Consider the following 144,179-nt stretch of genomic DNA (forward strand, 5'->3'; position numbering starts at 1 on the left):
TTTTATAGGTGTGAAGCAATCAAGCAAATTTATACAGAGGCACCTGGCACACCTTCCCTCTGACACTGCTCACCAACCCACCTTCTTACAGCGCTCCACGTGCCTCCTCCTTCCCTCTTTAGTGCACGTGTTGTCCCCTGGCCTCTGAAAAATTGTGCAAACAAGTCACCCAGATGCTGATGATCAAGAGATTAACCATTCCAGAGGTCTGCTTTCCAGTTAGAAACACCACCTGGAGACCAGCTACAGCCTGCCATTCAAAAAACAGTCTAAACATTAAGACCCACCCATACAAGCCTTAACACCTTACAGAAGATAAATTGAAGTGAAAGAACAGCAGAACAGGAATATATAATTAATACTAGAGAGATTCAGGTATTAGATAGTCAAAACACTCTCACCTTTATAATGATTAAATATAGTACTTCTGCCACTTACACTTCCCAGCTTGGAACAATAAAACGAGAATCGTCCTTCTCATGAAACCTTTGGCTATATGATGAACTCTTTCACAGAGGAGCGCATTAGTCTAAGAATAGCTTCAATATAGTTTCTTATGAACAAACTACCATGGCTCTTGCTTTTCCCCATCGGAGACAGAAAACCCTGATGAAATTTGAGCTTATCCCATTAGAATCATAATGTACTATTTCCAGGGGCCTAATTTTTGCTTAGGACTGTTTTTTCAAAGATATAACAAATTTTTTTAAAATATGAAATTTGATTGCAATAGAGGGAGAATGCCCCTGAACACAGTGCTACAGGTTCTTTGGAAGAAATATGTAATACGTAAAAAATAATAATCTGCTTTTGCTACATTTGACAGTAAATTACTTGAATGATAATTAAAATTAGAGTATAGAATACAAGAGACTATTTCAGAACAGACTATAATTAGTCTAATAGACTTCTCTTTCTGTTTATTTCTCACTCTCCATCAACAACCAGCACAACCAGTTAACCGTCATGGGTTGCATCTGCTATTATACATAAAGGGACAGCAGTGTAGTTATCTGAGGAGGCGAATTTTTTTCTTCGCACAGGTATTCAGCTTTTCTTCTATTGCTGCTGTTGCCAAAGTAGTAAATATTTAATGTATTCAGTTATAAATGTAAACAGCAAACTGGCAACAGCTGTAAGGGTAGTACAAGAACACGTGGGAAAGAGCTGCGAGTTGTATATCTGTAAAGCTAAGATATATAATCAAAATCTTGCGTATTTTGTACTTGGAACGCAAGATTAACTTGAAACGGACATTGGGAAAACATAGAGAACTCAGAGTGGCACCGGTATGTCTCTGATCATGCCTTTACTATGGTTTTATAGGGTAAATGAAAACTGCTGTTGTTTCTCAGATACAACTAGTGTTGTCTGACAAACAAATAGCTCCTATGGCAAAGACAAAAACCAAAACAACCTGAAGCCACACGTATGTTTGTATACATTCCCCTGAAATACAACCAGGTGCTTAAGTCAGAGTTGTGGAAAATAAATTTAAAAATAAACTTAGTTGTGTTCAGCTAGGAATACATATAAATATTGTTTTCTTAATCTCCCCACACCTATGCAATTTCCTAAATCATGTTTAAGAAAGAACTATAGATAGTGCGGTTTAACACATTGGTACGTTGTATTAGAAATCCAAGTTTCATGCCTTTTGTTTTGCTAGAATATTTTTAAAGTCCTAGAGAAGTGGGACTGCTCAAATACTGTAGATGTTAAACCTGAGACTGAAAAGGAAAACAACTTTTTTTTCAAACCTTTACTTTTTTCCAGATAATAATTCCAATTTAAATCAGAATCGGAAACACAAAAATAATACTTGTCACCAAAAATTTGTTTTCCTCCTGCACTTCAATTAAGGGCTGAAAATATTAAAATAAAAAATTAAAACTAAGAGTTCTCCTTCTGCCTGGAAACACCAGGGAAAATAAAGGATTCCTGAATCAGAAAAGTAAATGACAGCATTCAGGATCAAGAAAAAGGTACATACTTAAATCAGAACTTTATTGTAGGTATTGACTCTCTTTCAAACGAATCACAGGGTTGTAGTTTCTATCTCAGTTACACGTGCTTCACTTCTCTTATGTAACAATACTGGTTTTGTTCGCTGAAAAAAAAAAAAAAAAAAAGAGATTTTGTAGGAGAAGAAGGAAGGAGGACAAGGATGACCCTTATTATTTAGGCACTACCTTGAGACTTAAAAGCTCTTGCCTTTGACACAGACTTCTTGTAGTTTTGGACAGGTTGCATAGGATGCAAATGCCGAGTGACTAATTGTAGACTAACCACGTTCCAAGCACTGATTGTTCTTGACGTGGCCTGACAACATCTTCTCAAGGTATGATGTCCCTTTCTTTTAACTCCTTCTCTGAAAAATCAGAATGATATGTAGCTGCTTCATGGAGGTGTCATCCCTCCTCAAGAATGTCTGTACCTTGTAAAAAAGTGCCTCTCAACATGAAAAGTAGTATTGCTGTGATGGAGAACCCTCAAACACCTTTGGGAGAACTCTAGGAGAAAAGAAAGGACTGGAAATTGGTTGTTTAGTATAAAAGGAAGGATAAATGGCCACTGGAAGTACAATGAGATAAAAACAGCTACAAGCCTGTCAGAAAGTTACATCTCTGTTTTGTCCCTTTTAAAAGGGAGTTCTGACATGAAGGAAACCTGCATCATAGAATTCCATGTGATTTGTGATTTTTTACTACCAAGGATTGTCTTCTCTTGTTTCAACATCATAAACACATCTCTGGCTTGAAATAAAACAAAACTAAGAGAGCTTTTGCAACCCCAGCATAATTAGGGAACAAAGCCCATAAAGGGGCTGTCCCCAAGATGAGCTGGAGCCAGTCAACCAGGGAAAAAAATCTGTCTTCTCAGCAGGATCACATCCATTGCCTCCGCCACCTGTGGCTGGCAACACGGGAACGTGTGTTCCTGTATTCTTTTACCTCAGCTTTCCTTTACAGACCAAGCAAAACATCAGCCCCCTGAAGGAATCCAGCTACAGCAAAACCAAATAAGTGTGTTAAGAACCTGCTCTAATCTCATTCTGAGAGTACCATCTAGTCTCTCCCCTTGACTGCTCTGTTCCAGCTAGACCTTTTAATGCATAAGTTAAATGCATAAGTTTAATGCATAAGCTAACGACAATTAGAAAAATAATTTCAAAGCTATTGACTTTTTTCTTTATCGATTTCTGACTTTTACTGCATCTTACAGGTAAACCAATAGTCCAACCTTTGGCCGAATTCCTATGAAATAGTAGTTCTGTTAACAGCTTATTGACATTGCTTTCTTATTATTGAGCATCTGGTTTTGATATTAATTATTTAGCTTGTATAGCAATGGCTGTCACAGAGTAAACAACAAAATAGTAGCTTCAATTACAGAAAGCAAAAATCAGCCCACCACAAAGAATACAGTAAAATTGTTGACAACACAAACTATGGAATTCTTTTCTCTCAGTTGCAGAAATGGACTGCCATTTTTCTGTCTGGGGAGTTTTGGCCTTTCTGAGCTGCTGGAGAGCTGTGGGATGAGGGAGTGCCTTTTTGGTTTGTCTTTTAGTGCTGCTAGGCAGAGATTTCTACGATGAAAAATCACAGTCATTTACAAAACTAATGCTGAGCAAGGTTTTGGTAAGGTTGGCTGATGTTGCATTGCTCATGTAATCGGAGCTTACTGTGCTAAATTTGGGAGTTCTGGAGCAGAAGATAGAAAGTCAAGCGTTCCTGAGTTATTAATCAAGGTCTAGCAACAAATCTCTATGGAGCCAATGCCTCTCTGCCTCATTTTCTTTTTCTGCGTGGTCACAGGATATATATCCCTCTTTCAGAGATATAAGCAGCAGAATTAGTAACGAAAACATTTTATTTGAATCAAGACTGGAGTTTTTAAGAACATTGCCCCAAGAGACCCATTTAGTGCTTTAGTTTGTATTGCAAAGCGGGCTCAGAGGACATGAAGTGGGTTCGTTTCAGTGATCAATAATACCTCTAGAACTACATCAAACGGTAGCTTAGTGGTCTTGAGATTAGCTTTATATTTAAGTAAGTTCCAGGAAAGAAGAGTTCTATTCTTGGCTAGATAACAAATCTCTCTTCAGAACATGCACATAGCCATTTCTGTGCTGTGTCCCCACACTTGTTTCCCCCCCCCAATATTTTTGGTCTTGTCTTTCGGATCACATACAATCTGCTTGCTACTGCCACATGCGTGTAAAATGTTTAAAGTCTAATAGTGAAGTCCTAAATCAAGCATATTCTGTGAATTAAAAGTATTTTTCCGTTGCCCTTCTAGCTATGATGGCTACTACACAGAAGATGACCCAGTTTATGGCAATCTCAATCAAGATATTTTAGGTAAGCTTCACTTTGAGAACACGTGTCTGTTCAGAGGCTGTGATAAATGTGTAGTTAAAAACTGACTGACCGACGCTTTCTGTGTTTCTCAACACAGAATTAATACCAGCTTGGGATAGAACTGCAAACCATCATACTGCACTACTCTTTTCAAGACCAGGTCTCATACTGAATTGGATTTTTTGCAGTCCAAATGATCCTGTTCAGCCAGATATCTCAAAACTAAGAGCTGTTCTTCATGTAAAGCTGCACCAGTTGAAATAACAGCTTTATCCATGCAGTTACAGCAATCTAAGACACATATTACTCCCTGCCCAAAGTCAATGCTCCCACACAAGCTGGTAGAAACAGACACAGACCAGTTCTCTGTTGTGGCTGTCCACAGATCATCAGCAATGTTGACAAATATGCTGGAACAAGTCTGAAAACTGTGAGGAAATAATCTGTTTTACTGATGGCTAAAATGAGATACGTGATGAAAAAATGACTTACACCAGATTTTTCAGAAAACTGGAAGTAGAGTCAGGAATACAATTTAATCACCAGCTGCTGCAACTCACAGCCTCTTTCGTGGCCCAGTATAAGTTTGCCCGTGCTGAAAAATACATTAATATGTGGTTACGCTCTAATTGCAAGATGTACCCCTAGCAGTCTAAAATGACGCCCACTTAGTGAATAATGAGAAACTTTCCATCCATATGAACAGAAAATGCTTTTCATTTTCACAGTATAGTATGCATGTCTGAATTTCTTAGCTATTCGCCCTTCTGTTAATAGAGAAAGAGATCTGTGTGTGAATTCAAACCAAAACAAACTTCTACCAAAGTAAACTGGGCAAAGTTGGTTCTGTAACAGGGAGGATCTGTTAATTTGATCTTTTAAGACTCAGTAGTGTGCCTTAATAACTAAAACATTTTTCTACTTTGATAAACTGTAGAGGAATGTTGTTACGAGCATGCAACCTTCAGCTGAAATTTGTCTTGAATTGAAGCATTCCTAGCATTGATTTCCTGAGTTGATTTCCAGCTTCTCTCTCAGGATACTTCCAAGTGGTGGAAAATTTATTTTTTTTTTCTTTTTAAATCTAGACTTTTGCTTTATTAACTTCACAGAAACAGACTAACCTATGAAAATTCCAATATGAAACATGTTTGATAATTTGGCTTGAAAAACACAGAGAAAAACAGGGGAAAGACACACAAAGCATACATTTTGCACTGCAAATGAGATCATATGTACAGACAAGAATCACCCATCTTTAGTCTTCTGCACAATCCAAGCCTATGAAAAATGTTGCTAGGAACTGGGTTATAATTTAAAAAACAAACAAACAAAAACAGTAAGAAGAAAAAGAGATCAAATAATGTCTTACATCCCAAAGAACTTGGTCCAATTATATAAAGTACCCTCAGTCCCACAGTGAATCTTTCCAATAATATCTGCCACTACCCTGTGGAGGGGTTTTGATGGATAAAGATTTGTTGCTGAATTAGTCTGGCTCAAAGGAATCTCAAGGCCACTTCAAGAAGCTGAGAACAGAATCTGCTGTGAGAAAGAGGTGTGTTCCTCAATCAGCGGGGTCCCCACATAGCGTGAATCATCTCCCCCCCACTGCAGCGATGTAATACTGAATGGAGCAGTCTGAGGGTGAAGTTTAAAGGCATCCCTAGCAGACCTGTAGTTCTAATGAAAATGGAAAATTAAACCAAAAATTTGTTAATAGACTTATTCTGTGGTAATTAGTTGTAAGAGACTTCTTAGTAAATTCACCATGCTAGTTTTTGAGGTCATGGGAGAGAACGGTTTTTTGAGACCAATAGAATGCCAAATTTGGAACAAAGTTTTAATACATGAATTCTTATAGTTGCCAGAAAGTCCTATACCTCTCTTAGGTTAAGATTTTTTAAGTAAATTGTAAGCTCAAATAACGTTTTTTGAGAACTCTGTTTAGTTGCATGGCCTACAAGAAGCTGCTTGGATGGCGCAGATGTGCTTGCTGCAAGTGTATTTCCACTAGTACTAACAGCCAATGTTTCGATAAAGCCAATACTGCACTGATAGATCTGAAACAGGACTTCGATCCGGTAAGGGAAAACAATACCCAATAAATATGACAGCCAAAATGGAGTTAGAAATGTTGAGGAATAAATTTATGACAACCTTACAGGCTGACTGCATTCGATTGGACTTGCAGATTTGTCTATGAAACAGCCTGTGGCTATTGTGGGACAGTATGATGAGACTGCTGGCAGACTGATATACCGACTGTTCAATTGTCACTCTGATCAAGAAAATGCAGGGAATGAATTTAAGTCTTAATAGGCCATGATCCTTTTGTCATATATGTACCATTTGTGAAATTTAATTCTGATTTTTTTTTTTTTTATTTGTAATCTATGTCTTTGTGAATTGGACTATCTGTTTTTTTTTCTTAACAGCACAGCTTTTGGCATGCCTGAATGTAAATTGCTGCAGAAACTGCAAGCCTTTAACATCAGCTCATAGGCCATACTTGTATTTGGTCTGATCCTACATACTTGCAAAGTTTTTGTTGATGGTTCTGGGAAGTCTCATAAAGCTGTAGTGGTTTGGTGTGAAGATAACGATTGGCATCATTCTGTAAAAATTATTGAAGGTTCAACCCAATTAGCAGAACTTGGCACAGCTTTAAATTACTTAGAGCTTTTTAAGGAGGAACCTCTAAATTTGATTTGTGATTCTGAGTACGTAGTCAAGATCCAACGCATATTGCTAGTTTAAACTGGGTTTTTAAACTAACGAAGTCATGGGCATTGAAAAAATGAAAACTATCTATCTACACAGACTCTTTTTTATAAAGGCATTTTAAAGAGAATATTTCAATTTAAACTTGTCTAATTTGTCTGTCTAACTGTAATTATATGAAGTGAATTACCTATTCAGGAGGAGTGTTGTGTTGTATTTAAAAAAATTATGTATGTAAGGAATTTCTTAGCCATTTATTGTTAAGCTAAATTTTAAAGTAGCTGACATGGTAATTTTCCACACTTTGATCTAAAATCATTTAGCAGAAACCTGTGTAATTAAGAAGCAAATATCTTTACTGCTTAATGTAAACACTCTGGCACATCATATCAAAAAACATTTACCTACAGTAACTCCACATGTGTTTGGGACTAGTCATAAGATTCTATCTCGTTTTTTGTAAGTTGATTAACATAAATTTCCTTTAACTACTTAAGCATCATTTGATACACAGCTGTTTGAGATAAATGCATTATGGTCACCATTTTCAGTTGGTGTAATTCTTCTGAATTCATAAGCTGTTCATAAAGCATCTCAGTGAAAACAAGTGGCACATGGAAAAAAAAATTTCAAGTGTGACTACCCAAAGTCTTGTTCTAAACCAACATGAAGCTGCAACTTGTTGTTGGGGAGGTGCTTTGAAGTCATGAAGGTATATTGTAAGTTGACCTGATTATCGGAATGCTTCTTGCTAGTTTAATAGGCAGCAGAAAAGGAAAAAGAAAGCCTAATGTTAGCTCATGTTACATTATAACCCTTAGCAAATACGAGCGGTGAAGGGGCAGAGCTGAGCCGCTGATCCTGAGGGCTGCCAGAGCCCACAGGAATGCTTTTGCTTCAAAGCCCCGACTAGGAGAGAAAAAAACAGTCTAGCCCTTGCTCTCAAGAAGTGTCTTTGTCAACAAGATTGATGCAGATGCCAGCTGTGAGTGTCTGGAGAAGCTGGGCTGCCTATATCATCATCACAGGGGGGGTAGGTTTTATTTAAGGTAGATGTGTACTGAGAATGGCTAATGATTTTGTCACCATATTCACCTTGAGAAGAATCACAGGTTTCAAACTCACTCTGTGCAGCTGGGTGAGCTTTGCCAGTCAATGGGGTAACTGGTAGTTTCCAAAAAGAAGTACAGAGGAGCACTCAGAAAAGACAGGCCATTCTCAGGTCACACAAGACAAATGACAGCTGCTGTTTCCTTAACATCAACATTTTAACATTATAGTTTTTCCTTGTTTCATTTCTTTTGCTTCTTTACAGTTTGATGCACTATCTTGCTTTGCAGTCTGCATAAATGCATACTCTGGGAAAAAGCATTAGCTAGCGTTCATTGACTTTGGATTCCTAAGGTCATGGAGTTTGAAATTTTTGGTTATACCCTATCAAATATACCAGTTACTACTGCTATAGGATAGTTGTCATGTGCAACTGCTGAATGCCACTCTCATTTTCTCACAGGGGTGGTGTAAGAAATTATTTACAACTGAGGGCTCCTGTCAGTCTAGTGAAGTGTTGCAGGAATTCCAAACAGCCAAAAGGAAGTACTGGGTAGACTGGCTGAAAGACTGATCTTCTCCCAATGAAACTGAAATAACAGGAACACACCCTTATTTTCCCAGGTTAGTGATTACCTCAAATACAAAATGTCTGAGGCTACTTCTATTTCTTGTATAAAATTACATATTAAGAAATTAGAAGATGGTTGTAAACTGAGTGACTCCTAAGCTAGGGAATGTCAAAATAAAGTAATTAATCTCATCCTGTGTGTGCACTGTATTGGTGGCTTTACAGGGAAATGAAATATTCTGCCATCACTGAAGTGATTATTATGTTTCGTAAGTTACTTTATCAATTCTTGTAAAGTAGAACTTACCACACATACACGTGATGTACTACCACAGTACCAAGCCTTATCTAATCATTGCACCAAATATGATTTACCTTTTAAAGGCTTTTATAGACGGGGAAACTTGCATTTCATAGCATTTTGTATACGTTGTCCATCAAGAGAAGGAGAGGGTGGCATACAGCACTGTAATTCACAACTGTTGATTTGTAAAGGCTGGCTTATACTTTTGGTTTACTAACCTCTATTCAGTATGGAATTAATATGGATCTCAATCCTGTCAAGCCTTAACTGTGTCTTTAAGTAACCTCAGATACCATGTAGTCAGCATGCATTCAATAAAATTTTAAGAGTAAAATAATTTGCCTTTTTCTCTCTCTTCGTGGCATGTGCGGCTGTAATGCTCCTTGGATTTTAGCTTAGTGTTGTTAGACTTAGCATGTGATTTTTTTGTTGTTGTTTTGTTTTTGTTTTGTTTTGCCTGATTTCTCAATTAACTTAGAAGTACAATTTTGTCTTGGCTTGTTTACCTATGAGTTTTTGCTTCTACAATTGTATTGGAGGCTGTTCAGATTTGATAATGTGTTGTTACTATGTAATATGTTCTTCCTAAATGTTTATGTTTGTTAGAATGATACTGGGTATATATAGTGCTATAAGAAAAGCTGTTTTTATACTGATCTCTCTTGTTATTTCTAGGACCAAAATCATGGGAGGATGTGTCAACCGAGGACCTTAGAAAATGGCAGGAGGAAGTACTTGAGGTAGCTCTTAATGTAGTCCTACTATGCAGTTTGTAGTAATGTTTCTTTTTCTTTCATATAAAATATCTATAGGAATAAATTCAAATCTCGCTGTGCCATATCATATTTGCAAGAGGTATTAATCAATTAATTCAACATCTGCCTTAAAATAGGGGTTTAGGATAAATTGGTTAAGACTGTCAGATGAGACAGACTAAAAGAGATGACCATTTACCAGTGGTAAGCGCCACTAGTAAACCTGGGAAAAAATAAATATTTTTTTTTTTTACATCCTGGCTGATGGGGATGTGTACTTTTGGATCTCATCAGAATATTGTCATTGAAGTTAACAAGCATTGAATCAATTTATCTTGGTTCAGGGGTAATCAGCTCTTCAATTCCAGAGGGCTTACTGGTTTCATCATTAGATTTTTTTTTCTTTTTTTTTTTTTTCCCTGCAAAATAATGCTAAAGTAATTAAAGTATCTTTGCAGTCTCAGCACTTGCTGTCTTTGCCAGACTAAAGCCATTACTGTTGTGTGATCTGTATTTTTTTATTCTGAGTACTTACATTAAACAAGCAGTTACTTCTTTTACTATTTCCTGAACTCCCTCATAAGAACTCAACAGTGAATTTATTCTAAATCTCAGTGTTTCTGCCATAACTGCCAAAAGTCACCTTGTTGCTACATTCCTAATATCTGCCTAAAAAGCTAAGTTATGTGGTGTGCCTTGGTAGTTAACACAGAAGCTGTTTGGAACCCCACAGAGTGAGGGGACAAGGGGTAAAATTCAGTCTTGGGAAACAAGAGAGTATCTAATGGAGAGAGCAAAGGGGCTGTATTTCCTTTTCCACTCCTGGGTAATACCTTGTGCATCCTCTACTAATCCTTGCTGCACAACTTTACAGACTAAATGCATTAAGGACTGTAAGAGGAATTATCTGTCTTAGCCGGGGCCAAGATAGCTAAAGCTTACATTCTTGCAGCGATTTTAACAGCAATAGTATGACAAGAAGTAAGTGATCAGGCAACCTTTAACATCTATTGTATTTGTGGCTTTTCTGATCAACCCATGGGAAACCTGATGGAAATGGAATTATTATTTAGGAAGTGCCTAGTTGTGAGATGTACCAAAGAAAACAAAGGCATCCATTAATTACTATTCTAATATTCTTCTGTCGTTTCTTCTTTTCCTGTTTCTAATTGCAGTGTAACAGAGGAAGTGAAAGGAATGCAGGTAAAGTGTTTAAGAAAATAAGTGCCATAGATTATCTTATCCAAAGAGTCTTGACTTAATAGAAGACATCCTGGTTTTATGCCAAACTCTCTAGGACACTCACTGTTTTTTGTGGGGGGAACCACACAAAACCAATAATGTTCATAATTAAAAGCTTGAGTAAATACATTATAATTGATATTGCTGTCATCACAAGTTGTTTAAAATAATCTCACCTGATCAATTAAACAGATAGCTTTTTGTTGTATATGTCAGTTTCGGCAGATATTCATTGAATCTAAAAATTCCAGCCCTAACTTACATGGATGTTCAAGTGGAGAGATATGGAAGTTGCTAACTTTTTGAAATAATTAGATAAGCAGGCATTTTAAAAAATGAGTGTTTAAATACTCTGGTATATATTAGGTGCTTCACACGCATAGCTGTCACCAAGGCAGATGATTGCTTCCTTCTTGAGGGAAAACAGAAAATCATCTGAATCATCTGAAATTTGTCCTACTGTCATTTGAGAGTGTAATTTCAAATATGTATTTGAATGATAAAGTAATTCCTGCAAAGTTAGAAAATGTAACCTTGTGTTTTCTCAACCTGTGTAGTGAAATACAGGAAACGAATTTCAGAGGTGTCTGTAGCTTAGCTTCTTTAAGTGTCCTTTGTGTCTTTTGCACTCATTGGATAAATGAGTGATGCAGTTCAGACTCTGGTAGCTTCATAGCAGTGTGCGATAATATGATTATCCACTCCTCCTCCTCCTCCTCCTCCTCTTGTAAATGTTCTACAAAGAGACTGGAGAGGATTTATAGCAGCCTTGGTGAGTCCCAGCTATCTCCAAATGTAGTAGCTTCTTAGAGATGTTGGATTGGATTCCTCACTTAAAAATGGAATTCACTTAGGTGTTCTGGTTTGGGGGTTTGTGGAGTTTGGTGTGGTTTGTTTTTTTGTGTGTGTGTGTGTGTTTGGGTTTTTTTAATATACAAAAGGTTAGCAACAGGACATGCCAACTCTTAAGAAAAAAAGAGTATTTCTAGCTGCTTTAGCTAAAATTTTAGTTTTAGCAGGTTTTTTCTATCTTTAGTATTCATTCAGAGACACTTCTTAGCGAAGGCAGTGTTTCTTCCAGGTTTTATACAGTACTTTTGTTCTGAAAGTATGCGAAGCCTATCAACAGCAGGTACAAATAAACCAAACAGCTCTCACCTGTACATGAAAGTATTGGTCTTCCCTTAATCGGGAAAATTATTAGGTCTACCTCCTTTGGTTTCACAGGAAGTAGCATGGCAAAGTACAGTGATATGTGAACAATTCCCTGTATCTATTAGGGTAGTATCACAGAATAATTAATTTGGAGAGAAAGGGGAAAGTTCAATCTGCATTGTACATTTATCTAAGTGTATTTAAGTTTAGAAGATTGTATCAAAGTCAAAACTTTACAGTTTACAGTTACCTCCCTACTAATATGTTCAACTCTTCTGTAAGATATCTCTTTTAGGTAATGATATCTCCTTTAGATAACATTGTATTGAGTGCATTTCCAGTGAAATAACTTCCTGTATTATTGGTCAAATTTTTCAGAGGGAAAGGTGGAAGTTTTCATTTTTCTTCTCTCTCCTGCACTTGAGCAACAAAGGTGTTCCCGAATTTCCCTTTTGGCCCTTAAAAACACTTCAGGGATCCCTGGAGAAAATACTTGATTTTTTTTTTCTGTTTTGTGCCGTGCCGTGATCCTCTGCTAATAATGTTCTAGTGATTTGAAGTATGATTGACAATACATTGAAAACATATTTAAAATTACACTTTTGTGATGTTTCACACCTAGAAGGATATTCAATTTATATGCAGATCAACTTGTTGTATGATACAACCTCCTTCTAATAACTTGTAATTGACATGATGGAGTCAACCATTCTTGGACACTTAAGTTACCTTTATACAAGAACCTCTCATTTCTATAGCAGTCTAGTAATTTCTGACCGTTTAGGGAGCAGTGTGCCAGATTTGTGCCCAGTTCTACTGGATAAAGAATACTGAATGGCAGAAAGCGAGTATCAGCTGTTAGAGCAGCCATTGGAGGCTGAAACTTTTCCAGATGATAACATTAACATTTTCACTGCTTCCTCCACTATTGATGCTTGGTAACTGGTTTCCTGTGGATAAAGTGATAACTTTTTTTTCTTTTAGTCATGTGGGAAGAAACTTTGATAATCTGACAAGTATGGGTTTCAGCTCTAATAAAACAATTCTGCTGGGGTCAGGTAAACTGTCAAAGACGACCCTCCGTTTGCTCAACATTTTCACCAGATGATGTGAAATTGTGTTGTTTCCCACAAAGATACAGTTTCTTTCATATGTGTCTTTATTTTAGCTCTATGGCAAAAGGTGTCCACAAAGCTTTAGGTGATGACTGCAGTGACAGCGGACAAAAACGGAAGATGGGATAAGTTGGAATGTGTTTTCATTCGCTTTTTAATAATTTAAGGATAGTGTCAAGAGGCAGCGATGTCGTAGGTATCATAACCAGATCTTTCACTCTTTTTTTCCATTTTCAGGGGTATTCTCCTTTCCCCTTTCCCTCCCTGTGATGAACACGATCATGGGACAACGATATAACAGCCAGGGAATTTCAGAAATGAGAACTTAGAATGCAGCTACATGTTTTCTGATCATGAAAGACTAAGGCTTTAGCTAGTGATGAATTGGAAGGTCTGATACACCTAGCAAAGAAATGCTTTATTGTGTTTCATTCACAAACATACCACATAGAATACCTAAAAATTAAGTTGGAAGATTTGGACTTGCTTTTTAATATTATTAAGTCTGTCTTATTTCTTGCCTTGGCAGTTCTAAGGCAGTCTTGATGAGAAGCAACTAGGAAAAGGAAGCATAGTAGAAGGTCCTCACTGTCTTTGTTGGGAAATTTAGGAATGTAGTAGGAAATAAGTGGGAATGATACCTTAATTAATAGTGAATCTTGCCGTTCAGTACTTAGAAAACATTTCCCATCTGAAATTGTTAGCGTAAATCTTGAGAACTGGTTGCAAACAAGTTATCTCCACTCTTTGTTCCACTCATGCCACTTAGGACTCTATAAGCCATGCTTTTAAATTTGACTTAAATGGAAAGGTAATACAGATAAACAGTTTTAGTGTAGAAAAGAGTTTTCTAAAATGAAACCTGTTTGCAAATGAGTCATACAGGGTGTGTTTAAAAACATTTCTGGTTTGGTTTTGAGTTCAGCTAGGTTTTATTTAGTATTTTTAGTATTTTTAGTATTTTCAAATTGTAGGTGAAGAAAGTGATACCGATACAGTTTCAGTAAGAAGAAAATTTCAAGACATTCACTTACAGGTAAAAATTTCTGATGTCTAACGCAATGGAATAATTTTATGTTCAATAGACATGACTGAATTATTTGAATAGTTTACATATGTGTCGCGGTTGAGACGGACAAATGACATGGACCAAATTCTTTCAAGATGACAGTAATAGGTGCCATTTCTTGCTCAAGGACATGGGTGTGAAGATTTTGATGGGATTGGTTAAATAAATTGTTTAGTAGCTGGGGGCTTTCAGGATGGTTGTTATCAGTAGTGAAAACAGGACTGATCATTTTGATGATTGTTGTGGTTGTGTTACTCATGTTCTCTGCTGCAAAGGGCCCTGCAGCGGACAATGAGGGCAGCATTTTTAGCACAAATAAAAAAAGGGGGAATTGTGGGAAACTGCAGCGGGTCTGTGGAATCCTTGACAGAAAATATGAGAGTAGAGATCAGCCTTGAGATATTAAGATTTAGCCTTGAGAAGGATGGGAGTAAAGGAGTATCCGGAGAGAGGAGAGATGTACCCGTGGGAGAGAAGGGGATAGAAGAATAACATGGATGATAGAAAAATTAACCAATGAGATGTTAGTGCTCTAACTTGTAACCAATAGTGAAAAGACACATGAACTGGTAGAACTGTATAAAAATGCACTTGTAGCAATAAATGGCATCTATTACTTTCATCTTGAAAGAACTTGGTTCATGTCGTTTGTCCATCTCAACCACGACAGATGTGTCAACCGAGGACCTTAGAAAATGGCAGGAGGAACTACTTGACGTAGCTATTAATGTAGTCCTACTATGCAGTTTGTAGTAATGTTTCTTTTTCTTTCATGTAAAATATCTATAGGAATAAATTCAAATCTCGCTGTGTCATATCATATTTGCAAGAGGTATTAATCACTTAATTCAACATCTGCCTTAAAATAGGAGTTTAGGATAAATTGGTTAAGACTGTCAAATGAGACAGACTAAAATAGATGACACCACTAGTAAACCTGGAAAAAAGAAATATTTTTTTTTTACATCCAGGCTGATTGCCTGACTTCTCAATTAACTTAGAATTACAATTTTCTCTTGGCTTGTTTACCTATGAGTTTTTGCTTCTACAATTGTTTTGGAAGCTGTTTGGATTTGATACATTAAACAAGCAGTTATTACTTTTACTATTTCCTGAACTCCCTCGTAAGTACTCAAGAGTGAATTTATTGTAAATCTCAGTGTTTCTGCCGTAACTGCAAAAAGTCACCTTGTTGCTACATTCCTAATATCTGCCTAAAAAGCTAAGTTAGGTGGTGTGCCTTGGTAGTTAACACAGAAGCTGTTTGGAACCCCACAGAGTGAGGGGACAAAGGGTAAAATTCAGTCTTGGGAAACAAGAGATTATCTAATGGAGAGAGCAAAGGGGCTGTATTTCCCTTTCCTTTTCCACTCCTGGGTAATACCTTGTGCATCATCTACTAATCCTTGCTGCACAACTTTACAGACTAAATACATTAAGGACTGTAAGAAGAATTATCTGTCTTAGCCGGGGCCAAGGTAGCTAAAGCTTACATTCTTGTAGCGATTTTAACAGCAATAGTATGACAAGAAGTAAGTGATCAGGTAACTTTTAACATGTATTGTATTTGTGGCTTTTCTGATCAAGCCATGGGAAACCTGATGGAAATGGAATTATTATTTAGGAAGTGCCTAGTTGTGAGATGTACCAAAGAAAACAAAGGCATCCATTAATTACTATTCTAATATTCTTCTGATGTTTCTTCTTTTCCTGTTTCTAATTGCAGTGTAACAGAGGAAGTGAAAGAAATGCAGGTAAAGTGTTTAAGAAAATAAGTGCCATAGATTATTTTATCCAAAGAGTCTTGACTTAATAGAAGACATCCTGCTTTTATGCCAAACTCTCTAGGATACTCACTGTTTTTTGTGGGGGGAACCACACAAAACCAATAATGTTCATAATTAAAAGCTTGAGTAAATACATTATAATTGATATTGCTGTCATCACAAGTTGTTTAAAATAATCTCACCTGTTCAATTAAACAGCTTTTTGTTGTATATGTCAGTTTCGGCAGATGTTAATTGAATTTGAAAATTCCAGCCCTAAGTTACATGGATGTTCAAGTGGAGAGATTTGGAAGTTGCTAACTTTTTGAAGTAGTTAGATAAGCAGGCATATTAAAAAATGAGTGTTCAAAGAATCTCATTAAGTTGCATGATGAACTATCAAAAATTTAGCAGATTATTCTGTATACTGAATGAATCAGTCTGCCTGCAGGAAAAGGTTCATTAGAGACCAAGTATCATGATGAAAGTCAAATCAAGACTGCACACCTAAGTGTAATTCTGATACTACTTAGGGAGATGTATGCCATATGAAGATTTTCTCATTGTTCTGAAAAGGTCCTGTATGTTCCAATAAAATACAAGTTTTTACTGGAATAAATGATTGGGGGGAAAAGCTGATGTGTAGTACCGCACAGATATGTTGGTGTCCTGGTTTTGCTAAAAACAAGTTTCTCTTTTAGTGAATTTGCCTGTCAGCTAAAGCCTTCATATTAGCTGCATTTTCCTGGAGAACCAGACACATGTTTTGGTAAACCTAGCAATGGAATGCAAACTTATTGAGAAGCACGGATGGACATCTCGGAAGAGGGGCAACGAGAAACAAGTGAGCAAGAAACTGACCAACTGTGTATAACATTCCATTCACGTGAATACTTCATATAAAAGTGGGAGATCACGAGGATCTCGTACCTTTGCCCTTTTTCCCTTCTGCTTATGGCCGACATTAGGAGAGGACCTTGCTAGTCGTCCCTGCGAACTGAGGCCTAGTGAGAGACTGAATCCAGCTCCGATTGGCTGCAGAGTCTAATCCAGGACTTTGGGTGCCGGCTCTGCAGTTGCTGAGACTTTCAAGCTTACATATGTGTTGCGGTTGAGATGGACAAATGACATGGACCAAATTCTTTCAAGATGAAAGTAATAGGTGCCATTTCTTGCTACAAGTAATTTTTATACAATTCTACCAGTTCATGTGTCTTTTACTATTGGTTACAAGTTACAGCACTAACATCTCATTGGTTAATTGGTTACTTTTTCTGTCATCCATGTTATTCTTCTATCCCCTTCTCTCTCACGGGTACAACTCCATATCTCCGGATACTCCTTTACTCTCATCCTTCTCAAGGGTAAATCTTAATACCTTCAAGGCTGATCTCTACTCCCATATTTTCTGTCAAGGATTCCACAGACCCGCTGCAGTTTCCCACAATTCCCCCTTTTTTTATTTGTGCTAAAAATGCTGCCCTCATTGTCCGCTGCAGGGCCCTTTGCAGCAGAGAAATCATGCATGGCAACATTAGTAACACAACCACAAGAATCATCAAAACGATCAGTCCTGTTTTCACTACTGATAACAACCACCCTGAAAGCCCCCAGCTACTAAACAATTTATTTAACCAATCCCATCCATCATCAACTTGTAACTTTTGTACCCCTTCTTTCAACAATTGTATGCTTTTATGAATTGACTCAGAATGATCTGACAAGTTCATACAGCACATACCATCAAAATCTTCACACCCGTGCCCTTGAGCTAATAACAAAATTCTATTGTAGCTCTCTTCTGCAGTGTAGCATGTCTTACAGAATCTACATCTAACAAAAGTCCACTTAAAGCCTTAGAAGTTCTGTTAGTTTGCTTAGCTAGCCAACAATCTAATTTTTCTAAAGTATTTAGAGCTTTAGTTGTGCCAACACCAGGTACAAGAGATCCTAAAACCCTTAATCCTGATCCCCAAGAATCTACTCTGTCGTCACATTTTGACTTATATGCATGCAAAAAACATTTTTCCCGTGTCGCTTTTCTGTGATCTGCTATCATGGATACATTGGGCATTAAGAGAGTTAATCGTCCCAAACTACATGGTCCTCCAACAGCATTAGAAGGAATTCCTGGCCAGGCTCTATCTCCGCAGATCAAGAATACACCGTACGGGAGTTTTCGGGGTCGCTGTCCCACATTGTTAACAACACCCCTTGGATTCTTCGGCGAGGCATTGCACCAATGAGTTTCATTTCTGTAGTCATGAAGGGTAGCATTAACATTTTGCAATCTTATCCATTCATGCTTTAGCATATTGTCCTGGCACTTTTCACAAACCAGCTGGATACAAGCATCCATGGGCACAGATCCCAGCAATTCCATTTCCTGTGGTTCAATGTCTATTTCCTGGAGACAGTTAATCCAAAGTGCCATGTTAGTATTATTACAGTTTGTTGCAATGCCTCTGCACCGACCACTATTTTGAAACAGTTGTGTGATGCTGCTGTAGTCATCAAGGGGGATGCCAACCAAGCATGTGTGGAACGGGTTTTCCGGAGATGCCATAGCTAGGCATATGGAGTCCTGGCCAGTCATGTTGGCTAAAGTAATCCACATGTTAGTTTTTGTCTGTGCAGGCATCCAAGATGAAGCAGCTGCAGTAATCGTCATTAGGAAGGCAACACAGGTTTCACATTTCACGCAGGCAACCATTGTGGTCCTTAATCTGTAGAGACACAAGCATAGCCTCTCCCCCAGGTTAATAATTCATGTGGACCCGTCCATTGTCCTGTGCGCAAATCCCGCACCAACACTTTTGCACCTGGACCCACCCTTTCTTGGGCCACTAAAGAGGAAAAGTGACGTAGAATGGGCGGCATCTGGGCATCATCAGAAACCTGCAAAAAGTTTAAAACATATGTGACTTTAGCCAAGCGTGCATCAGGTGGTTCACCCAACATTCCCCCTTTTTGTTTTAAAAGAAAACGCTTGAGTGTTCCATGAGCACGTTCCACAATACCTTGCCCTGTGGGAGAATGAGGAATACCTGTAACATGAGATACTCCCCAGAGCTGTAGAAATGAAGCAACTTTTCGGGATACATATGCTGAGCCATTGTCTGTTTTTACCTGTTGCGGAACGCCCAAGAAGGAAAATGCATGCTGCCAATGGCGTATTACATCTCGTGCAGATTCTGCAGTATGAGCAGTGGCAACGATAGCAGAAGAAAAGGTGCCTATAGAGACATGAACATACTTCAAGCGCCCAAATTCAGGTACATGTGTAACATCAGTTTGCCAAATTTGCAAGGCTCGAAGGCCACGGGGATTGGTACCATAATAAGTAGGAATATGCTGACCTTGACAATCAGGGCACGCAGCAACAATAGCACGTGCCTCAGAATTTGAAATGCCAAAGTGTCACCTCAAGGCACGATAGCCTTGATGATAGAAATGATGTGATGCTATTGCCTGTTGTTTAACATCAGGAACAGGTCCTAAAGTCACTGCTGAAACTAGAGAATCTGCTTTTGCATTTCCTTCTATTATGAAACCTGGTAACGTAGTATGACTTTTAACATGCATGACATAATATTCATGATGACGCTTCTGAATTTCAAGCCATAACAGTTTTAAAATACTAAATAACTTTTCATTAGACACATGTCCCAATACAGCTTTATCCAACCATTGTACAAGCCCAGCCACATAAGCAGAGTCTGTCACAATATTCACAGGGCCAGGAAAGGCCTGAAACGCCATGGTTATTGCTCTAAGTTCGACCACTTGTGGTGATCCTTCCTGATATTCTACTTGATGTCACCACTGTGGCCCATCCTTCCAAACAATGGCTGCCTTGCCCGTCCTTCCTGATCCATCTGTAAATACTGTAGGTCCATTTACTGGGCTCGATTGATTCAATTGCTTCTGACCAAATCTTACCTGACTGCCTAATTTAATCACTGGATGTGAGGGCAAATGATAACTGATTTGACCCGTATAATTCATCATAGGTGCTTGTAGTGCAGAACTATTAGCCATACACCACTCAAAATAATCACTTTGCACAGGAAGCATGATTGTTTCTGGATCTCTTGCCATTAATTCTATGCAACGTAATCTGATTTTAATAATTGCCTGAGCCACGAGTTCAAAAAGACCTGGGGCTGTCTTTTTTGATTTGGCTGGCAAAAAGACCCACTCTAAAATATGTAGAGGATCTCCCCACTTCTCATGCTATTGTGCGATCACAGCAAAAGAAATGCACTGATCAATCAAAACAATTGCTTGTACAGACACTGTCAAATCAATTCTCCATACGTGCTTACTACTGATTGCTTGTTCAATTTTCGCAATGCTGCTGTGCTTCTGTTGTCAAAGTGCGAGGGGCAGAAATATTAGTGTCTCCTCGCAAGAGATCAATCAATGGCTGCAATTGAGAAGAGGGGATTCCTGCATAAGGCCTTACCCAATTGATCATTCCTGCCAATTTTTGCACATCATTCAGTGTTTTGATTTTTACTTGCAGTTTTATAGGTTGTAGTATCACTGTCTGATCCAAAATTTTCATGCCCAAATAAAGCCATGACTGTTGTCGTTGCACCTTCTCAGGTGCAACAACCAGCCCATACTGATTTAATGACTCACGTGCTGTATTTTCCATTTCACTCAATTCTTGTGGCGTTGCTGCGGCCAACAAAATGTCATCCATATAATGATAGCAATACCCTGATGGAAACAAAGCACGTACTGGACTCAGAGCTTTTGCCACATACCATTGGCATATGGTAGGTGAATTTTTCATCCCTTGTGGCAGCACTTTCCAATGATACCTTTTCGTTGGCTCTCCATTATTTACAGATGGAACAGTAAAGGCAAACTTTTCTATGTCTTGTTCTGCTAAAGGAATAGTAAAGAAACAGTCCTTCAAATCTATTACAACAATTTCCCATTGCATTGGAATCATTGTAGGAGAAGGTAAGCCTGGTTGCAAAGCTCCCATAGTTGCCATAACCTCATTAAGCTTTCGTAGGTCATGTAATAATCTCCATTTTCCAGACTTCTTTTTGATAACAAACACAGGAGTATTCCAAGGGCTATGTGAGACCTCTATGTGTCCCGCAGCTAGCTGTTCCATCACAAGAGATTGCAGGGCTGTAAGTTTTTCCTGAGCAAGGGGCCACTGATTGACCCATACTGGTCTTTCAGTTAACCATCTTAGTGCTAAAGTGGGCCAAGAAACACCCTGCATCACAGTGACCCCTGCTAAAAATCCGTAGTTATCCGTACTCCCCACTGCCCTAGGCAATCCCTCCCCCATAAATTCAGCGGGGCTGGGGCCACATAAGGTCTCACTGTAGCCCTTTGGTTTTCAGGATTAGCAATCACTATTGGTTTAGCTGACATCAAACTGTTTGTGACTCCACCCAGTCCCATCACACCTACAGTATTTGAAACCAAGGGCCAAGAAGGAGGCCAGTCCTGTTGTGAAATTATAGTGACATCTGGTCCTGTATCAAGCAGTCCAGTAAGGGTCACCTGGCTGGGAACAAAAGCATTCATTATGAGTGTACAAACCATTTGTGGCCTTTTCTCTGACACTGTTTGAGACCAAAAAATAAGTGGCTTTCCAGTTGAACCAGGTCCATTGTCCCCACGAAGAACGTCCTCAGTCCTAGGAACAGAACTCAAAAAGGGCACAAATTGAGCTAAAAGCGTTCCTTTCTGTATTGTCACAGGTGGTGTCGCTGTGGAAACCAAGGCACAAATTTGTCCTGTGTAGTCCGCATCAATAACCCCCACGTGTACCATTAATCCTCGCAGGGTACTACTTGATAGTCCTATTAACAAAGCACTCAGTTCCCTGCCAATTGGCCCCCAAGCATCCAGGGGCACTTTATGCACCTCTTGAGTTGTTATAGTTACTGTGTGGGCAGTGGATACATCCATCCCGGCTGCTCCGCTGGTTTTTCCTGATAGTGTGTCGCAGAAGACTGCATGTGCACTGACCCCAGAAACGGATTGCCAGGGTTGCAAAGCATTGTTGAAGGAGGTATTTATGTCTGCACATGCCCCTTCGCGCTCTTCTTGTCGTTTCCCTGTGGCAGTAGCTGTCCGTTAGAATGATGCCTAGAATGGCACTGCTTAGAAAAATGTCCCTTTTTTCCACATTTGAAACAAGTTACTGAGGCTGTATCATAGACAGGTGTGTGTACAGCTTTTGAAGCCTGTTTGTTTGTACGTGGACTGATGACCACGTACATGACCATTCCGACCGCGTTCATAGCACTTTTGATATTGTATTTTAGCTGCTGCCATAGCAGCAGCAAGTGCAGTCATTTTATGTTCCACTAAACCGACCTTGGCACAAGCAGTAATCATTGCTTCTAAAGTTGGATCCCCTGGCAAAGTTTCAATCACTTTTTGGCAATCTGTATTAGCATTTTCATGAGCTAGCTGTTTTACTAGCAGTCCCCGGACATTCGCATCGAACACCTGACGTTCGACAGCCACTTGTAATTTTTCAACGAAGGAAAGAAATGGCTCTTTAGGACCCTGCTTGATAGCGGTATATGTCTGTTTTGGTTCTGCCAGCTCTGCTGTTCTAATTATAGCCTGGATCCCTATGGCTTTCACTTGCTCAAGCACTAGAGGAGGCCATTGCGCTTGAAGTCGCAGATCAATATACGGCCCCGAGCCCATCAATACATCCACACCAGTAGCAGAACGGGGATCAGTGTCTGGGAAGTGTATGATTATCACTGCTTGTGCCTCAGCCCTTTGCTGCCAAATACTTTGAAACACTGAGAGCTGTACAGGTTGAAAAATAACCTGAGCTAACTGAGAAACATCGTAGGGAGTCATAGCTTCCATAGATAACAAACGTAACAGCTGCATAACCGCAGGGGAGTTAGGCCCGTACTGAGCAGTGGCTTTTTGCAAATCTTGAATTCCTTTCCAGGAATATGAAACGTGCTCATGGGGCTCCCCCCCTGCAGGGTTACGGTATATGGCGGGAAATGCCATAGATTCAACAGGTTCAATGGGTGGCGGCTCAGTAACAGGGGTAGGAACCGATATAGTTTCTGATAAATCCCAGTCCCCAATTTCCAGAGCTTTAGCCTTCACCCTCTTCCAGAAACGCACAGGGTCCCGTGGTTTAACCGTAATCGAAGCTGGGGGTAAATCCCAGCTTTTTGGTAAATTCGGTTTACGCTCTGAAACTCTACCCCCACCCTCAGGAATTTGCTCTGCAACAGCGTGGGAGGGGGGCGGGGGCAGGCTGGGGGGACCCAAATTTATAGGAATTACGTTATTTGGCTCGGTCTGGCTCACCACAGGGGGATCCTCCCCACCTAAATCTCCAGACAAGGGGGGATAGGAAAGAAAATGTCCATTTTTTTCTTCCCTGACTGATAGCGGCGGGGCAGAGGGTTGAACTGTGATTAATGGCGGTGACGCAGATGGCGGAACCGCGGTTGACAATGGTAGAGCAGAGGTTTGAGCCGTGATTGATGACGGCGGAGCAGTGGGTTGAATGCACTGCTCTGACCGGTGCTCCAGGGGCTCCTCCCGAGATCGTATATAACCCAACGCTGTTTTTTCATGTGAGTCTTTCATAGCTTTTATCTGATCTCGGGGCCACACATATGTATACGACTCTTTCATAATTTTTTTCTGATCTCGGGGCCACACATACGTACGCTCCTCCTCTATTCCTTTTAACTTCCCAAGAAAGTGTCGCGGATCCTTATCCGTGTCAGATAATATGGACTTGGCAAATCTTTAGTAACAGGAGGGGTCGGAGTAGTACTTAATCTTGCCTTTTCCTCCGAATCTGGCCCAGGAGAGTCAGGAAGACCATCCCCCTCCACCACCTCTGCCTTATTCTGTTGCTGTTTTAACTCTTTCAGAGTATCTAATAACAAGCGCCACGTTGTTAACAGTTCATTTGCTTCCTTGGACCCTTGGGTAGCACTATCAAACAGTTTATCTCCCAAGTCCATCCATTGTGACACACTAAATGCTGTCACAGGATTAACATCTAAACCTTGTGCTTTGCCCCATAGTAACATTTTTCTTAAAGTCAGTTCTGGAAGGCTAACACCCCGCTTCTTCAGAAGCAGCTTCCATGTGGATAATATAGTACCCTCTTCTTTACATTAGATAAGTTTCCCCCCATGTTCCCAGTAGCTCACCTACTCCTTAGCGAGGTATCTTTTCAACGATCCGGATCTTCGGCAGCTCTCCTGGGCTGCTCTTATCAGCTGTACCGGGCTCCGTCTCCACAGCCCTTCATCGGCTGTTCACAGTTTCACGCTGTCTCCTTGTCATGCCAGATCCTCTTCAGGCAGGATCACGTCGGGGTCACCAGATGTCGCGGCTGTGACGGACAAACGACATGGACCAAATTCTTTCAAGATGAAAGTAATAGGTGCCATTTATTGCTACAAGTGCATTTTTATACAATTCTACCAGTTCATGTGTCTTTTCACTATTGGTTACAAGCTACAGCACTAACATCTCATTGGTTAATTTTTCTGTCATCCATGTTATTCTTCTATCCCCTTCTCTCTCACGGGTACAACTCCATATCTCCGGATACTCCTTTACTCCCATCCTTCTCAAGGGTAAATCTTAATATCTTCAAGGCTGATCTCTACTCCCATATATTCCGACAAGGATTCCACAGACCCGCTGCAGTTTCCCACACGCATGCCTGAGGTGTTGATGCAGTCAGCAGAAGATTCCATGTAGCCTGCATATTAATGCGTATTTTCAGCAAGTATGACAAGAGAGAGGTTCAATAAATAATGTCATGAAGGCCAATATGAAGTAATATTTTGTCTTGGTATTATTAGTATACCAGAGAAAGCCATACAAGATATTCCAAGCATGAACAGGCAACTCTGAGAAAGGCTACGATAGGTATGGAAAAAGGATAACCAGATGAATCACAAAATGAAAAAACTTATCAAAATATGATCATCCACCTGAGAGTTTAACATAAACAGGTAACATGGTGCTTTGTTTTTTAAAAAAATAAAAAAATCTGAGATAATGGCTACCATAACAAAAGCAGACTGGAATATCCTGCTGTTGTTTCTCAGACCAGACTATGGGCTACCCAGAGTAGTTACACTGAATGCAGAAAAGTACAACACACATTGTGTGTGTGCAGCCATACTAATCCTGTGTTCTGCTTGCTCAAATACCAATTACGAAAATTGAATTTACTGTCCTTGCTTGTTCAGCATAGTGCTAGGCATTGTCATGTCTCTGACAACAACTAATACAAACCACTTCAGAAAGCAAGAGTTTCACTAATGGAAAACATTTGCTGTTTATCACCAAATGCTTTTAGATTTTACATAGAGGTGAATTACAGAGTAGGCCTTAATTTGTATATGAACTCAGGGAATATTAATAATATATATATAAAGATTTGCAGCTGTAATTACCAGTGATTTGTAACCTAACACTAGGACTCTTTTTTTTTCTTTGTTGTTTGGGGTTTTTGGGGTTTGTATTTATCAGTAGGTCTTCTGAGGCAGTGTGTCCTTTTTTCTGCATCAAGAAACTAGCTATTTATCTCTTTTTTTTTTTTTTTTTAATATGTCTTCACATACGGTTCCCTCTTGGGATATTTTTAGCATAAAATGTCTTCATTAAAAATAAGTTTATGCAGGTTGGGTATCCTCATCTGAATAATAGTAGTTTGAAACAAATCTAAGTAATGTTGTTTGGGTTTGTCAGTGTCAGTATCTTCTGTGTTTTGAATTTAACTTTTTTTTTTTCTCCTCCCCCACTAAGAATCTGTATGTACGTGATGGGAAAATACAAGAGAAAGTAAAAGTGGATGTGATAGTTCAAGACAATGTTAGAAAAATTCCCGGATGGATTATGGTAACATATTTCACCTGTTCTAAGTTATTAGCTAAGTAGAATAAAGTAAGAGCTCTCTAACTGTGCAGCACCATGAATTCTAATACAACTTCTCTGCTGTTCTATCATTGTTCCTCTCTTGCTTGCTACTTACATAAATATCACAGCATCTCAGGTCTCTGACAGCAATGATTGGTAAGAAACAGTGCAGACTATATCCAAATTTTTTTTCTTTTTTTTTCTACTTTGTTCTTTGAACCCTGAGGTGTGAGTTGATCCTCACTTCAGTAAGTTTTCTGAAAAGCCTAAATTTGAAGGTTGTAGAGAAAAAGGGAGTTTTAGCTTTATTTTGGGTTTGGGGATAAGGGAGATTAGGGGCACGAAGGATTCTGTTACATGGTATGGCTTCTGTTTCCTACTCAAGTTGCCAGGGATGTATAGATTATCCAGGTGTATAGATATCTCCATGATTCTCATATTTGGGAAAGGGATTAAACTATGACACATAATATAGAAGTTGCAAAAATAAATAGCCTTTCCAAGATTAAACTGCTAATTCTTAAAAATTATTACTGAAGTCTGAATAGACATTTTCTTCCTTGTCTGAAACTTACGAAGGCCCTTAGGACCATAACTATACAGGACCTATTGTAGTAAGGAGAGGGTAGGAGAAGTCACAAATAAGGTTTGGTTGTTACTTCTAATATGCAAAAAATTGTCTTCTGTTTGTTTTTCAGAGAGAATGTCAAGGTTCGTCAAAAGGTCTGGATTTAGCTTCACCAGTGCTAAATCTTTTGGAGGTTGGTCAAATATTTTAGTTACAAAACATGTTTTTATTAAAGTTCATTAGAAATATTTAATTTATTGAAAACACAGAGGCACTGTTTATCTGGCAAACAATGCAGCAATGAAAACCTGTGGGACCCAGCCACATCACTCTGATGTATTTGCTGTAGAGATACAAACTCCTCATGAGCATTCACATACCTGAAATAAAATGTTGAAAGCAGATATTTGTTGAGAACGGATTTTTTATTTAGAACATATATTTTGTCAGAACACAGAATGTAACTGTCAAATTCACTGAAACAAATAAAGTTTTATTGAAAAATCCACTCTGTGAGCTATGTAGAAAATTTAACATAGCAGGCATATAACAAGTCATAGCGCCTAATACTGCACTTCAATCATCCATCCCAGTTTAGAATTTTTCATGTAGTGGCAATACCCTTATAAAGCACAAACAGGCAGAAATCCAGCAAAAAGAGCTTGATTCTCATCTTACGACTAATATGTTAAGAATCAAAGCTTATTAGCAGATAACAAGAAAATACTGATCACACTGTTAGAACAAACACTACTAACTACAAAATTTAAACTTTGCCATAGAACGGAACCCTGATTCCCTGCAATACCTGATGAAGCCAAAGGACTAAGCGCCCTGTCAGAAGGGATGAACCAGTCCTGAAGATTTACATTACAGGTAAGCATAAAACAGGACTAACTGCATGACACATACATAAAATACATCCCTGATTCTTGGAAGAAGAAAGAAAAAGAAAACAAACCCAAACTTTATAAAGCAAAGTTTTTTCTGTAGCAGTCCATGAATGCTCCTTGGTGGGTTTCAACCAGGAAGTCACCCAAGCGATTGCTGGGATTTGTCATCTTTACCCACAGCGTAGCTTAGTTTTCTGGATACCCTATAGAAAAGAAGGGTTAAGATTATAAAGTAAATTACACAAAAATACTATGCCTGCCAAAACTCTGATGAACAGAATGAAATTGAAACAAATCATCAAAGCAAGATATCTGAACATCTTGACTGTAAACAGCAGCAGGACTCCTTGTCCACATTCCTATGTGCTCTCAGCTAGAGAGAAAACTTTTCATCCTATGTCATTTTAATGTCTCTGTAATGCTACTCTCTTAACCTAAATTATATAAGTATCTCTTAAACTTCCCGATGTAAGCTCGGAATGTATTCACCAATAGCTAAAAAGGAAAGATACAAGTGAGAATGTAATTATTTCCTTGCATATTACTTAAGAAATGGCATATTTTGAACCATTTTGGTTTACATCTGACAATTCAGTATAGCACTATAGCTGTACAACAGCAGTCACACAGAGCTCAAGAAAAGTTTTAGTTATGAACATTGCTTTTTCTGAAATACGTCTTTCATAATCACCTTCTCCAGAAAGGCTATCAAGTTTGAGACAGGAAGACAATACTGGTTTCTTTCCACCACCATTCATTACAAATGCAGCATTTTGCCACGTGGCTTAAGCATAAAACTTCTGAGGGCTCTGTAGCCATTAAACAAGAGCTTCACTCCTTGGAACCATATACAAGAACGACACACTACAGGCCCAAGGAAGCTTGTCAGCTGTCAGTCCATCTGAGTTATATCTAAAATAATAAATGCGTCTACAAGGAACAGAAAGAAGGACTAGAGTAGCTATTCAGTCAAGCCATCTTACTACCTTACGTTCACTGGCCAGCCATGCTGAAGTCTGGCTAGTTTTGTCCAGACACTTGCCTCCCAGTGTTTGAGTGTATTTTCCCATCACGTACATACAGATTCTTAGTTTTCTTCTTGCTACATGTAATAGAAAAGGGGATTGACCATTTCAAAGTAATGGCTGCCCTAGTAGTTGCTTGTCCTTCTATTCACAGACATGGTGGTTGAACTTGGGATCTGCCTTTATAAATGAGCTTACAGTTGGACGTATTTCAGTCATCAGAAGGCTTCAGAAGTAACCAGGTACTGTGGGTTGAGCCCTGCCACCAGACAAGCACCCATACACACCCCCGTGGGACAGGGGACAGAACAGGAAGAACAAATGCAAGAAAACTTTTGAGTCAAGATAAAGACAGCTGAGAAAGTGAAGGAAAGAGGGGAACAAGAACAACAAACTCTACAAGAACACTGCAAAGGCAATGACTCCCTACCTCCTATAAGCAGAGCTTGCTGAGCAATGGTCAACATGGAAGGAAAAAAAAAAAACCTCTTCTTCTTCTTCTGACTAAGTTTTTTCTGCTGAGCATGACATTATATGGCATGGAATATCCTTTTGGTCAATTTGGATCAGCTGTCCTGCTGTGTCCCCTCCCAACTTCTTGAACAGCCCCAGCCTACTCATACTCACTGCGGGCAGGGGAGTAGAGGGGGAGAGAGCAGAGTGGGGAAAAAGAGAAAGCCTCATGTTTGCAAGCACTGTTCAGCAATAGTCACATAATTAATATCTTGCCAAGACTGTTTTAACCTCAAACCCAAAACACAGCACCACACGGCTGCTATGAAGAAAGTTAGCTCCATCCCAGCCACACCCAGTACACCAGGAAACTAAACAGCAAAGTCCCTTTCTGGCAGAGGACTGATTAGACTGGAACTGATTAAATTACTTCTTCACAAAATTAAACATGCTCTTGAACAACTGAGTTCAGTAAACAACCTTCAAAGAATGAGCAGCCCAGGAAGGGCATCCTTAGAGCCTGCTCCGATTCCCTTCCAGCAGGCCCTCTCTGCCCGCCTCGCCTGGAGAAGTGGCCGGGCTCTCCACTCTGATCCTCCCTGGCCACCTCTTAAGTCCTGCTCTGTTAGCGCCGACACGTTCATTTTTCTTTCTGTGTGCTGATTTGCAGTAACTGGCACTGAATTCTCTTTGTCAATTAGTTACTTCTGGTGTCACAAGCTCCCGTTTTTCCTGGCTGATGAAAGCAGCAGTCACCCGGGGCCTCACGCAGCTTCTCAGTTTGTGCTGAGCTTTGGCATGAGTAACACTTACATCAGGGATTGCCAGTTTTTTTTATTGAACTTAGAAGTCCAAGTTGTCTTTGTAGTGCCCTTAATCCATTTCAGCTAGCATTAGATGAGGTATTTTCAAAAAAATTACAGACAGAAGTGAAACTCCCTCCACAAATCCTCCTTACTTTAGAGGTATTTTCTGCTAAAGATGTGAGAACCATACACCTCCATCCAGAGATGCACGTATTTATTCAGGGATGTCAGCTTTGCAGTTCAGATAAATGGTTTGTGTTAATGTCTAGGTGCTGGCATAAGGCTATATTTACATATATATATATATATATATATATATATATATATATATATTTATATATAAGGCCATATTTACATACAAAGCACCTATTACCATATCAATAAACATTCTTTCGAACCACTCTGACAGCAGAGGTAAGAACAGGATTTAGCCTGTTAGTACCTCAGCAATGGTTTCCAACAACTTAAAAAAAAGCCACAAGACTCTGTTTCTAGAATGTTTTCCTCATCTCTCATTAGACTGGATGACATTTTCATATGTCATCACCTGTAGGTCTCTGGTAAGTGGCTGCTTCCAGTTACGACAGAGGGAGTTTAGAAGCTCTGTAATTAAGTAACTTAACCGTTTTTGAAAACTCGCTGAAGCCTCATTTTGTCAGCAACTGGCTTATGCCTTGAGATTGAACAACTCATACATATGCTTAAAATATGTGTGTTTTTTCTAGGAATTAAAGTTTTGAGATTGCTAATTTCAGCCAATAGAGCAGCATGTGGATAATTTCATGTTTTGGTCAAAACAAAATTGTGCAAAAACAATACTTAAAACGCATGTTAAAAACATCACTGTAAGCATTTATTCTAATCTTTAATGGTCCTTTTTATTTAGTATAATCATCCTCTTGAAGATGATTTACTTATCTCCATGGAAACTCTCACTTACAGTATTCCTGATGGTAAGAACTTCGTAAAGCTTCAATATTTACATGCTGTGTATTTATACTTAGTCAAGCATGCAATTGGTGGAAGTTATATAACATTTGATGGCAGAAGATCACAGTATCACAGTATGTTTGGAATTGGAAGGGACCTCAAAAGATCATCTAGTCCAATCCCCCTGCTGGAGCAGGAACACCTAGGTGAGGTCGCACAGGAACATGTCCAGGCGCATTTTGAATGTCTCCAGAGAAGGAGACTCCACAACCTCCCTGGGCAGCCTCTTCCAGTGCTCTGACACGCTCACTGAGAAGAAGTTTTTTCTCAAATTTAGGCGGAACCTCTTGTGCTCCAGCTTGATCCCATTACCCCTTGTCCTATCATTGTTGGCCACCGAGAAGAGCCTGGCTCCATCCTCATGGCACTCACCCTTTATATATTTATATACATTAATGAGGTCCCCCCTTAGTCTCCTCTTCTCCAAACTAAACAGCCTCAGCTCCCTCAGCCTTTCTTCATAAGGGAGGTGCTCCACTCCCTTAATCATCTTCGTTGCCCTACGCTGGACCCTCTCCAGCAGTTCCCTGTCCTTCTTGAACTGAGGGGCCCAGAACTGGACACAATATTCCAGATGTGGTCTCACCAGGGCAGAGTAGAGGGGAAGGAGGACCTCTCTCGATCTACTAGCCACCCCCCTTCTAATACACCCCAGGATGCCATTGGCCTTCCTGGCCACAAGGGCACAGTGCTGGCTCATGGTCATCCTGTTGTCCACCAGGACCCCCAGGTCCCTTTCCCCTACACTGTTCTCTCATATGTAATTTCCCAACCTATACTGGAACCTGGGGTTGTTCCTGCCCAGATGCAGGACTCTACACTTTCCCTTGTTAAATTTCATCAGGTTATTCCCACCCAACTCTCCAGCCTGTCCAGGTCCCGCTGGATGGCAGCACAGCCTTCTGGCGTGTCAGCCACCCCTCCCAGCTTAGTGTCATCAGCAAACTTGCTGATAGTACACTCTATTCCCTCGTCTAAATCGTTAATGAATATATTGAATAATATTGGCCCCAGCACTGACCCTTGAGGCACTCCACTAGATACTGGCCTCCAACTAGACTCCGCACCATTGACTACCACTCTCTGGCTTCTCTCCTTAAGCCAGTTTGCAACCCACCTCACTAGTCTATTGTCTAGACCACACCTCCTCAACTTAGCTGTGAGGATGCTGTGGGAGACTGTGTCAAAGGCTTTACTGAAGTCAAGGTGCTGAATTTTGTACACTTTGGTGTGGCCTTTCATATGTAAACTTTGAGGCATGCATGTAATACCTGGAGTTTTTCTTTATATGCACCATTTTGGTCTATTGCGTGCTCTGTTTTAGACAACAGAAAAGAGTTATTAGGATAACAATGGTTAATATTTAGATGACTTGTAAGAAGAAGAATCAAAGTGAAGAAGACTGAGAGGAAACAAAGGAATGACACCTTCCTGTGTAACCTCATCTAGGTGTTCCTGCTCCGGCAGGGGGATTGGACTAGATGATCTTTTGAGGTTCTTTCCAATCCCTAACATTCTGTGATTCTGTGAATGGAGGTATTGGCAGGAAGTTGATACACATGAATGGACTGTGTAATTTCCTTTCCGCTTAGTATTCTGAAAGCTGCTCTGATAAGTTTCTCTTATGTCAAATGTCAGGGGGAACTGGGTGGATAGTCTCTTTAACTTTTCATTGAATGTTTCAGTGGTTAGCATAAATCTGTACCACATTGTGCTATGTCATATTTTTCCAGTGTTTCATTATAAATGTTGATCCATTATAGAGTTGACAATGCTTATGCAGAGTTTATTGGGGAAAAAAAAAACCTGTTGTTCTAAAATACTTTGCTTGGGGCTTTAGTAGGACTTACGACTTAGCGTCTTGGTGGCTTTACAGGGAAATGAAATGTTCTTCCAGTTTTTATTATCACTGAAGTGATTATTATGTTTTGTAAGTTACTTTATCAACTCTTATAAAGTAGAACTTACCACACGTACACGTGATGTACTACCACAGTACCAAGCCTTATCTAATCATTGCACCAAATATGATTTACCTTTTAAAGGCTTTTGCAGACTGGGAAACTTGCATTTCATAGCATTTTGTATACGTTGTCCATCAAGAGAAGGAGAGGGTGGCATACAGCACTGTAATTCACAACCGTTGATTTGTAAAGGCTGGCTTATACTTTTGGTTTACTAACCTCTATTCAGTGTGGAATTAATATGTATCTCAGTCCTGTCAAGCCTTAACTGTGGCTTTAACTAACGTCAGATACCATGTAGTCAGCATGCATTCAATAAAATTTTAAGAGTAAAATAATTTGCTTTTTTTCCCCTCTTCGTGGCATGTGCGGCTGTAATGCTCCTTGGATTTTAGCTTAGTGTTGCTAGACTTAGCATGTGATTTTTGTTGTTGTTGTTGTTTTGTTTTTGTTTTGTTTTGCCTGACTTCTCAGTTAACTTAGAATTACAATTTTCTCTTGGCTTGTTTACCTATGAGTTTTTGCTTCTACAATTGTATTGGAGGCTGTTCAGTTTTGAAAATGTGTTGTTACTATGTAATATGTTCTTCCTAAATATTTATGCTTGTTAGAGTGATACTGGGTATATATAGTGCTATAAGAAAAGCTGTGTTTATACTGATGTCTCTTGTTATTTCTAGGACCAAAATCATGGGAGGATGTGTCAACCGAGGACCTTAGAAAATGGCAGGAGGAAGTACTTGAGGTAGCTCTTAATGTAGTCCTACTATGCAGTTTGTAGTAATGTTTCTTTTTCCTTAATATATAATATCTATAGGAATAAATTCAAATCTCGCTGTGCCATATCATATTTGCAAGAGGTATTATGGATCTCATCAGAATATTGTCATTGAAGTTAACAAGCATTGAATCAGTTTATCTTGGTTCAGGGGTAATCAGCTCTTCAATTCCAGAGGGCTAACTGGTTTCATCATTAGATATTTTTCTTTTTTTTTTTTTTCCCTGCAAACTAATGCTAAAGTAATTAAAGTATCTTTGCAGTCTCAGCACTTGCTGTCTTTGTCAGGCTAAAGCCATTACTGTTGTGTGATCTGTATTTTTTTATTCTGAGTACTTACATTAAGCAAGCAGTTACTGCTTTTTCCTGAACTCCGTCATAAGAACTCAGCAGTGAATATATTGTAAATCTCAGTGTTTCTGCCGTAACTGCCAAAAGTCACCTTGTTGCTACGTTCCTAATATCTAAGTTATGTGGTGTGCCTTGGGAGTTAACACAGAAGCTGTTTGGAACCCCACAGAGTGAGGGGACAAGGGGTAAAATTCAGTCTTGGGAAACAAGAGATTATCTAATGGAGAGAGCAAAAGGGCTGTATTTCCCTTTCCTTTTCCACTCCTGGGTAATACCTTGTGCATCATCTACTAATCCTTGCTGCACAACTTTACAGACTAAATACATTAAGGACTGTAAGAAGAATTATCTGTCTTAGCCTGGGCCAAGGTAGCTAAAGCTTACATTCTTGTAGCGATTTTAACAGCAATAGTATGACAAGAAGTAAGTGATCAGGTAACATTTAACATGTATTGTATTTGTGGCTTTTCTGATCAGGCCATGGGAAACCTGAAGGAAACGGAATTATTATTTAGGAAGTGCCTGGTTGTGAGATGTACCAAAGTAAACAAAGGCATCCATTAATTACTATTCTAATATTCTTCTGATGTTTCTTCTTTTCCTGTTTCTAATTGCAGTGTAACAGAGGAAGTGAAAGGAATGCAGGTAAAGTGTTTAAGAAAATAAGTGCCATAGATTATCTTATCCAAAGAGTCTTGACTTAATAGAAGACATCCTGCTTTTATGCCAAACTCTCTAGGATACTCACTGTTTTTTGTGGGGGGAACCACACAAAACCAATAATGTTCATAATTAAAAGCTTGAGTAAATACATTATAATTGATATTGCTGTCATCACAAGTTGTTTAAAATAATCTCACCTGTTCAATTAAACAGCTTTTTGTTGTATATGTCAGTTTCGGCAGATGTTAATTGAATTTGAAAATTCCAGCCCTAAGTTACATGGATGTTCAAGTGGAGAGATTTGGAAGTTGCTAACTTTTTGAAGTAGTTAGATAAGCAGGCATATTAAAAAATGAGTGTTCAAAGAATCTCATTAAGTTGCATGATGAACTATCAAAAATTTAGCAGATTATTCTGTATACTGAATGAATCAGTCTGCCTGCAGGAAAAGGTTCATTAGAGACCAAGTATCATGATGAAAGTCAAATCAAGACTGCACACCTAAGTGTAATTCTGATCCTACTTAGGGAGATGTATGCCATATGAAGATTTTATCATTGTTCTGAAAAGTTCCTGTATGTTCCAATAAAATACAAGTTTTTACTGGAATAAATGATTGGGGGAAAAAGCTGATGTGTTGTATAGCACAGTTATGCTGGGCTTTATTTTCTTAAGGCTTTGCAGTCTTTTTTTCTTTTTTTTTTTTTTGGTGTTGCTTATTTTATGACATTCATCTAAGAAACCCTTAGCTGAACATCTGAGGACAAAACACAATCTAGTGTCTCTGTCTCTCTATAATCCTACCAAAAAGGTTTTCCATACAGGCTTCAGGTATATTTGAATCAGCGTATAATTAAAACGTTGAGCTGGGAAGGGTCTGATATAAAAAGATTCAGATGGTCCAGGCCTTTGCCTCCAGCTTTTAGAAAATATATGCTGAAGGGTCTGAAAACTACAAAAAAATGACTGGTTACAATCTGTGGTAAAACTTGGAAAGTAAGCATCCAGCAGTTAGTTTTTTTAAAAGGTACAGTGTTGGAAGTCTTTCAGAAATAAGTTTTTGTTAATCTTTGTGTGTTGACCTAAGGTCTGAATACCTTAGAAGTGCTTATTGAAGGAACTGACTTGGAGTTTATTTAATGCTATGAAGACTTGATCTAATTAATTTTAAATGTACTGCATCACAGATAAGGTAGAAAAGCAAAAAAACCCGATGTCTGTCTTATTTTTTCCAACTTTGAATATAACTTGAGCAAAGTCTTTATTATTTAGTTATGTTTTAAGTTATGCTAGGGAAGTTATATTTAACTGAATATTGAAGGCTTTAACAGCTTTTGTTATGAGGAAAAACCTACTTTTACAGATTAGTATTTATATCTGTATATTTATATATGCTATAAAAGATGGAATCTCATAGATTTTGTTCAATTTAAGAAAATCATATATCGTATTGACTTTTTTTACTTGAAATGGAGAAGTAAATGGAGTGAGCACTTGAAGGGGCTGATTATGGTTGGTGTAACCCTTTAAAAAAAAAAAAGGCTCTGGCTATGGATTATTAAAGCTACTGTGCACATTTTACCTGTTCTTCTATATTCTGATATGTCTTTTCAGTTAGGATACATAAAGATCTATGCTATTAAGTGTGAACATTTAAAATATCTTTATGAGATCCAAATACTTACTAGTGAACCCTTTGTTTAGTGACAGTCTTGAGTCGGGTAAACATAGCTGCTTAAGCACATGTACTATTTTTATTATTTAAGTCACATGCATTCAGTCATGAGAAGTCCTGCTACAGCTTTAGTACCAGCAGAGTCATATGTTTGGGGTACAGATCTTCTCTTTTGGGAAAGATTAAGTTTCTGTAATTTATGCAGCATTAGCAATAGATTTAAGCAATATTTATTTTTTTTATACACACCTTATCATATGCACTCTATACAGACTTGAGAGGTTGTGGCTTGCTATAGATACGTTCTTATATCTAACAAGGCAGTGGTTGGAAATGTAACTTTTTTTCTGCAATATCAAAACAGTTTTCAGTTGGATTAATTTTAATAGCAAGAGTATTTGTCTTAGAGGTTCATTATGAAATAAACTTGTGTGGAAGTCACATTTCTTTGAAGATGGCTGCTTCTCTGTGGATGTCTTGTCGGTTTTATTTAAATCCATTTGAGTTGAGGTAGCAAATGTAAAAAATGGAGATCTCTGCTGAAATAGGCAGCTCTTAAAGTCTTCATATTTCTTCTGCTCCTTCTGAGATAAATGGAGGGGGAACAACCCAAAAAGATTGTGAGTGGGTCTATCTGTGCAGGAAGACAGGCACAGCACTTTTGGAATGTCCCCTTGCCAAAAATCATTAAAAAGATGCAATAGAGGTTTGGGGCTCCATCCTCAGGCTTCAGGAATAGTTCATCTTTTTCTTATCCTTTTCAACACACGTCAAGAAAAATGCAGAAAAAGTCTGCAGTTGTCTTCCTTTTCTACAAGTGATACCAACCGATAAAAGGGTAAATTTTATTTTCTGTAGTGCTTCATGGGTTAAGAAGAAAACAATATGGTAGATGCGCATCTGTGATCAGAATTAGTCTGCTGTATTTGACTAGAACGTTGTTCTGTCACTTATCTGCTCTTTGTATCAGTCCTATGTAAGTTCTCCATTTGCAAAATGTCAATGTTAAATATTTTTCCAAGTAAGAGTATATACAAATGATGAATTAACGAGTTTGGGTATAATATTGGTCTGTGACTTATCAAATTGAAATAGAATTATTTTTTTCCTCATGTGCATGCTAGGAAATGTCAAAGCAACATAACAGTGATTTTGAGGATAGACATTCAACGGGACATCAGGTATGGGCACCACATTGCGTCTACTGTTACAAAGACTCTTTAGGAAAAAGTATTTATGTACTCAAAAGTTGAGAAAATAATCATGAACAGGTGATCCTGTACCATACCTATAAAGTAGATTTTTAAAGGCCTACTCATTGCTAAATTGAATCACTTTGTTCTCCTTAAGTAAGAACTTCTGAAAAAAAAAAAAAATAAAATAAAAAATGAGGTCTTAAAGTATTTTGCTGCAGTTCTACTGCAGCTCTTCAAATTTTTAGATACCTTATTAAACAATTGTTTTGTAGTTCCCCGCATGAAAAATGTGTCCTTACTTGCTAGGTGCACAGAATCATAGAATCATTTTGGTTGGAAAAGACCCTCAAGATCATTGTGTCCAACCATTAACCTAACTCTGTCACTAAACCATGTCCTTAAGAAGTTCATCTACACATCTTTTGAATGCTTCCAGGAATGGTGACTCCACCACTTCCCTGGGCAGCCTGACAACCCTTTCTGTGAAGAATTTTTTCCTAATATCCAACCTAAACCTCCCCTGGGACAACTTGAGGCCATTTCCTCTTGTCCTATCACTTGTTACCTGGGAGAAGAGACCAACACATTCCATGCAACAGCCTCCTTTCAGGGTTGTAGAGAGCGATAAGGTCTCCCCTCAGCCTCCTTTTCTCCAGGCTAAACAGCCCCAGTTCCCTCAGCCGCTCCTCACCAGACCCCTCGCCAGCTTCGTCACCCTCCTCTGCACTCTCTCCAGCACCTCAATGTTTTTCTTGTAGTGAGGGGCCCAAAACTGAGCACAGTATTCAAGGTGGGGCCTCACCAGCGCTGAATACAACAGACTGGTTAATATAGCTTATGCTACCAGGTCTTAAAATCCCTTTAATGTTCTTTTAAGGAATCTCCTGAGACCTCTGGTGTGAATACATCTGATACAGGTGGGTGTTTTAATTTACTTTTTAGATATTTTTTTTTTGCTTTTTGAAACTTGTATTACTCATGATCTTTTTATTCTTGTGCATATGAAAACTTGCTATTTTGCATAAATTAATCTATGGCTAGGCCGTTACCAGTATGTAATGATGAACAAAGCAGCTGCAGCAAAATATGGTTAGCTGGTGTTTAAATACTCTGGTATATATTAGGTGCTTCACACGCATAGCTGTCACCGAGGCAGATGATTGCTTCCTTCTTGAGGGAAAACAGAAAATCATCTGAATCATCTGAAATTTGTCCTACTGTCATTTGAGAGTGTAATTTCAAATATGTATTTGAATGATAAAATAATTTCTGCAAAGTTAGAAAATGTAACCTTGTGTTTTCTCAACCCGTGTAGTGAAATACAGGAAATGAATTTCAGAGGCGTCTGTAGCTTAGCTTCTTTAAGTGTCCTTTGTGTCTTTTGCACTCATGGGATAAATGAGTGATGCAGTTCAGACTCTGGTAGCTTCATAGCAGTGTGCGATAATATGATTATCCACTCCTCCTCCTCCTCTTGTAAATGTTCTACAAAGAGACTGGAGAGGATTTATAGCAGCCTTGGTGAGTCCCAGCTATCTCCAAATGTAGTAGCTTCTTAGAGATGTTGGATTGGATTCCTCACTTAAAAATGGAATTCACCTAGGTGTTCTGGTTTGGGGGTTTGTGGAGTTTGGTTTGGTTTGTTTTCTTGTGTGTGTGTGTTTGGGTTTTTTTAATATACAAAAGGTTAGCAACAGGACATGCCAACTCTTAAGAAAAAAGAGTATTTCTAGCTGCTTTAGCTAAAATTTTAGTTTTAGCAGGTTTTTTCCATCTTTAGTATTCATTCAGAGACACTTCTTAGTGAAGGCAGTGTTTCTTCCAGGTTTTATACAGTACTTTTGTTCTGAAAGTATGCGAAGCCTATCAACAGCAGGTACAAATAAACCAAACAGCTCTCACCTGTACATGAAAGTATTGGTCTTCCCTTAATGGGGAAAATTATTAGGTCTACCTCCTTTGGTTTCGCAGGAAGTAGCATGGCAAAGTATAGTGATATGTGAACAATTCCCTGTATCTATTAGGGTAGTATCACAGAATAATTAATTTGGAGAGAAAGGGGAACGTTCAATCTGCATTGTACATTTATCTAAGTGTATTTAAGTTTAGAAGATTGTATCAAAGTCAAAACATAATGTTTACAGTTACCTCCCTACCAATATGTGAAATTGTGTTATTTCCCATGTATCTTTATTTTATCTCTATGGCAGCAGGTGTCCACGAAGATTTAGGTGATGACTGCAGTGACAGCGGACAAAAACGGAAGATGGGATAAGTTGGAATATATTTTCATTCGCTTTTTAATAATTTAAGGATAGTGTCAAGAGGCAGCGATGTCGTAGGTATCATAACCAGATCTTTCACTCTTTTTTTCCATTTTCAGGGGTATTCTCCTTTCCTCTTTCCCTCCCTGTGATGAACACGATCATGGGACAACGATATAACAGCCAGGGAATTTCAGAAATGAGAACTTAGAATGCAGCTACATGTTTTCTGATCATGAAAGACTAAGGCTTTAGCTAGTGATGAATTGGAAGGTCTGATACACCTAGCAAAGAAATGCTTTATTGTGTTTCATTCACAAACATACCACATAGAATACCTAAAAATTAAGTTGGAAGATTTGGACTTGCTTTTTAATATTATTAAGTCTGTCTTATTTCTTGCCTTGGCAGTTCTAAGGCAGTCTTGACAAGAAGCAACTAGGAAAAGGAAGCATAGTAGAAGGTCCTCACTGTCTTTGTTGGGAAATTTAGGAATGTAGTAGGAAATAAGTGGGAATGATACCTTAATTAATAGTGAATCTTGCCGTTCAGTACTTAGCAAACATTTCCCATCTGAAATTGTTAGCGTAAATCTTGAAGAACTGGTTGCAAACAAGTTATCTCCACTCTTTGTTCCACTCATGCCACTTAGGACTCTATAAGCCATGCTTTTAAATTTGACTTGAAATGGAAAGGTAGTACAGATAAACAGTTTTATTGTAGAAAAGTGTTTTCTAAAATGAAACCTGTTAGCAAATGAGTCATACAGGGTGTGTTTAAAAACATTTCTGGTTTGGTTTTGAGTTCAACTAGGTTTTATTTAGTATTTATTTTCAAATTGTAGGTGAAGAAAGTGATACCGATACAGTTTCAGTAAGAAGAAAATTTCAAGACATTCACTTACAGGTAAAAATTTCTGATGTCTAACGCAACGGAATAATTTTATGTTCAATAGACGTGATGGAATTATTTGAATAGCTTACATATGCCTGTGGTGTTGATGCAGTCAGCAGAAGACTCCATGTAGCCTGCATTTTAATGCGTATTTTCAGCAAGTATAACAAGAGAGAGGTTCAATAAATAATGTCATGAAGGCCAATATGAAGTAATATTTTGTCTTGGTATTATCTGTATTACCAGAGAAAGCCATACAAGCCATTCCAAGCATGAAACAGGCAACTCTGAGAAAGGCTACGATAGGTATGGAAAAAGAATAACCAGATGAATCACAAAATGAAAAAACTTATAAAAATATGATCATCCACCTGAGAGTTTAACATAAACAGGTAACATGGTGCTTTGTTTTTTAAAAAAATAAAAAAATCTGAGATAATGGCTACCATAACAAAAGCAGACTGGAATATCCTGCTGTTGTTTCTCAGACCAGACTATGGGCTACCCAGAGTAGTTACACTGAATGCAGAAAAGTACAACACACATTGTGTGTGTGCAGCCATACTAATCCTGTGTTCTGCTTGCTCAAATACCAATTACGAAAATTGAATTTACTGTCCTTGCTTGTTCAGCATAGTGCTAGGCATTGTCATGTCTCTGACAACAACTAATACAAACCACTTCAGAAAGCAAGAGTTTCACTAATGGAAAACATTTGCTGTTTATCACCAAATGCTTTTAGATTTTACATAGAGGTGAATTACAGAGTAGGCCTTAATTTGTATATGAACTCAGGGAATATTAATAATATATATATAAAGATTTGCAGCTGTAATTACCAGTGATTTGTAACCTAACACTAGGACTCTTTTTTTTTCTTTGTTGTTTGGGGTTTTTGGGGTTTGTATTTATCAGTAGGTCTTCTGAGGCAGTGTGTGCTTTTTGCTGCATCAAGAAACTAGCTATTTATCTCTTTTTTTTCATATGTCTTCACATACGGTTCCCTCTTGGGATATTTTTAGCAGCATCACACAACTGTTTCAAAATAGTGGTCGGTGCAGAGGCATTGCAACAAACTGTAATAATACTAATATCCATGATAGTAGATCACAGAAAAGTGACACAGGAAAAACGTTTTTTTCATGCATATAAGTCAAAATGTGACGACAGAGTAGATTCTTGGAGATCAGGATTAAGGGTTTTAGGATCTCTTGTACCTGGTGTTGGCACAGCTAAAGCTCTAAATACTTTAGAAAAATTAGGATGTTGGCTAGCTAAGCAAACTAACAGAACTTCTAAGGCTTTAAGTGGACTTTTGTTAGATGTAGATTCTGTAAGACATGCTACACTGCAGAATAGAGCTGCAATAGATTTTTTGTTATTAGCTCAAGGGCACGGGTGTGAAGATTTTGATGGTATGTGCTGTATGAACTTGTCAGATCATTCTGAGTCAATTCATAAAAGCATACAATTGTTGAAAGAAGGAGTACAAAAGTTACAAGTTGATGATGGATGGGATTGGTTAAATAAATTGTTTAGTAGCTGGGGGCTTTCAGGGTGGTTGTTATCAGTAGTGAAAACAGGACTGATCGTTTTGATGATTCTTGTGGTTGTGTTACTAATGTTGCCATGCATGATTTCTCTGCTGCAAAGGGCCCTGCAGCGGACAATGAGGGCAGCATTTTTAGCACAAATAAAAAAAGGGGGAATTGTGGGAAACTGCAGCGGGTCTGTGGAATCCATGACAGAAAATATGGGAGTAGAGATCAGCCTTGAAGGTATTAAGATTTACCCTTGAGAAGGATGGGAGTAAAGGAGTATCCGGAGGTATGGAGTTGTACCCGTGAGAGAGGAGAGATGTACCCGTGAGAGAGAAGGGGATAGAAGAATAACATGGATGACAGCAAAATTAACCAATGAGGTGTTAGTGCTGTAACTTGTAACCAATAGTGAAAAGACACATGAACTGGTAGAATTGTATAAAAATGCACTTGTAGCAATAAATGGCACCTATTACCCTATTACTTCAATCTTGAAGGAACTTGGTCCATGTCGTTTGTCCGTCTCAACCGTGACACATGCTCTGGTTGTTGTGGGTGATTTTAACTTCCCTGATGTTTGCTGGAAGGACCATTCAGCCAGCCAGCCACAGTCCAGGAGGTTCCTCCAGTGCATTGATGATAACTTCCTCATGCAGATGGTGGAGGAGCCGACTAGGAGAGGTGCACTGCTGGATCTCATCCTCACTAACAAGGAGGGTCTGGCTGAAGCAGTAAAGGTTGAGGGCTGCCTGGGTTGCAGTGACCACGAGATGGTGGAGTTCAGCATCTTGTGTGGCAGGAACAGAATAGCAAGTAGAATTGCAACCCTGGACTTTAGCAGGGCTAACTTTGGCCTTTTCAAGCAATTGCTGGGGGAAATCCCATGGGCAAGACTGCTTGAAGGAAAAGGGGCCCAAGATAGCTGGACTGCATTCAGAGATTGCTTCTTCCACGCTCAGGATCAGAGCATCCCCACATGTAGGAAGTCAAGGAAGGGAGCCAGGAGGCCTGCGTGGTTGAATAGGGATCTGTTAAGTATGCTCAAGCAGAAGAGGAGAGTTTACATGTCATGGAAGCAGGGGCTGGCCACTTGGGAGGAATATAAGGCTGCTGTTAGAAGATGTAGGAAGGCAGCTAGGATAGCCAAGGCCTCCTTAGAATTACAGCTGGCGACAGGGGTCAAGGACAGCAAAAAGAACTTTTTCAAATACATAGCAGATACAACTAATACCAGAGGCAATGTAGGCCCACTGATGAATGGGGTGGGTGCCCTGGTGGCAGAAGATACAGAGAAGGCAGTATTACTGAATGCCTTCTTTGTCTCTGTCTACTCTGCTGGAGGCTGTCCTGGGGAGCCCTGTACCCCTGAGACCCCGGATGAAGCCAGGTCAATGGAGGAGTTTGCTTTACTCGATGAGGACTGGGTTAGGAAGCAATTAAATAGTCTGGACATCCATAAATCCATGGGTCCAGATGGGATGCATCCGCGGGTGCTGAGGGAGCTGGCTGAAGTCATTGCTGGACCGCTCTCCATCATCTTTGCCAAGTCTTGGGAAACGGGGGAGGTGCCCGAGGATTGGAGGAAAGCAAATGTCACTCCAGTCTTCAAAAAGGGCAAGAAGGAGGACCCGGGTAATTATAGACCGATCAGCCTCACCTCTATCCCTGGGAAAGTAATGGAACAGCTTATCCTTGGTGCCATCTCAAGGCATATTAAGGATAAGAGGGTTATTAGGGGCAGTCAGCATGGCTTTACCAAGGGTAAGTCATGCTTGACCAACCTCATAGCCTTTTATGAGAATGTAACAAGGTGGATGGATGATGGCAGAGCGGTGGATGTGGTCTACCTTGACTTCAGTAAAGCCTTTGACACAGTCTCCCACAGCATCCTCACAGCTAAGTTGAGGAGGTGTGGTCTAGACAATAGAGTAGTGAGGTGGGTTGCAAACTGGCTTAAGGAGAGAAGCCAGAAAGTGATAGTCAATGGTGTGGAGTCTAGTTGGAGGCCAGTATCTAGTGGAGTGCCTCAGGGGTCAGTACTGGGGCCAATATTATTCAATATATTCATTAACTATTTAGACGAGGGAATAGAGTGTACTATCAGCAAGTTTGCTGATAACACTAAGCTGGGAGGAGTGGCTGACATGCCAGAAGGCTGTGCTGCCATCCAGCGGGACCTGGACAGGCTGGAGAGTTGGGTGGGGAATAACCTAATGAAATTTAACAAGGGAAAGTGTAGAGTCCTGCATCTGGGCAGGAACAACCCCAGGTTCCAGTATAGGTTGGGAAATTACATATTAGAGAGCAGTGTAGGGGAAAGGGACCTGGGGGTCCTGGTGGACAACAGGATGACCATGAGCCAGCACTGTGCCCTTGTGGCCAGGAAAGCCAATGGCATCCTGGGGTCTATTACAAGGGGGGTGGTTAGTAGATTGAGAGAGGTCCTCCTTCCCCTGGTGAGACCCCATCTGGAATATTGTGTCCAGTTCTGGGCCCCTCAGTTCAAGAAGGACAGGGAACTGCTGGAGAGGGTCCAGCGTAGGGCAACGAAGATGATTAAGGGAGTGGAGCACCTCCCTTATGAAGAAAGGCTGAGGGAGCTGGGTCTCTTTAGTTTGGAGAAGAGGAGTCTGAGGGGTGACCTTATTAATGTTTATAAATACATAAAGGGTGAGTGCCATGAGGATGGAGCCAGGCTCTTCTCAGTGGCAAACAATGATAGGACAAGGGGTAATGGGATCAAGCTGGAACACAAGAGGTTCCACTTAAATTTGAGAAGAAACTTTTTCTCAGTGAGGGTGTCAGAGCACTGGAACAGGCTGCCCAGGGAGGTTGTGGAGTCTCCTTCTCTGGAGACATTCAAAACCCACCTGGACATGTTCGTGTGAAACCTCACCTCCAGCAGGGGGTTTTCACTAGATGATCTTTTGAGGTCCCTTCCAATCCCAAACATACTGTGATAGTGTGATAACTCTTGAGCTGGTTGGAATTGTGTATGAAGTGTGTTATGGTTGGAGTGAAATGGGAGAACAAAAAAGCAACATATCCCAGGCCTGTGCCTGAACATGGATTTCGGGCCTGTGTGAAGCTGCAAGATAAAATCAGCTCATTGCAATCGACGAGTTTGCCAGAGCCTCCCACTTTGTACCAGTGATTACGCCAGCTGCGTGGCCTTGGCTACATCCGAACTGCAGCAAGAAGACAAAGAAGAAAAATAAAATGGAAAAACCTGTTTGCCCGCTGCTAAGTGGAGAAAGGGGGGCTTTACTCCCCCCGCTCTGTCTCTTTAATTTTTTTTTTTTCCTGGAGTATTGTCATCCATCCTTGTGGCATCGAGTTGCTTCTCGGCTTTGAATCAGGGGTTGTTGGTGTTGTTTCTTTTTGCTTCTGTCTTTTTTCCTAGGTTTTGACACATCTGGGGAGAGAGCTCATCATTTTACCTCCTTGCTGAGGTCGGTCTTTTCACACTGGTCAGCTTTTGGGGGTCAGAGTGCTCAGTGCTTCTCTGGGTCAGACTGGTACTGATTTGGGTGTGGAGTGGAGCCAGGTTGGTTTGATGTGGAGTTCGAACTGATCTGTTTTCATGCTGGGCTGGAGATCCTGCCATCTCAGATGGGGGCAAGAGGGAGGTTTTATTCCCCCCTCCCCAGCGATGTTACTGCTAGGGAACTGTCATACTGCATGAAGGAGTCTGAGGGTTGAATTTTAAAGACATTGCCAGTGGATCCATAGTTCTAATGAAGCTGGGAAATTAAACCAAAATTTTTTTTTTTAATAGACTTATTCTGTGGTAACTAGTTGTAAGAGACTTCTCAGTAAATTCACCGTACTAGTTTTTGAGGCCATGGGAGAGAATGAAAGAAAGGCTGTTTTTTGAGACCAATAGAATGCCAAATTTGGAACAAAGTTTTGATACATGAATTCTTGTAGTTTCCAGAAAATCCTATACCTCTCTTGGGTCAAGATTTGTTAAGTAAATTGTAAGCTCAAATAATGTTTTCTGAGAATTGTGTTTAGTTGCATGGCCTACAAGAAGCTGCTTGGATGGTGCAGATCTGCTTGCTGCAAGTGAGAAATCCCCAAGGAAATTTCGAATGCTGTATTTCCACTAGTATTAACAGTAAATGTTTCGATAAAGCAAATACTACACTGACAGAAGTGAAATGGAACTTCGATCCGGTAAGGGAAAACAATATCCAATAAATATGACAGCCAAAATGGTGTTAGAAACTTTGAGGAAGAAATTTATGACCACCTTCAAAGTTAACTGTATTCGATTGGACTTGCAGAATTGTCTGTTTATAGCTACAACATAGAAACAAGCTGTGGCTGTTGTGGGACAGTATGATGAGATTGCTAACAGACTGCTATAACGATTGTTACTCTGATCAAGAAATGCAGGGAATTAATTTAAGTCTTAATAGGCTATGATCCTTTTGTCATACATGTACCATTTGTGAAATTTAATTTTGATTTTTTATTTGCAATCTACATCCTTGTAAATTACACTAGCTGATTTTTTTTAACAGTACAGCTTTTGGCATGCATAAATGTAAATTGCTGCAGAACCTGCAAGTCTTTAACATCAGGTCACAGACCATACTTGTAGTGGGTCTGATCCTACATACTTGCACAGTTTTTGTTGATGTTTCTGGGAAGTCTCATAAAGCTGTAGTGGTCTGGCATGAAGATAACAATTGGCATCATTCTGTAGAAATTATTGAAGGTTCAACCCAATTAGCAGAACTTGGCGCAGCTTTACATTACTTAGAGCTTTATAAGGAGGAACCTCTAAATTTGATTTGTGATTCTGAGTACATAGTCAAGGTCCAACACACACATCTGATTCTGAATTGTTTTGTTTTGTTTTTTTTAAACAAAAAGGGGGGACAAGTAGGGAAAACACCACAAACCCAATTGTCAAAAGCATTGTATGTGATGAATCACTTATATCTAAGTGGTGTAGCCTAAATTTGCCCTGTGATGAAACACTTTGCAAGTATGACCCAAAACCATGCTAAATCAGAAAGAACCTGCATTAGTTACGGTGAAATCACTAGTTAATGGTAAATGGAAAAGGCCACATCAATTGATAACCTGGGGAAAAGGTTATGTTTGTGTCATTACAGGCCAAGGATCAAAGTGGATTCCTGCGAAATGGCTTAAGCCATGGCTGAATAAAGACAACACAGACTTGACGGATGCAGACGGACAGGAGGGAGATAAGTTGTGAGGACTGTTTCAGATGTAAACCATGGATCCTAATTCAGTGTTATAGATGCTCACAGACCTGGTGGTCTAGAAGCCTATTAGGAAGCAGGTGGTGTACCTTCTGTGGAGAATGGCAATTTGAACAAACAGCAGGAGAGCCAAAAGGGTGATATTACACTTAGATAGTCAATGCAAAAATGAGGTAAAATTATGAGACATTCCTACCATAGTATCTACTGCACTCCTCCTCCCTAGTCTAGCAGCTGGTAAAGCTTTAGGAGACATATCAAAGTTAAGCTATTGGTCTTTTAAACAGGCTAATCTATCTTCTGAGATACTAACTCAATTAATAGTAGATGTTGATGGTATTAGGCATGTTACCCTTCAAAATTGTGTTGCTGGAGATTTTTGTTGTTATCATAAGGACATGGCTGTGATGAATTTAAGAGCAAGATGTTGTATTAACTTGTTTAATCATTCTGGATGTATTCATAGTACTTTAGACAAACTAAACCAGCACGTTAATAAGATTGTCATAGTCGAATTAGGGTTTGACAAATGGTGGGTAGTTGTTTGATCTTATTATGTAAGGCTTATCTACATTATATGTAACTGTAATCATTGTTGTTAATCATATGTTGTATGCTGCAGTGTGTTTCAAAGATGATTCCGCGCATTGTAAACAAGGCCTGGCTGGTTCAGAAACAAAAAGGGGAAATAGTGGGTGATTTGAGGAATTTTCTTGAGGTTGTTGTGTGGATGGCTTTCTATTAGATGGAGATTTATTTCTGAACTAGCCAAAGGAATCTCAAGGCCAGCTCCAAGGCTGAAAAACAGCACCTGCTCTGGGAGTGAGGCCTCAGGGCCTCAAAAAGATGTAAATCAACAGACCTATTAGCAGTGAGACTCGGGCACATGGACGGCTCGTGAACATGGACAATATTCAACCAGCTAATGCATGCTTGGAGCGTGGACGCGTGATCAGGAAATAACTGCATATATAAGGAGGCTTGTTTCTGTAATAAATGGCTTCGCTTGAATTCATATTGAATCGTGTGGAGTCCATGAGTTTTCGCCCTCGCAAACCTCGAGCAGGTGCTGGATACAAGCGCAGTGGGGTGAAGGGACACACCGACCGGCAGCTGAGAATGTGGGGCGCTGCTCGGTGTTAAGGAGCACAGCCTTTTCTGGTGAATTAGTGAAGCATTTCCTTCTTGTTTTGCAGGCCGCCTTTGGAATCAGATGAGCACTTGCGCTGAGCTGGGCTAGAGGCCAGAAAGAGCGTGGGGTGGGGATTTGTCCCATGCACTACAGTCATTTTGTTTCTTGCTGTCTTAGGTGCCATGAGTGACAAGGGCTTCAGCGTCCACCTCTGGAATGAGCAGGTGAATGGAATGCCATGGGAGTTTTGCGGAAGTGGCAGTTGTGGAAATAGCTATCGCCGATGGATGCAATACTTATTGCTGGCACTGACTGGCTCTTCTTGCTGTTTTTTGTTGCTGTTGCAGATGTTTTAAAGGAGTCTGGTGACTGCAGGAAGATGCCCACTAGACGATGCGGTGTTTCTTTTTGTTGCGGATGGATTCAGACCCATGCCTCTCTGAAAGCTAAGTGAAGGGACCAGGGCAGGGAAGGTGCTGGGAATTGCAGAGAGAGGTTTTAAAGTTGGTGTAGGGGATGGGATGGTCCAGGTACAGTCCCGTTTTGACACATAATTAGCGGTGCCACATAATTGCAGCTCCGGTATTTTACCTGTATTTTCGCCACATTTTTAGTTGTTCACGTACCTTATTTTACCTGAACATTCACCACATTTTTAGCAGTGCACATGCCTTTCTTCACCTGTATATTTGCCACATCTTTATTGATGCAGCTGCCGTATTTTACCTGTATATTTGCCCCTTTTTTAGCAGTGCGTGTCCTGTGTTTTACCCGTATATTCGCCACATTTCTAGCGGTGTAACTTTACTTTACCTGGATGTTCACCACATATTTAGCGCTACAGCTACCATATTTTACCTGTATATTCGCTACATTTTTCAGCGGTGCAGTTACCGTATTAAACCTGTATATTCGCCAGATTTTATTGGTTCAGCTGTCTTATTTTACTGGAATATTCACCACATTTTTAGCGGTGTGTATGGGGATATAGGGGAAGATTTGGCGAGGAGGTTAGTTAAATGTAAATACGTTCAAGTGACTTGCACCTGTCTGTAGAAAAAGCACATAGGTCACACTAATTGTTTTACCGACCTTGTGTGCTTGATGAGTAGGACCTCTGTGTTAGATAACGTAGGCCTGTGAGAAACTCTAGGCACCTTATCACTATGTCTGAGATTCCTGCTTTGTTTTGAGAAAGAGCGGGAGGCTGCGCCTGCCTGAAGCCTTGAAATACAGGCGAGCTCAATGGCCCAGTGATCTTCCAGCAGGGCTGAATTCACCAGTGCCTGCGTCCCCGCTTGTGTCACCTCTGCCTGGGAGCTTAGGTGTGGCTTCGGAGATCCCCCAGTAGAGAGGTAACTAAAATAAAACTTGCTCTTTGCAATGCATTCATTGCCTCTGGCTCTTGTTGCGACGTGCCTGCGTATGTGTACACACAGTGCGTGTACTGTATTTTACCTCTAAATTAACCACATCTTTTGCAGTGTAACTACCGTATTTTACCTGTATATTTGCCACAATTTTAGCGGTTTACGTACCCTATTTTACCTGTGTATTCGCCACATTTCCAGCAGTGCAGCTGCCGTATGTTACCACTATATTCGCCAGTTTTTTATTGGTACAGCTACCGTATTTTACCTGTATATTTGCCAATTTTCTGGTAGTGCGTGTCCTATATTTTACTAGTATATTCTCCACGTTTTTATCGGTGGAAGTAGCATATTTTAGCTGTATATTCATCACAGTTTTAGTGGTGCAGCTACCATATCTTAGATGTATATTTTCCACTTTTTGTATTCATGCAGCTACAGTATTTTGCCCGTACGTTCACCACATTTTTAATAGTGCGTGTACAGTATTTTACCTGTACAGTCGCCACATTTTTAGCGGTGCAGCTACTGTATATTAACTGTATATTCGTCACAGCTTTAGCAGTGCAGCTACCATATTTTGCTTGTATATTCACCGTATTTTTAGTGGTGTAACTACCGTATTTTTCCCATATATTCACCAATATTTTAGCAGTGCATCTACTGTATATTACCTCTATATATTGACATTTTTAGTGCTGATGCTACCATATTTTTCCTGTATGTTCATCACACTTTTAGCAGTGCAACTACTGTATTTTACCTGTATATTCACCACAATTTCAGTGGTTCATGTACTGTATTTTACCTGTATCTTCGTGAAATTTTTAGCGGTGTAGGTACCATACATTGCCTGTATGCCTGCCACATATTTTGCGGTGCAGGTAACGTATTTTACCTGTATGTTTTCACATTTTTAGCAGTGCGTTTACCGTATATTGCCTGTATATTCACCAAAGTTTTAGCCATGCAGCTACAGTGTTTTACCTGTGTGTTCTTCACATTTTAAGCCGTGCAGCTGCCATTTTTTACCTGTATATTCACCAGTTTTTTATTGGTACAGCTACCGTATTTTACCTGTATATTTGCCGCATTTTTAGTAGTGCGTTTCCTGTGTTTTGCTAGTATAATCTCCCCATTTTTATTGGTGGAAGTAGCATATTTTAGCTGTATATACATCACAGTTTTAGTGGTGCAGCTACCATAGATTACCTGTAGATTCCCCACTTTTTTATTGGTGCAGCTACGGTATTTTACCCGTATGTTCACCACATTTTTAGTAGTGCGTGTACAGTATTTTACCTGTTTTATAGCGGTGCAACTGCCGTATATTACCTGTATATTCGTCACAGTTTTAGCGATGCAGGTACCATATTTTTCCTATACGTTCACCATATTTTTAGCGGTGCAGCTCCTGTATATTACCTGTATATTTTCACATTTTCAGTGGTGAAGGTACCGTATTTTTCCTGTATATTCGCCACCTTTTCAGCGGTGCAGCTGCCGTATTTTACCGGTATGTTTGCCACATTTCTGGCGGTGTAGCTTCCGTATTTTTCTTGGATGTTCGGCACATTTTTAGCGCTACAGCAACCATTATTTGCTTGTATATTCGTCACAATTTTAGTGGTTAATGTACCGTATTTTTCCTGTATATTCTCCGCATTTTTAGTGGTGCAGCTTCCGTATATTACCTGCATATTTTCACAGTTTTAGTCTTGCAGTTACTGTATTTTACCTGTATATTCCCCAGTTTGTACTGGTGCAGCTACGGTATTTTACCTGTATGTTTTACTAATGCTACTAATAAGAATAGAGAAAATAATACAAAATATACAAAACCAATCTTGAAAGTCTCAGCAACTGCACAGCCTGCACCCAAAGTCCTGGATTGGACTCTGCAGCCAATCGAAGCTGGATTCAGTCTGTCACTAGGCCTCAGTTCGCAGGGACGACTAGCAAGGTCCTCTCCTAATGTCAGCCATGAGGAAAAAGGGAAAAGGGCTGACCTCCTCGTGATCTCCCCCTTTTATATGAAGTATGAATGGGAATGGAATGTTATACACAGTTGGTCAGTTTCTTGGTCACCAGTTTCTCGTTGCCCCTCTCACGAGATGTCCATCCATGCTTGTCAATAAGTTTGCATTCCATTGCTATGTTTACCAAAATGTGTATCTGGTTCTTCAGGAAAATGCAGCCAATATGAATCTGCAAGTCCAATCGAATGCAGTTAGCTTGTAAGGTTGTCATAAATTCTATTCATCAAAGTTTCTAACTCCATTTTGGCTGTCTTATATTTTGGATATTGTTTTCCCTTACCGGATCGAAGTCCTGTTTCAGTTCTATCAGCGTAGTGTTTGCTTTACCGATACTTTGGTTGCCCATACTAGTGGAAACACAGCATCCAAAATTTCCTTGGAGATTTCTCACTTGCAGCAAGCAGATCTGCACCATCCAAGCAGCTTCTTGTGGGACATGCAACTAAACACAATTCTCAGAAAACATTATTTGAGATTACAATTTACTTAACAAATCTTTACCCAAAAGAGGTATAGGGCTTTCTGGCAAATAGAAGAATTCAGCTGTTAAAACTTTGTTCCAAATTTAGCATTCCATTGGTTTCAAAAAATGGTCTGTCTTTCTTTCCCACAATCTCAAAAGCTATCACGGTGAATTTACTAAGAAGTCTTTTACAATTAGTTACCACAAGATAAGTCTATTAAAAGATTTTTGGTTTAATTTCTCAGTTTCATTAGAACTATGTATCCGCTAGGGATGCCTTTAAATTTCACCCTCAGACTGCCCTATTCAGTATTACAACATTGCTGCAGTGGTAGGGGTGGGGAGAGAAAACCCCCCTTTCACCGCTTTAAAAGCGGGCAGCCAGGCTTTTCTTCTTTTTTTTTTTTCTTCTTGCTGCAGTTTAGATACAGGCAAGGCCACGCAGATGGCGTTAATTGCTGGTGCTAAGTGGGAGCTGCCAGGGAGCTAAGTCTATCTTGCAGCTTGATACAGGCCTGAAATGTTCAAACAGTACAGCACAGGCCTGGGATATTTTGCTTTTTTATTTTCCCAATTCATTCCAGCCATAATACACTCTATATGCAATTCTAATTAGCTGAGCAATAGTTACGTTCCTCAGCCCCATAATTTACCGTTTGCAATGTCTTACAGAGTTTAACAACTTCAATTCTTTTCTGGTCTCAAAATTATTAAATAACAATAAAAGCAATTACTCTAATGTATAAGGATGAATCCTAAGGGGGAGCAAGGTAAAATTTTAGTAGCGGAACCGGTTCCCATTTTGTAATTATCTCCCCAAACAAGATTCTTTTGGTACCAAATATAAATATGCAAATTAAAATGCTGAGCTCAGATATGAAAACCAAATACCAAGTTCAAATATGCAGATAGATAACAGTTACACTTATTCAAGACAATATCTCGATTTTTGCATTGCCCCTTTGGGCCGCTTACTGCTCAGCCATGTAGAGGGGCCACTGGGTCTCCCTGACAAAACGGGTCAGTGCACACTGGAGCCCAATTGGCACCCACCCCCCCACTGCCGCAGCAACAAGCTGGACTGGGCAAGGCTTTTATTAGTGTCTCATCTGTTGTGCTACAACTGTTATTCCAAAACCAGGATTCTTTACTTGATGTGCATACAAAAGAGCCAAATCCAGCACATCGAGATGAGACATAGCCTATCACAGAGTTGCGCAAGTCTGGATACCGGAATAAAGCTAGCATTCTAGAAAGAAAAGTAACAGCTTCTACACACAAAAATTTTACCATCACATTCACGCAGTAAAGAACTAAATTACTCATGATCTTCTGTATTATCACAAAATGCACATTTTGAGTCAATGCATTCTCATTATTTAACAGTCTATGAACTTACTGTACCATATAACAGACAAAGACCTATTAAACTGTAATATGCTTAAACAGATACCTACAAAGAAAACAGGTTAATAAGGAAAAGTATCTCGCTGAGTTCAGCAAGTTTTCTATGACTTGTATGTTATCATTTAATTCTCTCCCAGCTTGTTGAAGTTCAAACCATTCCGCCTGTAAAACTGTCTGAAATGATTCAATGATCTCTTGTAGAGTTTTATTTTTGTCCTGCTCTTCTTGCTTTAGAAACAGCAAAGTGTTATACCTCAAGATTCTATTCTCCGGACACTTTTCCCAATCATTGAACTTACACAGCAGCCACCCTTAATTACAATATTTCACAAGATCTTCCTTCCTCATATTTCCAAGGGCTTTCCTATGTTCTAAAACACCTCCCAGTACTAATTTCTTAGGAACATGACTGAAAACAGTCGTTCCCAACCCCATCTCGTAAGTAAAAACCATGAGAAGAGGAAGGGGGGGGTGGAAGCATGGAGTGGCTTGCGGCACGAGTGGGAAAAGTGCGGAGAAGGCTTACAGTGCACTTATACAAACAATATCACAAAGAAACAATTGTAACAACAACCAATAAAACAATTAACTCACATTCCTGACAAGCTACTTGATTTTCAGAAAGGCAATACACAGAAGCAGGTATTCCGTCATGTTCTGGTGCTTGTTATGGTTTGTAAGTAACTGGAAAGGTGAAAGAAAATCGCCGTTCCTCATAGCCTTTTCACAGCATTTTGCATCACCCCTTTGTGTTCTGCCGTCTTAGTCATGAAGGGGTTACTGTGTGCTGTATAAGCATCATTAAAATCAGGCGAAGGAGGTGCTGAGGGCAGAGTTTTAGACTCCTGACCAAGCTCCACACAAATCCCGGCCTTATCTTTACACAGCTGTGATGGCATTAATGATGGATATAAAACCGACTCTTTTTCGAGATCTACAGAGCCAGACTCAAAAGGATAAGTGCTGTCAAGACTCAAATCATTAACAACCTGCTCATTTGTGTTTTTCTGTCCATCCTCCCCTGTTTGCCCTTGCAGTATGTGTTCTGCCAACTGCAACTGCGATAGTGCAGAGTTTACAAATCTCCAAGTAATATGTAAACTATTGGGAACTGAATTCTTTTGTGCATGTAGCTGTTCCCTGACCTGTTTCCAAATTTTACTGTCAAAAGTCCCCTCACTCGGAAACCAAACACAATGCTCTCTCACCCATACCAGGAGCAAAGCTACCTGCTTCTCAGAAGTACGATAACCAGAAGAACGTAATAGCTGCAGTAAAACCTGCAAATACAGTTTATGTTCCTGAGAAGCGGCTTGCCCTATACTAACGCAATCCCGCAGCTCTCTCATTCAACAAGGACTGCTTGTCCCTATCTATACCATAGGGATTAATGTGGCCACAAATAAAATTTACTCACCCGTTGGATTGCGTGGTCGCCGCCAAACACACTGCTCAACAGGAACGAGCATGGACTAAGATGTTTACAAAAAGGTGTTTTTCCACTAATTGTTATTAAGAACACACTTCCCAGGCACTTGGGGGCGGTTATCCGGCCCGAGATGCCATTCTCACTAGTCTGGGCTCTAACTTCTTACAATTACGAGAAACAAACTTCAAAGTAATCTGTCCAAGGCCCTTTAGATATTATTATGTAAGTATTATGTCTTTCACCGTCCAAATGCTCATGTTAGTATTGATCTTCCTTTATCATCCAGGTGGCTGGAACCACACATCTTGCTTTCCCACATCTTACTTCCCAACAGCTCATTAAATGCAGTAACTATATTATTATTGAAATTATGTACTTACATTTCCTTAAAAAAAAATAATCAAAATGCTATTGCATTACACTGAATTTCTAGCAAGACCACACATCCTACCTAACTTCTACCAGAACTATGTTCTGGGAAGGACTGAAGGACAGAGCAGACTTAGATTCCATAAGAATCTCTTCTAAAAAATAAACTAGGGCTTGCCTTGCCTCTCCAGGACTCCCAAGGCCTCCCCTCATCTTCCAGGGCTCCCCAGACCCTCCCTCTTCAGGTAGGGCCTCATCCCCCTACGGCTCCCTTGAGATCCACAGTCCTGCCCAAGGCTCGCCTTGATTCCTCAAGGCACCCAAGTTCTCCCCAGGGCTTGTCTCATTTCCCCAGGGCTCCCAAGGCCTCACTTGATCTGCCTTGGTCTCCCCAGGACTCTGCAATGCTCTCCATGGGTCCCCCAAGCTCACCTCATCTACCCAGGGCTTGTCTGTATACCCCAGGAATCCCCCCTTCTCCCCAGGACTCACTTCCGTTCCCCAAGACTCTCCAGTCCTCCCCAGGTCTCCTCCATTCTCCCAAGGGCCACGGTCCCCCAAAACTCATCTCAGCTCCCCAGGTCATGCCTCAGTTCCCCAAGGCTCCCCAGTCATCCTCAGGGCTCCTCGTCGGCTCCTTTCAGCTCCTTATTCCTCCCCAGGGATCGCGCTGGCTCCCAAGGATTCCCCATCTTCCTCTCTGACACCACACGCTAACTCACCTTCTTACTGCATTCAGTTCACCTCCTCTGTCGCTTTTTGGTGTGCATCATCATCTTCTTCTTCTTCTTCTTCTAAAAAGATCATTCAACAAGTAGGGTACGTGAATGTGGCGAATAAACTGGTAAAATATGGTACGTGAACCACTAAAAACGTGACAAAAACACAGGTAAAATACGGCAACCGTAAAGCTAAAAATGTGGCGAACACACAGATAACATACAATACTTCCACCACTAAAAATATGAAAATATACAAGTAAAACAGGATAGCTGCACTACTAAAAATGTGGTGAACATACAGGTAATATACGGTAGATGCACCAATAAAAACTGGGGAATATACAGGTAAAATACGATAACCAGGCTTTGGTTCACCCTTGCTTTATTCTCCAGTGATGTGACAACTTCTTCTGACCTAAAGATTAGGAAAGGAGCTACTGCTCAGGCAGTACATGTAGCAGACAGAGAACTTGTTTCCCTCTATAGCCTGACTGGGACAGAGAGCAGAAGCCTCCAGCTTCGAATAAAGGTATATGGCTCAATGTGAAAAGCAATGTTTTATGCTCAGGCCTGCACTGATTTTTGCCTTACAGCAGCCACGTGAGAGAAGGTTCACCTATCAAAGGTAACTTAACTGCCAAAGAAAGTTGTTCTAAAAATGTTTGTGTGTCAATACTTAATTTTTATTTCCACCTCCTCTGCAGAAGAACTGTGAGATAATTTAGGACAGGTCACTACATAGTTGTCACTGTGCTTACAACCAACACTGTAATGAAATACTCGCTTTTGAATTGCTAACCATCAAATACCACTGGCTCTGGCTTGAATGTCTAGTTGCTTTCAGTAAGGCCTGAACTTCTCAACTCATTTAAAGCTGCACTGCTTATAAGAAACCCAGACTGACCTACATCCCATACAGAATACCAGAAAGACTGGGAGGGTGGGTGGGAGTGAGCCGCAGAGCACCAAAAAAGACCACAGGGAAAAAGAAGCAGGGGAAGAAACCTGGAGAGGAGGTAGAGGCGATCAGGCTCCATGAAACGGACATCATGGCTTGACAGCCTCTGGCCCTAAGGAACAAGCTCTAGAAGAAAGTCCAAATTTCAAAGTATGGAAAAGAGGAAAAGGAGAAGAGACAAAGGTGATGAAGAGACATGTTCATATTGTGACTGTTCTATGATTCGGATGATGCTTGACAACTCAATTGCTTCTGCAAGTGCTCAACAAAACCTTAAACAGAAATTATATGATATTTTGTCTCAGAGTCTGTCCAAGATTTGGCTCTCCTTGCTGCCTTAATGGAACTAAAAACTTTTCCAACAACGCACCGTTGAAGGAATAGCCCAAAAGAGGTCATACACACTACCCTGTATAGGCCTAGCTCCTGCACAAAGGTACAAACCAAAACTGCCTTTCAAGATTGACAAGCATTCAGAAGGAATCGGATTAGTAATATTACATATTAGTAATTTGAGATAGTGATGATCTGCCCCAGCAGTTTTTTATACCTGAGGACAGTGCTGGGGCACTACTGCTATTGCACTTTATTTCTCATGGACCAAGGGAATTAACCACTCAAGATGTCTTCTGTTTCTTCAGAGAGGATGTTCAACAGCCCAGCAAAACAAAGGTACATTTTGTTGTTCCTCTCTATATTATTTTCATTAGCTGTCCAAATTAGTAAGGTACCAACAAGTGTGTTGGAATGCAGAATTTTGCATGCTGTGGAAAACTGTTTGTTTGGGAAACACAGTAATTTCTTCTCTCCCAGGTAATTAAATACCCTCTGAATGCCAATGATACTCGAGCGCTGTTTTTCACAACTGAGTCTGAGCAACTGATCTAAAGAGAAAATGGTTGATATTCCATTCTCCTATCCCATGAGCCATCTTCTAAGTAATACAACGACTTCCAATAACATTCTATAAATAGTGAACATTAAACAGCTCTCAAAACACTATAACAGAGAAAAGGGAAACCACCTAGGTAGAGGCAACAAAGGAAAGGTGAGGCATTATTGACGTTTGCTAGACAGAGACGGATTCCCTGCGCTGACATTTCTCAGTTACACGAGAAGAAAGCTGAGCAGTAGATCGACCGGAGACATGTTTCCGAAGAGGGCATTTAGCGAATGAACAGCAGTGTGCGCGGCTTTCGGGAGTGTGCCTGAAAAGTGCCCAAACCAGCACAGCCTTTCTTCAAAAGCTAGTGCCTATGTGACTGCATTGATGCACGTTCCCGTGTCTGCGAGTGTATAGACGGCTGTTTCATGTTCACACAAAGGCAAGTGGTCCAGTTCTTCTTCTGTGCGTGCACACGCCACTACGTTCTCGCTTCCCAACAGAGGTAGGTCTGTGCATGCAAAACTACGTGGTAAAACGCGTCTGCATATGTTTTGGTAAACAATCGAGTGTGCGTGTTCAGGCAGCGGCATCTACGCAGACGTCTCCACAGAGCCAGTTCTGAAAGCCCCGCACCCCAGGACTTGAATCTATAAACAACCAATTGCACCAGTGTGCGCAATCACATATTCAGAGGGACGTCTTTAAACTCACAGAAGCATGAACGTATTTGCGTTCAAGCATATATCAGAAACAATGTGTGAACCGAGGAGCTGCTGGTATTTTCGCTGTTCGGCATGCTTCCTTGTACCTCTCTTGAAGATCGCAGGCTTATGGGCTTGCTTTGCACGACTAGGTATAGGGAGAGAAAGAGATAGCATCGCAAAACTTGCCTTTTGCCTTCTTCAGTGCTGGAACCTAGTTGCTACGCCTTCTGTTTGTCCACGTGCACACAGACTAATCCTCACCGAAAACCACGCAGAAACCTATCCACAAGCACCCAGGTATGTGCAGCCACCACCACGTGCATGCACACGCAGCTAGAGAAAAGCACCCACCTTTTCACACACTGATGCGTAAGCAAATGCATGGCCACAAACATGCACACATCCACAAGCGCTCCCACTCCCATCTATTGACAGAAAGATGTACGGGAAATGTACTGACATGCCTGAGGGTAAACACGTCCGTTGATGTATAGCACACTGCACAAACGTATACGTGGCTGCACGAGAATACACATATGGAGGATACCTGCAGATATGTGCTTGTTCTTGGACGACCCTCTGCGTGAAATCATTTGTGCCTACAAACGTTTGTCTGTCCACATGCGTGTGCCTTGGTGCTGGCTCCATTCATGCTTAAGCTGGCGTGAGCGAGTGCACAGCTGCGCTGTTTGTTGGCGAGGTTCCGCGTGTTGCACAATGTTGCCCAGTCCTGCATTTCTCATGCGGACCAATGGAATGGAGCTCTGCTAGTAAAGGAACAAAGACAGTCGCAGGCAGTACTGAATGCTGCTCTGTGGTGCCTCTCTCCTATGGTAAATGCTTCACAGTCGCCCGAGGAAAGACGCTTAGCAATCGATCTCCAAGAGAAACGAAACAGATCATGCCATAACGCCAAGAACAAGCACATATCTGCAGGTACCCTCCATATTTGTATTCTCGTGCAGCCACGTATACGTTTATGCAGGACACTATACATCAACGGACGTGTTTACCCTCAGGCATTTCAGTACGTTTTGTGGGACAGGATTTGGCTGGCATCAGCAAAACTCCCAACACTTATCAGTTGATAAAAGGAAACGTGCTGGAGCTTCTTGGTCACAGACCCTGGTGAGGAAAAACAGAAACAGTACTTAAAGACAGGATGTGCTAAACCCTTTGTGTAGATAAGAATTAGGAGTTACTAAGGTTGTCAAGAAGGAATTGCTACTTCTGCTACACTAAGGAGAGTGCATTAATCAAGATAGCAACTGCCTAAACAAACATTAGCCAATCAGTAGGTATCTAGCAAGAATAACAAACCAATCAGCGTGTGACGCGCTGTTTAGGATAGGTATAAAATATGTTAGAAATTACAATAAAGTTGACATTTTGCTTGCATCAAGCTGTGTCCCGTCTCTCCATCGCGGCAAATTGGTGACCCCGACGTGATCGCACGATGTGATTCCAGGGCTCAAGAACCACCCATGTGCATGGCATACTGCGAGTCCCACAGAACGTTGAATGAGCTGCTGAAAGGAAGCAGGAGCCGGCTGGCCTGAAATCCCTCCGGAGTAGAGAGGTGAGCTGTGGGAAACATGATAAATCAAGCGTCTTCCCCAGAGAGGGACGTATATGAGCTGATGAAAGCTCTCCTTCAAAAGCATGGAAAGAATGTTTCTGGGCACGATCTTAAAGCAATGCTTAAATGGGTGCAAACTAAAATACCCACTGTAACTGCATCTACTATTTTTTACGTGGGAACTTTGGGATGACGTGGGGGTGAAACTGTGGGATGCGGCAACAATGGGGAACGCCGAAGCACAGCGCATGCTCCTGTGGTGGAGAAGTATTTTTGAAACTTTGAAAGCCCAGGAAAAGGGACCAAAAGACAAAAAGGAGGGGGAAGGTGGTTCTTCTGTGGGACCCACTGCGCTGCCTCTGGAAGTGAGTGCTGCAGGGTACCCCCCTGAGGAGGACCCCTTTGACCCGGGACCGGTGGATCCTGAAAAAGAGCCAGACTTGTACCCTCCTGACCCACATGATGTTTGGGTAAATATAAGGCGACAAGCCTTGAAGGAGGGGGATTTGGACATTGCTAAGACTATTGTGGCCCCTGTCATATATCAGGGCCGAGGAGGGCAGCAACCACAGCGGGAGGCTATATCTTTTCCGGTGGTTAAGGAATTGTGCCGTACTGTTACTGAGCATGGACTTTCTTCCCCGTATTTTGCAAGTTTATTATCCTCTGGTTTTGATACTTATGTTATGACTCCACATGATTTAAAATCGTTAGCACAACTGTTGTTGACCCCAACGCAGTATACCTTATGGGAAACACATTGGAGGGGGGGGGCTTCAAACGGTTCTTGGAGGTTATGCACACCACAATAATGCAGCTATAGCTGCACTGACTATAGAACATCTCACAGGAATGGGTCAGCACTCTGATCCAGTAGCCCAAGCCAGGCGCATCCCCTGGGAAGCTCTTGAGGCTACTCATGAAGAAGCGAAAAAAGCTTTTTTTAATGTTCCTGATTTACAAAAGCCGCAGAAAGCCTTTACGACGATAACCCAGGAACCCCGAGAGCCTTATATGAAGTTCATTGATAGACTGAAACAGGCTTTAGACTGACAGATAGATAATGCAGATGTGCGAGAAATTTTATTATTGAAACTAGGTGTTGAAAATGCTAATACGGACTGTAAAAAAACTTGTGAAATCTCTCTTTAACCCAAACCCCACATTGGTTGAAATGGTAGAAGCCTTCAACAGAACTGGTACTGTGGATCATAAATTTGAAGCCACGGCCGCCGCTTTTGCAGCCATGTGTGGCCCGGAAGGGGCAGGTACCTCTTTTGGTTGTGGTAAACCTGGTCATTTAAAAAGGAATTGCTTAACCACCAATGCTAGTACCAGACCTCAGGCTCCTGGGATTTGTCCTAGATGCTGAAAAGGGCGTCATTATGCTAATCAGTGTCAGTCCAGATATGATTTTCAAGGCCAGCCGATACAGGGAAACCGATCACGGAGCGCAGGGCAGCGGTGCGCGCAGACACAAGTGTCGCAGCCAACGGCGCCGGTGCAGGCACCACCTCAGACCTTCCAGCCCCCGCAGAGGGAGGCAACGGTGCCTCAAGTCTTTGCCCAGCAACAGCAGGCAGTGCCGGACTGGACCTGGCAACCTCTCACACAGTAACGTTACTTGATCCCTCAGTCCATTTATTGTCAACAAACATTACGGGACCCTTACCCCCTAAAACACAAGCGCTATTGTTAGGAAGATCATCTACAACATTGTCAGGACTTTTTGTACTACAAGGGGTCATTGACTCCGACAGTACTGATGAAATTAAGATTATGGCATGGACCCCATTCCCCCCCTGCACAGTACTGAAAGGTAGCCGTATAGCGCAATTGATATTGATCCCCACAGGGGTGGACTCCCCAGTTTCTAGTCAGCCTCAACACAGACGGGGAGGGTTTGGATCTACAGGGAGCCCACAAATTTTGTGGGTACAGGCTATTTCTCAGAAGCGACCTGTATATCAATGTACTCTTACTCGTGGGGACCAACAAGTTGTGTTAAGTGGAATTATTGACACAGGAGCTGATGTTATGGTGATATCGCAAACTAAATGGCCCCCACAATGGCCTTTAGCTAATGTTTCCCAATCCTTAGCAGGAATCAGAGGGACTGGTAGTAGTCACCAGAGCTTGGAGCTAATCCAAATTCAAGGTCCGGAGGGGCATATAGCCTCTGTTAAACATTTTGTGTTGCCAGTTCCTATGATTCTATGGGGGCGTGATGTGTTGTCTCAGTGGGGAATGTCCATTCGGACCCATTTTTAGGTGAGGCCATTGAGGTGCGCGACACCCTAAAATTGACATGGAAAACCAATGCTCCTATTTGGGTAAATCAATGGCCCCTACCACTGGAAAAGCTTCGCGCCCTCCAAGAATTAGTTGCGGAACAGTTAACGAAAGGGCATATCGTACCTTCTACCAGTCCTTGGAACTCACCTGTTTTTGTTATAAAGAAACAAACTGGCAAGTGGCGCTTGCTCTATGACCTTAGGAAAATTACTGACGCTATGGAAGACATGGGAGCCCTCCAACCTGGACTCCCATCCCCTACTATGATTCCTCTAAATTGGCATTTAACTGTTATTGACCTTAAAGACTGTTTTTTTAATATCCTGCTGCACCCAGACTATGGTAACTCAAGTGTCCAAGAATGGTTGACTCCATCATGTCAATTACAAGTTATTAGAAATAGGAAATCTTCCCTGTCAAGTCAAATACTTTGCTAAGCTCCTAAACGTGGTACTGGGCAGAGTAACATTATTTAGCTCTATATTTCCAAACATGGGGTGCAGGCCTGCTGGAAGGGAATCGGAGCAGGCTCTAAGGCTGCCCTTCCTGGGCTGCTCATTCTTTGAAGATTGTTTACTGAACTCATTTGTTCAAGAGCATGTTTAATTTTGTGAAGAAGTAATTTAATCAGTTTCAGTCTAATCAGTCCTCTGCCCGAATGGGACTTTGCTGTTTAGTTTCCTGGTGTACTGGGTGTGGCTGGGATGGAGCTAACTTTCTTCATAGCAGCCGTGTGGTGCTGTGTTTTGGGTTTGAGGTTAAAACAGTGTTGGCAAGATATTAATTATGTGACTATTGCTGAACAGTGCTTGCAAACATGAGGCTTTTTCTTTTTCCCCACTCTGCTCTCTCCCCCTGTACCCCCCCTCCCCGCAGTGAGTATGAGTAGGCTGGGGCTGTTCAAGAAGTTGGGAGGGGACACAGCAGGACAGCTGATCCAAATTGACCAAAGGGATATTCCATGCCATATAATGTCATGCTCAGCAGTAAAAACTTAGTCAGAAGAAGAAGAGTTTTTTTTTTCCTTCCATGTTGACCATTGCTCAGCAAGCTCTGCTTATAGGAGGTAGGGAGTCATTGCCTTTGCAGTGTTCTTGTAGAGTTTGTTGTTCTTGTTCCCCTCTTTCCTTCACCTTCTCAGCTGTCTTTATCTTGACTCACAAGTTTTCTTGCATTTGTTCTTCCTGTTCTGTCCCCTGTCCCACGGGGGTGTGTATGGGTGCTTGTCTGGTGGCAGGGCTCAACCCACAGTACCTGGTTGCTTCTGAAGCCTTCTGATGACTGAAATACGTCCAACTGTAAGCTCATTTATAAAGGCAGATCCCAAGTTCAAACACCATGTCTGTGAATAGAAGGACAAGCAACTACTAGGGCAGCCATTACTTTGAAATGGTCAATCCCCTTTTCTATTACATGTGGCAATGGAGAAGTGAGAACAAAGGTAGCTTTTTATCGTTGAGGACTGAGGGCACAAAGCTCAGGAATCAGACCTAGTTGAATTGCACTATCATTGAAGCAAAGAATGAGATTTTCCTTGCAAAGGAATGAGGAATGCTTGCCCCTTTCACTATTCACCACTTTCTACAATTTCTCAGCACCAGCTGAAACTGTCTGGATTGGCTTTTGCTCCAAACCCTTCCCTCTCTCTGACATTTTGTAGATGTGGCTCCTGCCTAGACTGACAAATGTCACTGATGTGCTGAATTAATGCCATGACTTACACCTCTCTGGCATAGATGTCAAACTGTTTCACAAAACATAGTAAGATTTATTAACCTTGTTTGAGAGAAGACCCAAGGCACAGAGCTCAGTCATTTGCCCAAGGTTATGCACATGCCATTGGCAGATCAGTGAATAGGCTGTAGGCACACCCTAAATTCTAGTCTGGCATCCCTCTGCTTGACAGTGTTAACATGTAAGTGATCGTAGCCAATTCCTCTGAGTGCTTTCACACACATCAGGGTGGAAGGCTCAGGGTCTGTCCCCAGATGTGAGTCCTCCTGAGGAGCACTTGACTGCCTGTTGTGTCCTTTTTGGTCTTCCTTTGAAGGAAAGGAAGCATGCTTTTACACATGTCGCAAACTGTTATTTTGCAAAAGCATCAAATACTTTGCTCATAAATCCTGAAAAAAATAACCTCTGAAAGACAAATTCCTTTCGAGCACAAGCACTTATTTTCCTCGTTGTCTACAAAGCAGAGTCCTTCAAAGATGCCCCAGAAATACAAAGATGCATTTGAAAAGCTCTACTACAAGCTGTGTCCCCAAGAAATCCAAAAGCCTTTGACATTGACACGATCTCTTGCAAATTCACAGAACCTTGAAGGTAAAGGAAGATTAGTGAAGAGTAATTTAAGTCATTCTGTGAGGTCCCATACACCGTGTGATAGAGAATTTGACAGGATCTATGAGCAATTGTGTCGTGGGGGTGTTCCAAAACTTCCTGGGTTTCAGAGAGCTTCAAATTTAAAGAAGTATGAAGGAATACAGATGTCTGAAACTGTAAATGCTCTGGTTAACTCGCCTGTTCAAACTTTATCTGCATCTCCCAGAGTTAAAAGACTGGGGAATTTCCAAAATGTTCCTCTTTGTTCACCAGTAAAGCGACTGAGAGGTATACCGGAACATTATCTTCAACAAAATGTGAACAGATTGCTCACAGAAGAAACGCTGAACTTCGGACCGATGCATGAGGTTTTTGAACCCATACATTGTCAGTAACCCCAGCATTTTTGACAGTCACAACTGCAAGAGTCAGGTACTAAAGGACCTTGTGAAACAATAATATTGTGCAATCTTTGATATTTGGAAAAGGGCTTAAAAATAGATTAGAGCTGGAAGCTTTTTAAACAAGTGGCAGCTTACTTCTTGTGCTATTTGGTCAGTAGAGATGTTTTACATCTTTGGGGTTTGGGGGATTTTAATTTGCTAAAATATAAGTCGTATCAGGTGTCCTGGATCATGTGAGGAAGTTCACTATATTTAATAACCTTGAAAGTGGTTATACAATGCTCAATAATAGATTATGTTTTAATGGACTGTGTCACTGGTTAAAATAATCTCAGACAGTGAGCCTGTTAATTAAGGTGGTGTCCTTCTGAAATGATAACACTTTGTAGGTGAACGAATTCAGGCGAACCAACTAAACTTTACCGGGTTCTACTGAAATCATTAGACTTGTGGATTTAAATATTAAATCCAGCCCTTATTTCCAGGTTCCCAGTCATTTCTTCTGAGGCAAGCTGTGACATAATACATGAGTTTTTCCATCGATGTAATCTGTTAATGCTTTATTCTCAGGGCTCTGGATTTCATGCTGCGTCAGATAAAACTTTTCTTGGTGTTCCTGGTACTTCCTTGCAAGGTTAGTTTCAGAGACTTTATGAATTACTGCTTTAGCAATCACAAGCACTTCTTCAAGGGTAGATCTACAAATCTCAATAGACCGCTGTCTAGGTGACAGCTCTTCTTCCTCAGTAACAGTTGGGTATGTTCAAGTGTTCCTTTAAGGAATCTATACAGAAAAGGGTTTTCTGAATCACATGTAAACGGCAATTTTAGAAGCTTTTCTTTAGGTTAACTGGGACTTTTCCTACTAAAGTGTTGCTTATACCCATTGGTTTTCTCCCTTCCTTTTTTCTATTTTATTTAAAATTTGCTGTTGCTTTTACTTTACATATCTACCTGTTCAGCAGGAAATGCATACTTTATTAATCCTACACTTGAGTAACCACATGCTTTTGTTTGGATTCTTCATCTTTACAAAAACTTGCAATTGAGTTGTTGCATGCTACTGTCACTTGCTTAGGTGAATTAGATTGTTAGCCTGGATAAAAAGGCTTTTGCTAATTCAGGACAGTAGAATTTTAGAATTTTAAAAATATACCACCAAAACTAGCTTAGTTTAAGATTCAAAAATGCTAATCTTCTGATTTTCTTTTTAAAATCTAATTTTGGTTTAAAGCATGTCTGTAACATAACATGAACTTTTTTTCCTACTAAGTTTGGTTTATTTTTATGAACCTTGTCATCAAGATAACAACTAACATGTAAAGAAGGTGCCTTGAAATATTGTCAACTGGTATACAAGAAGAAAATAGCAGAAGAAATGTACTTCTTTGCATGTTTCTTGCCTTGTTGCATTTTCATTGCTGGTTAATTGTAAATAATTTGTTTATTTGAGGTGGACATCTGTTTATTTTGCCTTCCTCAAATTTTAACTAATACTTGTCTGCTTTTCCCCAGGCAGCAAAAGGTGGGTTCGAGCTAAAGGACACCTCTCTGCTACACCTGTTACCCCCACTATATTGATGGCTTTCCTTGATGGTTTAATCCCGAGTTTGTCAGCTTGCCGCCTGTTCAAAACACTGATTTGTGCGCCCGTGTCAATTAGAAATTTCACACTTATCCGCCTTGGACCCACGGGGATATGTATGTATGGCTCTTTATCACTGGACCATTGGCCAGAAAATACAAAGCGGGTGGAGCGGCCCTGGTTCCCATCCGCTTCTACTGGTTTTTTGGCTCCCTTTGTGAGGATAGGAAAAGGTTAGTGTTTCTCTTGTCCTCAGGGAGGGGGGCGGTTCCCGATGCCTCCTCTTTGTTGTCTGATCTTCCCTCTAAATATTCCACTAGCTCCTGTAAATGCTCAGTGGAAAGCTTATGTAGCAGTGTTCAGGGCACACCCAAAGCGGCGGTGCAGCACCAGAGGTCGCTCCGCTGCAAGCTGCTACTCTGATTTGACTGGCAGCCAAAACGCTCCGGTTTCTGTGACGGGGGGGGGGGCGGCCTGGTGGGGGGCGGTCCCTGAAGAGGCTCGGCTCGGCTCGTCTTCCAGACCGTCCGGCTTCTACACGGGCTGCCGCTCGGGTCTACCCACCCCATCTCGCGCCCATGTGTAACCACATTGTGTAAAATTTCCACCCAGGTAATACATGTTCAGGAGGACTTCGGGGATTTTGCTTATTACAATCAATAGCCCCCTGAATTTTTTCCTTAAGGGAGTGGACATATATTTTTAAGGCATCCGGTAATCCTTTAATAAGCAGCCAAAGGTGGACCGGATCCACCGGCGCCGCCATAGGGGGGGACTGCCGGCCTCTTTAATACATTGCTTGTATACAAGCCGCCTTTTGAACTCCCTGGGCAAGATCTGATAAACCTTTTATAACAATTGCCACTGGCTCCCCACGTTCCCTGGGATCTATACCACCAGCCCAGTAAGCTACACGAGATGTAATGGACTGATCACCGTCTGGACCATCACTTAAAAATACCCCTGGGCCCCAGAAACCTGTGGCCTCGTCCTTACTCAATAATATTCTATCACCCCCAGTAAGCGAAACGCGCCAAAGATATTCAGTCTCTGTCTCTTGGACCTTTTGATCTGGGGGTGGGTCTTTATCTAGTGGTTGCCTGTTATTGACTCTTTATCAAAATCATTAATGACCTCCATTTAGCTGCAGTGGAGTGCCAGTAAATTTTTTGATAGCAAGTAATATTAGCAGCTACTTTTAGTAAGCAGCAGTGCTGAGGCACATTGCCGGGTCCTAATGGGAGATGCTTCTGACCCTCAGAGAGCACTGAGCCGGGGCGGGGTCGCTGGTCCCAAGCCGCGGCTTTTTTTTTTTTTTTTTTTTTTTTACTTCAGTTTGCAAGAGGCGGTGGGGGGGGAGGGGCGCTCCCGCCCGCAGCGAGGCGGGGGGGAGGCGGCCAACCCGGGGAAGATGGTTGCCTGCCAGCGCTCGTGAGGCCGGGCTGCCCCGCCCCACACCACCAGGACCTGGATGCCAGGAACGGTGTGGGGGGGCGGCCAGCCGGGAGGAGGCGGGCGCACAGGCGGCAGAAGCTTCACGGGGAGAAGTTTGCCTCCGTTTTTCGGGTTATGCCCGTACTGGACATGTGCTTCTAGCTGCCCTTTCAGGCTGCTCCGTTTCGCGCCGCCAGTCCCGGGGCGGTCGCCAGCACTTGCGAGGTCGGGCTTTGCTATGCCGGACCCTCCGAGTTGCCGGTACGGGGAAGGGACCGTCTGGACACCGCGGCTAGGGACAGGTCGGGGTCTCGATCGCGATGGGCGATCGGGACCAGCCGGTCGGGAGGGGAGTGGCCAGCTATAGCGAACCCACCAAAGCTCCCACGAACCGGTCGCAGCGCCACCAGTCCCGGAGAAGTCGCCAGCACTCGCAAGGTCGGGCTTTGCTATGCCGGACCCCCCGAGTTGCCGGTACGGGGAAGCGTTCGAACTACCACTTAACAATATCCGATCACCCTCGGCATACGGGACAACACAAACAAAGCACGTACACGCCTCCATCCCAATGAAAGGGCGCACAACCTCTCCTATTTCATCAACACTGTTTTCAGTGTCGAGAAGCGGCAGGGCGGAGGGGCGTTCGCTTAAAAAGCCCGCGCGTTTGTTTTGCCGCATAACTTCTTCCTCTCTTTGGAAGTCAAGTTTACGCACATCCCGCGCTAAATTAAGGCAAACGGCCAGAAGGAAACACACCCCGAGACGCCAAGCCGCCGCAGAGAGGTCCTGCTGCAAAGAATCAAACCGTTCGCCTCGGTGCTCAGGTTTACACAGAGCCTGTGTTAGCTTTACACACAAACTGAAACACACCGCGCTCCCCATAATCATAAGAAGGAAGCACAATAATTCCTCCATCTCTGATATCCTGCTCAACTACGCCAAAAATGTCACGGAGGCAACCCACTGGTCAATTTAAGGGACAACAAGGTCCAAAAAAAAACTTTTATTAGACCGGCGAGGAACAGGGTTTCAGCACTCCAAAAGTGACTTAAATACAGGTTCGGATATCAGTGGAGGAAATTATTGAGAGGGGCAGTCCACAGAGTGCATGCACGTGGCTTCACTCAAAACAATGCCGGAGCCCTCCCCGAGTCCCGGAAGAGTACACACTTGCCTAAACACGGTGTGGGGTTATTTTTATAGAGATACACGTACTCGTAGTGAGTACGGAAAATGTGCACTCGCGATTCCGCGAGAGTAAATTTATAATACGCTCGCAGTCCTGCGAGAGTTATTTTACACGTGCAAATGTGCACGGAAAGAAAATACACTCGCGATTGTGCGAGGGGCTCTCGGCGGCCACTCGCGATTGTGCGAGGAATAAATTTACTTGTGCAAATGTGCGCAAAAAGTATAAATATACTCGCAATCCTGCGAGAAGTTTTACTTACACCCGTGGCGGCGAGGCAAGCGGAGTCCCCATCCCGGGGAGGGGGGCTCTCGGCGGCAGCATCTTGCTCGTGCTCCGAGAGACCCGCGGCAAAGTGGGCGGAGTCTCGACGAGAGTCCCGTTTTTGTTATCTGATCAGACCTGACTGTAGGCATTGTAGAAGCTTCTCTGCACCCCCCACACTGAGTGTGGGTGCCCCTGAAGCCTTCAAACATCCCCCACACTGGGCGCGGCTCAGTGTGCCTTGGCACTCCCTTCTGCTAATGTCCCAGGAGCCAGGGTGCTCTGGGCCAAACAAAAGAAGCTGTTAGCCTCAAGTAGCAGAGAAAGGGGGAGATGTGCCATACTGAAGGAGGGAGGGGGGTTGCAATCTGCCACACCCGGCTTCCGTGAGAATCTAGTTTGTAAATCCCCTAGCTCCAGTCCTGAATATGGCGTGCTATGGGTAGCCGTGCGTGGATTTCTGCCTTGTCCATCCGTATGTGTCTCAGTTCTAATAAGAGGACGGACGTCCTTTGTTTCTACCCCCCACACATCAACACTGTTTTCAGAATCAGTATCTTTGTTGAGAAGCGGGGGGGGCCGAGGGGCACGCCTGAATGGGGGAGACGCTAGAGGCGGCTCTTATATTAAATAACAAAAACTCAAGTTTTTGTTCCAAAAAGCCAAGTTTCTGTTCTAACAAGCCAAGCCTCTGTTCTAAATAATTCGACCGTATGCTTTGCCACGAAAAGTCCTCTATTAAAGAGTCAAACTGTTTGCTTTGCCGCAAAAGGTTTTGCTTCAAAGAGTCAAACTTTTCGCTTTGCCGCAAAAAGTCCTGCTTAAGAAAGTCAGACTGTTCACTTTGCCACGAAAGGTTTTGCTTTAAAGAGTCAAACTGTTTGCTTTGCCGCGAAAGGTCCTCCTTTAAAGAGTCAAACCGTTCGCTTTGCCGCGAGAGGTCCTGCTTAACAAGCTCGGACTGCTCACTTTGCCACGAAAGGTTTTTCTTTAAAGAGTCAAACTGTTTGCTTTGCCACGAAAGGTCCTGCCTTAAAGAGTCAAATTGTTCACTCTCCCGTGAAAGGTTTTCCTCCATTCGGTCCTTAAGTTTACACAGATCCTGTGTTATCTTTAAGTAAGCACTCAAACTGGCACACACCGCAGCCCCCATAACTGCAAGACCCCAGATTACTGCAGAGATATTACTCAACCCTCCAAATAATTCCTCCGTCTCTGATATCCTGCACGACTACGCCAAAATTGTCACGGAGGCACCCCGTAGGTTAATTTAAGGGACAACAGAGTCCAAAACAACTTTTATTAGACCGGTGAGGAACAGGGTTTTAGCACTCCAAAGTGACTTAAATAAAGGTTCGGATATCAGCTGAGGAAAATTATTTAAGGGGCAGCAACTGATACAACCAACAGGCGGTCCACAGTGTGTATACACGTGGCTTTACTCAAAAAAAAATGCCGGAGCCGGCCCTGAGCCCCGAAGTACACACTTGCCTAACACGGTGCGGGATTATTTTTAAAGAGATACACGCACTCATAGTGAGTACGGGAAGTGTACACTCGCGATTCTGCGAGGGTAAATTTATAATACACCCGCAATCCTGCGAGAGTTAGTTTACTTACACGTGCAAGTGTGCATGGAATCCTACACGTGCTTATGTGGAAGCACGGGAGGAAAATACACTCGCGATTGTGCGAGGGGCTCGCGGCGGCCACTCGCGATTGTGCAAGGAAATAATTTATAGTACGTGTGCAAATGTACACGGAAAGGTACATGTGCATATGTGCACGGGAGGAAAATACACCTGCAATTCGGCGAGGGTAAATTTATACGCGCTCATATGGAGCGCAGAAAGTTATACATGCATATGTGCACGGAAAGTATAAATATACTCGCAATACTGCGAGAAGTTTTACTTACATCCGTGGCGGCAAGGCAAGTGAAGTCTCCATCCAGGGGAGGGGGGGCTCTCCTGGCGGCAGTGGCTAAGCTCGTACTCCGAGAGACCCACACACAAAATGGGCTGAGTCTCGACGAGAATCCCGTTTTTATCTGATCAGATCTGACTGCAGGCACTCTAGAAGCTTCTCTGCACCCCCCACACTGGCTGTGGGTGCCCCTGAAGCCTTACACTGGCCGCTGGCACCCAGCGGCTAGGCACTCCCTTCTCCCAATAGCCCAGGAGCCAGGGTGCTCTGAGCCAAACAAAAGAAGCTGTTAGCCTCAAGTAGCAGAGAAAGAGGGAGATGTGCCATACTGAAGGAGGGAGGGGGGTTTGCATTCTGCCACACCCATGTCTTAACAGGCTAACATTTTAACAACATACAGTAGTGTCCATGCTACTCAGCATTGTTCTTACCCTTTTCATACTACTGTTTTCTGCCACCAGAATCTGGGATTGCAGGTACCAACTCTGGTTGGCCTAGTGCAGTGAAGAATTACAGCAGTCCCAGAAATGCACAGTACTGTCGCAAAAGGTAAGTTCTTCCTCAAAAAGAAAATCCGAAAGAAATTCTTGGTGCTTTACATCTATATTAAAGGCGTGGAGGCTGTTGCTCACATGTGTACCTCTAGAACGAAAATCAGAACGGATGCTTGGGAAAGCCCAAGCTAATCAGACCTGCAGACTCAAACACTGGGAGGCAAGTGTCTGGACAAAACTAGCCAGACTTCAGCATGGCTGGCCAGTGAACGTAAGGTAGTAAGATGGCTTGACTGAATAGCTACTCCAGTCCTTCATTCTGTTCCTTGTAGACGCATTTATTATTTTAGATATAACTCAGATGGACTGACAGCTGACAAGCTTCCTTGGGCCTGTAGTGTGTCGTTCTTGTATATGGTTCCAAGGAGTGAAGCTCTTGTTTAATGGCTACAGAGCCCTCAGAAGTTTTATGCTTAAGCCACGTGGCAAAATGTTGCTTTTGTAATGAATGGTGGTGGAAAGAAACCAGTATTGTCTTCCTGTCTCAAACTTGATAGCCTTTCTGGAGAAGGTGATTATGAAAGACGTATTTCAGAAAAAGCAATGTTCATAACTAAAACTTTTCTTGAGCTCTGTGTGACTGCTGTTGTACAGCTATAGTGCTATACTGAATTGTCAGATGTAAACCAAAATGGTTCAAAATGTGCCGTTTCTTAAGTAATATGCAAGGAAATAATTACATTCTCACTTGTATCTTTCCTTTTTAGCTATTGGTGAATACATTCCGAGCTTACATGGGGAAGTTTAAGAGATACTTATATAATTTAGGTTAAGAGAGTAGCATTACAGAGACATTAAAATGACATAGGATGAAAAGTTTTCTCTCTAGCTGAGAGCACATAGGAATGTGGACAAGGAGTCCTGCTGCTGTTTACAGTCAAGATGTTCAGATATCTTGCTTTGATGATTTGTTTCAATTTCATTCTGTTCATCAGAGTTTTGGCAGGCATAGTATTTTTGTGTAATTTACTTTATAATCTTAACCCTTCTTTTCTATAGGGTATCCAGAAAACTAAGCTACGCTGTGGGTAAAGATGACAAATCCCAGCAATCGCTTGGGTGACTTCCTGGTTGAAACCCACCAAGGAGCATTCATGGACTGCTACAGAAAAAACTTTGTTTTATAAAGTTTCGGTTTGTTTTGTTTTTCTTTCTTCTTCCAAGAATCAGGCATGTATTTTATGTATGTGTCATGCAGTTAATCCTGTTTTATGCTTACCTGTAATGTAAATCTTCAGGACTGGTTCATCCCTTCTGACAGGGCGCTTAGTCCTTTGGCTTCATAAGGTATTGCAGGGAATCAGGGTTCCGTTCTATGGCAAAGTTTAAATTTTGTAGTTAGTAGTGTTTGTTCTAACAGTGTGATCAGTATTTTCTTGTTATCTGCTAATACGCTTTGATTCTTAACATATTAGTCGTAAGATGAGAATCAAGCTCTTTTTGCTGGATTCCTGCCTGTTTGTGCTTTATAAGGGTATTGACACTAAATGAAAAATTCTAAACTGGGGTGGATGATTGAAATGCAGTATTAGGCGCTATGACTTGTTATATGCCTGCTATGTTAAATTTTCTACATAGCTCACAGAGTGGATTTTTCAATAAAACTTTATATGTTTCAGTGAATTTGACAGTTGTATTCTGTGTTCTGACAAAATATACGTTCTAAATAAAAACCCGTTCTCAACAACTATCTGCTTTCAACATTTTATTTCAGGTATGTGAATGCTCATAAGGAGTTTGTATCCCTACAGCAAATACATCAGAGTGATGTGGCTGGGTCCCACAGGTTTTCATTGCTGCATTCTTTCTTGGCAAGGAGATTATTTTAGTGGTGTCAGGTCAAGTACACTGTTTTATCAACCCTGCCCCTTGTCAGCTTTCTGAGCTCCAGAAAAGGAAAAAAATCACATTCCTTTGGCTTTACTTCATTTCTGGGCACACAGGAGTTTTTATGATATTTTAGCTCTTAAAACCAAAATCTTGTTATCTGAAGTGTTTTTCTTGAAAGGAACAAGAAGCCAGTTTCAGTGAGGTTTACAGTAAGACAAGAACTTCTGCAATATGCACACACATTCTGTCCCTCATAATTTGTGTATTATGTTTCCTTCAACAACAGCAAAAAAGATTGTCTTTTAGAAATGCTTTTGTGGCTCATTTTTCTTCCAGTTCCAGACATGAATGAACTGTAGGAAATATGCTTTATGAACTACCTTCTCCTTGAATTTGTTGAGGTAGTTATTTCCCAGTATTGCTTGGTACACCAATACTGAGAGATTACATAACTCAATGTTTTCTGATCTAAAGTAAATTAAATGTAAACTGGAATTGGGTTTTGGACACGTTCTGACTCTAGATATGATGTCTACACTGCAACCTGAATATAGGCTTACCAAAGTAGGAAGGTAATTTTGTTTAAGCTACACAGCAATAGTTCATTGTCTCCATGAAAATTACTTTGAAATAATTTTAAGAGGTGGTTCTTGAAAAACCTTGAGGTGTTGGAAGGTAAGCACATCCCTTTTTATTGCTAGCAATAGCAAAGAAAAATGGGAGAAGCTTACACAATTATTTTTACAGTTTGATCCTCCGACATCCACTTGAGTCTTAAGACTCTTAAAAGTATGATATAACCAAAAGTCTGTGGTGTTTTTTTCCTAACAATACTGTTTAAACAGATGCATCTGCAGTGATTGTCAGATGCTATCATGACTATTGGAGTATATCTGTGTGAGACTCACAAAAATTTCGTGGTGATACTTGATCTCTCTTCTGTTTTGAGCTCCATACTTCTTCCCTTCCAACGAATTTTGCTTCTTCCACCATGTTTTGTCTTGTTTACTCTTTCCGCACTGTTTCATTGAACTGATACTTGAATGCGAAGCTTACTGTTAATAAAAACTGCGAGTATGCGGCTGAGGAAATGTTGCGGTTGAGACGGACAAATGACATGGACCATGTTCTTTCAAGATGAAAGTAATGGATGCCATTTATTGCTACAAGTGCATTTTTATACAGTTCTACCAGTTCATGTGTCTTTTCACTATTGGTTACAAGTTACAGCACTAACACCTCATTGGTTAATTTTTCTATCATCCATGTTATTCTTCTATCCCCTTCTCTCTCACGGGTACATCTCTCCTCTCTCCGGATACTCCTTTACTCCCATCCTTCTCAAGGGTAAATCTTAATATCTCAAGGCTGATCTCTACTCTCATATTTTCTGTCAAGGATTCCACAGACCCGCTGCAGTTTCCCACAAGGAAAACATGCAGGCCGACTCAATGTGAGTGATAAAGCATGATTCAGTTTTATTGCCTGAGATAGCCTGCATTTATACCAAATACCATAATTATGCATACTTGTCTCTGTCTAATAGGCTAAGCACTAAAAGGTTACATTTACTTACTTCACCTACTTGGGTTTAGCTAGCTATGCACATCCCGCATTCTTCTGACTCTTATCTCTTCAAGGATATCCTGACCCTGCCTTAGTTAGTACTTTTCCCTTCCCCCCTTTCCCACGGCCTAATAGACAAGCTAAGGCCTACTTATGTCAGCTAAAATGGGCTCTGCTCGTACAGTTGCTCAGTGGACTCATGTCCACGCTCCTTGAGCCAATCCCTGACAAAAAACAGCTTCATACTGCTTCCCTCTGCTTCAAAATTTTTATGAAGAGCACTGGAAAAACAGGTTAGGTTACTGAGACAGCATAAACCTAGAACCTATTATCTCCTTATTTTGTTGTAATTAGTTGAAGCTAGAATTTAACTAATCTGTGATAGTTTATATGTCTTTCTCCAATGACATGAAGATGAAGCAATGTTGAATGTGCTATTTCATGTAAGAATTCAGTAGTCATTTGAAAATTATCCCCAAAAGTCATTTAAAAAAAAAAAAAAAAAAAAAAGAAGAAAAAGAAAAATAGGTCGTTAAGTTGCTTATTTAAGCAGACAGAGGGTAACGAGCTCGAGGAATAAAACTAAATCTGGAATGTGGTAGCGCTATTTCATTGGAAACAGTTGATAGGCCATTAAAGATGATCCTGAAGCGGGGAGAGTCTGTGAGAGCAGCAGTGAATAATTTAATGGAAGCAGTCACTGAATGTGGAAGGGAAGCATGCATTGAAGGAGAATATTTACAGAAGTGCCCTGCTTTTAGCAAGCTATGTTGCAAGGGAAAGCAGCTGCTGAAAATTGGCATAAATAAATAGCTAGACTAAACAGTAGAGACTATGAATACAGAGGAAACTAGATGCACCTAAAGGCTGTGAAGTGGACTTACTGTGTTATGTATACTTGGATGAGAGGAGTGTGTACTTCATTTCCATTAAATTAATGATCAGGCTGAAATGACGGATGGAAGCTGGGTAACCCGTAGAAGTTCTTTGGCTTTGAGATTTTTAGAGGAAAGGCATAATCAAGAGTGCAAATGCTGTGAGAAAATTGGGAAATAGCAACTTTTAAACAAAATGTACACAAGTTGCATTAAAATACACATGAAACGAGGGATGCTGTATGTTGGAAAATAGTAGAAAATGGACTCTTGGGCATGTGTTTATTTGCTTGAGAGATTAAGACGGCTTTCTCTTTTAATCATCTCAGAGGGCTGAGTATTGGATCTGATTGGTGCCAGCTAAATTGAAATTTTCTATAAATGTTTTGCATATTAATGGTATTCAAACAATTTTGATATGCAAGTTTAAGCAAGACTGTATGATAAATATTTTACTACTTATTTTGCTGCTACTAAGGAACAAAGTAGAAGTCTTTCCAATCTAATTAAATTAAGTTAGTATCTTATGCACTGATATCTCTGTGTTTAGCTTTGGATCTTTGGCATTGGATTTGCCATCCTCCTTCCCCCCGCTTAGGCTCTTAGTAAGGGTGGTCATTTAACGTTTCTTCATTAAAATGGGTTTTATCAATGCTTTGACAGTATTTACTTTTGCTTATCCAATGGTAGTCGGTCTAAGACCATGATAATATGGTTGCTTTAATTCCAAGTCTGCCTGGTTTCTGCAGCCTAAGAACCAATCATAAACTGACTTGATTTCTGCGCACAAAAGCAAGTGCTAGCCAAGACAGGCAGTGAGACTGGGCAGCTTTGGATGCAAGGGCTGGCCTTTTGGTCTTGCATAGAAGTTAAGGCAAGTTAAAGAGGCTCATTAACTATGAGCTAAACAAAACATGAACCAGGCTGTCAAAGAACTATTTCTTTTTTTTTTACCTTGTTAAATTTGTCACATCTCTGGATATGTCCACCCACTTCTGCCTTTACAAGAGGTGTTGGTTCTTTGTACTGTGGGTTTTTTTGTTTGTTTCTTGTAACTGCTTTTAGGGTTTTATTTTTCAGGACCTGAAACACTTGCAGGGCTCTATGTGCTTGAGACTTTCAGACTCCTTGACACTGTGCTCTGCATGGATTTTAAAGGCTCTAACATCCTTATTTTGAGAAGGCAGAGCTCTGACACTTAGAGGTAGGCACATTATTAGTTGGTGCAAAAGTAATGGTCGGTTTGGACTGTGAATTTTAAATCATTATAACTAGACTCAAACACATCTTTAAAAATCAAAATAGGAACCATTACAGTCAACACATTTTTGCCAATAATAAATAAGTTTGTTTATTCCTGCGGCATAAAAATCCATGCTTCGGGATTTGAGAAACTCTTGGAAAGCATGTTCTGCATCCTGCTGGTATTGGAAGCTTTTTCCCTGCAAAAAGTTGTCAAGATGCTTGAAGAAGTGACAGTCAGGCGAATATGGCAGATGAGGCAAAACTTCGTAGCCCAATTTATTCAACTTCTGAAGCGTTGGGCAACGTGCGGTTGGGCATTGTCGTGGAGAAGAATTGGGCGCTTTCCATTGACCAAGGGCTGGCTGCGGGCTTTGCAGTTTTCAGTGCATCTCATTGATTTGCTGAGCATACTTTTTGGGTTTCGCCAGGATTCAGAAAGCTGTAGTGGATCAGACCGGCAGCAGACCACCAAACAGTGACCATGACCTTTTTTTGGTGCAAGTTTGGCTTTGGGAAGTCTTTTGGAGGTTCTTCTCTGTCCAACCACAGAGCTGGTCATCGTCAGTTTTTGTACAAATTTCACTTTTCATCAATCCATCACCTTTTTCACCTTTCCAATTTGCTTCAAATGCCAAACAACCGTAGGACGGTTGACGCTAAGTTCTTCAGCAACTTCTCCTGTAGTTGTAAGATGATCAGCTTTGATGATTGCTCTGAACTGGTTATTGTCAACTTGCAATGGCTGGCCGCTACCCTCCTCATCTTCAAGGCTCTCATCTTCTTTGTGAAACTTCTTAAACCACCATTGCACTGTACGTTCCTTAGCAGTTCCTGGGCCAAATGCCTGGTTGATGTTGTGAGCTGTCTTCACTGCTTTATGACTCATTTTGAACTTGAATAAGAAAACCACTCAAATTTGGTTTTTGTCTAACATTTCCATAGTCTAAAATAAACATAAAATATATAGCAAGTAATAAGTCATTAGCAAAAAAAAAAAAAAAAGAAGAAAAAAGAAGAAAAAACATAAAGCAAGAAAATAACATTAAAATGATGCATAAAATAACCACATTTATTTAAGAATGTATCCCAATATCAAAGGGAAAATTTCAACAGTGTGAAAGCCACAATTCCTTTTGCACTAGCCTAATACATCACGATGCCTTACTGTTTCCTGCTTCTACTACTTAATGACTCCTGGAACATAAAAATAAAACCCCACTCTATAAAAGGTTACCATCTGATGAGTTTAAAGTCTTAAGATGAATGTGCACACAATATGTGAATTAGTTGGGGAAATAAAAAGGCTCTTTCTACTTTTGTAAAATAGATGAAACAATGGCAGTGAAAAACCCACACAGAATATTAAACATCACATAGTATATTAGAAGGAAAAAATCCTCCCTAGGAGATTTAATGTTACAGATATTTGGCTAATATCTTTAATGTGGGCTGGATACAACATAACATTAGTAGAGGAGTTGAGATTTGAGATGTATCCTGGTATTGCTCAGAGAAGGAAACTAAAGATATATAAGGATATTGTTAAATCTTGCAAGATGTGCAATTACTACTTTAAACAAGCTATTAACTTATTCTCCAATTAGCTTTAGATATGTTGTGTTATTACCATAGACCAGTCACCGTAAGGAAGTATAAAATGTCGAACAGATGATCGGTTTTTAGTTTAACTAAATCGTTAAGTGTGCAAGCATGAAACACAATTTCCTTCCAAAGGTGGTGTTCAAACCTATATAGAAGAGTAGTTATACTCTGCTAGAGCTCTACAGACAACAGGGTGGGTCTTTTGGGACTGTTTGAAAGTTGATGGTTGTTTTAAACTAAGGATTAATTTTACTGGAATTAATACCATGTGAATGCTGAGATACCAGCTTCTACAACTCCTTTCCAAAATGTCTTCAGAAGGGCAGGTCCTTCAAAGTGGCAGTCTGGATCTTATTTCTTGCTCAGTCTCTAAATGTGCTTGGAAGACACTTTAGAACACTTAACTTACCCATTTTATAACATGGTTTGGTATGTCAGTTTGTCAGGTTATTGCCTCTAATCATTCACTGTTTTTCCAGAACGAAGAAGCAGATATCACTTTATGATTACATATTTGGTTTATGAAGCCACTTCAAATGTTCTCTCCTTTGTAGTATGAATCAAGCCCATTAATCTCATGGGATCATCATGAATGGCTTCTACGTTTGTCGTGTTTTCAGCAGCCAGCTGCTCACTGTTGAGATAAATGCTAACTTTGGAAGCCATCATGGTGATGTTAGATGATCTTTCTTCTTCATCCTCCTCTAATGAAGGGCCTTTCTTTCTCCTCGGCTTTCTGCGTTTTCCCTTGACACTGTGATCAAGTGAGGCATAACACATCTGATGGGCAGACTCCACCTAGATGAACATGCACTTTAACATTCAGTAGTTATGCTTGCTTTAAAGTTATGTCTAAAACTTTGAGTATGTCTACACCGTAATCATAATAGTGGCTGAAGTTTACTCAAATTAGCTCATTAAAAGTACAAATGATTCAGCTGTGGCAGCACAGAAAACAGACCAATGTAACCTAACAGTAAATGACTCGTGTTCTTGGGGTAGTGTTGGAACGATAAAGGACTCAGCATTCCGATTCAATGTGAATCACGCAAAGCCATTTACTACAGAAACAAGCCTCCTTATATATGCAACTATATTCTAATCACACGTCCACGCTCCAAGCATGGATTCGCTAAATGAGTATCATGGGCTGTCCATGCGCTGGAGTCTCGCTGATGATACGTCCGATGATGGGACCCCGCTGATTGAGGAAGGCCCCTCTTTCTCACAGCAGATTCTGTTCTCAGCTTCTCGAAGCGGCCTTGAGATTCCTTTGAGCCAGACTAATTCAGCAACAAATCTTTATCTATCAAAACCCCTCCGCACTTCCCCCTTTCTGTTCTTGAATTAGTCAGGCCCCTTTAACCGCACGGTGAATCATTTTTGAAATATACTGCAACATAGAACACGTGATTAACAACATAATTACAATTACATATAATGCAGTTAAACCTTACTTAATAAGATCAAACAACTACCTGCCTATTCTTGAAACCTTAATTCTACTATGACAACCTTATTAACACACTATTTTAATAGATTCAAAATAACCAGACAAGTTAATACAATATATTCTCTTAAATTCCTAAAAGATTTATAACTGCGCAGTTTATAGGGTAACATATTTAATACCATCAGCATATACTAATAATTGAATTAATATCTTTAAAGTTATCTTAACCTATTTAAAAGATCAATAGCTTAAGATTAATATCCCTTCTAAATCTTTATCAGTTGCTAAACTTAGATTACTATGGTAGGGATATCTCATAATTTTACCTTATCTATGCATTGACTATCTAATCATAATATCACCCTTTTGGATCTCCTGCTGATTGTTCAAATTGCCATTCTCCACAGAAGGTACACCACCTTCTTACTAATAGGCTTCTAGACCACCAGGTCTGTGAGCATCTATAACACTGAATTAGGATCCATGGTTTACATCTGAAACAGTCCTCACAACTTATCTCCCTCCTGTCCATCTCCATCCATTGAATCTTTGTGGAATCCACTTCAATCCTCGGCCTGTAATGACACAAACATAACCTTTTCCCCAGGTTATCAATTGATGCGGCCTTTTTCATTGACTAGTGATTTGACCATAACTAACGCAGGTTCTTTCTGGTTTAGCATGGTTTTGGGTCATACTTGCAAAGTGTTTCATCACATACAATGCTTTTGACAATTGGTTTTGTGGTATTAACCCTACTTCCCCGCCTTTGTTTTTGTTTGTTTGTTTGTTTGTTTATTTATTTGTTGTTTTTAAACCAACAAACAAACAAAAAAAGTTCAGAACCGGATACGTGTGTTGGATCTTGACTACGTACTCAGAATCACAAATCAAATTTAGAGGTTCCTCCTTAAAAAGCTCTAAGGAATTTAAAGCTGTGCCAAGTTCTGCTAATTGGGTTGAACCTTCAGTAATTTTTACAGAATGATGCCAATCGTTATCTTCACACCAAACCACTACAGCTTTATGAGACTTCCCAGAACCATCAGCAAAAACTTTGCAAGTATGTAGGATCAGACCAAATACAAGTATGGCCTATGACCTGATTTAAAAGACTTGCAGGTTCTGCAGCAGTTTACATTTTACATTTATGCATGCCAAAAGCTGTGCTGTTAAGAAAACCAGCTAGTGCAATTTACAAAGACATAGATTACAAATAAAATAAAAAAAATAAGAATTAAATTTCACAAATGGTACATATATGACAAAAGGATCATGGCCTATTGAAACTTAAATTCATTCCCTGCATTTTCTTGATCCCACAATAGCCACAGGTTGTTTCATAGACAAATCTGCAAGTCCAATCGAATGCAGTCATCCTGTAAGGTTATCATAAATTTATTCCTCAAAGTTTCCAACTCCATTTTGGTTGTCATATTTATTGGGTATTGTTTTCCCTTACCAGATCGAAGTCCTGTTTCAGATCTATCAGTGTAGTATTTGCTTTATCGAAACATTGGCTGTTAATACTAGTGGAAATACAGCATTTGAAATTTCCTTGGAGATTTCTCACTTGCAGCAAGCAGATCTGCGCCATCCAAGCAGCTTCTTGTAGGCCATGCAACTAAACAGAATTGTCAGAAAACGTTATTTGAGCTTACAATTTACTTAACAAATCTTAACCTAAGAGAGATATAGGACTTTCTGGCAACTATAAGAATTCATGTATTTAAACTTTGTTCCAAATTTGGCATTCTATTGGTCTCAAAAAACAGCCTTTCTTTCGTTCTCTCCCATGACCTCAAAAACTAGCATGGCGAATTTACTAAGATGTCTCTTACAACTAATTACCACAGAATAAGCCTATTAACAAATTTTTGGTTTAATTTTCCAGTTTCATTAGAACTACGGGTCTGCTAGGGATGCCTTTAAACTTCACCCTCAGACTGCTCCATTCAGTATTACATCGCTGCAGTGGGGGGGAGAGAAAACCCCCCTTTCACCGCTTTAAAAGTGGGCAGCCAGTTTTTTCCATTTTTTTTTTTTTTTCCTTTTTTCTCTTCTTGCTGCTGTTTAGATATACCCAAGGTCATGCAGCTGGCATAATGGCTGGTACGAAGTGGGAGGCTTTGGGAAACTTCTCAGTTACAGTGAGCTGCACACAGGCCTGGGATATTTTGCTCTTTTGTTTTCCCATTTCGTTCCAACCATAATACACTTTATATGCAATTCCAAGTAGCTCAGCAACAGTTACATTCCTTAGCTCCATATACCTTTTACAATTTACAGATGTCAAAAACCAGTATAATAAACATAAATCCATTATTCTATTCTCCTAGATCCAAATCAGTTAATATTCTAGCAACTTTTAAATACAACCTCTTCCAAATTCACATCTATCATAGCATTAAGGTATTTTGGAGTTGTTTTTTTGTTTTTGTTTTTTTTTTTGTTTTGTTTTGTTTTGGTTTTTTTTCGTTTTGTTTTTTTTGTTTTTTTTCAAAGCAGAGTTTAACAATTTAAATGCTTTTCTGGTCTCAAAATTACTAGATAACAATATAAGCAATTACTCTAATGTGTAAGGATGCATCCTAAGGGGAAGCAAGGTGGAATTTTGGCAGTGGAACCGGTTCCCATTTTGTAATTATCTCCCCAAACAAGATTCTTTTGGTACCAAATATAAATATGCAAACTAAAATACTGAGCTCAGATATGAAAACCAAACACCAAGTTCAAATATTCAGATGGATCACAGTTACACTAATTTAAGACAATATCTCCATTTTTGCATTGCACCTTTGGGCCGCTTACTGCCCAGCCAGGTGGAGGCACCTCTGGGTCTCCCTGACAAAACAGGTCAGTGTGCGCTGGAGCCCCATTGGCACTCGCTCCCCTGCCGCCGCAGCAAGCTGGACTGGGCAAGGCTGGTGCACTACAGCTGTTATTCCAAAACCAGGATTCTTTACATGGTGTGCATACTGAAAAGCCAAATCCAGCACACCAAGATGAGACACAGCCTGTCACAGAGTTGTGCAAGTCTGAATGCTGGAATAAAGGCAGCATGCTGGAGAGAAAAATAACTGCTACTACACGCAAAATTTTATCATCACATTCATGCAGTAAAGAACTAAATTACTTATCACAAAATGCACATTTTGAGTCAACGGATTCTCATGATTTAACAGTCTGTGAACTTATCGTACCATATAGAAAGATCTACCAAAATTGCAACATGCTTAGATACCCACAAAGAAAACAGGTTAATAAGGAAAGCATCTTGCAGACTTTAACAAGTTTTCTGACCTGTGTGTTATCAGTTAATTCTCTCTCAGCTTGTTGAAGTTCAAATCGCACCGCCTGTAAAACTGCAGAGATTTATTTTGTCCTGCTCTTCTGGCCTTAAAAACAACTTTAATTGCAACAGAGTGTTACACTTCAAGATTGTATTCTCCAGACACTTTTCCCAATCACTTATACAGCAGCCAACACTGATTTCAATATTTAACAAGATCTTCCTTCCTTATAATTCCTAAGTTTTAAAACACCTCCCAATACCGATTTTTTAGGAACACAACTGAAAACAATAATGCCTGACCCCATCTTGCAAGTAAAAACCTTGAGAAGAGGGAGGGAGGGGGGAAGGGGAGGAATGCACAGGGCTGCTTGCAGTGTGAGTGTGAAAAGCGGGGAGAAGGTTTTACAGCGCACTTAAAAACAACTAGTAAAACAATTAACTCACATTCCTAACAAGCTGCTTGATTTTCAGAGAGGCAATACACAGGACCACATAATAGGTACTGTAAAACTCGCAAATAATATGTTGATAGCAAACATTAGCATTCTCTACTGCTAATTTCAATACCAACGCTTCCTTAGCTTTCAAGTTTTCAACCTGCTTATTGATGGCCTCTTGAAAGTGGTCAATAAATTGCATGTAATTCTCATTGGGACCCTGATTAATAGTTGCAAATGATTTGGCTGTTTTGTTGGTTTCAGGCACCTCTCAGCTTGATATGCAAGGTCTGTTGACTGCCTCAGGATTTCAGAAACTTATCGTGCCTGTAGTTGTGGTGTGTCCATTAGTGTCTCTTCCAGGAGTTGTGGGATACCTGCCCCTTTCAACGAATCCCGATCGTTCTGTCCTAAATGATCTATAGCTGTTACATTGCATAGGTCTAATTTTGCTTGAGTCTTTCATGGTTCTTATCTGATCTCGGGGCAACTCGTACACATACTTAACTTTTCAAGAAAAATGCTTCAAACCCTCATTCTCTTCCGAGTCATCAGATAACACGGACTTGAACGGTGCTGGAGAATCATTAGTAACAGGGGGGTTCGGAACAGTGCACATTCTCGGCAATACTTTGTAGCATCATAATTATTCGTATAAGCTGAGTCCCCAAGCGCATCCCCTTTCCCGTCACGATCAGCATGACCGCATTGCTGACTGTTGGATTCACTCGCTAATAGCTGATCTGATCTTTCACACAGTTCTTTTGCCCAGTTCATATCCGGCAACTCCTTCTGCTCTCTCGTAGGAGTTAGAGAGGTAGAAGGCGGTAAAGACGGACACGAATCAGTAAAAGGACTGATATTACACATATTTACGACTTTAGCATTCTCATCTTTCACCAGTTCTTTTGACAAATTGTCTGATTCCAGTCCTTTAGACTTCTTGATCTCTCTAGAGTCGGGTAATGGTATAGGAGTCCATCCACTCGGTAATTTTCCTCCCTGCGCCCCAGACTGCTGTATCATCGGGGGTGCCGACGGCACAACAGGGGATGGACTGGGGAGAGGGTCAAAAGACTCGATCCGGGTAAACTTTACGGTTATTTTTAGGTTTGCTATCAGGCTGCCCCCTTAAAGTCTTTTAAGGTGGAAATTATAAGCTTCCATGTAATCGCTAATGATTTAGTTTCTTTATCATCTCCATTGCTGACCTTATTCCGTAATTTCTTCCCTTTATCGTCCCAAAGTTAACTTTTAAAAGCCTTCTCATTTTCTCCCGGGTAGCCGTGAATTCTACACCAAATTAATAGTCTACATATGTTACTTTTTTCCTATGTAAGTCCTCTCACAGAGAGAATATGCAGGAGGACTTAACTGCAGCTTGTGCTTCAGAGAACACGTTCTGTCCCATAACTTTACTCTTCCCTTCTCCTGTTCCCAGCCAATCAACTTTTCCCTTTGCTGCATCGACGACTTTATTCCCGGGGCGTCCTTACACCTCCGTCCGGTCTTCAGTCCAGCTGAAGCCGCTCCCGGCTGGGCCGCTCCAGGCTTTTCCCTGATCGTAGTGGTACACCAGAGTATCACGTCGGGATCACCATTTGTTGGAATGATAAAGGACTCAGCATTCTGATTCAATGTGAATCACGCAAAGCCATTTATTACAGAAACAAGCCTCCTTATATATGCAACTATATTCTAATCACGCGTCCACGCTCCAAGCATGGATTCGCTAAATGAGTATCATGGGCTGTCCATGCGCTGGAGTCTCGCTGATGATACGTCCGATGATGGGACCCCGCTGATTGAGGAACACACCTCTTTCTCACAGGAGATTCTGTTCTCAGCTTCTCGAAGCAGCCTTGAGATTCCTTTGAGCCAGACTAATTCAGCAACAAATCTTTATCCATCAAAACCCCTCCACAGGGTTATGGCAGCTATTATTGGAAAGACTCACTGTGGGACTGAGGGTACTTTATATAATTGGTCCAAGTTCTTTGGGATGTAAGACATTATTTGATCTCTTTTTCTTCTTACTGGTTTTGTTTGTTTGTTTTTTAAATTATAATCCAGTTACATTTTTCATAGGCTTGGTCTGTGCAGAAATCTAAAGATGGGTGATTCTTGTCTGTAAATATGATCTCATTTGCAGTGCAAAATGTATGCCTCGTGTGTCTTTCCCGTGTTTTTCTCTGTGTTTTTCAAGCCAAATTATCAAACATTTTTCATATTGGAATTTTCATAGGTTAGTCTGTTTCTGTGAAGTTAATAAAGCAAATGTCTAGATTTAAAAAGAAAAAAAAAATAAATTTTCCACCACCTGGAAGTATCCTGAGAGAGAATTCAATTCAGCCTGATCTGCATGCCTGTGACCGAGCTTTATTATGCCATATGGATGGAAATGAGCTGTCTATAATTCTCCTGCTCCCTCATTAATGTCCCAGATGGAACAAAGGGTCAAGTCCATGCTTGAATTTCTTGATGAACTGCGACACTAATGCATGGTAATTTTCGTGATGAGCAGTGTGAAAATTTTTGTTATATATTGTCATGGGATGCACACAAAAATTCTGAGACAGACCACATTACCCTAATTCCGAAATCCAGAATTAAACTTAGACATACCTGTAGCTGGTTAACTGGCCTTTGAGGCTGGGACTTCATCTGCTCGTAACAACATTCCTCTACAGTTTATCAAAGTAGAAAAATGTTTTAGTTATTAAGGCACACTACTGAGTCTTAAAAGATCAAATTAACAGATCCTCCCTGTTACAGAACCAACTTTGCCCAGTTTACTTTGGTAGAAGTTTGGTTTTTTTTGAATTCACACACAGATCTCTTTCTCTATTAACAGAAGGGCAAATAGCTAAGAAATTCAGACATGCATACTGTGAAAATGAAAAGCATTTTCTGTTCATATGGATGGAAAGTTTCTCATTATTCACTAAGTGGGCGTCATTTTAGACTGCTAGGAGTACCATCTTGTGTGGGAGCACTGACTTTGGGCAGGGAGTAATATGTGTCTTAGATTGCTGTAACTGCATGGATCAAGCTGTTATTTCAACTGGTGCAGCTTTACATGAAGAACAGCTCTTGGTTTTGAGATATTTGGCTGAACAGGATCATTTGGACTGCAAAAAATCCAATTCAGTATGAGACCTGGTCTTAAAAAGAGTAGTGCAGTATGATGGTTTGCAGTTCTATCCCAAGCTGGTATTAATTCTGTGTTGAGAAACACAGAAAGTGTTGGTCAGTCAGTTTTTAACTACACATTTATCACAGCCTCTGAACAGACACGTGTTCTCAAAGTGAAGCTTACCTAAAATATCTTGATTGAGATTGCCATAAACTGGGTCATCTTCTGTGTAGTAGCCATCATAGCTAGAAGGGCAATGGAAAAATACTTTTAGTTCACAGAATATGCTTGATTTAGGACTTCACTATTAGACTTTAAACATCTTACACGCATGCGGCAGTAGCAAGCAGATTGTATGTGATCTGAAAAACAAGACCAAGAATATCGGGGTGGGGGAAACAAGTGCGGGGACACAGCACAGAAATGGCTATGTGCATGTTCTGAAGAGAGATTTGTTATCTAGCCAAGAATAGAACTCTTCTTTCCTGGAACTTACTTAAGTATAAAGCTAATCTCAAGAACACTAAGCTACCGTTTGATGTAGTTCTAGAGGTATTATTGATCACTGAAACAAACCCACTTCATGTCCTCTGAGCCCTCTTTGCAATACAAACTAAAGCACTAAATGGGTCTCTTGGGGCAATGTTCTTAAAAACAGAGACTTCCCAACTTCAGGTAAATTTGTAATTGAGGATTGGTTTGGGGAATCAGGTGAAGGCTTTTGTATTTTTGTTTCAAGGGCCTTTTATATTTTGGTTGACATGAGACCCTTTCCATCTCTGTTTTTTAACGTTTGGCCTATTTTTTTTTTACTATGGGATAAGAGAAACAGACTTGTAACAGATCATCAGGTATCCAGCAGCTGTATACAGACTCCATTTCATTGCTTTTGAACATCATGTATAAAATAAGGGTATGAAATGTAAATACATGTTTTTATATATTGTAACTTACTGTTTTCTGATATTTATCTTAAATTATTATAGACTTATTGAGTTTGAGTGATAGTAAATATTGTTTTATCCCTTTATCTTGCACTTCAGTATACAAAATTCTCATATTAACATGCAATTATTTCATTTTTGATGAAATGACTGGAGTACATCACTTCCACATCATTTTTTAGTACATCACTTCCACATGATTTTTTTTCCTGTTTTCTTCAGATTTTTCTTTTCCACAACCAGCGTGCTCTCTGGTGTTTCCAGGCGGGCTTCATGACATACTGGATTTTTCCCTATGCTGTCGTCCAAAGCCGTCTCTCATTATTTATTGCTTATTTCAACCTTTCCAGAAAGAAATATTTTATCAATCTTACCTTGGACTGTTGTCTTCATAGTCTTTATACTTTTTAGCAGGAAAAATTGTTAAAAAAAAAAAGAAAGAGCAAATGAAAAAAGCTATTTTTAGAACACTTCAGATAATTGTCCAACTGACATGCTTTTGATTTCACCGTAGACGGTAAAATGGAATGCTCTTGGCTCTGAGGAACTTCATTTGTCCCCCTGCTTTTCTCAAATACTTGTGACTAATACAAGAAATGTTGGTGTGCTACCCTGTCCTGTGGCTGCAAAGTCCACATTAGTTTACAAGCCCCCCAAAATGTATTGTAACACCTGTGATTAATTTCTTATTTCCTTCTCCTTCTGCTTCTACCTCATCTTTTTCTCTGCCTAGGGAGGTGCATCATGTGTTTATACTACAAGGCGAAGGGTTTGTTTACTTATTTTGCTAGTTCTGCTGCGTATATCTCAGAAAGAGTGACCACGCAGAAAAAGAAACTGAGGCAGAGAGGCATTGGCTCCAAAGAGATTTGTTGCTAGAGCTTGATTAATAACTCAGGAACTCTTGACTTTCTATCTTCTGCTCCAGAACTCCCGAATTTAGCACAGTAAGCTCCGATTACATGAGCAATGCAACATCAGCCAACCTTACCAAAACCTTGCTCAGCATTAGTTTTGTAAATGACTTTCATTTCTCATCGTAGAAATCTCTGCCTAGCAGCACTAAAAGACAAACCAAAAAGGCACTCCCTCATCCCACAGCTCTCCAGCAGCTCTTTTAATATCCTGTCATATTCTAATTCTCTTGTACTTGGTGAGTTCAGTTCATAAGCATAGGCCTGTTTATGTAGGTTATGTACGTATGTGTGTTTAACATGATTGAACCCGCTAGTGTTTGCCTGAGCACCCATGTGCATATAGCACAGGTGCAGTTTTCCCTGTGGAAACGCACTTTTTCTCTGAATGGGCGTGGTGAGGATGTGCAACTGAAATCTACAGAATTGCATGCATAAGAGAGGTTGCAATGGCATCATCAAATCTGTTGAAAGTCATAGTTAATTGTAACCAAAACAAGAGTATGACTGTAGTCACCCTCTAACGTGAATTAGACAAATCAGTTCCTTATTGTGAGTGACACATTGATTTAAGAGCTACATTAGCATCCCACAATGAAAAGCAATTTGGACTTTTTCAAAACAAACTAATTAAGCATAAAATGTGCATGAAATCTGAAATTCAAATAAGCATTCAGGAATTTTGGGAAGATAAAATTTTCTCAAATGTATTTTGTATCAGTGCAGCTACTTAAAATTCTTTTTAAACTAAAGTACGAATAACAACCAGTTACATGAAAAGTACACCTTAATAAAGGAAGTTACATATGTTAAAAATGCACATTAAAAATACAAATTTAGCCAAAACTTAATTCCTCAACTTGTACGTGTTCTGTTGGTTTTTCTTCAGAGAATGGACTCAGGTAGCTGTGTTTGGCAGTGGACTGGGCAGCTAGCAACCATTGTATAATCATACCTGGCTCCCCTAAACATGTTTGAAAGTTACATGCTCTCTACTAGAATCATTCTTGCCAAAAGATAATGAATCCATTTGTTGGCTTGAAATCTCCAAGCAGTGATGGCTTTCTCTGCAAACACTTTAACCCCTCAAACTCCATTCCTTACAGAGACATTACTTACCTTGCTTCTTTTTCATATAGTATGAAATGTTCAGTATCAAGGAAACAACAAGAGCCAAACTCAGAAAGGCCAAAACTCCCCAGACAGAAAAATGGCAGTCCATTTCTGCAACTGAGAGAAAATAATTCCATAGTTTGTGTTGTCAACAATTTTACTCTATTCTTTGTGGTGGGCTGATTTTTGCTTTCTGTAATTGAAGCTACTATTTTGTTGTTTACTCTGTGACAGCCATTGCTATACAAGCTAAATAATTAATATCAAAACCAGATGCTCAATAATAAGAGAGCAATGTCAAGAAGCTGTTAACAGAACTACTATTTCATAGGAATTCGGCCAAAGGTTGGACTATTGGTTTACCTGTAAGATGCAGTAAAAGTCAGAAATCGATAAAGAAAAAAGTCAATAGCTTTGAAATTATTTTTGTAACTGTCTTTAACTTATTATTTACAGTAAATTTTGGGCTCAATTCTGGAGTTCGTGAATGTAGTTCTGAAGATTAATTCAGTCAAAACAACTTCACTGGAAATGTCTCTGAATAATAGCTAAGACCATCAGGATTTAAGAATCTCTGCAACAGATTTCAAAGGTTGGTTATGTCTTTTCTTGCATTTCCTATTAAAATCACTCGTACTCATATCCTCGCTCTCCTTCCTGAGAAAGTAGATGTTGTAGTGGCAAAGGAGGAGAAGTGGCTGGGAATCAGTGAACTACTACAGAGAAAAACCTGAACAGCTCCTGAATAATCACTTGGGAAAAGGTGTGTAAACTTAAACAAAGAAAGCCTCCTTTTGCACTGAGCTCACCTCTCCTTGGAGCCATGTTAGAAATACAGGAAGGAACTCCCCCTGCACCAAGTGAATTTTGCCATTTAATTAATTCTTTGATTAACCTAACTCATACAGATTTTCCATCACAAACCATGCTGAAGAAAATAGCCTATTTGTGACAGTCTAGTGGCCAAAGTGATTGGCGTTGCGGCCAATGGCTTGTGAAAACCCTTCCTTTACAGAGGAAATGCTGAGCCAAATACATGAGTGAAAGGAGCTTGAAGCTAGATTTTTCACCTTCCCTAGAGGCATGTTTTATATTTTTCTAGATTCAGAGTGTTTGAAATAAAGCCTGGCCCCCAAAACTAATGAGTTCCACTAAAATTGCATTAAAAGGTCTAGCTGGAACAGAGCAGTCAAGGGGAGAGACTAGATGGTACTCTCAGAATGAGATTAGAGCAGGTTATTAACACACTTATTTGGTTTTGCTGTAGCTGGATTCCTTCAGGGGGCTGATGTTTTGTTTGGTCCGTAAAGGAAAGCTGAGGTAAAAGAATACAGGAATACACGTTCCCGTGTTGCCAGCCACAGGTGGCGGAGGCAATGGATGTGCTCCTGCTGAGAAGACAGAGATTTTTTTCCCTGATTGACTGGCTCCAGCTCATCTTGGGGACAGCCCCTTTATGGGCTTTGTTCCCTAAATATGCTGGGGTTGCAAAAGCTCTCTTAGTTTTGTTTTATTTCAAGCCAGAGATGTATTTATGATGTTGAAACAAGAGAAGATAATCCTTGGTAGTAAAAAATCACAAATTGCATGGAATTCTATGATGCAGGTTTCCTTCATGTCAGAACTCCCTTTTAAAAGGGACAAAACAGAGATGTAACTTTCTGACAGGCTTGTAGCTGTTTTTATCTCATTGTACTTCCAGTGGCCATTTATCCTTCCTTTTATACTAAACAACCAATTTCCAGTCCTTTCTTTTCTCCTAGAGTTCTCCCAAAGGTGTTTGAGGGTTCTCCATCACAGCAATATTACTTTTCATGTTGAGAGGCACTTTTTTACAAGGTACAGACATTCTTGAGGAGGGATGACACCTCCATGAAGCAGCTACATATCATTCTGATTTTTCAGAGAAGGAGTTAAAAGAAAGGGACATCATACCTTGAGAAGATGTTGTCAGGCCACGTCAAGAACCATCAGTGCTTGGAACGTGGTTAGTCTACAATTAGTCACTCGGCATTTGCATCCTATGCAACCTGTCCAAAACTACAAGAAGTCTGTGTCAAAGGCAAGAGCTTAAAATCTCAAGTTAGTGCCTAAATAATAAGGGTCATCCTTGTCCTCCTTCCTTCTTCTCCTAAAACTCTCTTTATTTTTTTTATTTTTTTTTTTTTTTCAGGGAGCAAAGCCAGTATTGTTGCATGAGAGAAGTGAAGCACGTGTAACTGAGATAGAAACTACAACCCTGTGAATTGTTTGAAAGAGAGTTAATACCTAAAATAAAGTTCTGATCTAAGTATGTACCTTTTTCCTGATCCTGAATGCTGTCATTTATTTTTCTGATTCAGGAATCCTTTTTTTTCCCCCCAGTGTTTCCAGGCAGAAGGAGAACTCTTAGTTTTAATTTTTTATTTTAATATTTTCAGCCCTTAATTGAAGTGCAGGAGGAAAACAAATTTTTGATTACAAGTATTATTTTTGTGTTTCCGATTCTGATTTAAATTGGAATATTATCTGGAAAAAAGTAGAGGTTTGAAAAAAAAGTTGTTTCCCTTTTCAGTCTCAGGTTTAACATCTACAGTATTTGAGCAGTCCCACTTCTCTAGGACTTTAAAAATATTCTAGCAAAACAAAAGGCATGAAACTTGGATTTCTAATACAACGTACCAATGTGTTAAACCTCACTATCTATAGTTCTTTCTTAAACATGATTTAGGAAATTGCATAGGTGTGGGGAGATTAAGAAAACAATATTTATATGTATTCCTAGCTGAACACAACTGAGTTTATTTTTAAATTTATTTTCCACAACTCTGAATTAAACATCTGGTTGTATTTCAGGGGAATGTATACAAACATACGTGTGACTTCAGGTTGTTTTGGTTTTTGTCTTTGCCATAGGAGCTATTTGTTTGTCAGGCAACACTAGTTGTATCTGAGAAACAACAGCAGTTTTCATTTACCCTCTAAAACCATAGTAAAGGCATGATCAGAGACATTCCGGTGCCACTCTGAGTTCTCTATGTTTTCCCAATGTCCGTTTCAAGTTAATCTTACTTTCCAAGGACAAAATACGTGAGATTTTGATTATATATCTTAGCTTTACAGATATACAACTCGCAGCTCTTTCCCACGTGTTCTTGTACTACCCTTACAGCTGTTGCCAGTTTGCTGTTTACATTTATAACTGAATACATTAAATATTTACTACTTTGGCAACAGCAGCAATAGAAGAAAAGCTGAATACCTGTGCGAAGAAAAAAATTCACCTCCTCAGATAACTACACTGCTGTCCTTTTATGTATAATAGCAGATGCAACCCATGACAGTTAACTGTTTGTGCTGGTTGTTGCCCACTTGAAGTGCGTGTACACTAATGCATGCAGTATGGGCAACAAACAAGAGGAGCTGGAAGCCATCGTGCAGCAGGAAAGCTATGACATAGTTGCCATCACAGAAACATGGTGGGATGACTCATATGACTGGAGTGCTGCTATGTGTGGCTACAAGCTCTTCAGAAAAGATAGGCAGGGTAGGAGAGGTGGAGGGGTGGCTTTATATGTTAGAGAGTCACTCGACTCTGTTAAACTTGAGGTCAGCAGTGACAAGGTTGAGTGCCTGTGAACCAGAATCAGGGGGAAGTCCAACAAGGCTGACATCCTCGTGGGTGTCTGTTACAGACCACCCAACCAGGACGATGAAGGAGATGAATTATTCTACAAGCAGCTGGCAGATGTCTCAAAATCGACGGCCCTTGTTCTTGTGGGTGACTTTAACCTGCCGGATATCTGCTGGGAGCTCAATACTGCACAGAAGAGGCAGTCTAGGAAGTTCCTAGAGTGTATAGAGGACAATTTCCTTCATCAGCTGGTAAATGAGCCCACCAGGGGCAAGACCCCGCTAGACCTACTGTTTACAAACAGAGAAGGGCTGGTGGGAGATGTAGGGGCTGGAGGCTGCCTGGGGCATAGCGACCATGAAATAATAGAATTTTCAATACTCATAGATGCAGGGAGAACCATTAACAAAACCTCTACGCTGGACTTCCGGAGGGCAGATTTTTGCCTATTCAGAAGTCTAGTTCAGAGCATACCCTGGGAAACAATGCTTAAAAACAAGGGGGCCCAGGAGGGTTGGACATGCTTCAAGCAGGTGGTTTTGAGTGCACAGGAACAGGCTATACCAGTGTGCCGATAGGCTAGCCGGCGGGGAAGACAACCGGCTTGGCTGAACAGGGAGATTCTGAATGAAATCAGAAATAAGAAGAGACTTTACCAACTGTGGAAAAAAGGGCTGGCTACTTATGAAGAATTTATGGAAATAGCTAGATCATGCAGAAAAAAAATCAGGGAAACAAAAGTGCAATTTGAAGTTAATTTGGCCAATTCTGTCAGGGATAATAAAAAGTCCTTCTTCAAATATGTTAATAACAAAAGGAGGGGCAAGGAAAACCTCCATTCTCTGTTGGACTTTGAGGGAAATATAGTTAACAAAGATGAGGAGAAAGCTGAGGTACTTAATACCTACTTTGCCTCAGTTTTTACCAGTAAGACAGGTGGCCCTCAGGACAACTCATCTCTGGAGGTGGTTGACAGAGATAGGAAGCCAAATAGGCCCCTTGTATTCCAGGAGGAAATAGTTGGTGATTTACTGAGCCATCTGGATCCTCACAAGTCTACGGGACCAGATGGGATCCATCCTAGGGTGATGAGGGAGCTAGCAGAAGAACTTGCCAAGCCGCTCTCCATCATCTTCCAACAGTCCTGGCTCACTGGGGAGGTCCCATATGATTGGAAATTGGCCAATGTTACCCCAGTCCACAAAAAGGGCTGCAAAGCTGACCCTGGCAACTACAGGCCTGTCAGCCTGACCTCGGTGCCTGGCAGGGTTATGGAGCAGATCATCCTGAGTGGAATCACACAGCACCTTCAGGATGGACAAGGGATCAGACCCAGCCAGCATGGGTTTAGGAGGGGCAGGTCCTGTCTGACCAACCTGATCTCCTTCTATGATCAGGTGACTCACCTGGTGGATGAGGGGAAAGCCGTGGATGTGGTCTGTCTGGACTTCAGCAAGGCCTTTGACACTGTCTCCCATAATATACTCCTGCAAAAGCTGGTAGCCCATGGCTTGGACAAGTGTACACTACGCTGGGTTAAGAACTGGCTGGAAGGCTGGGCCCAGAGAGTGCTGGTGAATGGGGCTGCATCTAGCTGGCGGCCAGTCACTAGTGGAGTTCCCCAGGGGTCAGTGTTGGGTCCAGTCCTGTTGAACATCTTTATTGACGATTTAGATGAGGGGATTGAGACCATCATCAGCAAATTTGCTGATGACACCAAGTTGGGAGGGAGTGTCGACCTGCTGGAGGGCAGGAGGGCTCTGCAGAGGGATCTGTATAGACTGGAAAAATGGGCTGATTCCAATGGGATGAAGTTCAATAAGGCCAAGTGCCGGGTGCTGCACTTTGGTCACAATAACCCCCTGCAGCGCTACAGGCTGGGCGCAGAGTGGCCAGAGAGCAGTCAGACAGAAAGGGACCTGGGGGTACTAATTGACAGGAAGATCAACATGAGCCATCAGTGTGCCCAGGTGGCCAAGAAGGCCAACGGTATCCTGTCCTGTATCAAAAATAGCTTGGTCAGCAGGACAAGGGAAGTGATCCTTCCCCTGTACTCTGCATTGGTGAGGCCACACCTGGAGTATTGTGTTCAGTTCTGGGCCCCTCAGTTCAGGAAAGACATTGAAGTGCTGGAGCAGGTCCAGAGAAGAGCAACACGACTGGTGAAGGGACTCAAACATAAGACCTATGGAGAGAGGCTGAGGGAGCTGGGGTTGTTTAGTCTAGAGAAGAGGAGGCTTAGAGGTGACCTCATCACTCTCTATAACTAACTGAAGGGAAGTTCTAGCCAGGTGGGGATTGGTCTCTTCTCCCAGGCAGTTAGCAATAGGACAAGGGGGCATGGGCTTAAACTCTGCCAGGGGAAATTTAGGCTGGATATTAGAAAGAAATTCTTTACAGAGAGAGTGGTCAGGCACTGGAATGGGCTGCCCAGGGAGGTGGTGGACTCGCCATCCCTGGAGGTTTTTAAACTGAGATTGGACATGGCACTTAGTGCCATGATCTAGTAAACGGACTAGAGTTGAACCAAGGGTTGGACTCGATGATCCCTGGGGACTTTTCCAACCCAGTCGATTCTGTGATTCTGTGATTCTATGATGGAGAGTGAGAAATAAACACAAAGAGAAGTCTATTAGACTAATTATAGTCTGTTCTGAAATAGTCTCTTGTATTCTATACTCTAATTTTAATTATCATTCAAGTAATTTACGGTCAAATGTAGCAAAAGCAGATTATTATTTTTTACGTATTACATATTTCTTCCAAAGAACCTGTAGCACTGTGTTCAGGGGCATTCTCCCTCTATTGCAATCAAATTTCATATTTTAAAAAAATTTGTTATATCTTTGAAAAAACAGTCCTAAGCAAAAATTAGGCCCCTGGAAATAGTACATTATGATTCTAATGGGATAAGCTCAAATTTCATCAGGGTTTTCTGTCATAGTCTATCTCCGATGGGGAAAAGCAAGAGCCATGGTAGTTTGTTCATAAGAAACTATATTGAAGCTATTCTTAGACTAATGCGCTCCTCTGTGAAAGAGTTCATCATATAGCCAAAGGTTTCATGAGAAGGACGATTCTCGTTTTATTGTTCCAAGCTGGGAAGTGTAAGTGGCAGAAATACTATATTTAATCATTATAAAGGTGGGAGTGTTTTGACTATCTAACACCTGAATCTCTCTAGTATTAATTATATATTCCCGTTCTGCTGTTCTTTCACTTCTATTTGGAAAAATGGTCAAACTTGGAGTTGCACCCAAGTAAACACCTACCTTAGGTAATTTGCTCCATCTGGATGATGTTTTTACTTTTCTGAGCTTAGGGATGGAGTTACTCGTCTCCTCTTAGTATATTTTACAGTGCTGTAAACTATATTCAACAACAAAATACAGGCAAGTAAAAGACTTTCTAAAGACATAGTTACTTGTGCCTTTTCTCCTTTTTAAATATATTATGACGACTTTCTCTACCAACAGAGAAAAAACACGGGAACAAATAAACTTTTGGTCATTTGTCAGGTTTGCTCTTTGCAGGGCTCGTTATACTGTAGTTGGAGGGGGGTGGAGAGGAGGAAGCAAACCAAAAAGAATAACCAAACAAACAGAAACAAACCCAGACATTATAAACTTTCCTGGTTTAATTTCTGCAATTCAATACTACTGCAACTCAAAGGAGAAGATATAATCTTGTACTTACCTTTGGGGGCAGGGGACAGATTTAACAATTTGGGGCTAGAAACAGGTGTTTGTCCTCCTAACAGCATAAGAATAGGTAGCAGAAGTACTATGTTTGGTTCCTTCTAGTTCTAATGAATTTTGTTTAGAGAATCTTTCACAAAGGCTAACAGGAAGATACCATACTTCGACCAGTTTCTCCTACTGAAAAGGAACGTGAGGTGCGCAATATAGATACATGTCTAGCTGGACATGCCATCTATGGTATCGACTCATCATTCATACAAGCAGATTAATTACTTTGGTTGCTACCGGATTTAAAATGATCATCTGGAGCACAAAAATATTTGTTTCCTGTTCTTTCTGCAAATTTGTCAAGATGAGATAAAATTAGTGTTTTCCCCCCTCTCCAACTGAATGGTGAGATAAATAATATTACATACTAATGACCCTTAGATAAAGAAACCCATTAAAATACTGATGAATGTTAAATTAGCATTAAACATGCTTCCACCTGTGTGAGTTTTTAAGGCAAGATTAATTCTCCGGAAAGGATTCCTTAAACTGCAATTAATTAGTGCACAACTAATTGCTTTGTAAGTTATCAGCTTCATACTTCAGAAGGGAAGCGGCGCATTCTAAAATAAGCCTTCAGCACAGTAAATATATTAAGCACAAAACTAACACCAATCCTTAGTCTTCGTTAATAAACCTTAATTAAGGAAGGTTTAAGCTGTCGATGATGACTCATCATCATCATGATTATTATTAATAATTTGAATTCAGAACCCTGACCAACTTGCTTGGAATGCTAGTGCTCTACCAGTGTGTTTTTACTGCTGATTTGTTTACAAGTTTATAATACTGAAAAGATAACACTTGCTGGTTTTTGTTGTTTCTAGGAATACTCCCCATCCTTTATCCAACAGACAATCAAGTTATGTTGGCAAACCTTGGATGCTCTTTTGTGTTGGACCTGGCAGCATGAATCTATCTCTACAGCTGCCACCAGTCTTTAAGGTCTCCAGCCTTTTTTTTTCCACCAGCTTTCTTATAAACAGGAAGCGTGGTTCAGGCTTATGCAACCTCACTAGCAAACTGACAGTCCCCTTCAGTGTTTGCCTCATTCAAATGTGTAATTTCCTTCAAAGGAATTTAAAATTCATTTGCATATGTAATTATGTATGTCTTTATTAGTGTATTTATTATCCACCTGCCTTGCCACAGAAGAGCATGTACAGGAATATTAGTTCCATTTTATGTGATACAAACCTGCTTTTGTGATATTCACATGAGACCCACGCTCTAAGTCTTCCTGTTTGTGATGTTGTGTTGAATTCAACAAAAGTATTTAGATACCTCTTAAACTAAATTACAGATCTATATTACCTAGGTGTGCTATTTGACTCTTTATCTCTTGAGATTTCTAAACCAAGCCTGAAAGTTCATCTCCGAGAGAGACTATGGTTTAGCTGAAATAGGATTCAGAGGCACGATGCAAAAATGATACCATTGCCAGCTCTGGAAGGTCAGGTTAGGATATCATGATATTTTTCCTCTATTCTTTAAAGTCTGTAAATCTGGACCCACAATCCAGAACATTTGTGGAAAGACAGGGTACATCAGCATGTGTCTTACGATGTGTATTTATCTTTAAAATTTAATGAAACATGCCCGTGTTTGGGTAGAGAAGCCATTGGAGTAGCTTCTTCCACAGGAAGATTGCACTCTGAGCACCGTCACAGAAGTTTTCTGTTAACTTCTGAGGGCTTGGTTTTTTTATGTTTTTTTGTTTATTTGTTTGTTTTTGCAGAGCAGACGATTTTATTTCCAATCGTGCATAATGTAGAAGGCGAAATGGTTTCTCAACAGAAAAAGTGAATCACATAACTACATGTATCTTTTTTGAATACGTACATTGAAATAGCCCTCAGCGTAGTCTAAGGAGCAATGTAAAACATTGTTCTTCAAGAAAAGTTATGTGAGAATATAACCTGTGCAGTATATGCTTATTTGAGATGTTATTACTTCGGAAAATTATTTTTACATTAACTGCCTTAGATCAATGCTTAAGAAAAAATTTACTGGATTAGCATCTTATTTGAACATGAAGGAGCAGGTTAGTCTTGATTAATATAATATAACCTTCCATCTGAGTCCAAAGGTGATATAGACTCTTAACTATTTAGAGCTTTATCATAATGAAGAGAGTTGATGAGGAGAAATTAATATAAAAACGCTGAAAATTGTGGGAATTCTTCCGCTTTATACCGTTCTTGAGGTTGTAATTAACATGATGAAAAATCACATGAAAATGACACTATTTTAAAGTGGACATAGCTTTGGCATCTGCCAGCAACTGAATTTAGAGACCACACTCATCAATACGAGTAGAATCAAAATTTCTCATCGATAAACCAAAAGGCATGGGTCCATCACATTTCACTGAAACCAGGATATATAATAGAACTAGAACTCCTTTTGGTAAGTGGTGCATTCTATGATCTGTAGTCTGAACTGTGGCTTAAAGCAGGGAAGACATAGAGTTTTATGAAGTGGAGACTGCAATTCATGTGTTTGAAAGTAAAGGCTTTGTCACAAGCCCAGGGAAGGAGAAGGACTCAAGCAGTTATAAGGACTGGACTGAGTCATTCCATTTGTACGATCAAGTGAACAGAAGAGTCCCAGGGCCATCTGATAGGAGTCTGCACCTCAAGAGGAGGCCTCTTGTTAAGCAAAGAAGGATCTTGTACTGAAAGAGAAGCTGGGGAGAGTGGGAGATACACATTGTAATACTGGAGACAGTTGCTTAGTTTCTCAGCTAAGAGCATGTGGAGTAAATCCGAGATCTGCAGAGGATTCAGAATGAAATGCTTATCAGCCTGAACAAGAAGCTTCAAGGAATAAGCTCCTTTGGAGATAATTAGGGGCATAATGGAAAGGTGAACACTGAGAATGCAGCAAAGGATCTCTGGGTTTGTGGTCCTGGTGGAGTGTTAATAAATCTGCTCTCCAAGGGCAAATCTCTGTTGTACAGTGTCAGCTTTGACTGGCTACAGAAGGAAAGTCTATTCGATTGGACACGAGCTTGGTATGCTATTTTGAGCAGCCTGCAACAGAATGGAAGCTCTCTTCAATAGCAAGAAATTATTTGCTGCAGGCTGTAAAATCCATTGTGAATAGAAAGGGCTTCTAACTTCTCATTCTTGTCCTTTATATCAGTGTTACATTAAAAAACTTAGTGAGCCAGTAGCGTGCTTAAAGTTCTGTTATTCGGGATGATAAAGACAAGGACAAATCAAGTCCAAATTTAGAAAGATGGGACATAAGGTAATATTATTCCATCCACATCTATTGTGCACAAAGACATTTCCTCTTCTTTTCAAAGTCCCCAAGCTATAAACTGCTGGGTGCATATTCTGGGAAAGTATCTCTGACTGCTTGGCTACTTATGTAATCTTTGGTAAACATATGCTGCTGATGTCTCCAAGGTAAGAACCTATGTCAAATGGACATGTGACTTGGCTGGGAATAGCTGTTGGTATTTAAGTGCTTGGAGAAGGTAAATGGAGTATTATTAAATATTGACGTGCACAGCTGTATATGAAGGAGTAAGTCTGCTCAAATGGAGTCAAGCAAACAGTAATGTTTGGCTAAAGGCTAACATGATTGAGTAAAGCTGACTGAGACAACACTTGACAAAGTGAAAAAAAAAAAAAAAAAAAAAAAAAAGAGCTTATGAGGTAGTATTTTGTTTGTTGTTTTAGAGAACAACAAAGAGAAGCATCCTAAAGTAGGCATGAAAGACAACTCTACCTTAGGGAGGAAAGGCATGCTTAGAAAGAAGAGGGTAGGTCTCGAATTTCTTTCTTTGAGTTTAGCTAAGTCTTCCTAAGCTTGATATTAGTGTACAGAAAGGGGGGCAGGGGAGAAGTATGTTTTGGATGTAGGGGGCTGTTGTTGCTTTTTTGTTTGTATGTTTTTGTCTTGAATATACATTGTGCCATCTACAGAGTGGAATAGTTAGAAAACCTGGAAGTGCCTGTGTTCAGTACTCATGTTCTAGTAGATGGTAACTCACACTTACTATGAAGTTCCTTCTACATGTGTGTTTATCCATCAGTGGTATATATGAAATTGTAAGGTTTACACTAAATTTTTGAGGAAGGAGATATGTGGCAGCAGCCAAACGTTAGATATCTGTATCTAACTTTTGTGATGAGATAGCAGTGTTGCCATGGAGCATGGAGCTAAGGCAGTGGCTGACCAAGGAAAGATTATAATAGTGCTGAGATCCCAAGAGAGGAAGTGAGCCAGTTTCCAGAAGCAATACAGTTATCAGAATTTTTATATTTAAAGGGCTTTTCTGGTTGTGGATGAAGCATGGAAGGATGGAATGTTTTACTGTTGGTGTCTTAAAAAGGTAACAACACCCTTAGCAGTTGCCAGCAGGCTCTTCCAAGCCTGGAATTTGCTCTACATGACCAGAAACCTCAAGGGAAAAGAATTTTCAGCCTTATTGACCTGAAAGCAGTTTCAGAGTTTTCTCCTTTCCTTTCCTTTCCTTTCCTTTCCTTTCCTTTCCTTTCCTTTCCTTTCCTTTCCTTTCCTTTCCTTTCCTTTCCTTTCCTTTCCTTTCCTTTCCTTTCCTTTCCTTTCCTTTCCTTTCCTTTCCTTTCCTTTCCTTTCCTTTCCTTTCCTTTCCTTTCCTTTCCTTTCCTTTCCTTTCCTTTCCTTTCCTTTCCTTTCCTTTCCTTTCCTTTCCTCTACCCTAAGAAATCAAAAAGCTGTCTTGAATCCTTCCTCTCTGTTTTCAAAGAAGAAAGTGTTTTCTATGCCACTGAAAGAAGACTTCTGGGGACTAGCTTAACTCTTTCTCAGAAAATGAGCATTAAAACTAAATACTACATTTTTCAAGTGTAATTAAAGAAAATGCAAATTTAACAGGCAGCTGGCACAAGGCTTCAATGCATTGGACTTGATAAATCTGCATCTCTTATTTACATAACAAGTAAATCTTGGGAGTTTTGCACAGGTCCATGTGGTGGGTTCGATAATCAACGTCTAGGATACCTGCAGACTGGTCCCTGTTTGTGTGGAGACAGTGTGCCTGAAAGTCTGTGTTGGTTAGCGCCTCCTGTATCTATCCGTCTCTCCACAAGCATGTGACATGTCTTTCCCTCCACAAGCATGTGGGTTGATTTTGTCGCATATGTGCATCTGCGCTAGTGTTGAGCTCAGCGAAGTGTGTCTGTTGACACTTGGTGTGCGTTGGCTGTGCCTGTGTGTAACACAGCACAGCCATGACTGCTCAAGTGAACAGAGAAAAGGGAAATAATCTAGGTAGAGGCAATAAAGCAAAACCGAGGAAGGATTGACGTGTGTGGGGGGGACTATGGTGGGTCCGTGGATTCCCTGACGGAGGGCATGGGAACAGAAATTAGCCTTGAAGATATGAAGGCCTACCCGTGAAAAAGAAGAGAGTAAAAGAGGATCCGGAGATGTTAAGGATGTACCCGTGAGAGAGAAGGGAGTAGAAGAGTAACATTGATAATAGCAAAATTGGCCAATGAGATGTTATAGCTGTAACTTGTAACCAATAATGAAGAGATACATTAATTGGTAAAACTGTATAAAAATGCACTTGTGGCAATAAATGGCATCTACTACTTTCAAAACAACCACCTACCAACCAAACACCTAAATGCTATGTTGGATGTGAACTTGGTATTGTATGAGGTTGTATTTAAAAGCTGCTAGAATATGAACTGATTTGGGTTTAGGAAAATGGATTGATGCTTTGCTTAATACACTGTTTTTTGACATCTGTGAATTGTAAAAGGTAAATGGGGCTGAGGAGTGTGATAACTCTTGAGCTGGTTGAAATTGTGTATGAAGTGTGTTATGGTTAGAGTGAAATGGGAGAACAAAAAAGCAACATATCCCAGGCCTGTGCCTGAACATGGATTTCGGGCCTGTGTGAAGCTGCAAGATAAACTCAGCTCATTGCAATCGAGGAGTTTGCCAGAGCCTCCCACTTCATACCAGTGATTACGCCAGCTGCGTGGCCTTGGCTACATCCGAACTGCAGCAAGAAGACAAAGAAGAAAAAAAAAATGGAAAAACCTGTTTGCCCGCTGCTAAGTGGAGAAAGGGGGGCTTTACTCCCCCCGCTCTGTCTCTTTTCTTTTTTTTTTTTCCTGGAGTATTGTCATCCATCCTTGTTGTGGCACCGTGTTGCTTCTCTGCTTTGAATCAGGGGTTGTTGGTGTTGTTTCTTTTTGCTTCTGTCTTTTTTCCTAGGTTTTGACACATCTGGGGAGAGAGCTCATCATTTTACCTCCTTGCTGAGGTCGGTCTTTTCACACTGGTCAGCTTTTGGGGGTCAGAGTGCTCAGTGCTTCTCTGGGTCAAACTGGTACTGATTTGGGTGTGGAGTGGAGCCAGGTTGGTTTGATGTGGAGTTCGAACTGATCCGTTTTCATGCTGGGCTGGAGATCCTGCCATCTCAGATGGGGGCAAAAGGGAGGTTTTATTCCCCCCTCCCCAACGATGTTACTGCTAGGGAACTGTCATACTGCATGAAGGAGAATGAGGGTTGAATTTTAAAGGCATTGCCAGTGGATCCATAGTTCTAATGAAGCTGGGAAATTAAACCAAATTTTTTTTTTTAATAGGCTTATTCTGTGGTAACTAGTTGTAAGAGACTTCTCAGTAAATTCACCGTACTAGTTTTTGAGGCCATGGGAGAGAATGAAAGAAAGGCCGTTTTTTGAGACCAATAGAATGCCAAATTTGGAACAAAGTTTTGATACATGAATTCTTGTAGTTTCCAGAAAGTCCTATACCTCTCTTGAGTCAAGGTTTGTTAAGTAAATTGTAAGCTCAAATAATGCTTTCTGAGAATTCTGTTTAGTTGCATGGCCTACAAGAAGCTGCTTGGATGGTGCAGATCTGCTTGCTGCAAGTGAGAAATCTCCAAGGAAATTTCAAATGCTGCATTTCCACTAGTATTAACAGCCAATGTTTCGATAAAGCAAATACTACACTGATAGAACTGAAACGGAACTTCGATCTGGTAAGGGAAAACAATACCCAATAAATACGACAGCCAAAATGGAGTTAGAAACTTTGAAGAATAAATTTATTACCATCTTCAAAGCTAAGTGTATTTGATTTGACTTGCAGATTTGTCTGTTTATAGCTACAACATAGAAACAAGCTGTGGCTATTGTGGGACGGTATGATGAGATTGCTAACAGACTGATATAACGATTGTTACTCTGATCAAGAAATGCAGGGAATTAATTTAAGTCTTAATAGGCTATGATCCTTTTGTCATACATGTACCATTTGTGAAATTTAATTTTGATTTTTTATTTGCAATCTACATCCTTGTAAATTACACTAGCTGATTTTTTTAACAGTACAGCTTTCGGCATGCCTAAATGTAAATTGCTGCAGAACCGGCAAGTCTTTAATATCAGGTCACAGACCATACTTGTAGTGGGTCTGATCCTACATACTTGCACAGTTTTTGTAGATGGTTCTGGGAAGTCTCATAAAGCTGTAGTGGTCTGGCATGAAGATAACAATTGGCATCATTCTGTAGAAATTATTGAAGGTTCAACCCAATTAGCAGAACTTGGCGCAGTTTTACATTACTTAGAGCTTTTTAAGGAGGAACCTCTAAATTTGATTTCTGATTCTGAGTATGTGGTTAAGGTCCAACACACACATCTGATTCTGAACTGTTTTGGTTTTTTTTAAACAAAAAGGGGGGAGAAGTAGGGAAAACACCACAAACCCAATTGTCAAAAGCATTGTATATGATGAATCACTTATATCTAAGTGGTGCAGCCCAAATTTGCCCTGTGATGAAACACTTTGCAAGTATGACCCAAAACCATGCTAAATCAGAAAGAACCTACATTAGTTATGGTCAAATCACTAGTTAATGGTAAATGGAAAAGGCCACATCAATTGATAACCTGGGGAAAAGGTTATGTTTGTGTCATTACAGGCCAAGGATCAAAGTGGATTCCTGCAAAATGGGTTAAGCCATGGCTGAATTAAGACAACAAAGAATTAACGGATGCAGACGGACAGGAGGGAGATAAGTTGTGAGGACTGTTTCAGATGTAAACCATGGATCCTAATTCAGTGTTATAGATGCTCACAGACCTGGTGGTCCAGAAGCCTATTAGCAAGCAGGTGGTGTACCTTCTGTGGAGAATGGCAATTTGAACAAACAGCGGGACAGCCAAAAGGGTGATATTACACTTAGATAGTCAATGCAAAAATGAGGTAAAATTATGAGACATTCCTACCATAGTATCTACTGCACTCCTCCTCCCTAGTCTAGCAGCTGGTAAAGCTTTAGGAGACATATCAAAGTTAAGCTATTGGTCTTTTAAACAGGCTAATCTATCTTCTGAGATACTAACTCAATTAATAGTAGATGTTGATGGTATTAGGCATGTTACCCTTCAAAATCGTGTTGCTAGAGATTTTTGTTGTTATCATAAGGACATGGTTGTGATGAATTTAAGAGCAAGATGTTGTATTAACTTGTTTAATCATTCTGGATCTATTCATAGTACTTTAGACAAACTAAACCAGCACGTTAATAAGATTGTCATAGTAGAATTAGGGTTTGACAAATGGTGGGTAGTTGTTTGATCTTATTATGTAAGGCTTAGCTTCATTATATGTAACTGTAATCATTGTTGTTAATCATATGTTGTATGCTGCAGTGTATTTCAAAGATGATTCAGCACGTTGTAAACAAGGTCTGGCTGGTTCAGAAACAAAAAGGGTGAATTGTGGGTGATTTGAGGAATTTTCTTGAGGTTGTTGTGTGGATGGGTTTCTATTAGATGGAGATTTATTTCTGAACTAGCCAAAGGAATCTCAAGGCCAGCTCCAAGGCTGAAAAACAGCACCTGCTCTGGGAGTGAGGCCTCAGGGCCTCAAAAAGATGTAAATCAACAGACCTATTAGCAGTGAGACTCGGGCTCGTGGACAGCTCGTGAACATGGACAATATTCAATCAGCTAATCCATGCTTGGAGCATGGACGCGTTATCAGGAAATAAGTGCATATATAAGGAGGCTTGTTTCTGTAATAAATGGCTTCGCTTGAATTCATATTGAATCGTGTGGAGTCCATAAGTTTTCGCCCTCGCAAACCTCGAGCAGTTGCTGGATACAAGCGCAGAGTTGTGAAGGGACACACCGACCGGCAGCTGAGAATGTGGGGCACTGCTCGGTGTTAAGGAGCACGGCCTTTTCTGGTGAATTAGTGAAGCGTTTCCTTCTTGCTTTGCAGGCCGCCTTTGGAATCAGATGAGCACTTGCGCTGAGCTGGGCTAGAAGCCAGAAAGAGCATGGGGCTGGGGACTTGTCCCAAGCACTACAGTCATTTTGTTTCTTGCTGTCTTAGGTGCCATGAGTGACAAGGGCTTCAGCGTCCACCTCTGGAATGAGCAGGTGAATGGAATGCCATGGGAGTTTTGCGGAAGTGGCAGTTGTGGAAATAGTTATCACCGATGGATGCAATACGTATTGCTGGCACTGACTGGCTCTTCTTGCTGTTTTTTTGTTGCTGTTGCAGATGTTTTAAAGGAGTCTGGTGACTGCAGGAAGATGCCCACTAGACGATGCGGTGTTTCTTTTTGTTGCGGATGGATTCAGACCCATGCCTCTCTGAAAGCTAAGTGAAGGGACCAGGGCAGGGGAGGCGCTGGGAATTGCAGGGAGAGGATTTAAAGTTGGTGTAGGGGATGGGTCGGTCCAGGTACAGTCCCGTTTCGCCACGTAATTAGCGGTGCAGCTACGGTATTTTTCCTGTATTTTCGCCACATTTTTAGTTGTTCACGTACCTTATTTTACCTGAACATTCACCACATTTTTAGCAGTGCACATGCCTTTTTTCACCTGTATATTCGCCACATCTTTATTGATGCAGCTGCCGTATTTTACCTGTATATTTGCCCCTTTTTTAGCAGTGCGTGTCCTGTGTTTTACCCGTATATTCGCCACATTTCTAGCAGTGTAACTTTACTTTACCTGGATGTTCGCCACATTTTTAGCGCTACAGCTACCGTATTTTACCTGTATTTTCGCTACATTTTCAGCGGTGCAGCTACTGTATTAAACCCATATATTCGCCACTTTTTTATTGGTGCAGCTGTATTATTTTACCAGAATATTCACCACATTTTTAGCAGTGTGTATGGGGATACAGCGGAAGATTTGGCGTGCAGTGTGTTTACCATATATTTCCTGTATATTCACCAAAATTTTACCCGTGCAGCTACCGTGTTTTACCTGTTTGTTCTTCACATTTTAACCCGTGCAGCTGCCATTTTTTACCTGTATATTCGCTAGTTTTTTATTGTTTTTTTATTGGTATTGCTACCATATTTTACCTGTATATTTGCCGCATTTTTAGTAGTGCGTTTCCTGTGTTTTGCTAGTATATTCTCCCCATTTTTATTGGTGGAAGTAGCATATTTTACCTGTATATTCAGCACCGTTTTAGTGGTGCAGCTACCATAGTTTACCTGTAGATTCCTGTCCTGGTTTTGTATATTTTGTATTATTTTCTCTATTCTTATTAGTAGCATTAGTAAAACATCTTTAATTTTTTCCAACTCTCTTCACTCTGTCCTTCTTTTCCTCCCAATCACTTCTCCTTAGTGGAAAGGGGGGAGAGGGAGGGGGAAGTGGTGGGGGGGAGAGGGGGTTAACAATACATCTGCCAGGGTTTTATTGTCACCACGCAATCTTAACCCTCGACAGATAATTGGCGCCCAACGTGGGGCACGAGAAAGGGGTAAATTCGAAAATTTTTGGCTTTTCTATTGCTCTGACGTACCTTTCAGTTTTCTTGGCACAGTGCCAACTCATATAGTTGTGATACTCGCGCATTTGTTTTCTTTGGATATTATTTAGTTGTATTAAGGCAAAGTGAATTACACTGATTTAAAGATGTTATGGCATAAGTTGTATCAGTTATTTTCTACATTGTGCTCACTGATTCCATATCTGTGTTGGGCTTTCTTTTTAAATCGAAGTATTCATTATATAACAACAAGGAACTGGACAATGGTCATGATGATGCTGTGTGGTTTGTCACTGGTTTATTTCATTATACTGCAGCCGCTAATGAATTTTTACTCGCTTCTGCTTTACCTTGAAAAGCCTCCAGGAGAGATTAAAGAGCAGTATGGCTCTGTGTTTGCTAACTGGTCGAGCAAATCTTTAGAAAGGCTGACTAACAATACTTTCCTTTTTTCGCTAGGACAGTTCGCAAATGTTTTAGAGAACTTTGAATATCCTTGGAGTTTTGATAGAAATGTGATGGTGTTATCTGGTTTGCTGAATGTGTGTCAGTTTGTGCTTCTGTTAAGAGAAATGGCGTTCAAAAGGAGGTTTGCGTCTCTTTGTTGTCCTGAGATTTGCGGTGCGTCTTCGGAAGCTTTAGCAAAAAGCACTCCGAGCCGCTCGAGAAAGAGCAAAACAGCAAAAGCTGCCGCTGCAGCCACTGCCCCCCCAACGGCGGCTTCACAGGCTGAAGCTACAGGTCCTCCGCAGCGTTCCTCTGCCAAGGTCGCTGCAGATAACATTACTTCTCCAGCCTCAAAGGCTAACAAGGCAGCCCCCCCTTCTTCACACACTGGGCACTGTTGCTGCTGTAACCACTGTGACAGTCATTCAGACTCTGGAAATGAATCAAATGAGGGTGAACCCATATCAGCATCAGTTGCTGGTTGTAAGAAAGTCACTAGAAAGACTACCCGTGCAGCAGATGACGGCACAGGGCCAACATCAACCCAAAGTACACCATCAGGACAGGGAGAAGTTGAAGTGACCACTACTCGGTCCTTTTCTCTAGGTGAGCTGAGAGATCTGCGAAAAGACTTTAGTCGTCGTGAAGGCGAGAATATTTTAACCTGGCTGCTCCAATGCTGGGACAATGGGACAGAAACAAATGAATTGGAAGGTGGTGAAGCCAGGCAGCTGGGATCTCTGTCAAGAGATTCCACCATTGATAGGGCAATTTCAGGAGAGTCTAATGCCACTACTCTCTGGACCCGACTCCTGGCAGCTATGAAAGTAAGATTTCCCTACAAGGAAGATTGTATATCCAAGTTAGGGAAATGGAATACTATGGAGAGAGGTATCCAGTTCCTGAGAGAATTAGTTGTGCGAGAGATCATCTATTTTGGATCAGACAACCAAGAGGGGACAGACCCACATAGAATCAATTGTACACGATCTCTGTGGTGCAGATTTGTACAAAGTGCACCCCCTGCATATGCCAAGTCATTGGCAGGAATGGTCTGGTCAGCTAGAGGTCTACAAGAGATTAATGAAGTGATTGAGCAGCTCCGGAACTTTGAGGACAGCCTTGCTGGTTCTCTACGGGCTTGTGTCTCTGCTGTAGAGAAACTGTGTGAAAAATCTGATGACCGGTTTGAAAAGCTGTTGCAAGAAATCAAAGAACTCAGAGAAGATACATACCATTCACGACCTGCACAAGCCTATGTTTCAGCTATTAGGAAAAGGCGTTTCCAATCTCGAGAGAGAGGACAGAGGCAGCCCACAAAAAGAGGTTCACTGTGGTTCTTCCTACATGAGCAGGGAGAAAACATGAATAAGTGGCATGGAAGACCTACCTCAGAACTTCAAGAACGAGTACGTGAGATAAAAGGAAAAACTCCTAGGAAGGTGGCTGCTCCAGTTTACAAAAGGAGCAGAAGAGATTCTGATGCTCTTGAAGGAACCTCTAATTCACACCCAGAGACTGTGCAAAACAGAAACTAGAGCTGCCCTGCCTCCAACCAGGTGGAGGAAAGGGATAACAGAGTATATTGGACTGTACAAATACAATGGCCTGGTACAACACACCCCCAGGAGTACAAAGCTTTAGTGGACACTGGTGTTCAGTGCACAATAATTCCTTCTAATTATAAAGGAACGCAATCCATCAATATTGTTGGAGTGACTGGGGGATCCCAGGAACTGACTGTTGTAGAGGCTGAAATGAGCCTAACTGGAAAAAACTGGCAAAAGCATCCCGTTGTGACTGGTTCAGATGCTCCGTGCATCCTTGGCATAGACTACCTCAGGAGAGGGTATTTTAAGGACCCAAAAGGGTATAGGTGGGCATTTGGTAGAGCAGCTGTGGACACTGAGAAAACTGAACAGCTGTCTGATTTGCCTGGTCTTTCAGATGATCCTTCTGTTGTAGGACTGCTGATGGTTGACGATCAGCAGGTGCCAATTGCTACCACAACACTGCATCGCCGGCAATATCGCACCAACCGAGACTCTTTGATTCCTATCCAGAAGTTGATCCGTCAATTGGAAAGCCAGGGTGTGATCAGTAAGACTCGCTCACCTTTTAACAGCCCAATCTGGCCAGTGCGTAAGTCTAGTGACGAGTGGAGACTAACTATAGACTATCGTGGCCTGAATGAAGTTACACCACCACTGAGTGCTGCTGTGCCTGACATGCTAGAACTGCAATTTGAACTGGAGTCAAAGGCAGCTAAGTGGTATGCTAAAATTGACATTGCTAATGCATTTTTCTCTATTCCTGTAGCAGCAGAGTGCAGGCCGCAGTTTGCTTTCACCTGGAGAGGCATCCAGTACACGTGGAATCGCTTGCCCCAGGGGTGGAAACACAGTCCTACCATCTGCCATGGACTGATCCAGACCACGCTGGAACAAGGTAAAGCTCCAGAACACTTGCAATATATTGATGACATCATCGTATGGGGCGACACAGCGAAAGAAGTCTTCGAGAAAGGTGAGAGAATAATTCAGATTCTTTTGGATGCTGGTTTTGCCATAAAACGAAGCAAGGTCAAGGGACCTGCACGAGAGATCCAGTTTTTCGGAATAAAATGGCAAGATGGCCGTCGACAGATCCCAATGGATGCGATCAACAAAATTGCAGCAATGTCTCCACCTACTAATAAAAAGGAGACACAGACTTTCTTAGGCGTTGTAGGCTTTTGGAGAATGCATATTCCTGACTACAGCCAGATTGTGAGCCCTCTCTATCGAGTGACTCGTAAAAAGAACCAATTTGAGTGGGGCCCTGAACAACGACAAGCCATTGAACAAATTAAGCGTGAGATAACTCATGTGGTGGCCCTTGGACCAGTTTGGACTGGACTAGATGTTAAAAATGTGCTCTACACCACAGCTGGAGATAATGGACTTAACTGGAGCCTCTGGCAGAAAGCACCAGGAGAAACCCGAGGTCAACCCTTAGGTTTTTGGAGTCGAGGATACAAAGGATCTGAGGCCAACTATACTCCAGCTGAAAAAGAGATACTAGCAGCATATGAAGGAGTTCGAGCTGCTTCAGAAGGGATCGGCACTGAAGCACAGCTCCTCCTGGCACCTTGACTGCTGATGCTGAGCTGGATGTTCAAAGGGACGGTTCCCTCTCCACATCATGCAACCAAAGTTACGTGGAGTAAATGGATTACATTGATCACGCAACGATCTCGAATTGGAAATCCCAGTCGCCCAGGAATCTTAGAAGTGTTTACAGACTGGCCAGAAAGCAAAGACTTTGGGAAGTCTCCAGATGAGGAGGAAGTAAAATGTGCTGAAGAAGCACCACCGTATAATACTCTTTCAGAGGCTGATAAGCAGTATGCACTGTTCACAGATGGATCCTGTCGTCTTGTAGGAAAACATCGAAGGTGGAAAGCTGCTGTGTGGAGTCCCACACAACAAGTTACAGAAGCCACTGAAGGACAAGGTGAATCTAGTCAATTTGCAGAACTGAAAGCCAGCCAGCTGGCTTTGGACATTGCTGAACGAGAGAAGTGGCCAATACTTTATCTCTATACTGACTCATGGATGGTAGCAAATGCCTTGTGGGGGTGGCTACAGCAATGGAAGAAAAGCAGCTGGTAGCGCAGAGGTAAACCCATTAGGGCTGCCACACTGTGGCAAGACATTGCTGCTCGGCTAGAGAGCCTGCCTGTGAAAGTTCGTCATGTAGATGCTCATGTGCCTAAAAGTCGAGCCACCGAGGAACATCTAAACAACCAACAAGCAGATCAAGCTGCTAAGATTAAAGTAGCTGAGGTGGACTTGGACTGGCAACATAAAGGTGAACTTTTCTTAGCTCGATGGGCCAATGATGCTTCAGGGCATCAAGGAAGAAATGTAACATGTAAATGGGCTCGCGATCAAGGGGTGGACTTAACTATGGACACTATTTCACAGGTTATTCATGAATGTGAGACTTGCGCCAAAATCAAACAAGCTAAAGGGTTAAAGCCTGTATGGTATGGGGGGCGATGGTTAAAGTATAAGTATGGAGAAGCTTGGCAGATTGATTATATGACACTTCCACAAACACGTCAAGGGAAGCGTTATGTACTTACAATGGTGGAAGCAACCACTGGATGGTTGGAAACATATGCCGTACCTCGTGCTACAGCCCAAAATACTATCTTGGGCCTTGAAAAGCAAGTCCTTTGGCGACATGGTACGCCAGAAATAATTGAATCAGGCAATGGTACTCATTTCAAAAACAGCATTATAGACAATTGGGCCAAAGAACATGGTAGTGAGTGGGTATATCATATTCCATATCATGCACCAGCCTCTGGAAAAATTTAAAGGTACAATGGTTTGTTAAAAACTACACTAAAGTCACTTGGTGGTGGAACCTTTAAAAACTGGGATTCACATTTAGCAAAAGCCACTTGGTTGGTCAACACTAGGGGATCAGCCAATTGAGCCGGGCCTGCCCAATCAGAAATTCTACGGACTGTAGAAGGAGATAAAGTCCCTGTAGTACACATGAAAAATATGTTAGGAAAGGCAGTCTGGGTTACTCCTGCCTCAGGCAAAGGCAAGCCCATTTGCGGGATTGTTTTTGCCCAGGGACCTGGCAGCACCTGGTGGGTGATGCTTAAGGATGGAGAGGTTTGGTGTGTACCTCAAGGGGATTTGATTTTATGTGAAAATATGCAATACTGAACTGCATGATGTGAATTGCTGTACTAACAGTGTTTAATAAGTGTCTTTCAGATCAAGATAGTGATGATGAAACCAGAGCTAGCTGCTTTGAGTGGCGCCTGACAACTTCTTCGAAGTTGATGTTTTTAACCCACTAACAGTGGTCATGAGATGCACTTGATGTAACATTTTTTCCTGCCCTGGGAGACTGTTGTGACAGAATGAACTTAATGAACTTTTCAAAGGATGGTCCACAGATTAAGATGAATTACTCCTGTGTATATATGTACATATGTATATATATAGTAGTAGTGATTAATTAAATTGTATTGATAGATTGTATTGATAAGGTTTAAGTATTTCCATGAATGGCATATTATAAGGTGTGGAATGTCCTGGTTTTGTTAAAAAACAAGTTTCTCTTTTAGTGAATTTGTCTGTCAGTTAAAGCCTTCATAATGGCTGCATTTTCCTGAACAACCAGATACACATTTTGGTAAACATAGCAATGGAATGCAAACTTATTGATAAGCATGGATGGACATCTCACGAGAGGGGCAACGAGAAGAAAGAGACCAAGAAACTGACCAACTGTGTATAACATTCCATTCACATGCATACTTCATATAAAAGGGGGAGATCACGAGGATCTCGGCCCTTTTCCCTTTTTCCTCATGGCTGACATTAGGAGAGGACCTTGCTAGTTGTCCCTGCGAACTGAGGCCTAGTGACAGACTGAATCCAGCTCCGATCAGCTACAGAGTCCAATCCAGGACTTTGGGTGCAGGCTCGGCAGTTGCTGAGACTTTCAAGATTGGTTTTGTATATTTTGTATTATTTTCTCTATTCTTATTAGTAGCATTAGTAAAACATTTTTAATTTCTTCCAGCTCTCTTCTCTCTGCCCTTCTTTTTCTCCTGATCACCTGTCCTTAGTGGGATGGGGGGAGTGGGAGAGGCAAAAAAGGGGGAAGTGGGGGGGAAGAGGAGGTTAACAATATATCTGCCAGTGTTTTATTGTCACCCCGCAATCTAAACCCTCGACAACGGGTAATATACGGTAGCTGTACTACTAAAAATGTGGTGAATATACAGGTAAAATACCGTAGCTGCACCAGTACAAACTGGGGAATATACAGGTAAAATACAGTAACTGCAAGACTAAAACTGTGAAAATATGCAGGTAATATACGGAAGCTGCACCACTAAAAATGCAGAGAATATACATGAAAAATACGGTACATTAACCACTAAAATTGTGACGAATATACAGGCAAATAATGGTAGCTGTAGCGCTAAAAATGTGCCGAACATCCAGGAAAAATACGGAAGCTACACCGCCAGAAATGTGGCAAACATACCGGTAAAATACGGCAGCTGCACCGCTGAAAAGGTGGCGAATATACAGGAAAAATACGGTACCTTCACCACTGAAAATGTGAAAATGTACAGGTAATATACAGGAGCTGCACCGCTAAAAATATGGTGAATGTATAGGAAAAATATGGTACCTGCACCGCTAAAACTGTGACGAATATACAGGTAATATACGGCAGTTGCACCGCTATAAAACATGGTGACTATACAGGTAAAATACTGTACACGCACTACTAAAAATGTGGTGAACATTAGGGTAAAACATCGTAGCTGCAGCAATAAAAAAGTGGGGAATTGTCGAGGGTTAAGATTGCGGGGTGACAATAAAACCCTGGCAGATGTATTGTTAACCCCCTCTCCCCCCCACACACTTCCCCCTCCCTCTCCCTCCTTTCCACTAAGGAGAGGCGATTGGGAGGAAAAGAAGGACAGAGTTAAGAGAGTTGGAAAAAATTAAAGATGTTTTAGTAATGCTACTAATAAGAACAGAGAAAATAATACAAAATATACAAAACCAATCTTGAAAGTCTCAGCAACTGCAGAGCCGGCAACCAAAGTCCTGGATTAGACTCTGCAGCCAATCGGAGCTGGATTCAGTCTCTCACTAGGCCTCAGTTCGCAGGGACAACTAGCAAGGTCCTCTCCTAATGTCGGCCATAAGCAGAAGGGAAAAAGGAAAAGCCAACAATATCCTCGTGATCTCCCACTTTTATATGAAGTATTCACATGAATGGGATGTTATACACAGTTGGTCAGTTTCTTGGTCTCTTGCTTCTTGTCGCCCCTCTCGCGAGATGTCCATCCATGCTTATCAATAAGTTTGCATTCCATTGCTAGGTTTACCAAAACATGTGTCTGGTTCTCCAGGAAAATGCAGTTAATATGAAGGCTTTAGCTGACAGGCAAAATTCACTGAAAGAGAAACTTGTTTTTAACAAAACCAGGACATTCCACCCCTTATAATATGCTATCCACTGAATGCTTAAACTTTATCAATACAATCCATCAATACAGTCTAATTAATCACTACTACTATATATATATATATATATATATATACATATGTACATATATACACAGGAGTAATTAATCTTAATCAGTGGACCATCTTTTAAAAAGTTCATTAAGTTCATTTTGTCACAACAGTCTCCCAGGGCAGGAAAAATGGTACAAGTGCATCTCATGACCACTGTTTGTGGGTTAAAGACATGAACTTCGAGGAAGTTGTCAGGCGCCACTCAAAGCAGCTAGCTCTAGTTTCATCATCACTGTCTTGATCTGAAAGACACTTATTAAACACTGTTAGTACGGCAATTCACATCATGCAGTTCAGTATTGAATATTTTCACCTAAACTCAAATCCCCTTGGGGTACACACCGAACTTCTCCATACTTAAGCATCACCCACCAGGTGCTGCCAGGTCCCTGGGCAAAAACAATCCCGCAAATGGGCTTGCCTTTGCCTGAGGCAGGAGTAACCCAGACTGCCTTTCCTAACATATTTTTCATGTGTACTACAGGGACTTTATCTCCTTCTACAGTCCGTAGAATTTCTGATTGGGCAGGCCCGGCTCAATTGGCTGATCCCCTAGTGTTGACCAACCAAGTGGCTTTTGCTAAATGTGAATCCCAGTTTTTAAAGGTTCCACCACCAAGTGCCTTTAGTGTAGTTTTTAGCAAACCATTGTACCTTTAAATTTTCCCAGAGGCTGGTGCATGATATGGAATATGATATACCCACTCAATACCGTGTTCTTTGGCCCAATTGTCTATAAGACTGTTTTTGAAATGAGTACCGTTGTCTGATTCAATTCTTTCTGGCGTACCGTGTCGCCAAAGGACTTGCTTTTCAAGGCCCAAGATAGTATTTCGGGCTGTAGCATGAGGTATGGCATATGTTTCCAACCATCCAGTGGTTACTTCTACCATTGTAAGTACATAACGCTTACCTTGACGTGTTTGTGGAAGTGTCATATAATCAATCTGCCAAGCTTCTCCATACTTATACTTTAACCATCGCCCCCCATACCATACAGGCTTTAACCCTTTAGCTTGTTTGATTTCGGCGGGAGTCTCACATTCATGAATAAACTGTGAAATAGTGTCCATAGTTAAATCCACCCCTTGATCGCGAGCCCATTTACATGTTGCATCTCTACCTTGATGCCCTGAAGCATCATGGGCCCACCGGGCTAGGAAAAGTTCACCTTTATGTTGCCAGTCCAAGTCCACCTCAGCTACTTGAATCTTAGCAGCTTGATCTGCTTGTTGGTTGTTTAGATGTTCCTCGGTGGCTCGACTTTTAGGCACATGAGCATCTACATGACGAACTTTCACAGGCAGGCTCTCTAGCCGAGCAGCAATGTCTTGCCACAGTGTGGCAGCCCAAATGGGTTTACCTCTGCGCTGCGAGTTGCTTTTCTTCCATTGCTGTAGCCACCCCCACAAGGCATTTGCTACCATCCATGAGTCAGTGTAGAGATAAAGTATTGGCCACTTCTCTCGTTCAGCAATGTCCAAAGCCAGCTGGATGGCTTTCACTTCTGCAAATTGACTAGATTCACCTTGTCCTTCAGTGGCTTCTGTAACTTGTTGTGTGGGACTCCACACAGCAGCTTTCCACCTTTGATGTTTTCCTACAAGACGACAGGATCCATCTGTGAACAGTGCATACTGCTTATCAGCCTCTGAAAGAGTATTATACGGTGGTGCTTCTTCAGCACATTTTACTTCCTCCTCATCTGGAGACATCCCAAAGTCTTTGCTTTCTGGCCAGTCTGTAAACACTTCTAAGATCCCTGGGCGATTGGGATTTCCAGTTCGAGATCGTTGCGTGATCAATGTAATCCATTTACTCCACGTAACTTTGGTTGCATGATGTGAAGAGGGAACCGTCCCTTTGAACATCCAGCTCAGCACTGGCAGTCGAGGTGCTAGGAGGAGCTGTGCTTCAGTGCCAATCACTTCTGAAGCAGCTCGAAACTCTGGCTGTTAATACTACTGGAAACACAGCATTTGAAATTTCCTTGGAGATTTCTCACTTGCAGCAAGCAGATCTGCGCCATCCAATCAGCTTCTTGTAGGCTATGCAACTAAACAGAATTCTCAGAAAACGTTATTTGAGCTTACAATTTACTTAACAAATCTTAACCTAGGAGAGGTATAGGAGTTTCTAACAACTACAAGAATTCATGTATTTAAACTTTGTTCCAAATTTGGCATTCCATTGGTCTCAAAAAATGGCCTTTCTTTCGTTCTCTCCCATGACCTCAAAAACCAGCATGGTGAATTTACTAAGAAGTCACTTACAACTAATTACCACAGAATAAGTCTATTAACAAATTTTTGGTTTAATTTTCCAGTTTCATTAGAACTATGGATCCACTGGTGATGCCTTTAAATTTCACCCTCGTACTGCTCCATTCAGTATTACATCGCTGCAGTGGGGGGGAGAGACAACCCTCCTTTCACTGCTTTAAAAGCAGGCAGCCAGGTTTTTCCAGTTGTTTTTTCTTTCTTTGCAGTGTAGATGTAACCAAGGTCACGCAGCTGGCATAATGGCTGGTACGAAGTAGGAGGCTCTGGGAAACTTCTCAGTTACAATGAGCTGCACACAGGCCTGAGATGTTTTGCTGTTTTGTTTTCCCATTTAATTCCATCTACACTTTATATGCAATTTCGAGTAGCTCAGAAATAGTTACATTCCTTAGCTCCATTTACCTTTTATAATTTAGAGATGTCAAAAAACAGTATAAACCAGTATAATAAACATAAATCCATTAGTCTATTTTCCTAGATCCAAATCAGTTAATATTCTAGCAATTTTTAAATACAACCTCTTCCAAATTCACAGCTATCGTAGCATTTTAACAATTTAAATGCTTTTCTAACAATATAAGCAATCATTCTAATGTGTAAGGATGCATCCTAAGGGGAGGCAAGGTGGAATTTTAGCAGTGGAACCGGTTCCCATTTTGTAATTATCATCTCCCCAAACAAGATTCTTTTGGTACCAAATATGAATATGCAAACTAAAATACTGAGCTCAGATGTGAAAACCATCTACCAAGTTCAAATAAGCAGATGGATCATAGTTACACCAATTAAAGGCAATATCTCAATTTTTGCATTGCACCATGGGGCTGCTTACTGCTCAGCCAGGTGGAGGTACCTCTGGGTCTCCCTGGCAAAATAAGTCAGTGCACGCTGGACCCCCATCAGCACCTGCCGCCGCAGCGAGCTGGACTGGGCAAGGCCTTTTTGTTTTGTTTGGTGTTTTTTTTTCGTTTTTTTTTTTTTAAGTGTCTCATCTGGTGCGCTACAGCTGTTATTCCAAAACCAGGATTCTTTACATGATGTGCATACGGAAAAACCAAATCCAGCACACCAAGATGAGACACAGCCTGTCACAGAGTTGCGCAAGTCTGAATGCCGGGATAAAGGTAGCATGCTAGAGAAAAGAAAAAAAAATAACAGCTACTACACACAAAATTTTACCATCGAATTCACGCAGTAAAGAACTAAATTACTTATGATCTTCTGTATTATCACAAAATGCACCCACAAAGAAAACAGGTTAATGAGGAAAGCATCTTGCAGACTTCAGCAAGTTTACTGTGACCTGTGTGTTATCAGCTAACTCTCTCTCAGCTTGTTGACGTTCAAACTGTTCCAGCTATAAAACTGTCTGTAATGATCTAATGATCTCTTGTAGAGATTTATTTTCTCCTGCTCTTCTCACCTTAAAAACAACATTAATTGCAACAAAGCAGTATGCTTCAAGATTCTATCCTCTGGCCACTTTTCCCATTCATCTAACTTAAACAGCAGCCAACACTGATGTCAGCTGAAAAAAAGGTCATAGGTAGGCACTGGGTAGAGACTCGAACTCTTGTGGGTTACTCTGAGCAGTATTTATTGTAGAAGATTCACAGGAACAGCAGCGTTGGGTCACCTCCTCAGAGAGTGACAATCATACAGTGGTATAACTAGTCATTATATAGGGTTCTAACAGGTATTATGCAACTAAACAAAATCTATCACTGTCTATCACTGTCGATATCTATCACTGTCGATATCCTCAGGTTCCTTCCGTTCCAGTGGTCTGCAGGTTCCACTTCTTCTTTCTTGGCAAGTACAGAACGACAGGTCATCAGGTCGCAGGGCTAGCTTCTTTTGAAGTTCCACCTGTCTCATTTGTTATCCATAGTTCACCAGTCTAGCATAGAAATCAGCAACCCTAAGAATAGCATTTATCAATGTCTTAACTAAAGGTACAAAGCAAGCATAAGGTAACCACGCTCGTGGTTCTGGGTAAGGACTGTACAGGGGACAAGCTGAGACTTTCAGCCTTAGCAGCACAGCTTATAACACTGATATAGGCCTAAAATCCTAATTTCCTATTTTCCTACAACAGTCCCCCATTTTCTCTTTAAAATTTCCCAATTTACTGATAACGATAATAAAGCTTCTGTTGATTCAAGAGATTACAGCAACAATTACAAAACATTGACATACATTGAATCAAAACAAAAATGATCACAAAGACAATTACAATGACAATGACAATCATCAAAATCTTCTTCACTAACGTTCCGAGATCAGGAAACCAGGAAGTCATCCATTGCCACAGGTCTGCGACACCCCAGTTAGCGTCATCTCATTGAATTTGCTGCATAACATGACTAACTTTCCAGATTTTATCCACTTCGGTTATCAATTGCTTACTCTGACCGATATACATACAGCAACTGGAGTTTAGCATGGTACAGACACCTCCTTGCGAAGCTAACAGGATGTCTAAAGCCATTCGATTCTGTAAAACAATCTGAGATAGGTTACGCAATTCATTTTGTACTAACAGCAATCCATGTGCAGTAGCATTAGCTAATTTTTCAATTTCACCAGAAACATTTAAAATAGCTTTTTCTAATTCGCTAACACCTAATCCAGGGATAAACCACCGTGCAAAGGCGTGAAAGCCTGTAGGTCTTTCAATAAGTGGATTTGGGATTGATCGTCTGGTCCTGGTAAAGAAAGAACGGTGCCACAGGGATTCATCAGTTGTTACTGGTACAAGTTCAATGTCTGGGGTAACTATTCCCAGAGTACATTTCCCGGCCCATTTCACAGGGAGAGACTTGTAAGCTCGTTCTCCACATAACCAAAAGACTCCAGAAACATTCGCAACACTATATCCACTTGAATCACTTTCTTCAATCTGAGTTACATTATCACAGGGTAATGTCCAATTTCCTACATAGTAAATGACGTTTGAAGGACTACAATTCAATTGTTCACATCTGGCAATGCACTCAATATACGAACCATTCTGTATGCGAGTGTGAGAGAGAGTCACCATGTGGTTAGTGATGTTATCTACATGCAATGTTTTGTTCCATAAGTATCCTAAAGTGGAATTCATAAGAATGGGTATGCCAATTAAATTTACCCCATGATAGACAGATCTGGGTATAGCTGAACATATCCAGCAATCAGAAATATTCAGGTGACTCACAAAACTTCGCATAAGAGAAACATGGGAATTATCAGACCAATGCTTGTAATGTCCTAACTCATAGGTTGAGGTGGAACGTTTTAGCCTCGGTAACTTTGGTGGTAAATCTGGAACTTTTTGTCTCCAAAGCCAATTCTTAATCAATTGTTGCATCGTTAATTGAGATTTAAATTTGTGACCCCTGAGAAACCATTTTGGAAAAATCTTAGAGGTAAGGTGATCAATTGTAATTACAATTGGTTCTTGAGTCAATTGGGGGGAGAAGGACCTACAACACGGCCTGTCAGAATAGTTCCCGTAATTGTAACCCATGCACCAGATGCCAAATCCACTTGTTGATTCAGCAACACGAATGTGATTCTGAAGGAAAACATGTCGTTTAATCGCCTGAACAGGGTCAGGTGTGTAGGGGTCCACAGTATAGTAAAACTGAGGGCGGATGCAAAACTCAAAATCTGCTCGAGTTGGGCTGGGGTTATACCAGGAAAATACATAGTCAGGGTTCTGCAAACGACACCAGCCTGTCTGTGGCCAGCAGGTCGGGCATTTCGTGGGTCTGCTGCATTCATTGTAATTTGGTGAACTAATCAATTCAATATGAGACTTGGTTTGTTGATACCACGGAGTGGTTAAGGTTACGTTTTCGTGAGTAAATGCACAAAAATAAGTGAAAGTAAACTGATAGTAATGAGACTCTACACAATACACAGGAAAAAGAGATACAAAAAGAGCAATAGCGGTTACAATGATAATTACTCTGGTCATTTGGTTATAAGGGAATCAAGCTCTTCTAACATGAGAGTGGTGAATCCAGGAGTCCTTCCCTTCAACTTTCACTGCATAAAAAGAAGTTAACAAAACACGATAAGGTCCTTTCCATCGTGGTTCCAACTTGTTTTTTCGTTTAAAATCTTTGACAAGAACTTGATCTTCCACTTGGTAAGAATGTACTTGAATTTCTGGTGTCACCCCTTGATACCAATGCATATAATTTCTGATCCGAGCAAAACTATTTTGCAGATAGAGCAAGTACTGCGTTACTGCCTCATCCCCTTCCAGGAGGGCAGTTTTGGCAGACATAAAGGTAAACGGAACTGCCAAAACTCGCCCGAACAAAACTTCAGCAGGGCTGAGTTTAGTAGTAGCATGAGGAGTTGTACGAAGATCCCATAAAACAAGCGGTAATGCTTCAGGCCATTTGAGACCTGTGTCTGCAGTGACTTTTGCCAAACGATCTTTAATAGTGCGATTCATCCGCTCTACCTGTCCAGAAGATTGTGGATGGTAGGGCGTGTGAAAGGCAGCCTGTATATCAAGAGCAACATAAACTTGCATTAGAACAGCAGCAGTAAAGTGCGGTCCCCTATCAGAATCAATAATTTCAGGGATACCGTACCTCGGAATGATATCACGAAGCAGGGTCTTAACCACAATTTTCGAATCGTTCTTGCGAGTAGGAAAGGCTTCCACCCAGTGCGAAAGTTGATCAACAATAACAAGAATGTACTTATATCCCATAGAAGGGGGGAGTTCTGTGAAATCAATTTGCAGTTTCTGGAAAGGAAAGTAAGCAGGCGGCCGCTTGCCAGGGACTGTTGTGACCTTTGTGACCCCATATTTCTTGCAAAGAGTACAAGAGTCAGTCAGGCGTTTTGCAGCACTGTAAACTCCAGGCGCTGCCCACAACTGTTGGATTTTAGAAGCTACAGCTTCAGGCCCCCCATGAGTACGATCGTGAATCCAGCGAGTTAGAGGAAGGACATACCTCGTAGGCAATAAGGGTTTATCACCTAGTTTCCAGATGCCGTCCTGTTGCGTTGCTTCCCAGCGTTTCCATTTGTTGAGCTCTTCTTCATCCAGTTCATCATAAAGGGCAGGACCAACGGGAAAAGGAAGAAGGGTAGCAACCACAGTCGTAGCAGGAGATGCATCATGGACTGCCGCCGCTCTCGCCGTGGAGTCGGCCAAGGCGTTGCCATGAGTAAAAGAATCAAGGCGTTTAGTATGAGCAGGAATGTAAATAACAGCAATTTCTCGTGGTTCCTGGATAGCGAGCAGCAAATCATGAATTAATTGTCCATGAGCAATAGCACGACCGGCGGAGGTCAAAAAACCGCGTTCTTTCCAAAGTGCGCCAACAGAATGACAAATGCCAAAAGCGTACTTAGAGTCTGTATAGATATTAACTCGGAGACCTTTAGCAAAGGTTGCAGCACGAGTCAAGGCAATTAGTTCTGCGGCTTGTGCTCCAAGTGCTGGAGAGAGAGGTTCAGCAAAAAGTACGCGATTTTCAGTGGCAACAGCAAAACCAGTAAAACGCTTACCATGCAGATAGTAACTTGATCCGTCTGTGAACAGGTTAAGGTCAGGGTGGGTGAGAGGAACATCTTGCAAATCTTCTCTGGTTTTAGAATAAGTGGTGACAAATTGCACACAGTCGTGTGGGTCATTGGAAAGGTGCACCTCACGTAGAAGGGTAGATGGGTTTAAGGGTTTTGACCGTTTTAAAGAGATATTATTAGTCAGTAACAGGATGGCTTCGTATCGATGTGTGCGCTGCGGTGAGAGAGACTTGGTAGCATATCGGGTTAGTAGAAGTTCAACTTCATGAGGCACGGCAACAATCAATTTGTGACCCAGAACAAGTGGGCGAACTTTTTCCACTAATTCTGCAGCTGCTGCTACTGATCTAAGGCAATGTGGCGACCCTTTGATAACTGGGTCAAGAGCAACTGAATAATAACCCACAGGTCTTTCATAGGGTCCATGAGGTTGTACTAGGACCCCCTTTGCAATGCCACCCTTCTCGGTAGCATACAAAGTGAAAGGTTTAGAGTAATTTGGCAGGCCTAAAGCTGGGGCTGTGACTAAGGCTTGCTTCAAAGATGCAAAGGCATCGGACAATTCTGGCGTCCAGACAATTGGCTCTGGAGCTTTGTCCTTTGTAGTTTCAATAAGTGGTCTAGCTAGTTCGCTAAACCCTAAAATCCATGGTCGACAGAACCCAGCTTGGCCAAGGAAAGCTCTCATTTGTTTTTTAGTAACAGGTGGTGTAATTTGAAGAACAGCGTTGATTCTGTCGGGATCAATCTTTCGAACTCCTCCTGCTAAAACAAAGCCCAAATATTTTACCTCTGGTTCACAGAATTGTAACTTAGCTAATGAGGCACGATGACCCTTATGATATAGTCGAATGCAAAGGTGCTCTGTATCAATTGCACAGGCCTCCCGAGTTCGGCTAGCAACAAGCAAATCATCAACATATTGAATCAGTGCAGATTTGTTTGGCAATTCAATATCTTGGAGATCATATTTGAGAATTTGCGAAAACAAGGTAGGGGAAGCAGTAAAGCCTTGAGGGAGCCGAGTCCAAGTCAATTGGCGACCTTCCCAAGTGAAGGCAAACAAAGGTTGGCTTTCTTCTGCTACAGGTATGCTAAAGAAAGCTCCTGTCAGATCTAAAACAGTGTACCAGTGCGCCCAAGATGGAATTTCGGTTAAAATTAAACTTGGATCTGGTACAACTGGGTGCGGAGCTTCAACATAATCGTTGATAGCCTGTAAATCTTGTACAAAACAGTACTCAGGATCTCCATCCTCATCTAGTCGATTTTTACTAACTGGAAGAATTGGGGTATTAAATGGACTCATAATAGGTTTTAGAATCCCTTCATCGAGAAAGGTTTGAATTTGTTTTCGCAAACTCGGTAATGCAACAGCTGGTATTAGATATTGCTTAATAGCAGGAGGGGGACCACCTTTAGTTTTAATGACAACCGGCAGCGCAGACTTCAAAAGACCAATATCTTTAGTTGTACGACTCCAAAGTCCAGAAGGGACATTCCGCAATTCCCAGGGAATGGCCACTTCTTTCTTCGGAGTATGATCTAGAGTGAAAACACTTCCAATAAAAATCAATTTAGCTTTACCTTTACCATAGGTCAATTGAGTACCAAACTCTTGTAAGAGATCTCGTCCCAGCAAAGAAGTCGGTGCCCCCGGTGCAACAATAAAGCGAGCCCATGTAACTTTATCACCTAAAGTAACAGGGAGTGGTTTAGAGAGAGCATGGTTAAGCACAGAGCCTGTAACACCCTTGATAGCAATCATTTCCTGCGATGTTTGTGGCACATCAAAGTTGAGAAGCGAGAGTGTAGCCCCAGTATCTACTAAGAAAGAGACTGATTTTCCATTAACATCAGCTAAGACATGGCCTGTAGAGGAAATTTCTAAGGTCATTATGCAATGCTTACTGAGAGTAGCTACGACGATATGGAGGCGGCGGAGCAGAAGGGGCGTCAGTAATACCACCAAGTTGACTACCAGCAGTGGCAGCAGGTGCAGGTAGAGTAGCTCCTGGTTGATATTGGGGTTGCAACGGGCATTCACGTTGCATGTGTCCTAAATTACCACACCAAAAACAGGTTAATTGCATTGCGTCATTCGTAGGGTTGGTAACAGCAGGGTTTGTAACAGGGAAAGAACCCCCCATGGGTGGAAAGGAACTTCCCATCCCGATTCCTCTGCCGAGGAGTCCCCGGCCCCGAGGGAAGCGAGCTCGGAATACCCCTCGGACTCCTCGGGGATACCCACGTCCCCGAGTTGCGGAAACCCCCTGAGCTATGGCTACAGCTAGTAAGTTCATATCTTCCTGTCTTTCTCTCCGATACCGTCTACGTTCGACCTCACGTTCTTTCTCCTGCTGAAGGCGCTCAGCCTCCCTTTCTAATTGTAGCTTACGTTGTTGCTCTTCTGTACGGCCGTTATACACAAAATTAGCAACAGAGAGAACTTTTTGTAAATTCTCTGCTTGCCAGCCAGGCATATGTTTTTGAAAATGTTTTCGAATATCAGGGGCTGACTGATTGACAAAAATGCTAATAGCCAATGGTTCCTGAAAATTATCTTCGGTCATTCCTCCATACTGTATTAAAGCTTTTCTTAAGCGGTGCCAAAAGTCTCCCGGGTGTTCATCAGGAGCCTGTTGGCACTCTGTAACTTTTGACCAATTAGTCACTTTTTCATCACACTTTCGAATTGCTTCAATCAGATTATCAATTGCAACTAAATAGGTAGCTTTTTGGTCCTCCTCATGTAAGTTCCAATTTGGATCTTGTTCTGGCCAGGGATTACGTCCCTGTGTCTGTTCAGCCAATTCTTTATCTTTAGCCAGGATCTTTTGTTTCTCCTCATGTGTAAATAATTCGGACAAAAGTGTTTGCATATCATTCCAGCTGGGAGAGTAATCTCGGGCAATAGTTCGAATTATTTTAGAGCATCGCTCCGCGTCATCACAGAGTCGCGGCATTTTATCATGCCAGAGTAAAAGATCACCTGGTTTCCAGGGGTAATGTGTAGTTACCCTGAGAAGCGGTGGCTGGTTGCCAGCATTACTACGACCAGCTCTGGGATTAGCCACATAGGATAAAGTCATAGGGAAAATACCTGCAGGTGAATCAGTTTTGGGCTTAGAATTGTCACTTATTTCATCATCCAGATAAGCAAGTAGTTGGTGTTTATTCATGCTCTTCTGGAGTTGTTTTCGTTTTCGTATATCAGCATAGTCAAACCACAAATACAAATAGTCCATTTGTTGGGGCTGGCAGTCCTCCAGGATTTTACGGAGAGACTGCAATTTAGTTTCTTCAAATGAGCCATAAATCGGCCACCGATCATCAAGGGAAGCCCCAGCCACTCTGCTTATAAAAGGCTAATCATCTTGGCAGAGGGCAACTAATCTTTTTATGTGCAACCCTGCGGTTCCTGACAATCTTCCCCAATTTGAAATCATTTCAGCCAAAGGCGTATTTTTAGGAATTGAGGGTCCAGCCCCCATCCTTGTAAATATATTTAGAGACTTAAACTCTAATAAAAATATAAAGAAAAGAAACAAATCGGGAGAACAGGAGAGACTCGAACTCACCTGTCCCTGGCCAGGTCCCGTTGTTTCAGTTTGTGCTGCAGAGTCCCATCTGGGGTGCCAACTGAAAAAAAGGTCATAGGTAGGCACTGGGTAGAGACTCGAACTCTTGTGGGTTACTCTGAGCAGTATTTATTGTAGAAGATTCACAGGAACAGCAGCATTGGGTCACCTCCTCAGAGAGTGACAATCATACAGCAGTATAACTAGTCATTATATAGGGTTCTAACAGGTATTATGCAACTAAACAAAATCTATCACTGTCTATCACTGTCGATATCTATCACTGTCGATATCCTCAGGTTCCTTCCGTTCCAGTGGTCTGCAGGTTCCACTTCTTCTTTCTTGGCAAGTACAGAACGACAGGTCATCAGGTCGCAGGGCTAGCTTCTTTTGAAGTTCCACCTGTCTCATTTGTTATCCATAGTTCACCAGTCTAGCATAGAAATCAGCAACCCTAAGAATAGCATTTATCAATGTCTTAACTAAAGGTACAAAGCAAGCATAAGGTAACCACGCTCGTGGTTCTGGGTAAGGACTGTACAGGGGACAAGCTGAGACTTTCAGCCTTAGCAGCACAGCTTATAACACTGATATAGGCCTAAAATCCTAATTTCCTATTTTCCTACAACATCAATATTTATAAGATCTTCCTTCCTCATAATTCCGAGTGCTTTCCTAAGTTTTAAAACACCTCCCAATACTGATTTTTCAGGAACACAACTGAAAACAATTATTCCTGACCCCATCTTGCAAGTAAAAACCTTGAGAAGGGGGAGGGAGGGGTAGAAAACACAGGCTGCTTGCAGCATGACTGGGAAAAATGGGGAGAGAGTTTTACGGCACACTGAAAAACAACTAGTAAAACAAGTAACTCACATTCCTAAGAAGCTGCTTGATTTTCAGAGAGGCAATACACAGAAACACATAATATGTACTGTAAAACTTGCAGATAACATGTTGATAGCAAACATTAGCATTCTCTACTGCTAATTTCAACAGCAATGCTTCGTTAGCTTCTAAGTTTTCAACCTGCTTTTTGATGGCCTCTTGAAGATGGTCAATAAATTGTATGTAATTCTCACTGGGACCCTGATTAATAGTTGCAAATGATTTGGCTGTTTTGTCGGTTTCAGGCACCTTTATCATAGCTTGATATGCGAGGTCTGTTGACTGCCTCAGGATTTCAGAAAGTTATCGTGCCTGTAGTTGTGGTGTGTCAATTAGTGTCTCTTCCAGAAATGCACAGGGTCCCGTGGTTTAACTGTAATCAAAACTGGGGGTAAATCCCAGCTTTTTGGTAAGTTCAGTTTACGCTCTGAAACTCTACCCCCACCCTCAGGAATTCGCTTTTCAGCAGTGTGGGAGGGGGGCGGGGGCAGGTTGGGGGGACCCAAATCTGTAGGAATTACGTTATTTGGCTCGGTCTGGCTCACCTCGGGGGGGTCCTCCCCACCTAAATCTCCAGGCAAGGGGGGATAGGAAAAAAAAAATGTCCATTTTTTTTCTTCTGCAACTGATAGCGGCAGGGCAGAGGGTTGAACTGTGATCAAAGGCGGTGACGCAGATGGCGGAACCGCGGTTGATGATGGTAGAGGAGAGGTTCGAGCCGTGATTAATGACAGCGGAGCAGTCAGCCGAATGCACCGCTCCGACCGGTGTTTCGAGGGCCCATTCCCGAGATCGCACATAACCCAATGCTGTTTTTTCATGTGAGTCTTTCATAGCTTTTATCTGATCTCGGGGCCACACATACGTACGCTCCTCCTTTACTCCTTTTAACTTTCCAAGAAAGTGCCGTGGATCCTTATCCATGTCAGATAATATGGACTTGGGTGGTTTTGACGAATCCTTAGTAACAGGGGGGGTCGGAGCAGTACTTATTCTTGCTTTTTTCTCCGAATCTGGCCCAGGAGAGCCAAGAAGACCATCCCCCTCCTCTGCCTTATCCTGTTGCTGTTTTAACTCTTTCAGAGTATCTAATAACAAGCGCCACGTCGTTAACAGTTCAGTTGCTTCCTTGGACCCTTGGGTAGCACTGTCAAACAGTTTATCCCCCAAGTCCATCCATTGTGACACACTAAATGCGGTCACAGGATTAACCTCTAAACCTTGTGCTTTGCCCCATAGTAACATTTTTCTTAAAGTCAGTTCCGGAAGGCTAACACCCTGCTTCTTCAGAAGCAGCTTCCATGTGGATAATACAGTACCCTCTTCTTTAGATAAGTTTCACCCCCCCTGTTCCCGGTAGCTCACCTACTCCTTAGCGAGGTGTCTTTTCAATCGATCCGGATCTTCAGCAGCTCTCCTCGGCTGCTCTTATCAGCTGTACCGGGCTCCGTCTCCACAGCTCTTCTTCGGCTGTTCACAGCTTCACGCTGTCACCTTGTCAAGCGAGATCCTCTTCAGGCAGGATCACGCCGGGGTCACCATATGTCGCGATTGAGACGGACAAACGACATGGACCAAGTTCTTTCAAGATGAAAGTAATAGATGCCATTTATTGCTACAAGTGCATTTTTATACAATTCTACCAGTTCATGTGTCTTTTCACTATTGGTTACAAGTTACAGCACTAACATCTCATTGGTTAATTTTTCTATCATCCATGTTATTCTTCTATCCCCTTCTCTCTCACGGGTACATCTCTCCTCTCTCCGGATACTCCTTTACTCCCATCCTTCTCAAGGGTAAATCTTAATATCTCAAGGCTGATCTATACTCTCATATTTTCTGTCAAGGATTCCACAGACCCGCTGCAGTTTCCCACAGGAAGCTGTAGCCCCATGAGGTCTCCTCTCAGTCTCCTCCAGGCTGAACAAACCAAGTGACTTTAGCCACTCCTCATACAGCTTCCCCTCCAAACCCTTCACAACCTTGCAGCCCTCTTCTGGACAGTCTCTAGTGGCTTAATATCAAACTGTGGCTCCCAGTGGGGAGCTCTGGGCAAAGCAATACAGAATGTAACCTTCCTGTTGTGTTCCGCAGAAATGGCCAGAGGAACAAGGGCTGGAAAACTGGACTCTAAGTGGCCACCACGACTCATGCCCTTTCTGGTTGTTCTCCATTGGGTCCTGGAGGGTTGCAGGCCTGAGGCCACTGAGGAGAAGGGCTGGAACTGGCACCACCGAAAGCATTACCAGTCTGCTGGCACTGGTATTTTTGATATCATCCCATTCCTCTCCCAATATTCCTAAACCAACCGTTTTCTATAAATAAAGATTTAGTTTTTAAAAATTGCTATCAGTACATCAAGTTGCCTGGAACCTCCCATTCCAAAATCCTTTTCTATTTCACCAATATAAAGGCTTAGATGCATCTTTTCAGAATGGCATCTTTATAACGGCATCTTGTCTAAAGCTGACTTTTACTTATCTACTAACTTTTTATGTGTTCAGTTGTAATAAATGTTATTTTTTAAAATTACACAACTAAAGAAAAATACTTTTTTTCATCCATTTTTAAGCATTCTTACTATTATGTGGTTGTGAAATTTCCACAGTGTCGAGGTTTTGATTGCGGGATGACAATAAAACTGGCAGATGTATTGTTTACCCCCTCTCCCCCCACTTCCCCCTTCAGCCCCTCCCTTTCCCCCTTCCCACTGAGGACAGGCGATCGGGAGGGAAGGAAGGACAGAGAGAAGAGAGCTGGAAAAATTAAAAATGTTTTACTAATGCTACTGATAAAATAGAGGAAAAGAATACCAAATATACAAAACTAATCTTGCAAGTCCAGGCAACTGCTCTGGCAGATGTTGGGCTGGCACCCGAAGTCCTGGACTGGACTCTGCGGCCAACTGGAACTGGGTTCAGTCTGTCACTAGGCCTCAGTTCCCAGGGACGACTAGCAAGGTCCTCTCCTAATGTCAGCCATAAGGAAAAAGGGACGAGATCCTTGTGATCTCCCACTTTTATATGAAGTATTCACGTGAATGGGATGTTATACTCTGTTGGTCAGTTTCTGGTCACCTGTTTCTCGTTGCCCTTCTTGTGAGATGTACATCCATCCATCCTCATCAATGACCTTACATTCCATTGCTGTGTCTATCTGGCTTTTCGGGAAAGCAGCTAATATGAAAGCTTTAGCTGACAGGCAAATTCACTAAAAGAGAAAATTGGTTTTTAACAAAATCAGGAGACACAGTTGACAAGTTTTGCATTAAGGCCTCACCCTGTTTTTAGCAGGTCTTACCCTTTTTCTGGTTCTGCATTAAGGACTTACTGTTTTTCAAGGTATGATTTTTCTGCCACCACTGCATGGGCCCCTGTGGTCAGTGGTTAAATCACATTTACAAGAGTAGCAAAGTGTTGATTTCAGCTAGCAGGATGAGAAAAGACGAGTGTGGTAATACAAATCTTGATGAACTAGATCACACTCCTGCATTTGTCACTCTTCTTCCACTGGGATGAATGCAAGACAAATAATCTAAAAACCAGAACATCACTGAGGAGCACCTTATTTTCTTGATATCAACTTGGGAGGAGATTTGCAGAAGCTCTCAGCACTTTCTCTTGCTATTCACTTTAATGGAAGATAGACTTTGAATATATAAAAGCATATATAAACTTTCTACAACAACAACAAAAAAAAAAGTAAATACCCTGATAAATCAGATTCTGTGTAGCTCAGACTGACTTGACAAAATTGGTGCACATGTAGTAGTTTGAATCAAGTCCCTGTAATCTTTCCCATGGGCAAAAGAGGAATACTAATACTACTTTTACTCCCCTGAATACTGGAAAAATAAATTCTGTGATACTTTCAACATGATCAAATATTGGGATAGGTCAGAATAGTAGTACTAAGTTTATAAGTAAACAAGTAATTCTGTACCTGTTCAGGGCAAAATTTACATGATCTGTAATAAATAAAACTTGAGGTGCCACACTTAAAGAAGTATCAAAAGAAGTATTGGATAATGAACTATTCAGTTCTTTCAACAAAGTGTATCATAAAGTCACTTGTGGGAAAAAAAAAAAAAGCATGATAAAGTCTCTGTTGTTTTGACTCTAGAGTTTAGGGTCATCATGGCATTTGTTATAGTGGTTTGTGATCCCCTTTCAGTGCTTTGATAATTAAATATCAGAAGAAGAAGATGAGTTTTTTTTTTTTTCCTTCCATGTTGACCATTGCTCAGCAAGCTCTGCTTATAGGAGGTAGGGAGTCATTGCCTTTGCAGTGTTCTTGTAGAGCTTGTTGTTGTTGTTGTTCCCCTCTTTCCTTCACCTTCTCAGCTGTCTTTATCTTGACTCAGAAGTATTCTTGCATTTGTTCTTCCTGTTCTGTCCCCTGTCCCACAGGGGTGTGTATACTATATCCTGTATACTATTTAACTACCAATGTTCAACTATTTCCTCTAAGCGTTAGCAGCTCTCTTAAAGAGTGAGCTGTGTTTTAAATCTGAAGTGTTCTGAAATCCTCCAGGATAGAAGCAGTTTGTAATTTAAATAAAAAGATGAGGAAACATGCAAACTCTTCCCATATTGTCCAGAACCATTAAAGTTATGTGCCAGAGGTATGCTGCCAGTGTAAAAAAATCCCCACATATTTCTATTTGGTACCAAAACAATTTTGTTTGGGGAGATAATTACAAAATGGGAACTGGTTCCACTGATAAAATTCCACCTTGCTCCCCCTTAAGATGCATCCTTACACATTAAAGTAATTGCTTATATTGTTATCTAGTAATTTTGAGACCAGAAAAGAACTTAAATTGTTAAACTCTGCTTTGCATTTAAAAAGATAAAAAAACAAAACACAAAAAAAACCCCCAAAAAAACCAAAAACCAACCAAACAAACAAAAAAACAACCACCAACCAACCAAACACCTAAATGCTATGATGTGAACTTGGTATTGTATGAGGTTGTATTTAAAAGCTGCTAGAATATGAACTGATTTGGATTTAGGAAAATGGAATAATGGATTGATGCTTAATATACTGTTTTTTGACATCTGTGAATTGTAAAAGGTAAATGGGGCTGAGGAGTGTGGCAACTCTTGAGCTGGTTGGAATTGTGTATGAAGTGTGTTATGGTTAGAGTGAAATGGGAGAACAAAAAAGCAAAATATCCCAGGCCTGTGCCTGAACATGGATTTTGGGCCTGTGTGAAGCTGCAAGATAAACTCAGCTCATTGCAATCGAGGAGTTTGCCAGAGCCTCCCACTTCGTGCCAGCGATTACGCCATCTGCGTGGCCTTGGCTACATCTGAACTGCGGCAAGAAGAGAAAGAAGAAAAAAAAATATGGAAAAAACCTGTTTGCCTGCTGCTAAGTGGAGAAAGGGGGGCTTTACTCCCCCCGCTCTGTCTCTTTTCTTTTTTTTTTTCCTGGAATATTGTCATCCATCCTTGTTGTGGCACCGTGTTGCTTCTCAACTTTGAATCAGGGGTTGTTGGTGTTGTTTCTTTTTGCTTCTGTCTTTTTTTCCTAGGTTTTGACACATCTGGGGAGAGAGCTCATCATTTTACCTCCTTGCTGAGGTCGGTCTTTTCACACTGCTCAGCTTTTGGGGGTCAGAGTGCTCAGTGCTTCTCTGGGTCAAACTGGTACTGATTTGGGTGTGGAGTGGAGCCAGGTTGGTTTGATGTGGAGTTCGAACTGATCCGTTTTCATGCTGGGCTGGAGATCCTGCCATCTCAGATGGGGGCAAGAGGGAGGTTTTATTCCCCCCTCCCCAGCGATGTTACTGCTAGGGAACTGTCATACTGCATGAAGGAGTCTGAGGCTTCAATTTTAAAGGCATTGCCAGTGGATCCATAGTTCTAATGAAGCTGGGAAATTAAACCAAAATTTTTTTTTGAATAGATTTATTCTGTGGTAACTAGTTGGAAGAGACTTCTCAGTAAATTCACCGTACTAGTTTTTGAGGCCATGGGAGAGAATGAAAGAAAGGCTGTTTTTTGGGACCAATAGAATGACAAATTTGGAACAAAGTTTTGATACATGAATTCTTGTAGTTTCCAGAAAGTCCTATACCTCTCTTGGGTCAAGGTTTGTTAAGTAAATTGTAAGCTCAAATAATGCTTTCTGAGAAGTCTGTTTAGTTGCATGGCCTACAAGAAGCTGCTTGGATGGTGCAGATCTGCTTGCTGCAAGTGAGAAATCTCCAAGGAAATTTCGAATGCTGTATGTCCACTAGTATTAACAGCCAATGTTTCGCTATAGCCAGTACTGCACTGATAGATCTGAAAAAGGACTTCGATCCGGTAAGGGAAAACAATATCCAATAAATATGGCAGCCAAAATGGTGTTAGAAATTTTGAGGAATAAATTTATGACAACCTTACAGGCTGACTGCATTCGATTGGACTTGCAGATTTGTCTATGAAAGAACCTGTGGCTATTGTGGGACAGTATGATGACATTGCTAGAAGACTGATATACCGACTGTTATGTATCAATTATCACTCTGATCAAGAAAATGCAGGGAATGAATTTAAGTCTTAGTAGGCCATGATCCTTTTCTCATATATGTAACATTTGTGAAATTTAATTCTGATTTTTTTATTTTATTTGTAATCTATGTCTTTGTAAATTGCACTAGCTGGTTTTCTTAACAGCACAGCTTTTGGCTGGAGAAGTAATGTTATCTGCAGCGACCTTGGCAGAGGAACTCTGCGGAGGAGCTGTAGCTTCAGCCTGTGAAGCCGCCGTTGGGGGGGCAGTGACTGCAGCGGCAGCTTTCTGTGTTTTGCTCTTTCTCGAGCGGCCAGGAGTGCTTTCTGCTAAAGCTTCCGAAGATGCACCGCATATCTCAGGACAAAAAAGAGACGCAAACCACCTGTTGAACGCCATTTCTCTTAACAGAAGCACAAACTGACACACATTCAGCAAACCAGATAACACCATCACAGTTCTATTCAAAGCTCCAAGGATATTCAAAGTTCTCTAAAACATTTGAGAACTGTCCTAGCGAAAAAACGAAAGTATTGTTAGTCAGCCTTTCTAAAGATTCGCTTGACCAATTAGCAAACACAGAGCCGTACTGCTCTTTAATCTCTCCTGGAAGCTTTTCAAGGTAAAGCAGAAGCGAGTAGAAATTCATTAGCGGCTGCAGTATAATGAAATAAACCAGTGACAAACCACACAATATCACCAGAACCATTGTCCAGTTCCTTGTTGTTATATAATGAGTACTTTAAAAAGAAGGCCCAACACAGATATGGAATCAGTGAGCACAATGTAGAAAATAACTGATACAACTTATGCCATAGCATCTTAAAATCAATGTAATTCACTTTGCCTTAATACAACTAAATAATATCCAAAGCAAACAGACGCGCAAGTATCACAACTCTATGAGTTGGCACAGGGCCAAGAAAACCGAAAGGTACGTGAGAGCAGTAGAAAAGCCAAAAATCTTCAAATTTACCCCTTTCTCTTTGCCCCACGTTGGGCGCCAATTATCTGTTGATGGTTAAGATTGCAGGGTGACAATAAAACCCTGGCATGTGTATTGTTAACCCCCTCTCCCCCCCACTTCCCCCTTTTTGCCCCTCCCTCTCCCCCCTTCCCACTCAGGACAGGCAATCGGGAGGGAAAGAAGGACAGAGAGAAGAGAGTTGGAAAAATTAACAATGTTTTACTAATGCTACTAATAAGAATAGAGAAAATAATACAAAATATACAAAACCAATCTTGAAAGTCTCAGCAACTGCAGAGCCGTCAACCAAAGTCCTGGATTAGACTCTGCAGCCAATCGGAGCTGGATTCAGTCTCTCACTAGGCCTCAGTTCGCAGGGACAACTAGCAAGGTCCTCTCCTAATGTTGGCCATAAGCAGAAGGGAAAAAGCAAAGGCAAAAGGGACGAGATCCTCGTGTTCTCCCACTTTTATATGAAGTATTCACGTGAATGGAATGTTATACACAGTTGGTCAGTTTCTTGGTCACCGGTTTCTCGTTGCCCCTCTCATGAGATGTCCATCCACGGTTATCAATAAGTTTGCATTCCACTGCTAGGTTTACCAAAACATGTGTCTGGTTCTCCAGGAAAATGCAGTTAATATGAAGGCTTTAGCTGACAGGCAAAATTCACTGAAAGAGAATCTTGTTTTTAAGAAAATCAGGACACTTTTTTATATGCTTTAGGTGCATAGTGTGCTGAAACAATTGGTGGCTGCTTTGTATAGACAGTATTCCCCTAGAGGAATATGCAATCAATGTTATAATATAGAATTAGAAATTACAGATTTGGCATTGAAATAAAAAGTCACATGAAAAAGAGATCCAACCCGACAGTCCTGACTGGTGGTGTATATACACCTACGAAATATAGCCTGAGCGGTTTTGCTTCTCACCCTTATGAACCAACCCCTCTAAAATACAAATAACAAGGGTGTGCCGTAGAACGACCGTAAAGAAAATACTGTGCCACTTTCCTATAGTCAAAGACTGTAATTGGGAAGCGTATAAACAAAGGCATGGAGAGCAAAAGCATTCAGGGTTTCCTGAAAAATATTCTTGCTGCCGAGAAGATGTTTTACCCCGTGGCTCGAAGCAACCGAGTCGACAGGCGAGGCGGAGGAATAAGAAACAGTGGAAACAAGAGCCTGAGTGGAACTATGCCAAATGTTAAGCGGCACACCCAAGCACTAACTAAAAAGCAAGGAGGCATGAGCCAGAGTCAATGCAGCCCAATCTGGTACACCATGTTATTGTTGCTATTATTGCTGAGCTATGGAGAAACAGCACATAGACTGTATAAGTGGACTTTAATTCAAGCAGAGGAAAGTCGTGTGATTGAAGAAAATGTAACCGTAGGTGCATCCTCATTTAACGTAACCATTTGTGATTTATTAGGACATTTAGGTTCTGGGGAAGACTGGAATTCTGATCACTGCAAACCTCCACATAAAAGGGGAAGTGCAGTATCAACTTATTGGTGCCCTAGCTCCAATCCAGCAAAGGGATATTGCAACTATCCTAATCAATATTATTGTGCTTATTGGGGTTGTGAGACAATAGCCACAGCGTGGAGCATTGCCAATCCGGATAAATACCTCCAAGTCAACTGGTGGCCTAGAGATTGTCGACAATCTCTCCCATCGCTTTATGGTAGTTCTGACCCAGGGAATTGCAAAACATTAGAAATTACAGTCTTGCAACCGCAAGACCAGGGGTGGTCAATCGGCAAAACTTGGGGTGTAAGGATCTGGGAGACTAGGACTGATCAAGGGACACTTATAAAGATACAAAAAGAACCTGCCCCAGAAGGGAAATCCCAATCAATAGGCCCTAATGGGATAATAACGGGGAAATTAGAGATAAATAAAACTTCTAAGATACTTAATATAACAATGACAGATAGCTCTGATATAGATGCATTTATACAACCGGAAGAAGTAAACCCACTTTGGACTCTAATAAATGCAAGCTATCAGGTGATTAACAAAACACACCCAAATTTAACAGCAGAATGCTGGTTATGCTTAAACACCAAACCACCATATTTCGAAGCTATTGGACTAAGAAATATGCCAAAGCTCGCTAATGGATCAAATCCTGGGTCTTGTAGGTGGGAAAATAATACTCAAGGAATATCGTTGCAACAAGTCCAGGGGCAAGGAATATGTATAGGTCAAATACCCCCTGGAAAACGGTATCTATGTATAAATGGCACCCTTAAAGCTAATAGGCCTGGTGATTGGGTAATACCCGCCAATAATTCTAAGTGGATATGTTAAAAAACCGGACTTACACCTTGTGTTTCTATGAATTATCTAAAAACCATGAAGGAATTTTGTATACAAGTGGTCGTAATCCCTAAAATTACTTATCACCCGAAAGAATATGAATATCAGCTAGAAACTGTCTTTACACACCGATTAACGAAAAGGGGACAGATCACTGCTCTGACCTTAGGTATGATAATGGCCCTCAGTGTAGCAAGTCCAGGAAGAGGAATTGCCTCAATAGTCAACCAAAACCAAGAATTCGCAGCATTGAGTGTAGCTGTCGATGAGGATCTGCTAAGAATAGAGCAATCTATTACTGCACTAGAAAAATCAGTCAGATCCTTGTCAGAAGTGGTCTTGTAAAACCGGCGAGGATTAGATCTATTGTTCTTCAAAGAAGGAGGCCTTTGCACAGCTTTAAAGGAGGAATGCTGTGTATATGCAGACCACACAGGTCTAGTAAGAAACACCATGAATAAGCTACGAGAAAATATAGAAAAACGAAAAAGGGAATATGAATCTCGGCAGAGTTGGTACGAAACCTGGTTTAGACAATCACCTTGGCTTACAACCCTCCTCTCTACTATAGCAGGGCCATTGATTCTCTTAATGCTAGTGTTGATGTTTGGACCATGTATTTTTAATAAAGTAATAGATATTGTGAGAAGCAGGCTAGAAGCAGCACATTTATTATTAGTTAAAGGAAAGTATGAGCAGTTACCCAATCAAGATGATACTGAGTTATTTGTATTAAGTAGTCAAGAATTACAACACTTTAATGAACAAAATAAGTAGAAAAAGAAAAGGCGGGAGTTGTAATAAACAATTCTAAGAGTTAGAGATGTTTGTTCATTAAAGCTTCTTAAAAGGAAACGCTCAGGGGTTATTGTGCAACACGGGAAGCCCCTGCCCTTTGTTATGCAATTGCCTTAAATGTTCGATCCTCTAAAGGTGGGGGGGCAGGGGTAGGTGAGAAGATAGGAGATTAACTGCCTGGCAACAGAGGATACATGCCCAGAAAGAACGAGTAACATGGCACCCTGAGCAAAGAACCCGGCCTTATAAAAATTCCGGAAGAAGTTTTTCCCGCACGCGCCACTGGAGCAGCGGGGACTCCTCGGCCGCCCTGCGCTGTCTTTGCTTATTGCGTTGAAATCCATTGGGAATAAATTTCTGTTATTCAAGTTAAGTTCGAGTCAAAATTTATTACAATATATGCTTGAAGGCAAATAAGTTCGTGCTTCTGTGAGATTAAAGACGTCCCTCTGAATATGTGATTGCGCACACCGGTGCAATTGGTTGTTTATAGATTCAAGTCCTGGGCTGCGGGGCTTTCAGAACTGGAGCTGTGGAGACGTCGGCGTAGATGGCGCTGCCAGAATGCGCACACTCGCCTGTTTACCAAAACATATGCAGACGCGTTTTACCACGGAGTTTTGCATGCACACACCTACCTCTGTCGGGAAGCGAGAACCTAGTCACGTGTGCACGCACAGAAGAAGAACCGGACCATTTGCCTTTGTGTGAACACGTAACAGCCGTCTATACACTCGCAGACACGGGAACGTGCATCAGTGCAGTCACATAGGCACTAGCTTTTGAAGACAGGCTGTGCTGGTTTGGGCACCTTTCAGGCACGCTCCTGAAAGCCGCGCATACTGCTGTTCATTCGCAAAGTGCCCTCTTCGGGAACATGTCTCCGGTCGATCTACCGCTCAGCTTTCTTCTCATGTGACTGAGAAATGTCAGCGCAGGGAATCCGTCTCTGTCTAGCAAACGTCAATAATGCCTCGCCTTTCCTTTGTTGCCTCCACCTAGATGGTTTCCCTTTTCTCTGTTTCTCTGCACCTGAGGCAGGTGCAGCCAACGGCATCCCCGGGGTGGGAGCGAACGGCCACATCCTCAGCCTGGCCTCTGGGAGAGGGAGAGAAGCAGCAGCAGCCATCAGCACCATAGCTCACCCCTGCCTGAGCCTGCTCCTTCCACAGGGGCCGTTGGAGGCTCCACAGCCTCCTCGCCCATCCCCGGTACCTCCGAGACCCCACGGACACGCGGGATGCAGCTGTTGACACTGCAAGGAGCCGGTGCGCTCTGATTGACTGCTTTCCACCCCACCGCGCCATCCATTGGCTGCTCCTCCCCGCGCTCCGACCCACGAACCCTCCTCGAAAAGCAAAGAAAGCGCAGCTTGCTCGCAGCCAGTCCCATCTCCCGCTTATTTACCTTGGCCGCTCCCTCGTTTGGCCCCGACCCTTTGGGCTGCCACGTCAACCACGTCGAGGCTTGCGAGGGCAAAAACTTATGGACTCCACACAATTCAATATGAATTCAAGCGAAGCCATTTATTACAGAAACAAGCCTCCTTATATATGCAGTTCTTTCCTGATCAAAGGTCCACGCTCCAAGCATGCATTAGCTGATTGAATATTGTCCATGTTCACAAGCTGTCCACACGCCCGAGTCTCACTGCTAATAGGTCTGTTGATTTACATCTTTTTGAGGCCCTGAGGCCTCACTCCCACAGCAGGTGCTGTTTTTCAGCCTTCGAGCTGACGTTGAGATTCCTTTGACTAGTTCAGAAATAAATCTCCATCTAATAGAAACCCATCCACACAACAACCTCAAGAAAATTCCTCAAATCTCCCACAATTCACCCTTTTTGTTTCTGAACCAGCCAGGCCTTGTTTACAATGCGCTGAATCATCTTTGAAATACACTGCAGCATACAACATATGAATAACAACAATGATTACAGTTACATATAATGTAGCTAAGCCTTACATAATAAGATCAAACAGCTACCCACCATTTGTCAAACCCTAATTCTACTATGGCAATCTTATTAACGTGCTGGTTTAGTTTGTCTAAAGTACTATGAATAGATCCAGAATGATTAAACAACTTAATACAACATCTTGCTCTTAAATTCATCACAACCATGTCCTTATGAAAACAACAAAAATCTCTAGCAACATGATTTTGAAGTGTAACATGTTTAATACCATCAATATCTACTATTAATTGAATTAGAATCTCAGAAGTTAGATTAGCCTGTTTAAAAGACCAATAGCTTAACTTAGATATGTCTCCTAAAGCTTTACCAGCTGTTAGACTAGGGAGGAGGAGTGCAGTAGATACTATGGTAGGAATGTCTCATAATTTTACCTCATTTTTGCATTGACTATCTAAGTGTAATATCACCCTTTTGGCTCTCCTGCTGTTCAAATTGCCATTCTCCACAGAAGGTACACCACCTGCTTGCTAATAGGCTTCTGGACCACCAGGTCTGTGAGCATCTATAACACTGAATTAGGATCCATGGTTTACATCTGAAACAGTCCTCACAACTAAGCTCCCTCCTGTCCGTCTGCATCCGTCAAGTCTTTGTTGTCTTTATTGAGCCATGGCTTAACCCATTTCGCAGGAATCCACTTTGATCCTTGGCCTGTAATGACACAAACATAACCTTTTCCCCAGGTTATCAATTGATGTGGCCTTTTCCATTTACCATTAACTAGTGATTTGACCATAACTAATGTAGGTTCTTTCTGATTTAGCATGGTTTAGGGTCATACTTGCAAAGTGTTTCATCACAGGGCAAATTTAGGCTGCACCACTTAGATATAAGTGATTCATCACATACAATGCTTTTCCCAGTTGGGTTTTTGGTGTTTTCCCTACTTGTCCCCCCTTTTTGTTTTAAAAAAAAAACCAAAACAGTTCAGAATCAGATGTGTGTGTTGGACCTTGACTACGTACTCAGAATCAAAAATCAAATTTAGAGGTTCCTCCTTAAAAAGCTCTAAGTAATGTAAAGCTGCGCCAAGTTCTGCTAATTGGGTTGAACCTTCAATAATTTCTACAGAATGATGCCAATTGTTATCTTCATGCCAGACCACTACAGCTTTATGAGACTTCCCAGAACCATCAACAAAAACTGTGCAAGTATGTAGGATCAGACCAACTACAAGTATGGTCTGTGACCTGATGTTAAAGACTTGCAGGTTCTGCAGCAATTTACAGTTAGCCATGCTAAAGCTGTACTGTTAAAAAAAATCAGCTAGTGTAATTTACAAGGATGTAGATTGCAAATAAAAAAATCAAAATTAAATTTCACAAATGGTACATGTATGACAAAAGGATCATAGCCTATTAAGACTTAAATTAATTCCCTGCATTTCTTGATCAGAGTAACAATCAGTGTATCAGCCTGCTAGAAATCTCATCATACTGTCCCACAATAGCCACAGGTTGTTTCTATGTTGTAGCTATAAACAGACAAATCTGCACGTCCAATCGAATACAGTTAGCTATTATGGTTGCCATAAATTTCTTCCTCAAAGTTTCTAACACCATTTTGGCTGTCATATTTATTGGATATTGTTTTCCCTTACCGGATCGTAGTTCCATTTCAGTTCTATCAGTGTAGTATTTTCTTTATCGAAACATAGGCTGTTACTACTAGTGGAAATACAGCATTTGAAATTTCCTTGGAGATTTCTCACTTACAGCAAGCAGATCTGCACCATCCAAGCAGCTTCTTGTAGGCCATGCAACTAAACAGAATTCTCAGAAAGCATTATTTGAGCTTACAATTTACTTAACAAATCTTGACCCAAGAGAGGTATAGGACTTTCTGGAAACTACAAGAATTCATGTATCAAAACTTTGTTCCAAATTTGGCATTCTATTGGTCTCAAAAAACAGCCTTTCTTTCATTCTCTCCCACAGACTCAAAAACTAGTACGGTGAATTTACTGAGAAGTCTCTTACAACTAGTTACCACAGAATAAGTCTATTAAAAAAAAAATTTTGGTTTAATTTCCCAGCTTCATTAGAACTATGGATCCACTGGCAATGTCTTTAAAATTCAACCCTCAGACTCCTTCATGCAGTATGACAGTTCCCTAGCAGTAACATCGCTGGGGAGGGGGGAATAAAACCTCCCTCTTGCTCCCATCTGAGATGGCAGGATCCCCAGCCCAGCATGAAAACAGATCAGTTCGAACTCCACATCAAACAAACCTGGCTCCACTCCACACCCAAATCAGTACCAGTCTGACCCAGAGAAGCACTGAGCACTCTGACCCCCAAAAGCTGACCAGTGTGAAAAGACCGACCTCAGCAAGGAGGTAAAATGATGAGCTCTCTCCCCAGATGTGTCAAAACCTAGGAAAAAAAGACAGAAGCAAAAAGAAACAACACCAACAACCCCTGATTCAAAGCAGAGAAGCAACACGGTGCCACAACAAGGATGGATGAAAATACTCCAGGAAAAAAAAAAAAGAAAAGAGACAGAGCGGGGGAAGAAAAGCCCCCCTTTCTCCACTTAGCAGCGGGCAAACAGGTTTTTCCATTTTTTTTTTCTTCTTTCTCTTCTTGCTGCAGTTCAGATATAACCAAGGCCACGCAGCTAGCGTAATCACTGGTATGAAGTGGGAGGCTCTGGCAAACTCCTCGATTGCAATGAGCTGAGTTTATCTTGCAGCTTCACACAGGCCCAAAATCCATGTTCAGGCACAGGCCTGGGATATGTTGCTTTTTTGTTCTCCCATTTCACTCCAACCATAACACACTTCATACACAATTCCAACCAGCTCAAGAGCTG

The 144,179-nt window shown here is 41.1% G+C and overlaps 1 protein-coding gene and 1 long non-coding RNA gene across 3 annotated transcripts; both read right to left on the reverse strand.

Moving 5' to 3' along the window:
* Positions 1-24,367: 24,367 nt before the first annotated feature.
* On the reverse strand, positions 24,368-70,027 carry LOC135577528 (uncharacterized). 2 transcript variants are annotated; one of them, XR_010469308.1, is made up of 3 exons: positions 69,896-70,027; positions 56,275-56,346; positions 24,368-24,501 (listed from the first exon to the last, which is right to left on the reverse strand). It is a non-coding gene; the product is annotated as an uncharacterized LOC135577528 (long non-coding RNA). The 2 variants fall into 2 exon arrangements; XR_010469307.1 differs by lacking the exon at positions 24,368-24,501 and adding an exon at positions 27,017-27,706.
* Positions 70,028-79,966: 9,939 nt separating this feature from the next.
* On the reverse strand, positions 79,967-91,612 carry LOC135577513 (T-cell receptor-associated transmembrane adapter 1-like). Its single transcript, XM_065047648.1, has 5 exons — positions 91,597-91,612; positions 89,135-89,216; positions 88,000-88,061; positions 87,306-87,364; positions 79,967-80,293 (listed from the first exon to the last, which is right to left on the reverse strand). Exons 1-5 carry the CDS (start codon positions 91,610-91,612, stop codon positions 80,015-80,017), a joined length of 498 nt encoding a protein of 165 aa, XP_064903720.1. The 3' UTR covers positions 79,967-80,014.
* Between the last annotated feature and the right edge of the window lie 52,567 nt (positions 91,613-144,179).

This window comes from Columba livia (genome assembly GCF_036013475.1).
Source record: "Columba livia isolate bColLiv1 breed racing homer chromosome W unlocalized genomic scaffold, bColLiv1.pat.W.v2 SUPER_W_unloc_5, whole genome shotgun sequence".
Lineage (NCBI taxonomy): Eukaryota > Metazoa > Chordata > Aves > Columbiformes > Columbidae > Columba > Columba livia.

Coding starts and splice junctions, on each gene's coding strand:
- LOC135577513 (XM_065047648.1), bottom strand. Junction 87,365..87,999: donor TCTCAATCAAGATATTTTAG/GTAAGCTTCACT, acceptor GATAAACTGTAG/AGGAATGTTGTTACGAGCAG. Junction 80,294..87,305: donor GGCCAGTTAACCAGCTACAG/GTATGTCTAAGT, acceptor ATGTTCATCTAG/GTGGAGTCTGCCCATCAGAT.